The sequence below is a fragment of the Budorcas taxicolor genome, chromosome 17, assembly GCF_023091745.1.
Source record: "Budorcas taxicolor isolate Tak-1 chromosome 17, Takin1.1, whole genome shotgun sequence".
In the NCBI taxonomy this organism is placed as follows: Eukaryota; Metazoa; Chordata; class Mammalia; order Artiodactyla; family Bovidae; genus Budorcas; species Budorcas taxicolor.
Genome location: NC_068926.1, coordinates 55362932 through 55507110, shown reverse-complemented (window position 1 = coordinate 55507110; position 144179 = coordinate 55362932). Strand labels below are relative to the sequence as shown.

Genomic DNA, 144179 nt, shown 5'->3' with positions numbered 1-144179 from the left:
CTGGAGACCTGGTTGTTGCTGGTAAACCTACCCAAAGTAGTTATGAGGAGTCTTTTCCCATGGGTGTGGTTGTAGAGTGGCATTTTCATTGGCTTTTGGGTCAGACCTGTATTTGAATACTAGCTCTATCATTTACTAATTAAGTGACCTCAACCATGTGAATTAATCTCATTTAGCTTCACTTTCTTCACCTATAAAACAGGTTAACAGGACATATTCCATAGCATTGCTAAGATAAAATGAAATAACGTATGTTTCTTAGAGCAGTGGTTGGATGTGATAAGTGCTTTAAAAATATTATCTTCTTTTTCTTCAGATTCAGTTTGTTGCATTCAATCCAAACTAACAAAACATGAGCTTCTCTTCCAAAATAAAATAAACCTGAATTTAAAGTCTACTCTCACATATACTTTTGGGGGTGCCTACTTAATGATAAGCTCCCAAAAGGATTTGATTCAAATCTATTTCCTATCAATCAATAATGACCTCATAAAATAAAGGATTTTTGTGCAGATCCTCTGCAACTTGGCCTCAGGGAGGGCTGTCATTCTCTCCATCAATCTCTGTGCCAAATTTTCCTGGCTCTTTAAGACCAGCCTGCCTTCTTTTCCATTTAATCCTTTGGGCTTTCTCTGCCAATGACTGGAACATCAGATCTTCAATCCAGTTGATCTTTGAGGTTATCAGAGCTATGATAGTGATGGAAACAAAGCAGCAGAACAGGGAGCACACAGAGTACGTAACTGTGCACCAGACGCTCCTCACTACTTTTACTTAGTTTATTTCACCTCCACAACAGGCTTCTGAGGTAGCTACCACTTTATCTCCATTTTACAAGCGAGGAAACTAAGGCGCAAAGAGTTGTGTAGTTTTGCCTCAGGTTATACAATGCAGTAACTGGGAGAGAAGAAAGACTGCTCTTTTCAGAGGTTGAGTTTGGAAGACAGTTTTCCCACAAGAACAGTCTTTTTTCATCTCTGTATCCTCAATTAAAAGTATAGAAAGCAAATGTTCCATCCATGTTGGAGTTAGTGCAAAGTGCCAGCCCATCAACACAGAGGATTGTGTCATTCTGTTTTATTTCTTTTTAAAAAAAAAAAAAAAAAAAAGGAAGGGGGAGACCAAGTGAATCAAAAGCTCTGATTGTGAATACAGTATACTGGCAACATCTGGGGCCTGTTTTATTTTATGAGTCCTCATAGGACATTTAGAAATAAAAATTTTAAAATCTATTCTGACTTCTGAAATATTTTTAACTAGCAGTAGGGATCTGACATTGAATAATGACCCTCCTCCAGCAACAAAAGCAGATTAACATTTGTCCTTTTTTTTTCTGTTAAAAGCCTGTGCTGCCAGATTTGCTGGTCTTTGATGCTGAAGGATTACTGTTTGTGACATGATTAAAAGATGATAATAAAACTAGTATTGTGCTCTAATTTTAAAGTTAGTTCAAATAAAATTAGACATGATCCCTAAGGGCAGTTTTTCACAGATCCATATAAACAGGCATTCCCTTCCGTTAATAATAAACATTGTTAGTGGCATCAGACTTTCCTCATTCCAGGGGATGAGTTTTTAGCATATCTGAAAGTCATCCACTCTGTGGCTTTTTGTCTAAAAGAAGCAAAACAGTATTAAAATGGAAAGAAACTGAAAATGGGAGCCAGGCACCAACCAGCTGTGTGATCTTAGACAGGACTTTACTTTCACTCATTCAAATTACAGGCCTATACGAGGTCATGCTTGGGTTCCCACTGGTGTGCACAGTTGTGTGTATCAGTTTAGCACACATGTTGGGTGTGCTTTTATTCTGGTTGGTTCTTTTATTCTGGTTGGTTCGTCTGTGGTGCTCACCCTGGCCCTATAGTTTTAGGGGCCCTTCTTCCCCAGGCCCATCCAACTATCTCTGCTTAAGGAAATCTTTCCTACCAAGATTCAGCCCAAACCCCATCTTCTGAGGGAGTCTTCAATAATCACACTAGCTTCTCTTGGCTGCTTTCACCAGTTTTCAGTTCAAGGTCAACCATACACTGCAGCCCAAGATTAACTGCATGTGCTGAAACCCTAATATATTTGTGACTCCATGTGGCTCAGTCTGTCCAAAACATTAAGTACAACTTAACTTTCAACCTAGATTTCTCCCTGATAATATGTGTTGACTCTTTTCTTTCTTCCACTTTACTTTCAATATGTTTTCTTGCACTTCTGTAAGTCTTTGTTCTGATTTTTTTTGTTATCTTTGCCTCTAGGTCCAACTTTATTACTCTCCATTGCCCCTTGTCTGTGTGGACACACTGCCAGGAATGAAACTGACAAAAGCAAAGTATCCTTAGAGGGAAGAGGAATGAAGCAGGGAGAGGATCTAAGCAAGCAAAATGTAAGGATGCTACAGAAGGAAGAGATGTGAACACTTTGACGTGAATAAATATTATCCTCCCACCATGCCGAGATCATTGGGAGAAGCTCTGAACTGGGTAAGAAACAGTCATTCACTTCCTCTAAGAAGTTACACAAAGTCTTAGCTTTGAAATATTCCAAAGCATTTTATTGTTAGGACCCAACAGTGTCTTTTCAGGTTGGAAAAAATCTAGTTCCACCTGTTCTCTAAAAACAGTGGTAACTGAGATGTCCTTCGGGGTCACTGAATGGTGAGATTTTAGATATTTGGTTGTATAGTCCCAATGCTGGGACACTGACACTATCAAATGGAGGGAGTTTTCTGTTTTGCAAACTGGGTATGGGGGGAGGGGAGTAATTCAGAGCAATAGTTAAACAAGAAGACATTCTCTCTCAGGAGCCAAAGGAAAAACAGTGGCCCAGCCTGGGCATAGGCTGCCCTCTTTATTCTCATACGTGCACACATGCACACACACGTACACACACACTCTGATGACAGGCCACCAGCACTCCATGCCCCACCTTTAGCCCTAATGCAGATGTTCCCACAGGGGCTGCCCCCTAGGCAGTAAGGAGGTATCCCCAAGATTCCCCAGCTTTGGAAACAGACTCACATACTTTATTCATGGCAGGACATGTTCTTGTTGGCTGCCTGGGGCTGCTTTTTCTTCTTCCTCCTCCCCTAGGTGAGGCAGCCAGCACCTCTCAGGAAGCCTCTCAGAGATGGTAAAAATCCATGCCTCTGAGTGGAAAGAGCTCTGCAGTCTTGTGATTTAGGTTTGAATTCACTGACTAGCTGTGTGATCTTAGGCAAGTCATTAAACCTCTTTGAACCCCAGTCTCCTCACCTCTAAAATGGGCAGAAAAAATTATTTGCCATTTGTTGAGATGTGCAGTTCTTGGCACCTGGTAGGTACTAAAAGTGCTGTGCTAAGTCGAGTCAGTCATGTCCAACTCTACGACTCTATGGACTGTAGCCCACCAGACTCCTCTGCCCATGGGGTTTCCCAGGCAAGAATACTGGAATGGGTTGCCATGCCCTCCTCCAGGGGATTTTCCCAAGCCAGGGATTGAACTCCCATCTCTTGCGTCTCCTGCATTGGGAGGCATGTTTTTTACCACTAGCATTAGCCCATACCTAGTAGCTATTACTGTATCCACGTGATGAAGTTAGGGGAGTCTAGCCATTCTCCTCACTCTGCTTATCCAGATGGGGTCCCCAAGCAAACAGCAGTAACTGATAGCACATTAGGAAGACAGGTCTGCTGAGTCACACTTGGCACTAAACCAGATCCCCAGGTTCACTCCTCTGCACGTTAGCCTGTGGGAGAGCTACAGCCGTGGCTGGTCCAGCCGTGCTTAGTCGTGTGGGACCCCCACAGGCCTGTATCTCAAGTTGAGATAGCCTCCTCTTTAGCCCCCTCCAGAATCCAGCCACATGACACACTGGCATGTACTACCGGCTTCATGTTTAATCTTCATGAGTCAGCTCATTTTACCTTCAAACAGTCCTAGGAAGGATTGCTGTTCTCTCCCATTTTCCAAATGGGAAAACCAACTCTATGAGATGAAAATATCTTCTCTGTCATCACCCAGCTCATCTGTCACAGAGGCAGGGTTGAAACCCAGGGTCACTTGAATCCAGAAGCATAACTGACAAAGAGACTCTCCCTGACTAGACTCTTGCTACGCTTCTCTAAGCACTCTTGCTGACTGGGCCTCATCCTCAGCCGACAAAAACTATAGACTCTCAGTATGAATGATGTGGTCCACCCCCACCACATCTGAAGACCTGAACAGACACTAATAGTTTCTAGCAGCTCAAGGCCACATCCCTAGGATGGCTGGAGCCTGGCAAATGTGCCTGCCTGAGGAAACTCAAGGCTCCCAGAAGTTACTGCCAGTTTATCCCAGCCAGTGTTTCAAGATAGGACCCTGCCTTCCTTTCTCCGTGGGAGGCTAGGAGCCTAGCTTCTTTAAGCGCCAGTTAGCAAACCCAGATAAATTTCATGTGGACTGGTGCCCTCCACCTTCCCACTTTCTGTTGATTTAGCAGGAATTTCCCTGTGTAAACCCTGCCATTGACCCTCCCTGCTTTCATTCTCTCCCTAAGATGCCCCCTGTACAAATGGAAGCTGAGGTCAGTTCATGCTGGGCCCTCATTCTTACTGCAGTAGAGTATAACTAATTAATATCTGTCCTTAACACTTTAGTGTCTGTTTTTCTGTGACAGCTCTTTACCACTAGGTTATCTATCTAATACTGATAAAAATTCCCTGAAATCATTTATCTATTCGGCCATTTTGATTAAAAGAACTCTGCTCCCAGAGTATTTGTCCAATAGATGGTCACAGGTTTGGACCCCTGGTTGCTGGAGCCTGGGACTCTCCCGTCTTTCTGCTGTGATGCTTACATGCATTGGCAAGTTCAATGGTGGCGAGAGGGCTGTAGCCTCATGGCACCATGGAGGGCAGTATAAATACTGATCCAGAGATCCCAGAGATGCTCAACCAAAGGTTCAGCTCTGGGCTTGCCCCCCTGTTTCCCTGTGACTACAGAGAGGCCAGCAGCAGCACAGCCCTGGCCTCCCAGACGAACACTGGGGACTCTGGAATGGGAATGCTGGCAGAGAATGCAGGAGCCTATTCTTTCAACATCACTTCCAGTGACATTCTCCTAAAGGGGCCCCAACCAGAGGAGTTCTCTGGAATCCAGTCTCTTTCTTACAGCCTTTCTAGGATTATTCTGGAATTATCTGATAGTATATGAAATCAGGGCTGGGAGGAACACAGGCAGCTGTGGATGCCAGGACCACACGTAACTGCAAGGAGCATGAGGTGGGGGAGAATGGGAAGAGAGGGCTAAACACCCCATCACAGCTGGCATTCTAGATGGAACCCTGAGCCCTGCAACTGTCATGGGGCCATGGGGGAGGGCTCAGTCCAGTGGGAATCTAGCCTCTGATGCCAAGAGATGAGCAGAGGAATTGTGTGTTCAATTGCTTTGAGACAGAAAGTCGATGTGAGAAAAAATCATTGTATGTTATGATGACATTTTGTTCCCATACCCAAGACAGGCTAATAAGAAGGCAGACCCAGCCACATAGAGATGGTGGCAAGAGATTAAGTGTGCCACAAATAAAGCTGGTCAGGCACTCTCGTCACCCGCCAAGCTTGTTCATGCCCAAGCATGCATCTACAACCATACACAGACTCCTACTCCAGAGAAGCAGAATGCTGTCACGGCACCACGTTAGTTAGCACATTTGGCCAACCAGAAATGCCAACTGTTTGCTGAAGGTAGGGGAAAAAAGAGAGAGAAAGACCAGGTTAAATTTCCTTTATTCTTCAGATTTTTTGCTCATAACTCATTAAAACCCCTGCCCCTCATCCTCCACCTTTCCTTCTTTTTTTTAAAAAAATTTTAACTTTGTGGGTGTTTTTTTTTGCAGCCCTCTGCAGTAATAGGGAATTTTGAACCAGCTCTAATCTTCCCTTATTCCTTCTTTATCCTGGTGAACTTTGGAGAGCAGAAGCAGCTTTTAAAAACTCAAATCAAAGTGTCACGCTAAGACCTAAACTTACTGTTTTGTCAAGTTTAGAATCAACACCAAACTCACCACCAAAGGCCCCGAGGTCTCACATGGCCCAGCACCTTCTACATTCTGGTATTCAACACCCAGACACACTGGGCTGCCCTGCAGGGCCTCTGCATCTGCTGTTCCTTCTTCTGAAGCACCCTTGCCCATTCTTATCATGCAGGTCTTGCTCAATGCCTCTTCTGGAATGAGTTTTCCCTTTCTGAGCCCCCAGCTCCCACCCTCTAGCAGTGCCTGTTAGAGCACCCACATCACCCACCACCATCTCAGATACTCGTCACCATCCCCTACTTGAGAGAACACCCACCTGGGGCAGTTACAACCACATGCCTTCAGGGCACCAGGGGGTCAAGGGGCCAAGGGCCCCCTGGTGTCAGCAACTGGGCCAGTTTGTTCTCCTGCACATTCCCCAGGGCCTAGACTAGTGCCCAGCTAAGAGGAAGGGTACAGTTGACAGTGGTGAGTGGAATTATTTCACAGGATGGGAGATCCTGGATGAGGGGCTGCTGGCGGCCACATCTCTGTGAGTCACATCCTTTAAGCACGCTCACTGTCCCACCCAGGGCTTCCCTTTTCCCCACAGAACCTGAGGGAGATGTGCAGTCGCCCCACAGTTTCTATTTTCATCCCTGCAGCTGCACTAGTTAACAAGCAAGGTTAACTTCTGAGGCCATGAGAGAAACCTGAGGGTCACGTGATACACGTGCCAGAGCACTTCCTTTTTCAAACCCCTCCTTACTAAGACTCAAAGCAAGAATTCAGGCTGCTAGAACCCTGCCACAGTTTTCAAAAGGTTGTTTGGCAGTACGGCTGGTGTTGTGATAGCAGTTCATTGTGGGGGAGGAGTTGAATTTAACTATCTTTGTGAGCAACAAGCAGTAGAGGAGGGCCTGCCTCCCCAGACCACTAAGGCAAGGACATCTGAGAAGCATTTTCACAAGCCCCCCATGCCTCCCCAGTACCCTGAAGGCATGAGGTTGTAACTGCAGCAGGTGGGTGTTCTCTCTGGTAAAGCAGTTCCTTGAGGGGGCCAGGTCTGCAAGGCAGCAGACAGTGAAGGGTGATCCCTGCCCATGTGGTCTGACCTGAAATGGGCAGCTGTTGGCCACATCCCAGATCATGAGATTAGCAGATCAGGCCCTAAGAGCCAATGGCTTATCTCCACCCACTGCCTGGGCTCATGGGCACCCATTCCTTGAACTCAGACCTCAAGTGAGCAAGCATGTCCACTTTTCTCTGTGGGAAAAGTACTGCTCTCTGGATTGTAATGGCATATTGCCCACCACCTCCTCTCCCCACAAATATTCTGACTACAGAGCACATGGAGGATGGCCCTCACACACCAGAACGCCATGGTCTTTTGCTGACCTTTAGATGAGTAGCACTGAGGTGGCTGATTTGGGACCTACTATGGGTCACTGCATCTTTGCCCTCCATGCGTACAGGTAGGCTGATGCACTGGGCAGGATCTTGTGTAAACTCAAATATGCGGAGGCAACTGACATTACTGAAACAGGGGTTGAAGTGATAGCCTTCATTCTCCATTCTTTTTATACGATATAGAGCATTCATGATGTCTCTGAAGTATGCATTCTTATTCTTTCATGTTTCCAAAGTTTCTTTCTAAATTAACATTTCAGTGTTCTGTGTTTTGGATATTCAAAGAAAGAAAATTAGATGGCAGTGGCTTCATGATTTGGGTTACATTCCTTTTTCCCAGGAGTTCTACCCCAGGTTTGTAGGCTGCAGCCATCAGCTGGGAGAAGCGGTGGGGAGGGAAAGAGCAGCAGGCCCTGTATTGGGAGCAACCACAGGCCCAGTAGGTCTCCTAATACTCATGCAGATGCCCACAGCCTTTGCACACCACAGCCAGAGAGAAGGGGCCCAGCTGCCCATCCAGCTCCTGGCCTAAAGACCAGCTCTTCAGGCTCTGTGCCAAAACCCACTCAGCTCTTGGTTACTCCTCTTCCTCCTTGCCTGAAACAGGCAACTCCAGGCTTCTTACAGAAGTGTGTTCTGTGAGGACCAACCAAGGCTGAGTTCACAAGGGTCCCAGGACAGAGCTGCCAGGCAGGGTGCATGGAGCGCACACACCAGGCCTTTCAAAGCACGTCATTTAAACATTTGGGCACAACAAGCCTGGTGGGGATGATCTGGCTCCTGCAGGTCTAACTGCGGTGCTTCAGCTCCATCTTGGCCACTGCTGCTCGGTGCACCTCATCAGGGCCATCAGCAAAGCGCAGGGCTCGGGCCCCAGTGAAGAACTGAGCCAGTGGGTGGTCGCTGCTCAGCCCTGCTGCTCCGAAGGCCTGGCAGACACAGGGCAGAAGGGGAGGAAGCCCTGGGTGAGCCCTCATCCCTGAGAGCCCCACGAACAAGTGCCTGCTCCTAAGATGTGAGGACAGCTCAGAACAGCCACACTGCAAGGCTGTCCCCTGATACCTGTGTGACAACAGCATTCTGGAAGACTCCAAATGGGGCCTCACTAGCCATCCCAGGGACACCAGGTTCCCCAGGTCTGCTCTGCTAGGTGACTTCTGCTGTTGGGAAGTCCCTCTCTAGGGGCCATGGATTGAGATTTGGGAAGGAGGCATCTCTATGTGGTTAGAAGGCTGGGCCTGGTGTAAGAAGGACCTAGGTTCCCCAAAATCTGAGCTCAGCTCCTTGCAAGCTGAGTGACCTTGGACAAATCACTTTCCTGTGCTTCTGCTTCCATGTATTCAAAATGGAAGCAGAAATAGGACCCCTCATAGGGTTGTATCTGAGGAGGAAAAGGACAGTCATGTATGGGGGTTGTGCAACAAAGGGCTGTTATTAGTTTATAGGAGGTTGGGCAGCTAAAGGAGAGGAATTCTGAATCTTGTGAATGATTCAGAAGAACCAGCGATCCATCATCTGTGCTCACCTGAATAGCACGATCAATCACTCGGGAAGCCATGGATGGGGCCACCATTTTAATCATGGCAATATCCAGAGCTGCAGCCTACAAGGAAGAGGAACTACGGTGAGGAGGGCAAGACCCCAGGGTGGAATGCGTGGAAGACTGATCAGTTTCACAGGGAGGAGTAGAAACAGCAGCTCCGAACAGAGATCTGAGCTCCTGCTGGACCACAAGCCTTGCCTGGTGCATGGACCCTACCCAGCACCAATGGGTGGAGAGGCAGGGTGGGTGACAAGGAAAGTGACTTAGGATGCTGTGCGGTGTGGGAAGCTGCCTTGTCAAGGAAAGACAAGGGGCATCTTCCTAGGTGACAGGCAGCATCACCGCACACTCAATGCAGAGTGGGGACTGGCCTGAGCCTCATCTGGGGTCATGACCAGCTCTGTTTCCAAAGGAAAGGTGGCATGAGGCCAGCCAGGACTCTGCGGAATTGAAGTACAAGCATCTTCCCTGAGTTTGGGATTTCAATCAAAGCCCCTGAGAGCCCTCATACCTGGCACTAGATGACCAAGAAACCAGGAACTTGAGCCTGGGTCACCCCCTGCTACCAAGGCCTCTCAGCTAAGGGTTAGAGACCCAGTAGAGAGATGGAGAAGGCAGGGATTGACATGGCATCATGCCTGGTGTTAGGAGGCACTCAGAAAGAGCCATTTAAGGAATAATGTCACGTTGAAAATAAAGCTTTTCTGGTTAACTCCCTGGCTTATTCTCAGTCTGCCTGATGCCTGGAAGACCAGGCAGGTCTGTAGCTCAGGCCGGGGCCATATGGCCCTGTCAGGCCTGCTGACAGACGGTCACTGGGTCAGTAAAACAGAAAGGTCAGTCCTCTTTATTGTACCTTTTCCATTTTTGAAAAGCTGCCAGGCAGTTCCAAGGAGAATTGAAGCAAAGTTATTTATGTCAAGGAGCCAAGCGTTTTCTCTGTAGTTTGCTGAGTGGGGAGGGAAGAGTCAGCATCTAGATTTCCGGGCTGGCATCCCTCACCGTGTCCTCAGGACCTGTTCTCTGTGAGGTCCCTCGGCCTCCTACCTTATTTCCCGCCACATCCATGACGTGGGCAGCTTTCAGCACCAGCAGCCGGGCCTGCTCAATCTCCACGCGGGATAGGGCAATGTCTGCCAGGACAGTGCCCTGCTCTACAAGGGGCTTCCCAAAGGCCACGCGGGACTTCGCCTGTGGACACAGGAGACAGGATGGGAGGCATGGATGGTGCTCTGCAGAGGAGAGGGTGGAAGCACAGGAGAGGGCGGGGGCGTGGGGGAAGCTAGACAATGTGGTGGCTGCACAAATTATCTCCAGGAACCCCTTTACTCCAGCCTTTCTGCCCCATCTGGGCAGCCCTGGCCTCCAAGCAGGACAGAGCTTGGTCTGAGTTGCCTGCGGCCCAGGGCTACTCTGGTAACCAGGCAGTGACTGTGGGCGCCTCACACAGGCCAGGAGGGCGCCCTCTGCTGACAGTAGGGCCTGCTTCACGTCCTGAGGAACTCTCAGGGGCAAAGTCTGGGTGCCAGAGCCCTCTTGTGGACAACTGTGATTGCAATGGGGATTCTAGAATCTGAAAACTACAATCAATCAGAAGAACTTAAGGGATCTTTTCTCTGCCCCACTTTTTAACTAAAAACAGATAATGATACCAATTATATTACTAATGGCAGAAAAGCATACATTTTCAGAACAACAAAAAAAAAGAAAAACCACAACACAAACAACATGGTATTCCATCATCTAGTCACACTTTAAATTTTGGATACTTCTCCGTATGCATAAACATACATATGTATTTTTTTAACAAAAAAATGGAATCATATCCTTTATAATGCTTTTGTAGCCTGCTTTTTTTTCATTAAGGGTTATCTCTTTATATATATTAAGAAACAGATTTCTACAGCATTGCTTTGGAATTTCACTGCATGTCCATAACCAGGGTTATCTGATCAAGCTCTACTTGTTAGCCTCACAGGTTGTTTCAAAGTATTATAATCATGGTTGTGGTGAACCTCCTAGTATCAAATCTAACTACTCCTTATGATCAGGTCCTATGAGTGGGATGGCCATCCTCCTCAATACTTGGCACCTTCTAAGACTTCTGGCATGTACGCTTAAGCTGCTCTGCAGGATGAGACTAGGTACTATACCTGAGCCCTTAAAGGGAGCATTTTCTTTAAAATTTAAAAAAAAAAAAAAAAAACTAAAAACAAAAACACAAAACACAAAACAAAGAAATTGGACAGTAAAAGGGTGTGAATATCAGATTTGCTCAGTGACCTATGCACACATGACTATCTCTGTTCTTTGGACAGTATCTTGTGAGATATTTTGGGGGCTCAAAGATTCCTTCAGTTTTCTTTGCAAAATTGGTATCACTGATTTGAATTACCATTGCCAGCAAGAACTTTCATTTGTGTGGACTTGCAACCTTTGAGGGGTCACAGAAGAATAAAGTTTTAAATGTGCTTGGGGAGGAGGATGGTGCAGGGCTGGATGCTAGAACCCCAAGTTCTCTCTATTACCTAATTTTTAAAGATGAACTAATAGAAGAAATGGTCATCAGTAGACCATGACCCTGTGGACTTGCAACCTTGCCCTCTGCTGTCACAGAGCTTGGCCTTTTCCTTCTGGTCACCTTGACAGGGCAAGGCGCATTCTGCTCTGAATTTGAAACTTTAGCAAAGTAAAAGAGGCAGAGCAAACACAAGGACACAGCTTCTCGTAAAGAACATCACCTTGCTTCACCTGCCAAGTCTGCTCTCAGAAAACAGGATTAGAAGTCTGAGAGGAAGACAGATGGGTCGTTCTGGTCCAGAGACAGGCACAAAGGGAAGTACTTACTCGGGCCTTCATGAGTGCCAGCGCCCTCTCTGAGCAGCCAATCAGCCGCATGCAGTGATGGATCCTGCCAGGACCCAGTCGGCCCTGGGCAATCTCAAAGCCCCGGCCGGGGCCCAGGATGATGTTCTCTTTGGGCACGCGCACCTGCTCAAACAGGACTTCACCGTGGCCACCTGAAAGACACAAAGGGTACTCCAAGTGATCTGCCTACACATTTTTCTTGGTTATGTTTATCTCATCTGAGGCAATATTCCTGCCCTTGTGTAGTCTTCTAACAGGAACGTGGTTGAACAGTGTAGGAGAACAAAATGGAGCCTATTAAAAATAGAAAATAAGTCTCTAATTTACACAATAACAAATGAATAGTTTGGCATTTCTTTTCTAAAACATAACTCTAGGGATTTCCTGGTGGTCTAGTGGTTAAGAATCCACCTGCCAAAACAGGGGACATGGGTTCAACCCCTTATCTGGGAAGATCCCAAATGCCTCGAGACAACTACATCCATGCACCACAACTACTGAGTCTGCACTCTAGAGGCCAAATCACAGCTACTGAAGCCTGTGCACCTAGAGCCTACACTCTACAATAAGAGAAGCCACCAAAATGAGAAGCCCACATACCATGATGAGGAGCAGCCTCTGCTCACCGCCACTGAGGAAAGCCTGAAGGCAACTATGAAGACCAGGTACAACCAAAAATAAAGAAATCTTAAAAAAAAAAAGTAACTCTAACTTAAACTGGAACTCCCTAGCAGTACTGTGACTCTAACAGTGTATTGACCATATGGGAACTCTGAAGTCAAAACGTGGACAAAATCAGCAGAGAGAAAGAGCCCCTGTGAGAGGACCTCCAAGCTGGGAAATCAGCTCTCCACACTGAGGTCTAGAAGAGAAGGTCTGGAGGCCACTTCCTGCCTCCATTCTCTGTGGCCTCCTTACCTCCTAGACTCCTGCTTGTCTTCTATGATTAAAAGAGAAAAACAACAACAACAGATGAATGCCTGTCTGAACCTTGCCTACATGGTTGATACTCATGAACTAAAATGCAGGAGCACGTGGCCTTCCAAATGTCCTCAGACTCATACAGGTGTTATTTTGCACTGGAGCAAGGGTTACCCAAAGCCTTTTCCCCAGACCCAGACCCACACAGAGAAGCGAGCTGTTCTCGAGGGGCCAACCTGGTGCGTCCTCCAGCCCATACACCGTCAGTGGCCGGATGATTTTTATCCCTGGAGCATCCATGGGAACCAAGAACATGGACTGCTGCTGGTGGCGTGGGGCATGTGGGTCTGTTTTTCCCATAAACACGCAGAGCTGGCAGCGAGGATCCAGGATGCCTGCCAAGAAAGGAGAGAGACAGAACCCCATCATCTGACACCAAGCCATCAGCTCTCCTTAAACACTCAGTTCTGGCCCAGAGAAGCTGAAGTCAACGAGCAGATGGGACCCTTTAAGATGTCACGTGAACAGATGAGGACATGCAGCCCTTTGACCAGCAATAAGAGCAATTGGTTTCTGTCCCAGTGAGGAAGGAATCCAACATCCTAAGAACAGTTAACTTGTAAAGCACATTGGGTTGAAAATATAATTTGGAAACAAGAGTCTGAAAACTGCTACTTTATCAGTGGCAGCCTGTTCTGCTTTGTTCCCACAGGAGGTGGAAACATGCCGGCTTTGGGCACAGGCTTCAGAGTCAGGCCAGCCTTGAACTCTGGGTGGTTCCCTACTTGGCAGTAGGGGGGCTAGTACCTTGGGCAGTGACTCAAGTCACTTCTCCATCCTGGTTTCCTTCTCTGTGAAGTGGGGATAATACCACAGACCTTCTGGGGAAGGGTGGAGACTCAGTGAGGGGAGGTCCCCCGCGGCATGCACCGAGGGCCCTGGAGAATTAAAGCCTAGTGAACGATAGGATTATCACCAGCCCTTCTGCTATAGCACAGCTGACCTCACAAGACGGGGACACCATTGAGGAAGTGACCTCCAGCCTGTCTAAAGGGAGATGCCCACAGCAGAATGAGGAGAGTGGGGAGTGGAGGAGAGATTCCTGGAACTGTCACCTGTGGGGTCACCTGGAGTCCATATAGAACCTTTGGTTCTCTCAGGGTTTGCTGCCTCTTCTGGGAACAGAGACAGAATCTCTTTTGTGTTAACTGGAAATGAAGCTAGTCCCTCCCACAGTTTCTCAGACAACAGCAGGGCAGAGAAGACATGCTTATCAGGCTAGATCCACATAAACGTGATTGAAAAATGAATTTCAGGCCAAATACCTGTGATCCACCACTTGTGACCATTGATGACGTAGAAGCCATCTTCCTCTCGGATGGAAGACTCAATGTTGGTGGCATCTGAGGAGGCGACCTGAGTGAGAGCACATTCTGATTCGAGCTGGCAAGGGTCCCGAGGTCCCTGATGGCAGAGCCCGATGGGGCTGGGTAAGGGTCTGGCCTGACGAGGAGCACCTGTGGGTGACTCAAAGTAGGTACCTGGGGCTCAGTCATAGCGAAACAGGAGCGAGCCTTTCCCTCCAGCAATGGAACCAACCAGCGGGCCTTCTGCTCCTCGGTGCCATATCGAACCAGAAGCTCCATGTTCCCTGTGTCTGGAGCAGAACAGTTAAAAATCTAGAACGAAGAAGAATCATAAGAGTGACTTTCACTTCCATATTTAAAATTCAAACATCTCAGAAGCATGGACTCTTTCATGTCATAGATCCTCTGACACCGTCAGGAAAGTCCTTCCTCTCCCCAAGGAAATGCAAAGACCCACAACATTCTGAATACAGTAGCTCAGAGGCCCCTGAAGCTCAACTTCAGAGCTCCTTGGGGAGAGAAAAGTAGATTGGAGCTGTTGGATTGAGGCTCCACAGAAGCCAGCCGCCAGGCTGTGCTCAGCCAGGCCCTAACTTCCCGAGAAGACACCACCCCTGGCTCCTTTCCTGCTCTGGCTCCAGCCACCTGCCTCCAGTGTCTTTACTCCTAAGAAGTCTGAGTGTGCGTCAGAGCTCCCGAGTCCAGTGCTGCTGCAGGGAACCCCATCAGCCCAGGAGAATCGCTGAACTCTCTGGAGGACAAGGATTTTCTCCCATGCTGAGGAAGACAGTAAAGAAGGTACCTCGGGAGCATACAGAGACGTGCCCATGACCTCACACAAATGTGCGTACTCCATGTTGGTCAGCCCTGCTCCATATTTCTTCTCAGGATCAGTCTCCAGGGGTAGAAAAAGGTTCCAAAGTCCTTCGGCCTTGGCTTTCTCCTGTCATGGCAAAAAGAAATCAAGGATTCACACAGGGTGGCCTTCATTTTATTTTGGCCCATGAAAAATAATAAGTCCAAATCATCAGGCTGGATACAACCCTGCAGATCTCTGGGAGGAGAATGGGAAGTGTCCGGGGACAGCCCATTCCTAACAGGGATGGTGCAATCAGTTCACTTCCCCGTGTCCATATCCCAGATGCCCCACTAGCCCACTTCCATCACTGCTAACATCACTACTGTCATCACAACACAGCTAGACCTCACATCATGAACACAAGAGAGTGAAGGTCCTTTAGCGAGCCTGCAGGGAACCAGCCCAGGAGATCTGGCGGCAGTCTTAGCTGGTTTGAGGATAATATGATGATGATGGGTGATGAGGTACCTAGGGAGATCCCCTGTCCAGCTTTCTTCATGAGGCACAACTTTGTTCCTGGGGAAGTACCCCTAGGTTTCTGAACATAGCTCCTGACAGGGAAACCAGGGAGTCCAGCCTGGGGATCAGGAACCCAGGCCATGAGTCAGACTGCCTGATTCAGACCCTGCCCCACCACACCTGCTGGGAGACCTTGGGCAAGATAGTGGAGCTCCTCATGGCAGTTTCCTCATCCCTGACAGGGGACGTCACCAACCACCCTACCAGTCACAGCTACTGAGTGAGACTAGGAATGGAGGTGACTGACTGGAACAAGGATCTGAATGGGAAGATTATCAGGAGTTCAGGTTAGAGAAGGGGGCTCAAAAATGGATGGGAATCCAGGCAGCTTAGAGAATGGCAGCAGGGCAAACACTCAGCAGTCCTGCTGTTCAGTGAGTGAGCGCTGGCTGTTTTCTCTATCGAAAACACTTCACTCTTCAGGTTCCAGGTAGGGACCGTGGGGCTGCCCTAGCTTGGCTCCACGTGCCCAGTTCCTGTCTGGGCATTGTGGGGTGGGTTGAGCTGGCACCTTGACTACAGCTCTGCCAGACTGTCCAGAGGCAGGGAGGGAGGCACCCAAATGACTAGGGTGCTACTACCCAAAGAAAGGAGAAGAGACACTAGGTAGCCAACCTATGTTCAAAGCACGCATCTCACTAGATTGTTGGAAAGATTAATTAGGAAACACAGAGAACACAGAGTGTTGGACTCAGAAGCTGGGGCTGCAATAAATACTAGTGATGATGGAAAGTCTTCCCACTGGGAGGGTACCACTTTGCTGGCTCTTCCATGACATGAGGGCTGCGCTCTAGAACATATACTTCTAGAATCAGCACATACACTCGTCTCATGACTGTGTTAAGCTAATTAGCTGAGACTGCAGTGACCAAGGAGAGGAAGGACAGATTAACTGGAACAAATGAAGCAGGAAAGGAAAGGAGAATTAGGAAAAGAAGCAAGGGAGTTCTGAGAAGAGGAAGAATAAGGAAGTGAATAGAATCATCTCCTTGTGGGAGGGGAAAACACACAGATTTGAGCCCAGAAGATCTGGATTGAGTCCAGGTGATACTATTTCTAGTTGTGTCCCTAGACAAATTTTATTTCTTACCTTTAAATTGAGGTTCATAACGCTTACCTCATAGGATTTGTGAGATGTAGTATAAATACCAAATACTTCTCACTTATGAGTAGTAATGACACTTTGGATAAAAGCTGTGAGCCATTCTTTTACTACTCTCCCCAATAATCTTAGTGGTCCTTATGATTCCCATTCAGGTATGACCACAGGTAGAATATTCTCTAGGTTTTTCTTATAGATTCACTTAGAAACTAGAGGTGTCCATAGCAATAACGTCTGCTTTTCCAACACTTCTGTGCACTGGACGGGTACATCTAATGCGTGAGGATTAAGTGTGCAGGTCAGCAGGTGGGGTATAGGACATTTCATAAGGTAATAGGAGTATAGAATGGTATGCACCTTACTGATGAAAAGGACCTAAAATGGTCTCATTCAGGAATTCCCTGGCAGTCCAGTGGTTAGGACACAGTGATTTCACTGGGTAGGGGGAGGGCAGGTGGGGGGAAGGTGTCAGGTTCGATCCCTGGTGGGGGAACTAAGATCTCATGTGCTGTGGGGCAACAAAGCCAGAAGGCTGCAACTAGAGAAGCCGGAGCACTTTAGGGTCCGTGTGCTCTAGAGACCATGGGCCACAACTACTGAGCCTGTGTAAGAGATACAACAAGAGGGAAAAAAAGTCAACGCACACCACAACTAGAGTAAGCCCATGCACCACAATGAAGACCCAGCCAGCCACAAGTTAAAAAAAAAAAAAAAGACACTGTAGAAACAGTAAGTGGACATAGAAGCATTTAACAGCATTTGACACACCTGCTTGCACAGGACCCAAACTGCTTCTTATTCTGCGCTGCTCTCACTGTAAAACTTTCAGGGGCATCAACACATGAGCATGGGACCTACACATGACTGGCTGAAAATTCCCACCGCAATCTCAGTGTCCTGGGGAAGCATCCAGTGGAGACCTCCTGGCCATTGCCCTGTGACAGCTGTGGCCACACTCCTAGCAGCCAGCATCCCCTTGGCTTCCACTGTTTCTTTCAGCTGGCTCTTCAGCCTCCCTGTCCATGTCAGCAGCTAGCAGCTCACTCTGCTGCTTTGGTGACCTGGAGTGACCTACACTGAGATCCCCACAGTGTCTCTCAGCCGGGGGCAGGGTAGCCAAATTACGGTGCACCCCCAATGTGCTCCCCTCGGGGATCCACCTCCAGGCACTGACATGGAATACATCATTAAATAACATAAGCCAGTGGGAGATTCAAATAATTGAATAAAACAGTTTCATTACAATAGGATGTGGAAATATATATATATAGTTTCTATATATATTATAGGAATAATATATATATTACTATGTAGTAGAAAAATGGAACTGGAAGCCTATAAATCAAATTGTTGACAGTCACCATCTCAGAGGCCAGAGAATTTTATAGAACTCTTTCTATGTCATGAATTCTTTCTAATCTTGCCATGTTTGAACTCTGGTTAATTTGAAACAGGTTTGAAAGTAGAGATAATGCCAATTCATTTTAAAGTAGGTCTGGTTGGATCACAGGCAGAATATGTGCTCCTGAAGACCTCAGATAACTTAAGAACTAACACAAGCCAAGACCAATCCTGAAAAAGAACAGCAGGTATTTCCATTATACACTAAACTGATGTCACCGTGTGTCAGGAGCATAAACATAGTTTACAGTTGATGTGGCCCTTCAGGTTTGATGTTACGGATTCTTTAAAAAGAGTGTCATTTAACTGATGCAATTTATATCACTCAGTCTCAAATTTACATGATTCAGACATGTATAAAATGAGTCCACCTGCTTCAGAGTTATAAGCCACAGACTCGGCACTCCTCTGCCTGGGGTAAGTATCAGGCCGAGACACGGTCACATAGAAAGAGCAATGAAGTGAAACTGAGTGATCTAGGGCTGACTCTTTCTAGTGGTGGTGGCAAGCAGAGACCATTGAACTCAATCTTCCATCTCTCATTGCCTAAGAAGGAACAGATATGGCCAGTGGACGAGCTGAGGCTGGGCTGTGCTAACGAAAGGCTGCTTTACCTTGAGATCTTCGACCAGTGGGGAGGGGGTCCACCTCTCGGCTGAGGCCTGGTGACGCTGTAGCTCTGGCTCAGCGGGGTACACATGTCGCTCCATAAACTCCTTCAGCCGCTGATATAGCTCCCTGACTCGGGGGGAAAGGCCTTCTGGAGAGAAGATCAGAGCTCCCTTTGAGGCATGAACTAGAGAAGAGTCTGTGGAGGTGACATAACTCCTCGTGCCTGGGGTCCTCAGCAGGGACCATGTGTGGTGGGACCTCATTAATGGTTTGGTGGCCGGCATTTCCTTAAAAACCTGGAACCCCTCTTTGATTGCAAAATCCCATGCCAGGTTAGACATAAATTCTGTCAGCTTCCCAGTTTGTTTCGCAGTCGCCGAGCTTGCTTGCCCTAAGCAGAAGCAAAGAAAACCAGTGAGAACCCCTTAAACAACCCTTAATAGTACTAATGTATAACAGTATTGTTGTTCCATCAGCAGCTACTACCATTGCTGAGCACTTGACATGTACCAGACTTGATGCTGAGTGTCTGATGTGCAACTCACTGAATTCCTAGAGTTACATGACTGCTGTAATCCCCATTTTACAAAGATCAAAAATCAGATTGATTACATTCTTTGTAGCCAAAGATGGAGAAGCTCTATACAGTCAGCAAAAATGAGACCAGGAACTGACTGTGACTCAGATCATGAATTGCTTATTGCCAAATTCAGACTTAAACTGAAGACAGTAGGGAAAATCACTAGACCACTGAAGTATGACCTAAATCAAATCTCTTACAATTATACAGTGGAAATGACAAATAGATTTAAGGGGCTAGATCTGATAGACAGAGTGCCTGGTGAACTATGGACGGAGGTTCATGACATTGTACAGGAGGCAGCGATCAAGACCATCCCCAAGAAAAAGAAATGCAAAAAAGCAAAATGGCTGTCTGAGGAGGCATTACAAATAGCTGTGAAAAGAAGAGAAGAGAAAAGCAAAGGAGAAAAGGAAAGATATACCCATCTGAATGCAGAGTTCTAAAGAATAGCAAGGAGAGATAAGAAAACCTTCCTCAGTGGTCATGCAAAGAAACAGAAGAAAACAATAGAATGGGAAAGACTAGAGATATCTTCAAGAAAATTAGAGATACTAAAGGAACATTTCATGCAAAGATGGGCTCAATAAAGGACAGAAATGGTATGAACCTAACAGAAGCAAAAGATATTAAGAAGAGATGGCAAGAATACACCAAAAAACTGTACAAAAATGAGCTTCACGACCCAGATAATTACAATGGTGTGATCACTCACCTAGAGCCAGACATCCTGGAATGTGAAGTCAAGTGGGCCTTAGGAAGCATCACTACAAACAAAGCTAGTGGAGGTGATGGAATTCCAGTTGAGCTATTTTAAATGCTAAAAGATGATGCTGTGAAAGTGCTGCACTCAATATGCCAGCAAATTTGGAAAACTCAGCAGTGGCCACAGGACTGGAAAAAGTCAGTTTTCATTCCAATCCCAAAGAAAGGCAATGCCAAAGAATGCTCAAACTACCACACAATTACACTCATCTCACACGATAGTAAAGTAATGCTCAAAATTCTCCAAGCCAGGCTTCAGCAATATGTGAACCGTGAACTTCCAGATGTTCAAGCTGGTTTTAGAAAAGGCAGAGGAGCCAGAGCTCAAATTGCCAACATCCGCCGGATCATGGGAAAAGCAAGAGAGCTCCAGAAAAACATCTATTTCTGCTTTATTGACTATGCCAAAGCCTTTGTGTGGATCACAATAAACTGTGGAAAATTCTGAAAGAGATGGGAATACCAGACCACCTGATCTGCCTCTTGAGAAATCTGTATGCACGTCAAGAAGCAACAGTTAGAACTGGACATGGAACAAAGACTGGTTCCAAATAGGAAAAGGAGTCCGTCAAGGCTGTATATTGTCACCCTGCTTATTTAACTTATATGCAGAGAAAATCATGAGAAACACTGGGCTAGATAAAGCACGAGCTAGAGTCAGGATTGCCGGGAGAAATATCAATAACCTCAGATATGCAGATGACACCACCCTTATGACAGAAAGCGAAGAAGAACTAAAGAGCCTCTTCATGAAAGTAAAAGAGGAGAGTGAAAAAGTTGGCTTAAAGCTCAACTAAGCTCAGAAAACTAAGATCATGGCATCCGGCCCCATCACTTTATGGCAAATAGATGGGGAAACAGTGGAAACAGTGGCTGACTTTATTTTTTGGGGCTCCAAAATCACTGCAGATGGTGACTGCAGCCATGAAATTAAAAGATGCTTGCTCCTTGGAAGGAAACTTATGACCTACCTAGATAGCATATTAAAAAGCAGAGACATTACTTTGCCAACAAAGGTCTGTCTAGTCAAGGCTATGGTTTTTCCAGTAGTCATGTATGGATGTGAGAGTTGAGCTATAAAGAAAGCTGAGCACTGAAGAACTGATGGTTTTGAACTGTGCTGTTGGAGAAGACTCTTGAGAGTCCCTTGGACTGCAAGGAGATCTAACCAGTCCATCCTAAAGGAGATCAGTCCTGAGTGTTCATCGGAAGGACTGATGCTGAAGCTGAAACTCCAATACTTTAGCCACCTGATGCGAAGAGCTGGCTCAGTGGAAAAGACCCTGATGCTGGGACAGATTGAGGGCAGAGGCGAAGGGGACGACAGAGGATGAGATGGTTGGATGGCATCACCGACTCAATGGACATGAGTTTGGGTAAACTCTGGGAGTTGGTGATGCTGGTGCACTGCAGTCCATGGGGTCACAAAGAGTCGGATACGACTGAGTGACTGAACTGAACTGAACTGAACAAAGATCCAAGTCTTAGGAAGGAAATGGGCCCAAGCTTACTTTAGGGAGCTGGGAGCCAGAAGTTGGACTCAGTCAGCCTGCTCCCTGCGCTTTATCTCTTTTCCTAAAGAATCTAAATTAAATCAGGAATTCCCCAAAGCACTTCTGCTATCACCTTGGGCTACAGGAAGCCCTGCCATGAAACTGATAACAGTGTCACAGGGGATTGGATTAATGGCTAGTTTCTGGGCACCATTTTGTCTAGATCAACACCACTGTCAGCATTGCAGAATTCACTCTAGTCATGCCTTTTTTTTTTTTTTTACTTAATACATGCATGAAGGCTTTTTTGAAAAAATTTAAATTAAGATATAGTATACATACATCCTCTTTATAAAGTGTACAATTCTTTAAGTTTAGTCAGGCAGCCAACAGTACCATCAGGATATAGTATATACATTCCCATCATCTCCAAATATTCACAGCATCCGTTTGTAGTCAAGCCTTTACCCTTGCCCCTAGGGTACAACACTGATCTATATTCCTGTAGTTCATTTTTTCCAGAATGTCATATAAATTTGTACATCATATTCTTTTCAGTGTGGCTTCTTTCACTCACTCAATGTATCTAGGATATATCCTTGTGTCTCCTTATACTGTGAATATTCCCTTTTTATAGTGGGCTTGGAGGCCTAGCATGCTGCAGTCCATGGGGTTGCAAGAGTCTGACATGACTGAGAGACTGAACTGAACTTTCATAGCCAGTTCTCCTGGATTAGTTTTAGAATTTCTATGTTTTAAAGAGACTGTTTTCATCATTTACTTTGTATCAATAAATGGATCTTTGCAGAGGCCTGGACTTCCCTGGTGGCTCAGATGGTAAAGTGTCTGTCTACAATGTGGGAGACCTGGGTTCAATCCCTGGGTTGGGAAGATCCCCTGGAGAAGGAAATGGCAATCCACGCCAGTACTACTGCCTGGAAAATCCCATGGACAGAGGAGCCTGGTAGGCTACAATCCATGGGGTCGCAAAGAGTCGGACATGACTGAGCGACTTCACTTGCAGAGGCTATTTTACTTCTGGCTCCTGCCATGGTCAAGTATTATTTCTCAAAAGAACCATTTGCATGCAGCTTTGGTTTTAAAGATATTAGGCTAGGCTATTCCTTACAAATTGAAAACCAGATCCATCTGCTACACAGCAGAGGATGCAGCCCACTGGACCTCAGCAAGTCTTTACTTAATCACCTTCCGGGTAATGAGTATGGACCCAGGCACTGGGGGCCAGTTGGAAAGCAGGCAGCCCCTTCCCTGGTTCATGGACTTACAGACTTTATTTTCCCCTCCTAACTCAGACTGTACATATCTCATTGAAAGAAAAGACAGCCCCCCACCTTGCATTCATTGTTATTCATAGTGATTTTCTTTTCTAACAGAGGGTACAAAGAATTTTTTAACATTTTCATCCCCTTAATTGGATATTACTCTCACAGTACTGCTTTGTCTCTTGGAAAGTCATTTGTATGAGCTTGGATTGATTTAAAGTGATCATTTCTGATATATTTTCCTGAATGTAGTCCTAGCAGAAGAGACCACATCCATGGCATCTTCCTAAATTGCAGCCACCAGCACTTATCTTTCTAGAATTTCAGCATCCATCTATAAGAAATCTAAACCTCAGCATCAACTTATTAATGAAGGAAAATCATATGTGGGGTTGCCTGGTACAGACTATAAATCAATCCCTGCCAACCTAAGGATGAACCCAGATCTCCTGTGATGATATCACAGAGAGAATGCCTTTGAAACACATCCTTTTTCTCCAAAATCCACTTTCCCAGGGCAATACCAAGTATCTCTATAAGTGCTATTCACCTGAAGCTATCACAACATTGTTAACAGGCTCAACATTCAGAAAACTAAGATCATGGCATCCGGCCCCATCACTTCCTGGCAAACAGATGGGGAAACAGTGGAAACAGTGACAGACTTTATGTTTTTGGGCTCCAAGATCACTGCAGATGGTGACTGCAGCCATGAAATTAAAAGACGCTTGCTCCTTGGAAGAAAAGCTGTGACCAACCTAGACAGCATATTAAAAAGCAAAGACATTACTTTGCCAGCAAAGGTCCGTCTAGTCAAGGCTGTGGTTTTTCCAGTAGTCATGTATGGATGTGAGAGCTGGACTATAAAGAAAGCTGCTGCTGCTGCTGCTAAATCACTTCAGTTGTGTCCAACTCTTAGCGACCCCATGGACTGCAGCCCACCAGGCTCCTCCGTCCATGGGATTTTCCAGGCAAGAGTACTGGAGTGGGTTGCCATTGCCTTCTCCGAAAGAAAGCTGAGCACTGAAGAATTGATGCTTTTGAACTGTGGTATTGGAGAAGACTCTTGAGAGTCCCTTGGACTGCAAGGAGATCCAACCAGTCCATCCTAAAGAAAATCAACTCTGAATATTCATTGGAAGGACCGATGGTGAAGCTGAAGCTCCAGTACCCTGGCTACCTGATGTAAAGAGCTGACTCATTGGAAAAGACCCTGATGCTGAGAAAGGCTGAAGGCAGGACGAGAAGGGGACGACAGAGGACAAGATGGCTGGATGCCATCACCAACTGAATGGATATGAGCAAGCTCTGGGAGACGGTGAAGGACAAGGAGGCCTGGCGAGCAGTCCATGGGGTCGCAAAGAGTCAGACACAACTGAGCAACTGAACAACAACAGCAAGGCGTTGCTGGCATGGTGCCTGACCTAGCAGAGGCTCTTGGGAGTGAAGGCATGATCAATTCCCCTACTGCAACTGCCTTTCACAGAAGGTTTTGACACCCTGGCTGAGAGCAAAATGCTACCAGAAAGCCTTGGGTACTGATGAGCACAAAGCTAAGATGTCCCCATAGTACTAGCAAACCCACTGCTGGGCTTCTTTCTATTTGCCTTTTTAAGTTTTCATTTTGGAAAATTTCAAAGACAAACAAAACTAGAGAGAAGAATTTAATGTACCTATAGGTTTCTGCCACTCAGTTCAATAATCATCAAAGCATGGCCAATCCTGTTTCATCCCCTGCCTTTCCACTCCACTGCCCTGGATTTTGCTGCAGTAAATCCCAAACACCACATCTTTATACTTATATTTCATTTATATCTAAAAACAAAGACTTAAAAACATCCACACAATATCATTATCACGCTTAAACAACAGTTAACTATGACGCCTTAATATCCTCAACTATCTAGTCAGAATTAATTTTTCATTGATTGTCTCAAAAATTTTTTGCAGAACATTTCTTTTTTCAAACAGGGATCTGAATAAGGTTCAAATACTGTTTTTGGGTAATGTATCTTTTAAGTCCCTGAGATAGTTAAGACTGACTCACAAAAATTTCTTTCACAACATTTCTTTTTTCAAACAGGGATCTGAATAAGGTCCAAATACTGATTTTGGCTAATATATCTTTTAAGTCTCAACATCATATCACCTTTTTCATTTGTTGAAGAAACTGAATTGTTTCCCTGTGAAGTTTCCCAGAATCTGGATTTTTGTGAGTGGCTTTGTCTCAGTGGTACTATTTAATGTGCTCCACTGAATCTCTGTTCCCTGTAAGCTGGTGGCTGTAAGTTGGTGGCTGGCACTAGAGGCTTGGTCAGATCCAGGTTCAAGTTTTGAAGGCAGCATCAGGAGGTATGTAATGTCTGGTTGCCTCTCTTGATGATTTTAGCACCATTAACAATTATTTTCCAGATGCATTCATGTACTGGGATGGCAAATTGGTGCTATGCTAATTCTATCACTGGGTCCAGGATGCTTCTCTAAAGAAAAACTTCCTCATTAATCATTTGTTTAACATGACATCTAATTTGTATAGGAAAGGCAGGATAAGTGGTTGACTTTTTCCCCTTCATTTACCAATTATCAGAATGGGTTGCTTCCCTCTCAGCCTCTAGTCACCAGTGAGACTTTTAGTATCACTCTTTACTCATGGATCTAAACATACTTGATGTGTGTCATCCATCCATTCCAGCTCTCATCCTTACTGGTGCTCAAAGTTTCCTGTCATTAGCAAGTGGGAGCCTATTCAAGTGGACTCCTGAGACAGTTAAATATGACCTTCTCAACAACCTCCTATCTTTCTGGTACAGGAAGATGTTCCAGATTCATCTTGTGGATATTCTGCCCTAGACCTACAATCAGTCACTTCTCCAAGGTGCCCTGGTTCCTTTTGGTAAGAATGGAATTTATAGATTATAATGTGGATGATTATGGGTACTTAATGCTATTGGCCTAGTCACTATTGCTAAGTCTTTGGGGAAGTCTTTTGGGAGATTCTACCTTCCTGCTTTCTAATTGCTTTCCTTCTACATAGGAAACAAATTTTAATCTGTCTTTATACCTTCTTAAATAATTTAGGCTATGGCTCAGATGGTAAAGCCTCTGTCTACAATGCGGGAGACCTGGGTTCAATCCCTGGGTTGGGAAGATCCTATGGAGAAGGAAATGGCAATCCACTCCAGTACTATTGCCTGGAGAATCCCATGGACAGAGGAGCCTGGTAGGCTACAGTCCATGGGGTCGCAAAGAGTCGGACATGACTGAGTGACTTCACATTCACATAGATTATTTCAGTTTCTACCCTACAGAATTCAGAATGAAAACTAAATTGGCACAGTAACACTGTGCCATACTTGCATATATATAAACACTCCATAGGTGGCCCATGTATATATTGAACCATCAGTTCTAAGTAGCCAAACTTTTCTTCTCAAACGTTCAAACTTTAAAGATATAATCTAGAAAACACTGGTTAAATAAAATATTTTCCCATATATGTAAGAGGATCATCAAAGAAAATACAGTAATCTTTTCTTCTTCAACAATCCTCTCACTGGGCAATTTGGCAACATTAAAAAAATTTTTAATACACAAATTTTTAACCCAGAAATTCTAACTCTGGGAATTTATCCTTCAGATATATTCAAATATGAGTAAGAAAAGATGTCCACCAACCACTAAGTGACTTTGAAAATCTGCAGACGATCCAAAGATACATCTAGGGTAACTGGTTAAATACATTACAGTATATCCATACCATGGAACGTACTATAGCAAAATGAATGATGTCTATACATACTCACATGGAAAGGTCTCAGTGAAATACTGTTATGTGGAAAAAAATAAGGAATTTGCCTTACATAGTTGTCAAATACATATATATGGCCATAATATATAAATGTATATATATATACACACAATCAGTTCAGTTCAGTTACTCAGTCATGTCCGACTCTTTGCAACCCGGTGAAGTGCAGCACACCAGGCCTCCCTGTCCATCACCAACTCCTGGAACTCACCAAACTCATGCCCATTGAGTCGGTGATGCCATCCATAGTATTTCATAAAAATTCTTTGGGATAAAAAATTTTTATATCAAGGTACTAAAAATTAACATGTAAAATGATCACACTTTTATAAAACTTGCAGAGAGAGACAGAGAGGAGAGACAACAGATATACAGAAAAACTGGGGCCCAAAACCCTTAACAGTAGCTTTGTCTTTAAGGAGTGATGCCAAAAAGAATGGAAAACGATTTTATATTCTTCTATATGATTGAGTTCTTATTATGTGTTTTTACTTTTAAAAAGTTTTGTACCTTATTTTAATAATTTAAAAAAATTCTAAATATTTCTTAAAAATATATGATATACACTTGCTGACAAATGGTTGAATTACCTGAACTTTGTAGTTTGGTCCTGAGAGGGTTTCAGGGAGAGAAGCCTCTTGGCTGTGACTCACACCCTGAGGCTGGCTCTCCTAGGCTCCCATTACCTGTGAGTGAGCGCTTGTAGACTCCCTGCAGGATTGCAGCGATGCGGAAGAAGGAGAAAGCCATGTAGAAGTTCCAGTTCTTAGTAGGAGGGATCCCCATGTGAAGACAGTACATCCTGAAATACTCCTCTGCAGTAGGGATTCCCAGCTCAGTCAAATCACAGTCGCTCAACCCTGAAGCGACAGAGCCAGGACTAGGCAATGACCTCATGCTCCCCTGTAGCTCCCAATATTTGAATTCTGAAAATCACCTTGTCCCTTGGAAATAAGTCTCACAACTAGTTCAAAGGGTTATAGGTCATCATTTTAAGATGTCTGGAATCCCAGCATGAATCTGTTCTTCATAACTTGGTTGTTCAAAGTTTTGGACTAAATTGGCAGTAAAAGAAGTAATGAGGGGCCTCCAAGTTCCATCTGGACCACAGGTCAGGGTGGATGCATATTATTTTCTATCAGTCATTTGATAAAAAATGGTATTCAAAGAAATCTCACCAAATTATGAAAGATAACTGCAACAGATAAAAAAATCGTACTGATTTTCTTCATTTGTAACATTTTGATGGTTCAGAAGCATATAATATATTCTGTTCCAAGAATTTATCCTAGGAGTATACCTTATATACAGGCAAAGATATTACTATGCAGATATTCACTGCCCTTTTTGTGGAAGCACAGGGAAGTTAGTAAGAATTAACAAAAAAAAAAACTGGAAACAAATACCCAAATAGAAATCAAACCAAATGCCTTGAATGAGTTAATTCTTTAACAATGAAATCCTATGCTGTCATTAAAAATGACATTGTGGAAGAAATACTAAATACCTGAATTTCATGAAGGAGCCCAATCACCAACTACTTCAGCTGAGTTTGCCCAAATCTTTGAGAATGGAGGAGACTCCATCCCTGCTCCCACAGCAGCAGTTCCTACCTGGCTGAATGGGAAAACCGGATGGCAGGTAGTGAGCCAGGCAGTTGTAGGCCACATCGGCAAGAGGGTCGCCTAAGGTAGAAAGTTCCCAGTCCAGGACAGCAAGCACCTCGGCAGTTTCCGGATGGAATAGCAGGTTGTCCAGCCTGAAGGAGCCACAAGGAATGGAGACAGCACTAAGAAAACTGACCACTGGGGAGTGTTCCATGCTGAGTGTTCATTTTGTTGGCCCCTCCAGACACACTTCCCAGCCCTCTGTGCTCCGTGTGCCCAGGAGCCTGCATGGGCTGCGTCCACCAGCTCCCTTGCCCTCTGGCTCAGCCAACGGGGATACCAACAGGCAATGGGAAGGGGGCCTGCGTATTAATTCCTCAGCCCCCTCTCAGCACAAGGCCAAGGGACAACTGTGTTCCTCTCCCAAGGGCCACAGCTTTGGTGAGGCAGCCCTCGCCACCTAGAGACAGTATCCAGGTTCTGGTAATTCTCCTTCCCTGAGATGGTTTTAAAACAGGTCTGCAATTCCTGCCACAAAAGGAAGAGTCTAATCCTTCACCTTTGGAAGCATCTCACTTCTAACAATTATGATGCAGGTGGAAGTGGTGCTGAGTGACTTCCAAGACAAGGATAGAAAAGGTGATCAGCTTCTGCCTGGCCCTCTCCCCTCAGAATACACACCTTTGGAGCCCAGAGCTACCAGGTAAGAAGTCCAGCTACCCAGAAGCTACTATACTGGAGAGTACGTGTGCGTGCAATCAGTCGCTCAGTCGTGTCCGACTCTTTTTGACTCCATAGACTGTAGCCCACCAGGCTCCTCTGTCCATAGAATTTCCCAGGCAAGAGTACTGAAGTGGGTTGCCATTTCCTCCTCTAGGACATCCCAACTCAGGGACTGAACCCACATCTCCTGCATTTCCTGCGCTGGCATGGAGATTCTTTACTACTGAGTCACCTGGGAAGCCCCATACTGAAAAGACTAGTTGAGAAACCATAGATATACAGAGAGAGACTCAGGGAGCCCATCTCTCCTCTGCCCCCGTGCAGATGTGTGAGTGAGCCATCAGGTGATTTCAGCCCCTGGCCTTAAAGTCACTCCAACAAGCCATCTTGTCCCCAGACTGTAGACTCATGAGTAAAATCATTGCTGTGGCTGTTGACAGCAATGCAGTTTTGGAGGTGGTTGTCCTGCAGTAGTTACAACTGGAGTCTGTGCTTGTGCCTTCGGACCTGGGGGTGGTACTAACTCTTGCTGTGGCAAAGGCCCCAAATGTCAATAGTGTCAAACCTGACAAACCCTTCCCTAAAGGCTATGCACAGGGAGATAAGTGTGCATGGATAGTTGTCAGCAGTAAACTGGGGCAAGACCAGCTGCTTCTTTCCCCTTCAGATGCCCTTCCCATCACTTTCCACATCTAAATATCAACCCTCCTCATGCCGAGTCGACCTGAAGTCCCCGTGCACCACTGTGGTCCGCTGCTGCCTGGGAAGGTGGAGGGGCAGCCACTCGATGAGCCTCTCCATTGCTGGAATGGTGCTGGTTTCTGAGGCTCGATACTGCTTGATCCACGTTTGCACCTGCCGTGCAAGATAGTCCCCTGAGGGAAAGAAGATTAGAATATGGTGTGCCATTTCAACAGACTCCAGAGGCTTCAGAAACCAACCACTGCGTGAAACCCTTTGTAATGTCTGAGGCATCTTCATCCCATGACTGGAGAGTTTTCCACTCGATGCTCCTGCTCCCTCCGCTTGGAAGCCACTGCTATTTTGTCTTGGCTGGATCTGTGTGATATGGGCATTGTTTCCAGCCACACAGCCCTCTGAGCCTGATCTCTGGCCCTCTTGGAGATCCTATAAGCTTCCTAACAGCCTTTAATAAATCCTTTCTTAGCTAGAGGACAGTGCTTGGCTAAGAGCATGGACACTGGGATAGATGGTCTGAATTTGGTTCCCAGCCCTGCCATTCTCTCTGTGGTCTCAGGTAGGTTACTTTATGTCTCCATGCCCTTGTTCCTCATCAGTGAGATGGCCCTCATTAGAGTTGTTGGGAGGATAAAATATGTAAGGCCCCTGCAACTATTCCTGGCATGTAGTAATACATGAGCATTTGCTATTATTCAGTTGTTTATTAAGAAACCCAGAGTTACCACAGTTGAGGAACTTGCAAGTTACGGGACCATAGACTAGAAGTGAGTTCTGGAGTTACCTGGCTCACAGTTAAGCTTTTCAAATGATTTAACCTTTCTAAGCCTCCACTTCTTCATCCGTACAATCAGTGTACTGATAACCTATATTCCTTGAACCATTGTGAAGAACAAGTGAAATCCATATATAACATGCTGAACACAGAAGGCTGCTCAATGAATAATGGCCATTATTACTGTCACCGTCATTGCTGTCAAATGACAATTATTGTCACTATTAATAATAAACAATATACTAGGTCCGTGCTTTAAGTCAAGCCCTCACCCCTCATCTGAGAGAAAAATGTTTCCCAGGAGCTTGAGGACAAGGAAAGGGAGACTGGGCTCCTTCCGTGGAGTCAGCTGCACACTCGGAGCATCCATTCACCTGTCATTAGAATGATCCAGCAGAGCTGTAAGAGGCGTGATCAAAACCCACAGGAGTTCAACCCAAAACAAATCAAGCCTTGAGAACTAACTTTCAGTTTTCAGAATTATAGGAAGTAGAAGTCAGCAGTAAATGAAACCATAATCAAACTAAATCTATAATACACTTACCTAGTACCTTTAAAAACTCATTTAAAAAAAATTGGTGAGGGGGTTGTTCTAGACTCCTCAATCAGATCCTGATGTGGAAAACAAACCGAAAAACCTCACTTATAAAAGATACAAGAGGAATAATGAGGAAATCGAATATGGACTGGGTCTTAGATATTCTGAGAAAATGGTAAATTTTCTTGGATGTAATAATGGTGCTGGGGGATGTTCTTATTATTAGGAAATGCATACTGAAGCACTTAGGAGTCAAGTGTCAGGGTCTCTTAATCATGCAGATAGATAAATACCCATTCTTAAAATCAGTCACGGGCACATAGTTATTCACAGCACTACTGAATGTTTCTGTAAGTTTGAAAATTATCATAAGAAATCAAATACTAAAGCCTCCAGGAGCTGAACCTTTGTGGAAGAAGCCCCTCAGGTTAATATCTTATGTGGATTTAGGATGTCCCCCCACCCGCCATGCACACACCACCCCAGTGCTATGCACACTCCCTTCTCGTGGGAAGCAGGTACAGCTGTCCCTGTGTTTCTGCTCTGTTGGCCACTGGCCTCAAGCAGGCCTGCCAAGGCACAAACACCCTTCCTCCCCAAAGCAGCCTGCCCTCTGGGATGAGAAAAGGGAATTATGCTCTCTACAGGTTCTTGGTGGAAATTTTCTTTATGATAACTAGATTGGACCTAAAGGGATCTTTGTCAAAAGTTCCTTTTCATCAGAAATCATGTTTATGTCCTTTTTTTCCCTTACAAATTTATATTTGTTCTCTTCAACAAATCATATATTCACCTGGTTCAAAATTAAAGTGACAAAAAGGTGTACAATAAATTCCCAATCCCCTGCCCAGCCACTCAGCCCTTTTTCCCGAAAGGCAAACCATGTGACCAATTTCTTGGGCATGCTCTTGAGGATATTCTTCACATGTGCAAATAAATTAATTTTATTTAAATGTACCAATTTTACACAAATGGTGTATTAGCTATACACAGCCTGTGCCCTGCCCAGCAGCTGGATTTCTAACATAACTTAAGAAATTACAGGATACTTGAAAAGAATATCTGATGGCCCTGTAGCTCGACCAGTGAATGTAAAATCTGAGGAAGCTGCTTTATGTAATAAGCCTCAAGACATAGCCAGCGGCCCAGGAGCCTGACCCTGAATTATATGAAATCAGACCAGATTTCTGCTTCATTTCTTTGTCAACCTAGTAGGTCAGTGGAAAGTATATCAGAACGGTCCACTTTAAAACTAAAAGGCAAAGGATCCACTCAGCACATAGAAGAGCCCTCCTTAAACTGTTCTCTCTTCACTGTGCAATGGGATGTCACACTGCCCACTGCTTCATGTGACAGAGACTTTGTCCATTCACAGCACTGGAACAGGTGCCATCTCCTTTGCTTGTCATATCAACGCTGTGAGAGGGGCAGGGCAGGGCTTTTTCACTCAACCTCTATTCTTGAGAAAACTATGATAAAGTAATGGGGCTTGCCCAAGGTCACCCCACAAATCAGCACCTAACTTCTGTTCCAGGGCTCTTTCCATCCTGAAACAATAGATCAATAAAGGCAACATCTGTTGTCTTTGCCTACTGGCCCTTTTACTAGTAACTAATGGCAACCCACTTCCGTACTCTTGCCTGGAAAATCCCATGGGCGGAGGAGCCTGATGTGCTGCAGTCCATGGGGTTGCAAAGAGTTGAACACGACTGAGTGACTTCACTTTCACTTTTCACTTTCATGCACTAGAGAAGGAAATGGCAACCCACTCCAGTGTTCTTGTCTGGAGAATCCCAGGGACAGGGGAGCCTGGTGGGCTGCCATCTATGGGGTCGCACAGAGTCGGACACGACTGAAGCGACTTAGCAGCAGCAGCAGCAGGGCTCCAGGTGAAATATAAGATGCTCAGTTAAGTGAAATTTTGGATCAGTTCAGTTCAGTAGCTCAGTCGTGTCTGACTCTTTGCGACCCCATGAACTGCAGCACGCCAGGCCTCCCTGTCCCTCACCAACTCCCGGAGTTTACCCAAACTCAAGTCCTCTGAGTTGGTGATGCCATCCAACCATCTCATCCTCTGTCGTCCCCTTCTCCTCCTGCCCTCAATCCTTCCCAGCATCAGGGTCTTTTCAAATGAGTCAGCTCTTTTGCATCAGGTGGCCAAAGTATTGGAGTTTCAGCTCCAACATCAGTCCTTTCAATGAACACCCAGGACTGATCTCCCTTAGGATGGACTAGTTGGATCTTCTTGTAGTCCAAGTGACTCTCAAGAGTCATCTCCAACAGTTCAAAATTTTGGATAGACAATAAATAAATTATTATAAATATCTTCCAGTGAGACCACCAAGATGGAGGGGAACCACACTAAATTGGTGATTCTGGTCAAAAGTTAGCATTTGATACAGATCTGGCTACAAGTGGAAAGGGCAGAGAACTCCCTTTATTGTGACTGGGAAGTCAGCAAGCCTGCTATGTGGTAGCAAAGTTTCTCAAAGTGTTAGTTTTGAGGCCTCACATCATGTGCCTACAGACTGATAGAATTTTAGGAAACTTGGTAAAAATATGTCAGGAAGTTGATGTACATTGGATACATACTGCAGCATTTGATACAGTCCTAGAGGAATAGGCATGCTTTAGTTAAAAGCAGAGAAAGAACAAAATACAGCTTACTGAGATTCTTTTTAACCACGGTCAGGAATGCATTGAGAGTCAGATAATTTTGAATGCTGCAGGGAAAAGTGAAACTCTTTGGCTCATGCTAAAGTATCTGCATGTAAAAGCACGGAGACGGCTGTGGTGGTGGTTATAAAACCGTGTGCATTTGCCAGAATTCATAAAATGCTACCTTTCAATACAACTGACTTCCAAAAAAAAAAAAAGGAAAAGGGAAATCCTGACAACACAAAGTGCTTACAAGGATGAGTAACAACTGGAGCTCTCAGACAATTAAAAAAAGAAAAAGAAAGAAAAGAGCAGCAACAAATTATACAAATACCTTGGTACAATGGCGTTTAAAAAAATTTATCCCTCTAAAAGAATATTTAGAGGAAATGGTAAAAAATGGAGAAGAAAACACGTATCTTAAGTACTTTAGGCCAGTCAGTATCAGAAAAAAAGAAGACAGTGAGATAAAATTTGAAGGGAAAAGAGATTCTATAGTCCATGGATGGATTTATCTCAGGACAAAACATCTAGGTAAACAACTCCACTAAAATGAAAGTGGATTTCCAAGTAGGATGCTAACAAGCCCACCTCACATTTACCAATGCTGCCTTAAAACCCTGGCACAATAGAAATCATGAAAGCAAGGGACCAATGAGGAAACATCAGCATAGAAGACAAGGGGCCCTGTGCTCACCGTGTTTCCCATAGTCTTCCAGGCCCGCAGCCTTGAGGTCCACACTGTGAATCTTGCACAAGACTCTGTTCATGGCAGTGTAGATGGCCCTCCTCTGGCTGGGCTCCAAGCCTGGCAGAGAGGGGTCTTTGTAGATGAGGCCTGGGCAGTATTCCATCAGATAGAAAGGGGTACCGACAACACTGGGAGGGACACAAACAGGGTGTTTCAGTGGCCTGTGATGTGGTAGGCTGTTAGGGCACTGCTCTGTCCTGTGTGTAAGCTATAAGTGCTGGGTAGGAGTTCAGACCCAGAGTACTGGAAACTTCCTTTTTCCTCTGCATATAAGTGGAAGTTAGAAGTACTCCTTCCAAAAGCTAAGCCACATATAAACATCCCTGTCTACACTTCCTTGCCAGCATGCCTCTCTTCTCTTTGGAATCTACTCGGAATGGGATTGTGATAATATAGGAAAGCAGCATGTTGGGTCAGGGGGTGGGGAGGTCAGGTCTGGAGTCACAGAGAACCAGGCTTAAGTCTCACCTCTGCCCTTCCTAGAATTGTGATCCTGAGGAACATATTAAACCTCTCTGAGCACTGTTTTTACTAAATCTATAAAGCTTCAAAGATTAGCTATAAGAATTAAGGGAGCAATATACAGGGAATGCCTGGCATATGTGTCTGGTTCCATGAGGGTTTGATAAATACCCCTTCTTGTTGTTGACGTTATTTGCATCATTATTCAGTGAAATGAATGGCATACACAACACCCCAAAGTATTAAGGTGACACACCAAAATGTCATTAATCAATCTTTTCGTCACTACTAGAAATCAGTTTAGTACTCTGAAAAGTTGTTTTGAAAATTCTACTGTTATAAATATTCATCCTGGCTTGAAAATTTAAATTATTTTTAGTTTAAGTATAATACTGCTGCTGGAGTTATGAAAGAAAATGTCTTTATTCTTAGGAGATACATGCTGTCTGCAACTTACTTCAAAAGGTTCAGTGAATAATAATTACATACATATGAAATATATTTACTTACTTATAAAACAACTATATAATTATTTATCAAAACAGTAAATTAGAAAATGTTTATATAATTATTAACTATTTCTATAAAATTATTTTATCTATCATACACTTACATATACACACATACATATATATATATACATAGAAAGCAAATGTGGCAAAATGTTAACCGATGTTTTCATCTAGATGAAGTGTAAATGGGTGCTCACTGCACTGTTTTTTCTTCTTTCAACTTCTGTGCATGTTTCAAATTTTTCATAATTAAAAAATCAGGAAAAAAGAGGCTCAGAAAGTATATTATAACACAATTCAAAAACAGTTTAGAAAGCCCACAATAAAAAAATTAATTAAAACAAACAACATGAAGCTAGATGGACGTATGCTCTTTAAATGTTAGAAAAGATGCTTCCTACCAATTCTCCTGAAAGCAGGCATTTATCTTTCAGGATAACTTAAACCTCTCTAGGGGAGGTTGCTATAAAATCTCTTTTCTACTTGAATTTTACTGGTCTTTACTCTAGCAAACTAGAATTTGAGTTAATATATGGACTTTTCTGTAGCGTGAATATACAATGGAAAAAATAAATCTGAACATTACCTTGAGTCTTCACAAAGGTCAAGAACTTTGGGGACAGGGACTCCAGCGTTTGCAAGGGCTTTCATTATCCTGGGAGAACAAAGATGAGAGACACTACTGAATAAGGTGATCAGATTTTCTTGAGATTATTCTTTGATTTTAAAATGGTACATGCAAAAATCAAAATGGAATGCTAAAATTTAAAAATTTCAACTGACCCAAGAAGGCAAAAAGGCAAGGAGAACAAAAGAGAAATGGGACAAAGATCTAATAGGAAAATCATAGATCTGAGTCAAATATATTGATAATTACATTAAATTTAATAGCATAAGCATTCCAATTAAAAGACAAAATAGCATAAGCATTCCAATTAAAAGACAAAAATCCATTTTGTACTGGATACAAAAGCGAGACTTAATGTGCTTTAAATATAAAAACATAGAAAAAATAAATAAAATATGAAAGGATAGAAAGGGAAGTTCCATGAAATTGGTGAGCATAAGAAAGCTAGTGTAACTATATTAATATCAGAAAAAGAGACTTAAGACAAAGAGAAATACTAGAGATAAAGAGAGACATTTCAGAACAATACAAGAGTTAATTCACCAGGAAGATATTATAATCATAAATGTGTATGTGCCTTAAATAACAAGGTTCTACTGTATAGCACAGGGAACTCTATTCAATATCCTGTGACAAACCACAATGGAAAAGAATATGAAAACAATATATATATGTATGACTGAGTCACTCTGCTATATAGCAGAAATTAAACGTAACATTAAATCAAATATACTTCAATTAAAAAAATAAAAAATAAATGTGTATGTGCCTAATAACAGAGCTTTAAAATACCTAAAGTAAAAATGTCATTATTAAAGACAGAAATGGACAAACTGACAATCATAACTGAGACTGCAAAATGCCTTTATCATTAACTGACTTTATCAGACTAACTAGAAGTAGTAAGATAAGAACAACACTACCAACCAACTTGATCTGATGGACAGTTCTATCACACACAACATCCACAGGATATACATTCTTTATGAGTGCACACAGTACAGTCACCAAGATTTATCATGTAATGGTCCATAAAATAAGTCCTAATAAGTTTCCAAGTATCAAAATCTTAGTATTTCCAAGATCTTAATGGAATTAAAGGAACATTAAAAAACATTTCAAACTGTAATAATAATGCTGCTGCTGCTGCTGAGTCGCTTCAGTCGTGTCTGACTCTGTGCGACCCCAGAGACGGCAGCCCACCAGGCTCCTCCGTCCCTGGGATTCTCCAGGCAAGAACACTGGAGTGGGTTGCCATTTTCTTCTCCAATGCAAGAAAGTGAAAAGTGAAATAATAATAATAATACATGTCAAAACTTTTTGGATGCAGATGAGCTTAGAAAGTGATTCATACCTTTGAAAGCTCATGTTAGAAAAGAAGGAAAATGTAAAGCATTTACATTTACAAAATGTAAGGTTATAGCTAAGAAGGTAAAAATACATCCACAGTAAGCAGATGGAAAGGAATAAAGCTCAGAGGAAAACTAAATGAAATAGAAAATAAACAGAAAAATTAATAAAACTAAGCATTTATACTCATCAACACAATGATAAATCCTTAAGTAGACTGATGAAAGAGAGAGAGAAAATACAAATTATCAGTCAATTGCAGGAATCATAAAGAGGGGACATTCCTAGAAATCCTACATACAGTAAAAGGACAGTAAGGGAATATTTTGAACAATAAATTTAATTGTTCATATGAAATGGACATATATAACTTTATATATATTTATAACAACTTTATATATTTAAAAGTATAAACAGACAAATTCCTTGGAAATTACAACTTCCAAAGCTAAGGTAAGTTGCAATAAAAGACCCAAATAATCCAATATTTTTTGAATTGAACCCATAAGCAAAAACCTTTTCATAAAAAAACTCCAGGCCCAGATGAGTTTACTGGTAAATTTTATGAAACATGTAAGGAAGTTCATGGGTTTTTCCAGGCAAGAGTACTGGAGTGGGGTGCCACTGCCTTCTCCTAATGTTTCAATGTGTAAGTCTTTACAAAAAATAAAAAAAGTAGTTAAGACATATATAGTTTGTATCTGTTTCTGCTACATTAAGATTTTATCATATATATTTTATTACAGGCATCCTTTTATTGGCAGCAATCACAGTATAATCATTAAGACTTGGCTATGGAATCCTACTACCCCTGGGTGTGAAGCCAGGCTCCATCCCTCACATACTAGTTATATATCACTAGGCATGTTGCTCAGTTTTTTTAAGCTTCCCTTTTCTATAAAATGGGGGTCATAATAGGACCATATCAGGGGGTTGCTGAGAATTATCTGAATTAATAATATATTCAAAGCATGTATTATAGTGCCTGACACATACTGAACACTCAGTAAGTATTAGCTATTACTATTATTGTTCCAACAAATAGAAATACCAAGGTTTGCAAAATCATTTCTTGATTACTGCATCTATAGGCTATTTCCATTTTTTTAAATTATAAATGACACTGCAGTCAGCATATTAATGCATAAAGGTTTTCTCCCTATTTAGAACTATTTTTTAAAGAGAGATCCTCTATTGGAATTATTAGGTATAAAAATATGACTACCCTGAGGTTTTTACAAATTGTGTTATACTGTTTTCCCAGCTTTCCAAATTTGATTTGGCATTTTATAAGCAGATACATGTTTCATCTTCAAGTACACATTTTATTCCTTTACTAAAATGGAAATTCTGTACATTTTGGATTTTTGGATGTCCTTCAAACAGTCCAGAATTCCTCAGAACACTGGCAAGTTGGAGAGAGTCCCCAAGCAGAATGTATACATAGTGGTAAGTTTCACATTTCAGGGTTTCTCTTCTGTAAGCACATACTATCACATGGGGACATATATAAATATAAATGCTCACAAATAGCTATTGGACTTCTGTGGGCTTCACAAATGAACCCCGAAGCCTTCATAAATGTCAGTCATCAGTAGCTGTAATACAGAGAGTCAGACACAAGGAGCCAAAAAGTCAGAGGAGAGACAGTAAATAATGAGAAAGAGGCCAAGAGCTAAAATCACATTTTCCTGAGTAGTTGCCACAACCTTCCTTCTGCAGAACATGATAGGCTGGAAGGTGGAGGAGGAGGCAGAGAAAGTCTTCTGGGAGAGGAAGCTCCACTCTGGAGCCCAGTCATCACGCTGTTACTCACTGACCAAGGGTTTGAAGCTAGGTTTTTCAACCTACTATGTTTTATTTTGTTTTGTTTAATATTTATTTATTTTGTCTGTGCTGGGTCTCCATTGCTGTGCACAGGTTTCTCTAGTTGCAGAGAGTGGGTGCTACTCTTCAGGGTGGTGTGCATGTGGGCTTCTCATTGCGGGGGCTTCCCTTATGGAGCACCGGCTCTAGAGTGCTCAGGCTTCAGCAGTTGCAGCTCCTGGGCTCCAGAGAGGAGTCTCGGTAGCTGTAGCCCCAGGGTTAGTTGCTCCGAGGCATGTGGGATCTGCCCAGACCAGGGATCGAACTGGTGTCCCCTAACCAGTGTTCCCTGCATTGCAAGGGAGATTCTTGTCCACTGGACCACCAGGGAAGCCTCAACCTACTATGTTTAAATTTTCCTATTTGTGAAGCAAGAGATTTTACTTGGGATGGGTTATAACACATTTATTGTTTTAAACATCTTATTATGAAAAATATCAAACATATACAGAAGTAGGAAGATTCACATATGGAATCCCAGGTTTCAACAACTATCAACTCATGGATAGTTTCAACAACTATCAACTCAACTCTTTGGGCAATAGCCCCATTTAGTAGAATCTCAAAAAGTCTTGTTTCCTACAAGTTTAGATAGAGAAAACAAGCTCCTAAAATTAAGTGACATGTTCTTATCTGAAATAATTATGGAGCATCATACTTATAATTTTAAATATCTCAAGACACTATGATGGGGTGCTGACTTGCCAGCCCAGGGGCTGGGCTGTGGAAACTGGGGACAGCGAGCACAACTCTCACCCTGAAAATTTACCTGAACTCCCTCTCTACTGCATGCGCGGATGGAAGGAGTGTCCCAGGGGGTTTCTTCCTCAGAACCAGCTGATGATTAGCCAGCTTGACATAGTAGGTGGGATTTGACTGCCCATGATCAAACTGAAGGAGTTCCAATGGGCCTGTAAGTTTGAAAGCAAGGAAAACTCAAACCAGCTCTGGAGGACAGATGTGGACAGAGACTCTTTCTTTCTAATGAGTACTGCACATGGACAAAGAGCATCCTGATTTGGAATGCACTGTAAGGAAAGCATCTCCTCCCTGGGTCCCAGACATGACTGGGTCAAATCTCCAATGTCACATTATAATGTAGCAAAGGCCACTGAATTTACATCACAACAATTTTCACTTTGTGCAGGGAGGTGTCCAGTTTGGCCTTCCTGCCTATTTCTGCTCCATGAAAAAAGCTTTATAGTTCTGTGTATCAACCACAAGCACAGTCATGGCAACCCATCTTGCTAACTGGAATGCTTTAAGCCAAGGACAAAAGGTGCCCTTGTGTGTCCCTCACCCCATGTTTGGGCACATCACACCTGATACTCGTGTGACAGCTGAAGCAGCTATATAGAGGCCTGCTTTCAGGAGATGCAATTTCCCATTCCATCAAGCTAAACTGTGAGGCTCCCTTGCAGAAACAGTTTATATAGGGACTCTGCACTTCCACTCCAGTATTCCTGCCTGAAGAAGCCCCATGGACAGAGGAGCCTGGTGGGCTACAGGCCATGGGGTCCCACAGAGTCCGACAGGACTGAGCGACTAAGCACAGCACTTCCACTGCAGGGGCCACCAGAGGGGAAACTAAGATCCCACAGCCACAAAGCCAAAACAAAACAGCAACAGAAAGAAACAGCCTAATTAACTCTGGTCTTCCCAATGAGACGAACTTGACACATAAGATTCATTTCACTTGATCAGAAGAACAGGCAGTGGGAGTTTGCCTGAGTTGCCTGGTCTGGTCAGAAAGGTTCCCTCAACTTTGTAAAGGCTCTACAACAATCCATCAAGGGAAAAAAATCCTCACATGAAGCTGCATACAAAGAGTACTTCCAAGGATCAAACTTTATCACCAGGTAGAAATTTCTTCAAAAGGTCATGAAACTATAATAAAAAATTTTTTTAAAAAAGTTATTGAAGCACCTGTTTTTCTGAGGGTGGAATATGGAAAAGAAGAGAGGGACCTTTGAAAGATGAAGACAAATTGTCTCATTTTAAACTCATGAGACTTTTTAAGTCATCTTCACAAAACAGGGTGTCATCTCAAAAATATCAGAAAGACCCAAACACCCTAGGCACATACTGCAAGTTCTTCTCCCCCAGGACAGCTGTTTGCAGGCAACTGCTGCCACGCCATGGTCTCATGTGGAACAAGGGCCAAGTACACTCTGGGGACCCATAGAAAAGGAGGTCAGTGCTTCTTCCCAAGCAAAACAGAGAAGCACCCGGGTATGCAGAGCCCAATGGCTATTTTCTTCACTACATGGCATCTTTATCTCCAGTATATTCCACTAGAAGAGAAAGTGAGAGCCAGACTGAAAGCCTAGCCTCTACCAAAATGCAGAAACTTAACTACCTGTGGTTTGGGTCCCCAGTAAGTCTTTGAGGTACTTCTCCAAAGTGTCTTTGGGAATTTCCATTGTCTTTCTCACAGGGCGAGTGTTTGGAACGGCCATTCTCAATGGAAATCCCAAAAGAGTTTCCAATTCTTTTACTGCAGTCTCTGGGTCATCGACCTGGTTTCAAAGAGAATATTGAGCATGGATCCCCAGACAACCCTGACCTCTCCTCCTACCTGTTCTCTAAGAGGGTACATTTTTAGAGGGAAATATAAACAAAAGCCAGTTCTCTAAGCAAGGACTTTGGAGCCAGCATAATCAGCTCATGAAAAAGCCTCAGAATGACTTTCCTCCCCCATTTAATTCCTAACCACATTAAACTCTTTTATCTGCTGGAGAGAGTGCCAGTTAAAAGTTCATTAATACTCCCTTGTGCCAGGAGGGCAAAATATTGTACTGGAGTATCCATTCTGCCCCTATAGGCCCATCACCTAATAATGAAAACCTAAATGTAGAAAGCTGAACAGAGACCACCGCCCCCTCGCTCAGCACACACACACACATGGCTTCTCCTGTTTCAAAGCACTGAAGCGGTCCAAGTAGCTGGTAGTTGAACAGCATCAACAGGCCAGCAGGACTGTCACCCAAAATGTCTTAAGCCTGCCATTCACCTCCCTGTGTAACTCTTTTCTCAAAATGCCTTCTTACTTCCTACTGAAAATATAAGCTGCTAGTCAACTAGACCTCGTAATTTAAAAAAAAAAAAAAAAAGACTGTGGCAGCAAGGGCAAAAACCACCAGAGGCAACTCCAACTCTGAGTGTAAGAGGACTATACTGAAATACCTACACTAGTGCCTGAAGCACAAAGGGGTTCAAAAAACAGTGACCATTACCTTAATGGTGTGAATACCAAGGCTGGCAGCTGCTTTTAGATTTGGTCCAAGATCATCAAGAAGGATGGACTCAGAAGGCTGCCGGCCAAGCCGCTCCAAGCACAGCTTGTATATCCTGGGGTCTGGCTTGCAGACACGTTCCAGGCAGGATTCCACAACCTGAGGGAGAGGCAGGAAGGAGAGATGAACATCCCTAAAAGTGGTGTTCCCATGTTATACCCTGGTATTTTTTTTGAAAAGAAGACCAGAGGGAGAGTGGAGATTTGTCATAACAGGTAACTTAAGAATGTCATAATATAAAATGATGTTGCTTTTTTAAGTGGAGTGATTTGGATATACTCATCAGGAAACTGGAAACACTGATAGCCATCTTACCCATCTTAACAGTAGCTGGGAAACTTAGTGAAACTGGAAGGTGTTCCAAAATGACACAGCATTCTGCTCATGTTAAGTATCGTGGCTGCATGGAACAGAAGAAAAGCTGCATATTTCAGTTTTAGGGTAAGTATTTCACCATGTTTTCAGAAAGAAAGGCAGTATTTACTGTTTTGAAAGAAACATGACTTTAATATCCATATTTCAGAAGTGAAAAAACAAAGAGCTATATTCAACCTAGACAAAAGGACTAACACCAGAGATACTGTCAGTGGCAAAGACAGGTTTCATGCAAAGAGCCTCCTCTATCCTGAGAACCTTGCCTCAAACTCTATCTAGTCCAGAACTGGTGGGGGGCATCTGAGGGTTCAGGAGAACCCTGAAAAGCTGTCTCAGTGTCAGGCTACCTCTGATCCAGCAACCCCCGGAAGTCCTCTGACATTGACCCCAGGGCTTAATCTCCTGTGAGTAGGTCTAAAACAGCCATAGAGGCCTGTAACCAATACCCTCTGGGTCTGTCCTAAGAATAGAACTAAATCCCTCATTCACTCCTGAACTGACCCTTGCTCTCCAAGATCAAGGACAAATCTGAGGACCCCTCCCTCTCCTCCAAATTCCCACTGTTCAAGGTTGGAGGAGAACTGCCCTTTCAGGTAAATAAATGTTGAGTAACTTACTCTTACTTATTCTTCCTAAGGACCTGAATGAGCTAAAAGAAAACAGAGAAATTCCTTCTGAAGAAAACCTCAACAGTGGGCAGTGGAGAAGCCAGATGTTTCAGACACCAGTGAAGGCATCACATGACAGGAAAGGAGCACATCTGGACAGCTGAGACAAGAGGTGAGAGGGGAGCAAACTCTGAGGACCTGGGCCACATCTGGCAAGCAGACACCTCCTCTCAGGTGATTGTATCGGGGGAAGGGAAAAAATTCTTGAGATTTAAATTGGATAAGACCCCTGGCCTTTTCCTTATGTTCTGTTTTGCAAGATAAAAAATTTCTGGGGTTCTGTTTCACAAAAATGTGAATACACCTAATATTCTTGTGCTATATCGTTAAAAACTGCTAGAATGGTAAATCTTAGATGACACGTTCTTGACAATAAAATATAATGTAAACGTTTTTACTTAAACAAATTAGAGGACCAAAATTTAAAAGCCACATTCACCTCAGCAGAAACAGAATCCTATCATATTATTGAAAAGTTTAGGAACAGCTTCCAAAGATGATGGGGATCATAGGAATGGTTATATTAGCTTTGCGTGCAAGCTAAGTTGCTTCAGTCACGTCCAACTCTTTGTGACCCCATGGACTGTAGCCTGCCAGGTTCCTCTGTCCATGGGATTCTCCAGGCAAGAATATTGGAGTAGATTGCCATGCCCTCCTCCAGGGGATCTGCCTGACCCAGGGACTGAACCCACGTCTCTTCTCTCTCCTGCATTGGCAGGTGGGTTCTTTACCACTAGCACCACTTGGGAGGCCCAGATATACTTCTATCAAAATAAGTATTTTTCCTCATAGCTTTAGAGGATAAAAACGTACACTCTTGCTCTTGAGGAAACAGATTTTCAACACTCCAGGTCGCCTGCAGACCTAAGATATGAAAATGGATCAGAAAAAGCTGCCTGAAAGCACCTACCAGAGAGTCTGTGAAGTCTGCATAAATGAGTCCATCATGTTAAAGAAGCTCACAAGTCCTTAAACACTTGAAGGGCCTAGTGTGAGCCTGGCAAACTTATTTTGTCCAGATCAAGATAATAATCCCCATTGCCACACTGGAGGGAAGGAATCTCTGAAAATAATCTGCCAGGCACTCTGTAAAGTGCTTTGTATGTATTATAGTCTGGGATCCACACAGCCACCCTAAAGAAAGAAAACTGCTGCTCCTGAACCACAGGTAAGGAAACTGCGGTTCAGGGAATCAGAGCTACTGCCCACAGCAAGCTGCAGACAGGATCCAAATATGGCTGAGGTCCCTGAGCCCCCAAAGGGGAGGATGCTTGGAGAAAGGCTGTGCTGTGGACAAGCCAGGAAACCAAGAATCAAAGTGGGTAAGGAGCCAGGCAAGGGTACAGAGGGAAGAGAACTCTTATCTTGACAGGGTTTGTATAAGGATGAATGAGGAGGTGGGAGGTGAAGAGAGCATTAGGCTGGGTGGTTAATTTCCCATATTTGAACTCTGAATTTCCGCTCGTCTGTTTCAATAGTTGTTTCTTTGTTTGTTTGTTTTTTTTTTTTTTTTGTGGCCATGCTGCATGGAATGCAGGGTATTAGTTCACTGAAAAGAGATCGAACCTGCCCCCTGCAGGGGAAGCAGAGTAGGGGACTACCAGAGAAGTCCCCTGATTACATTTTATGTTCTAAAATATCACTATCCAACAGAAATTTCTACAATGATAGAAATGCTATATTGCCCAGTCTGACACAGTAGCCACTAGTCACATGTGGCAGCTGACCACCTGATATGTGGTGAATGCATATTCCTGAGGGCAGGACTTCTGTCAGTTGCATTGAACACAGTAGCCCTTCATGCCTAGCCCATGCCCAGTACACAGCCACTGCTGTGAAAGAATGTGTTTTCTGACTGAAGTTTAAGTTAGTCATCTGTCAATAATTTCTATCTGTCCCAGGATAATGATAAGATACTTCCTTTGTGGAAAATGGGGAGTCTTTCACAGAAGTAACCTCCTGGCACAGAAGACCACCTCCTGACTCAGAATCTTCTCAGATATACTTCCTTTGAGGAAAATGGGGGAGTCTTTCACAGAAGTAACCTCCTGGCACAGAAGACCATCTCCTGACTCAGAATCTTCTCAGGTCCTTTGACAGTCTAGCCCTTCACACACTGTCCCATATGGCAGCCCCTAGTCATTTGTGATGATATGCATTTCAGTTGAAATAGAATTTAGTTGCTCAGTGCCACTAGTCACATTTTAAGTGTTTAATAGCCATGTGTGTGACTAGTAGCAACTATATTAGACACTTCCTTTCCTGCAGTAAGTTTGTTTGCTCAGCAATGGTATAAGGATTAATGCCATAGAAATAGAGGGCAATGGGGTTGGTCTTTGAAAAGATCAAAGGGCCCATTAAAAGGTGAGGGCTGATCAAAGTACATATGTTATCTGATGCTGTTGTTGTTATATGAGTTCAGTTGTGTGCAACTCTTTTCAACCCCATAAGCTGTAAGCTGTCAGGCTCTCTGTCCATGAAATTTTCCAGGAAAGAATACTGGAATGGGTTGCCATTTCCTACTCCAGGGGCTCTTCCCAACCCAGGGATTGAACCTGTAGCCCTTGTGTCTCCTGCACTGGCAGGCAGATTCTTTACTAACTGTGCCACCTGGGAATCCTTGATATCTGATGACTAAGGTTCAAGTCCAGATGAAAGGGAGTCTCTGAAGCTGAGGTTTCACCCAGTTATCAAAGCCCATAAATAACCTTGCTCACAGCTCAGTGATACTTTGCAAGTTCTCTTTCCCACCTATCATGTCTAATCCTAACTCAGTCAACTGTGTGAATAAACAAACCCATCCATTCAAGACCTTATGAGAGGCAGCGTTAATGCTGCATCCTAAAGTAAGGACAGAGACTTGATTCAGATTGTTCTGGGTCCCTGTCAGCTTACCACATCAAACTGTTTCCGGTCCAGGGGCAAAAAGCTCTTCCCATTGGGAAGATAAAAATTATTGCTCAAGACTGCAGTCTGAAGGCCTTTAGCCCGAATCTGAGATATGGCCTCAGTCATCACTGGAAACTGCTTCGCCACTCGCTCACTGGTCAGCAGAGAGAAAAAGGAGTCCACGGGCACGGAGGTCTTTGACTAAGATTGGAGGTAGGGAGAGAAGAGAACCAGCCATCATTAAGAATAAGAACAGCTTATCACCAACACAGAAAAACACATATTCCAGGCCTCTGGCTTGCTGCCAAAAGGAATTCTCTTTCAGCCCTGGTGCAGAACTTTGCATATAAGGTTGAAAAAAGTTTCTTAGAATTAGAATTATAGTGGTTAGGGAATGGAGCAATTTATATCAATATTCCAGTTAAATGAATTCTTTATTTCACTCATTCATTGTCAATTTCAAAAAGATTCTGAAGACTCTAAGAGGATACATGAAACCCTAAAAGTGAATTAAACAGATGTAATTTAATTTTTAATGACCCAGAGATTTGATGATTCTGCATTGTCTCAGCTTCAGCATGACAAACTGAATGTCAGTTTCTGATCAATTTTTGTGATTTTTAAATTCAGTCTCTGTGGATTTTAAAACCTCTTATTTTATCATGTTTCAAAATTTGCAATGGCAAGCCTGCTATTTTATACACACAGACTTATTTTACAACAGCTTTATTGAAATACAATTCATATATCACACAAGTGGCGCATTTAAACTGTAAAATTCAGTGCTTTTTAATATATTCACAAAGGTGTAAAACCTTTAAGACAGTTTTAGAACATTTACATCATCCAAAAAAGAAACATCATACCTATTAGCAGTCACTACCCATTCCTCTGCCTCCCTGCCCCCAATTCCCCAATACTCCCAGTCCTAGAAAATAACAACTCTATTTTCTACTTCTATAGATTTATCTGTTCTGGGTATTTCATATACGTTGAATCGTACAGTATGTAGTCTTTGGGGCTGGCTTTCTATGACTTAGCAGAATGTTTTCTATATATATATAAAAATATTTATTCATTTACTTAAAATTGTGGTAAGACCACATAACATCATATTCACTGTTTTAACCAGTTTGGATAACATTAAGGACATTCATTGTTATCTAACCAAAACCACCATCCATCCACAGAACTTCACTATGTTTTAAATTATATTTTAGCAATTATATTGTGACGGTATGGGAGTTAATATAAATAAAGAGCTTAGAACAATGCATAGTCCAGAGAAAGGCTCAATGTTATCACTGCGTTAAACAAGCTTTCTGATCAAAGCCATTATGCAACAATTCCAGTTTCACATAAACAATAGCTAATATACATAATATTTTATTTTTCATTCATGCAGTTAAAATTGAGTACCTGGGGATGGAAGAAATAACTTAAAATCTTATAATGGGTTATTAGGTTTTCCCTTCTTCATTTTTAGCTTAACCAATTTAATGGATGAGTGTTGCATCCACTATTCTAGACGAAAGAATATTGAAATTCAAGTGTGTTTATCACTTACAATTTCAGAGCAAAGTCTCCCAAATTCTTGTAAGAAATCTTTTGTTGTTATCTCTGCTCTCATAAATTTCATCCAGGGCCCATTTTCGCCACCTGAGATCAAGGCCTTCACTATAGTTCCAGAAGGGATATGATTCTGTACCTCCCACTCTACCAAAAGTAAAACACATGGTAAGTGAAACGATATATGGACAAACAGCTCAAGTTTGGGGAGCAGGGTAGTTACCACACAGGTTCTGTGGCATCACTGTGGTGCCAGGTGGGTTCTATCGGGAATTCAGAGAAATTCAGGAAATGGAAAATCTCAGCCTTAGACCTCCCAGGGAACAGCAGTAATAATTTGTGTGACTGAGGGGACACTGCTGCCAAGCATCAGTCCACGCCACCAGCTTGAGATGACGCCGGACACTACTTTATGAACTTTCTTCCCTGGTCTCTCATTAGCTGGTTCACATGTATTAGGTCAGGCTTCGCAGGTAGTTCAGAGGTAAAGAATCCACCTACCAATGAAGGAGATGCATTTCATCCTCAGGTTGGCAAGACTCCCTGGAGAAGGGAATGGCAATCCACTCTAGTATTCTTACCTGGGAAAATTCCATGGACAGAGGAACCTGGCCACCTACAGTTCATGGGCTCTCAAAAGAGTCGGACATGACTTAGCAACTAACCAACAACAGCAACAATATATTAGGTCACTCACATGGTCCTGGCACGTGGTATGGAAGTACATGAGGGAATAAATCAGATTCTGACAACATTCCAAAACAAACCCTTCATTTGGTAAACTGAAGTAATCCTTCAGGGCAGTGTAGCTGGTACACTGAAACATTCGAATGGAGGATGGTGTCTTTGAAAAATAACAAAATTCTGTCTGTAAAGAGCCAAAGCAGTGGATGGATTACTATTGTGTACTTGGGGAAACGCTGGGATAGTGGATACTTTTTCCTGTACAAGAGGGTTTTCTCTTTCTATAACATACCTGCTTATAGGGCAAAAACATGTAGCATCCATAATTATATCTAAGATATAAGATACTTAACACAAAGTTTTTGTTTAATGTAGTGGCTGTGCCTGAAAATATTTCAGACAACACAGAAAGGTATAAAAAAGAAAACAGAATGACAAAGCAATCTCATTCTTCAGAAATCACCAACAGGACCAACTCAGTATGTCTTCTAAGAACAGCAGGTCTTTTAAAACTCAACCCAAATAATACCTCTTTAATTTTAGAACTAAAGTTAGAACAATTTTTAGGATCTTAAGAGTTGGTAAGCATGCAAGGAAAGGCTCTCTCTCCTACGCTGCTGCTGTGGGTGAAAATAAGCACAACCGCTATGGAGTGCAACATGTTAAATGCACATTTACAATTGATGTAGCAATTCTGCTTCCAGGAATTTCTCCCAAAGATATATTTATAAATGTAAGCAAAGATTATGTATACCACTGTTGGGCAGACTGCTTACAGGGAAAACTAGAAACTTACATGTATGTTAATAAAGGGCTTGTTAAAGCGACCATGGTACATTCATATAATGTAATGCCACATAGATGTTAAAAATGTGTAAACTAGGTAACAGGTCAGCAAATTATGGCCTGGGGGCCAAATCTGTCTCCGATCTACTTTTGTGGATAAAGTTTTACTATAACATAATCACACCTACTTGTTGACTATTGCTATGGCTGCTGTTGGCTCCAACAGTAGAGGTGAATAGTACCCCTGACAGAAAAAGTTTGCTAATTCCTGAACTAGACCTATGCCTGCTATTGTTGTTGGTTAGTCACTAAGTGGTGTCCGACTCTTTGCAACCCAATGGACTGTAGCCTGCCAGGCTCCTCTGTCCATGGGATTCTCCAGACAAGAATACTGGAGTGAGTTGCCATTCCCTTCTCCAGAGGATCTTCCCAACCCAGAGACTGAACCTGAGTCCTGCATTGGCAGGTGGATTCTTTACCACTGAGCTACCTGGGAAGCCCATGCCTACTGATGTAGAAAATTTGGCAAGGTATTTTACTAGGTCAGAAAAAAAGAAAGGTACATCTAACAGTTTGTATGAAAAGCGAGAGTGGTAGTCACTCAGTTGTGTCCAACTCTGTGATCCCATGGACTGTAGCTCGCCAGGCTCCTCTGTCCATGGAATTTTCTAGGCAATAATACTGGAGTGGGTAGTCATTCCCTTTTCCAGGGGATCTTCCCAACCCAGGGACTGAACCCAAGTCTCCTGCATTGCAGGCAGATTCTTTAACGTCTGAGTCACCAGGGAAGCCCAAACAGTTTGTATAGCATGACCCAATCAGTGTAGACACAGTACGTACACGTACACACACACACACACACACACACACACACACACACACGTTCCTGTGTATATATTGGGAATTTTCGGAAGGATAAACAAATTTTTCACAATGATAACCAATGAAGGCTAGAACTGCGAGGAAGGGATGGAGGTGACAATAAGAAATTGACCTTTGTATTTTTTAAATCCAAAGTATGAAATATACTTTTAGTACCAGCTATTTAATAAATATGGTTGGCATAAGTGAGTTTCTGAATAGAAAAAAATTAATTAAATCTCTATTTCTCACAATTACAAAAATGAATTCTCAAAAGACTAAATACCCAAATCAGGAAAGAAAAAAAAAAAACCTCTTAAAGTTATAAAACAATATACGACATCTTTATGAATGTCAAGGAAAGAAAGACTTCCTTAGCCTAGACACTTTACACTCAAGCCATAAAGAAAAACACAGATGATTTTGATGACAAGAAAAATGAAAATCCTGGTATTGCAAAAACATTATAAGATAAAAACACAAGTCAATAACAACCACAAGCCTTACTAAGTACTCAAAAGATTCCGGGCACTGCTGAATAACATACCATTTAAAAGTATAAGCAGGATTTGAAAAGGCAGAGGAGGCAAGGAAGGGTAGCTTCAAGCAGAGGGAACAGAACCTGCAAAGGCACAGGAGTATAAACACATTTGGCAATTTTAAAGAGCATCAAGTAATTGAAGGTAGCTGAAATGTGGGTGTACATGGCAAATGGTGTGAAAAAAGGACATGAGAGCTGTTTGTGAGAGGCCCTGGAACCAGGTAAAGCTTCCGGTCTTGAAGGGAAAAAAACTGCAGGCAGTCAAGTATCTGAAGCAGAAGAGGGAAGGGAGAAGATGTGATGTGTGTTTTAGAAGGGCAGTTCTAGGGGCTGTGTGGAGGGGGTGTAAAACCCAGAGGCGAGAGGTAGACTTAGCAGTTAGGAGGCTGCTGTGATCAAGCAGGTGGAAGAATTGAGGGATATAACATGTGCAGCGGCAGTAGCAGTGGAAAGAAGAGAACAGCTTCTCAAGGTATTCTGGAAAGAGCTGAGAAAATTCCTGCCAAGTGATCTTGATGTTCGCTGTAAAAGCAGAGATTCAGCGATCTGCCAAGGTTTGGTCTGGAGAAGTATGATGGCTCCGAGGGGAGTTTGGAACAGCCCTGTAGTAAGTTCAAGGAATATCAGTGGAGGAATAGAGAGCCTGAGGGCTCACTTGCAGCTGAGCTAAAAAACAAAACAAAACAAAAAATAGCTCAACCAGTTAGCAAAGCTTGGTAATTTTTCAACCAGGGGCACAGAAAACCTGACCTTGGGTTGATTTAGCATACAAAACTGCCCAATCAGCAACCACAGTCTGTCAAAAGAACAGAGACCTCTGGTCCTTCCTAGTGGCTAGAATGCACATGTGATGGCAGAAAGTGAAGCAGCCAAACCTAATCCACGAGGTGAGAGTGGAAATGGGGTGTACTCACAGCAGAGCAACACAAGGAAAACAGCCCCGGGCCCTGATACCACAGAGCAACACACTAGCCCAAGACACACACCTGGACTTTCACATAAAAAACACATTTAACTTCAATCTTGTTTCAGTCAATGTTTTGTTAGGTTTTCTAACACTTCAAGCCAAACAAATCAAATTTAATTCAGTTCAACTGAGTGCATAAAAAGGTAATACCAAAAAGGGCTGAAAAAGGAAGGATCAGAGCCTAGAGGTTTGTCTTGTAACAAAAGCAGGTTTAGAGGGAGGTTGATGGAAGAGGAAAGGTTGTGATCACAGTGGGGAAGGCGGCAGATTTCAGCATTCACAAGTAGTTCTCGGGGAAAGGTAGTTAAATTCTACCTATAACATTGACAATAACAATGGCAGCTTGTCATTTTTTGAGAAGTTCAGATGAGCCAAGCACTCATTCTGCTAATCAAGTGCTTTCCATGAATAATCTCACTTAACCATCTCCTAGCACCAAAGATGTACAGACCATTAGCCCTAATTTAATGATGAGGAAACTAAGACTCAGAGAAGTGAAATCACTTGCCCAAGATCCTCAGCAGCACTAACTGTTGCTTGGAATTTGATTCAAGAGCAAGAATAGCACCCACTGAGACACACTGTCATCTCCCCTCACCACCCTGCTTTCCCCCACCCCCACGTACTCCGGTCTCCCAAGGTGAAGGAGAATGAAGAGCTCACCTGCAGCCACTCTCCCTGGAGAAGGAAGCAGAACTCCACCCATGTCAAAAATCACTGCTCTGTAGGGGCCACCTCCAGAATGTGTCCATCTCCAGGCTCCCGGGTGCCTGCCCTGGACGTGTTTCAGGAAGGCCGCCCTCCAAGCCCGCTGGAGCTGGGAGGACTGCAGAAGCTGCCTTAGGCACATGTTGGGGCCAAGGCTGTGAAGCAGAAACAGGACATGATTAGCCTTCACTGCCTCCAAGTCAACCTCCATCCTGGCACTCAGGGTGCCACCTGCACGTCTACTCTGACTTCCAACCAGCGTTTCAGACACAACCAGAGCTGAACTCAGTGTCTCTGCCCTCCATGACAACTCCTGTCTTCCAGCCAGACACCTCCATTCTGGTGCTCAGTGTGACTGGTCATTCCTCCCAAAGCTCTCTATCTACTCTCTTCATTCCCACTGCATGATCTCACTCACAGACCTTTGCAGCAGCCTCCTAAGTGGTCCCCTTGCCTCTTCATTCAAAATTGCAAATTTGATCATGTCCTACCCCATTTAAAATTTCCAGTGCCTCTCCACTGTCCTCAAGATAAACTCTCAGCCCCTTAAGCCACCTGAAAAGGCCCTCTGAGAACTTCTTCTCCCCTCTGGGCAGCAGCTCTCCTTTGTACTTCACCTTAGCCTGGGTGATCTCAACACTCACGTCCACAGCAGCTTCACTGAACACATGATGCCCTCCTCCTGTGGCCAGGCCTTAGCATATGCTGTTTCCCTGGCCTGAATGCTCCCTTCCATACATTACCTGGATAACTGCCCATTGTCCCTCAGGTTGTAGTTTGCCTGTCACTTCCTTCATGAAACCTCTTCTGGCCACCAGAAGAGACAGATGAGCAGTCTCTCCTGTACTCTCTCAGGGTGCCCTATACTCACCTCCTCTTGGCACTCATGATGCCACCACACTATCATCCCTCCTACAGAGCAGGGCAATGACCTCCTGATCTTCACTGCCTCTTTTCTAAACTTACTTTCAACAAGTTCGGGGAAAAAAATAACATACACACAACAGGTACGTGTATATATAGATACATAAACATTTTCACATGAATAGACATAAATGTGGCAAAATGTTAATACTGAAAGGCACATGATGAGAGGTATATGAGAGATCATTGTACTATTGTTTCAAATTTTTTAGAGATCTTAAATAAAAACCTGGGAAAACAACAACAACAAAATTCTACTCGCAGCCAGTTCCCCTTGAAAATCTTGAAGTTTCTCATATGATGTGTTTCTCATATGATGTCTAAGAAGCCGGTTAGAGCAAAACGGGTTGGTAAGACAGCCTGCATGTTCATGGGAGTCACCTCAGTGCCACCATAAGGACTAAATAAAGTATAAAAATCTAAAGAAAGAATTCTTACGAAGTAAATGTTCAAGATGATACAGTGTGTTTCTTATGTAATTGGAAATTTGCTGGATTGGGGCATGAATGCTGAAATGTAAAATGTAGAGATTATTTGCATTTTGGGTTTTACTTATGTTCTTATGCCAAGGCCAAAGTTAATGATGGAAGGAGAAATTTATTTATAGGCTCCAAAAGTGTCAACATGTTCTGTGTGAGGGCTTAACAGAGATGAAAAGGGTGTCTGGACCTGAAAGGTTGACTTTCATTCTCATTGAAGACATCATGAAAGTGAAAGTCGCTCAGTCGTGTCCGACACTTTGCAACCCCATAGACTATATAGTCCATGGAATTCTCCAGGCCAGAATACTGGAGTGGGTAGCAGTTTCTCCGCCTCATACTCCTGCTAATGGATAATTCGGCAACTCTCCCATCACTGGCTTCCTTCTTCCTTCCAACTAAAGATGACGCTTCAGTTCTAGCCACGTACTGATTGCGGCTCATTTCATCATCACAGCTGTACAAAGACACTAAGTCAAGTTTACGCAAAACTTAAGGTCACGAAACTGGTGATCAGGGTCTATTCCACAATCATCAACGTATCTCTACCGCCGCAACAGAGCCTGGGCTCTCAGTAAACTTTAAGAGATTAGTTAAGAGATTAGTCCGGGAGGGGGGCCCAGATGGATCGCCAGTTCAGGGCACTTAACCAGCCCACCGTCCTACCTTAACAGAATCAGAAACACTGCAACTAGTGCCAACTCCCCAGGCGGATTCAGCTCTCTGAGCCTCAGCGCACCTATCTATAAAGCGTGGCTGACACAAAGCAGCTCTGCCTACAGCTGGAGCGAGATCAAACACGACAAAAAGAGACCAGAGCTCGGGTCTCTGCAGGGAGCGGGTTCCTCCAACAATCGGAGACCTAGCGGAGCCAGAGACTCCTCGCCGTCAGATAAGGCGGGCTGAGGGCACGTCCTCTCAGGCCTGGGAGCAAAACCCACCGATCCTCCTAAATAGTGTCCAAGTGTCCAGGAACCCTGTGACGTGCCTCCTCCAAGTCCTCTTGGAGATCCTGACCAGTGGACGCGGGTTCACCTCGGAGCAAACACGGCCGTCACGTGGGCGCATCCAATCAGCGAGCCCGCTGATCCGCGCTTGCGTAAACCTCAAGGGTCAGCGACGGTGGCCGGCAGGCGGCAGTGAAGGTTTTGGCTGTAAGCGTTGCACGTAGAGCCGGTGGCGCTGAGGTGGCGGCGGCGGTGGCGCTACCTGCTCCAGGGCTCTCATCCTCAAGGCTCCCCTCCCAGCCTCGCCTGAGCCCTCCGGGGCCTGCGCCGGCCCGCGCCTGCCCTATGAGCTGTTGTCATCCACCCGGAGCTCCCAGAACACTCGCGGGTCCCCGCCGACTTCAGCTTCAGCGGTGAGTCCGCGGCCTCGCCGCCTCCCCGGTAGCCCGCGCCTGGGCCCCGGGGCTCGTCCTCTCAGAGTCTGAGTCCGGGCAGGAGCCCCGGCGAGGGCTTTCGCCTGAGGAGGAAGCCGAGGAGTGGTTGGGATCCCTCTCATTTCCCCCATCCGTAGGAGGACTTCCCCGGGGAAGTCCTCCTTCCTGGTGTTTTCTCACGGGGACTCTTTATATTTGGCGCGGCGCTCTCTCCAACCTGGTTGAGAGCCTAGTTGCGTGAGTTGATTTCCTCTTGGCTTTATGAAGACGAAATACCCAGCACTCTGATGGCTCCTGGGAAGGTTTAATTAAATCTTTCCTCTTTGGAAAACTTTCCATTAAGGGGCCCTTTAGCAGTAGTTAAAACTAAAATGTCTACACGTTCTGTATCTGAGCAACTAAATACTTACTGGGCACTGTTTTCTCTAGTTGTCTTCATTCAACCGTACTAGTTAGAAGGGTGTGTGAGCGAGCCTTCTACAAACTAGGAAACTGAAGTCCTGGGATTAAGCGCCTTGCCCAGGATCAGCTGTCCGATGGAATTCTAACTCAGAGAGCTGGACTTGAAAGTCTGAGCACTTCATTCCCAGTCACACAGCCTCCTGAGGGGAAAGGCAGGTATGGCTCTGTTCCTTGAACCTCCATCAGTTATCTAACAACAGTTCAGTTCAGTTCAGTCGCTCAGTCGTGTCCGACTCTTTGCGATCCCGTGAATCGCAGCACGCCAGGCCTCCCTGTCCATCACCAACTCCCAGAGTTCACTCAGACTCAGGTCCATCAAGTGTGTGATGCCATCCAGCCATCTCATCCTTTGTCGTCCCCTTCTCCTCCTGCCCCCAATCCCTCCCAGCATCAGAGTCTTTTCTAATGAGTCAACTCTTCGCATGAGGTGGCCAAAGTACTGGAGTTTCAGCTTTAGCATCATTCCTTCCAAAGAAATCCCAGGGTTGATCTCCTTCAGAATGGACTGGTTGGATCTCCTTGCAGTCCAAGGGACTCTCAAGAGTCTTCTCCAACACCACAGTTCAAAAGCATCAATTCTTCGGCGCTCAGCCTTCTTCACAGTCCAACTCTCATGACTACTGGAAAAACCATAGCCTTGACTAGATGGACCTTTGTTGGCAAAGTAATGTCTCTGCTTTTGAATATGCTATCTAGGTTGGTCATAACTTTTCTTCCAAGGAGTAAGCGTCTTTTAATTTCATGGCTGCAGTCACCATCTGCAGTGATTTTGGAGCCCCCCAAAATAAAGTCTGACACTGTTTCCACTGTTTCCCTATCTATTTCCCATGAAGTGATGGGACCAGATGCCATGATCTTCATTTTCTGAATGTTGAGCTTTAAGCCAACTTTTTCACTCTTCTCTTTCACTTTCATCACGAGGCTTTTTAGTTCCTCTTCACTTTCTGCCATAAGGGTGGTGTCATCTGCATATCTGAGGTTGTTGATATTTCTCCCGGCAATCTTGATTCCAGCTTGTTTCTTCCAGTCCAGCGTTTCTCATGATGTACTCTGCATAGAAGTTAAATAAGCAGGGTGACAATATACAGCCTTGACGTATTCCTTTTCCTATTTGGAACCAGTCTGTTGTTCCATGTCCAGTTCTAACTGTTGCTTCCTGGCCTGCATACAGATTTTTCAAGAGGCAGGTCATTCAAAAAATGTAATCTAGCATGTCTGCCTTCTTCCACTTTCAGTTCAGTTCAGTCCCTCAGTCCTGCCAACTTTTTGTGACCCCATGGACTGCAGGCTTCCCTGTCCATCACTAACTCCCATGGAGCCTACTCAAACTCATGTCCATTGAGTTGGTGATGCCATCCAACCATCTTATTCTCTGTTGTCCCCTTCTCCTCCCACCTTCAGTCTTTCCCAGCATCAGGGTCTTTTCCAATGAGTCAGCTCTTCGCATCAGGTAGCCAAAGTATTGGGAGTTTCAGCTTCAACATCAGTCCTTCCAATGAATATTCAGGACTGATTTCTTTTAGGATGGACTGGTTGGATCTCCTTGCAGTCCAAGGGACTCTCAAGAGTCTTCTCCAACACCACAGTTCAAAAGCATCAATTCTTCGGTACTCAGCTTTCTTCACAGTCCAACTCTCACATCCATACATGACTACTGGAAAAACCAGAGCCTTGACTAGATGGACCTTTGTTGGCAAAGTAATGTCTCTTGTTTTTTAATATGCTGTCAAGGTTGGTTATAACTTTCCTTCCAAGAGTGAGCATCTTTTAATTTCATGGTTGCAGTCACCATCTACAGTGATTTTGGAGCCCAAAAAATTAAAGTCTGCCACCGTTTCCCCATCTATGTACCATGAAGTGAAGGGACCAGATGCCATGATCTTACTTTTCTGAATGTTGAGCTTTAAGCCAACTTTTTCACTCTCTTCTTTCACTTTCATCAAGAGGCTCTTTAGTTTTTCTTCGCTTTCTGCCATAAGGGTGGTGTCATCTGCATATCTGAAGTTGTTGATATTTCTCCTGGCAATCTTAATTCCAGCTTGTGCTTCATCCAGACTGGTATTTTGCATAATGTACTCTTCCACTTTGACATGTTTTAAAGACTCAACTGAGTAGCTCTGTGTTTTCAGAGCTCTTTCTCTTTGTGACTAGTGTTCCACTGTGTAGATGAACATCATTTATTATTCATTGATTTATTGGAAGTTTGGGTTTCCGATTTTGGCTGTTATGAATAAAACTGTTATCAGCATTTGTGTAAAAGTAAAAAAAAAAAAGAAATACTTTTTGAGAACCCACTCTCTATTGGAGTTTTAGTTGTGTGTGGAAAGGGATGCCTTGCTTTAATGGCACCAGCAGTTCACTCAAGTTCATGGAGACGAATGAAATAAACATTTACAGAATAAATGTAGAACTGCAGCTGTGACAAATGTGGTGAAGGAAGGGAAGATAGTTTTTAGACACCTGTTACGAGAGGATGTGTTTGATTTGGGGAGGGGCCCTGGGCCTGGTGACGTGGGGAACTTCCCTGAGTGTGTGAATTTTGGAGCCATTAATTAAAAGACTGAATATGATTTAATAGGCTACTGAGTTTTGAAAGTCAACTAAGTTGACATAAGCCACATATACAGTTCTACATGGGTCAGTCATTGATTCATTAATTTATTCAACAAATCTTTAAATAGCTTCCAATATGTGCTAGGCACTGTGATGTAAGTGCTGAGGATACAGTGCTGGGCAAAACAGACGTGATCTCCACTCTGATAAAGCCTATAATCACAGATTTAGGGTGTGATGGCATAACGCTAACCCAGGGTGTTTAAGAAGACTAAAAGTTTTTTAAAGTTTCTATTAGTGGACTTCAGCCTTCATTTGGGGTCCAACACAGAGTGTCACTCTACAAGTGCTACTGAAATGTTGGTTCATCTGAGCGTGATCACTGTCAAAGCTCTTATCTCCTTCATTTGCTTGAAAGTGCATGATTTTCACTAGAACTGCCCTGCATTTCTGAGTTTATTGCCCTGGGCATTAATTGACTGTCAGGTACAGCAGGAGCCCCAGAGGTGAGTGAGAGGACTACTGCAAAGGCATCTTACAGTCTTGAGGGAGGGCAGCAGAGAGAAAAGGGAAACCTGTGGATGGATACATTGAGAGTGGATTTATCAGATATTAATCATTCATGTGTTCTTTAGTCGGAGAAATGTCTGAAGAGGAGATCGAAAAGAAGACACTAGCTTCAGCTGTTGCCTGTTTAGAAGGGAAGTCACCAGGGGAGAAAGCAGCAATCATACATCAGCATCTTGGTCATTGAGAAATGACAGATGTGATCATTGAGACCATGAAGGCCAACCCAGGTATGCTTTCCAAAACCCTAGGCTATCTTCTGTAAGGTAAACCCATGGTAGCTTGTGTTGGAGTGGCGTTCAGTGAGCCTGTGATTAAGACCTCTAGCATACTTTAGCTTTTACTGCCTATGTTCCTTACATGAAGCTGTCAGGGTGGATTTCAGTTTCTCTAAATATTTCTTCTAAATTACTCATAACAAGCTAGGTTGACAACTCTACTCAGTGAGGAGAGCTACTTAGCATGTAGGTCTGTGGCAGTTCATGTTGAATCCAGATAGGCACGGTGTGACTCCTCGCCCCCGACCCCCTCCCCAGCTCACTACATCCAGGGGAGTAGATGTGTATTGCATCTCCAGTGTGAAGAAGTGGTAGGTTTGGTTTTCAAACTTAATAGCCCTGAATATTTGTCTCACTTAGGAGTGTATGATAGAAGACACCTGCTTTCTTATGGTATTTCTAAACATAAAAGCCATCTCTGCATTTGAGGGTGTCAATGAGGTTTTTTTATGGGGCAGAGACCACTTTTAAGTTGAGATTCCCCCATAACTCCACTGTTTTGTGAATATAGTTCTTAACATAAGACATCTGGGTCCACAGTGGAGGTGAACACCACTCCCATTTTCTAATTTGGATTCTTTTCTGTGTGAGAACATCTCCGTCAGAGCCCCTTTACTTTCTCTCACAGCTTAAAATCTTCCTGACAGCTGTGGCAAACTCCAGTTCTCATTGTGTCCCGTAGGGTGCTGTTTCCTATGGATGGCCTGAATTGCACAGGATAAAGAGAGTTAATACTTAAATTTCTGCCCTCTCACTCTTTTTTAAAATTCAAGTGATTTAAACCACTTTTAAAGAAATATTGCAAGGCATTTAATTTGGATCTGTGGGGAAAAAAATTTTGTCCAAGTTAAAGGCTTATGGAGACCTTTTTCATTCTGAAGAACCATGCATTGGTTGACTTATTCTTTTCTTTAGATAATTATGTCCACTGACTGGTTGCAAGTAAAACAGATGGAAAACTAGTACAGTATGAGGGTGATAGTTGCCCAAAGGAGAAAATAGATACCTTATAGTTAAAGGTAAGATATTTTACTAGTAATTACTAAATACCTATATCTACTGCTTTTTACTATTCCAACTGTCCATCAACTGGATAAAGACAAATGGATAAAGAGGGTATGGTGTGTGTGTGTGTGCATGTGCATGTACACACACACACATACACACAATGGAATATTACTCAGCCATAAAAAGGAATGAAATATTGCATTTGCAGCAACACGTATGGACCTAGAGATTATCATACTAAGTGAACTAAGTCAGACAGAAAAAGACAAACATCTATCACTCATATGTGGAATCTAAAAAATAATACAGGTGAATTTATTTACAAAACAGAAACAGATAGACATAGAAAACAAACGTATGGTGCAAACTACAACACTGTTCCAATTGTGGATATGTGTCATGATGTAAAATATATGAAAACTGAATTTGCCTAATGGAAGAGATCACGAGTGACAAGAATAAAACCATTTTTCTGTTGAAATCCAAATAGGATGCCATGTACTTACTAGAAAAATGAGGAGAAAAAGGTGGCCTGTCATGAGTATCCATGGTGACATGAGTCAACAGGAATGTGACTAGGTTGTAAATGAATTTAAACATGGAAGAACTCCTATTCTGATTGCTACAAATGTGGCCTCCAGAAGGCTAGATGTGGAAGATGTGAAATTTGTCATCAATTTTAACTACCCTAACTCCTCAGAGGATTATCTTCATCGAATTGGAAGAACACTCACAGTACCAAAACAGGCACAGCATACACTTACATAACATAAAGCAAGTGAGTGACCTTATCTCTGTGCTCCTTGAAGCTAATCAAGCAGTTAATCCCAAATTGGTTCAGTTAGTCAGAAACAGTTTCAGATCATTTCAGAGGCAGGGGAGACATGCAGGCTGAGTGTCACAACAGATACTCTGTGGGCAAAACAGATGGACTAAATCCCTTTAGAGACAGAGAAAATTATGAAAGGGGTTACACTAGTCTGCTTAAGAGAGATTTGGGAGCAGAAACTCAGAATGTGGTTTATATTTGCTACAAATTACACCAGTGGGAGCTTTGGAAGCGATTTTGTGCCTGCTGGTATACAGACCAGTTTTAGAACCAGTAATCCAACAGGGACTTACCAGAATGGTTATGATACCATTCAGCAATATGGGAGTAATATTCCATATATGCACCATGGTGTGAACCAGCAAGTATTTTCATATCTGGCTACTGCAGCTGAGCCTATATTTGGTTATCCAGTGCAAACAGGATATTCTCAACAAGACTTCAGAAGTATGTGTAAACATCTGTTTTTCATAATTGCTCTTTATATGTTATCAGGCAAGATCGTTATTTAAGAAAAGAAACATGGGAAATGCAGAAATGACTGCACTGGAGCAGTAATTATGATGCGCTTTTTTGCTATTTAAGTTGGATATTTCTCTACATTCCTAAAACAGTTTTTAGGGTTTTTTTGTACTAAAAAGGGCAAGCAGTGTTTTCCCCAAAGTTAAGTGTACAGTGATTTGAAATACAATAAATGAAGGCAATGTGTGACATTCCAATAAAAAATATTTGAAGATTAAAAAAATATTTTTTTCTATCAAACTTTATTCTTCTGACTCAGTTTTCATCTAATTGGAATCCTGCTAATTTTTAGTTTCTGAAAGATGAGCTGAAAGCTACAATGGAAGAAAGTCTTCAGAAGCATCCCTCGTTGCACCGAGAAGTAAAGATCAAAGTAAAGAAGGTGTAAATGCTGCTCCTGACTCTCCATCCAGGCAGCTTCCAGAACAGATTTCCTTCTTCAGTGGAAACCTCTCAGTTGAAACAGTTCACAGTATTATGCATCTATTCAAGACAAGGTGAGAAAAACACTGTTTCCTTTGGAGTTTGCCTATTTTTTGACATTGGGCAGAGAAAGTGCTCTTGCCCTGAAGGGAAGTGGATATTTTAAGCTTCAGAGGAATAGAACAATATTTTTTGTGTTAAAGAATTCCCTGGTATTTATATTTAGCTAAATCTTGTAGATTGGCTCAAAGCTTCTTACAAAAGTGACATAGATACACCTGAGAAAATACCTGGGAAAATACTCTATGAGAAGTTAGGCATGCAGGTGATTGGGAAGTTGAAGCAATATAGGAGATAGATGGGCACCAGGTTAGACATTTACAGCTAGCCTCCCGTTTGCATTTCATGGGGCACGAAGAAGTGGGCTTCAAGCTGGATACTTAAAACTGTTAGCATTTTGTGAGACAAGAGATAGGTGGTCTCCAGTTAAGTTATTTACAATCAGCCTCTTGTTTGCCCTCCGAAATGGAAGTAACAATAGAAACAGGGTAAATAGTCAGTTTGTCTCTTGTAAACACCTTAAGGTAATAGTCCTGGCTACACCTATAGTCAAGGTTATAATCATGACAAGGACAAAGAGGGGCAAAACCTTGTTTGAGTAAAGGATTAAGCGATCCCCCTCCCTCCCTCTTTTGAGACAAGGGAGACATTACACATGCCAGAAAGGCTCTTTGTGGGTCAGAAGTCAGGGGACAATGCCAGGCCATAATGAGTCTTGCTCCTCCCAGATGCCTTCACTTTGAGATCCGTCTTGGCTGAGGGGTATGAGTGTACCACTAAGGGAGTGTCCCAGGTTAGGTCACGTGTGGAAAAAGAAACCAGGTAATTGACCTGGAGGAAGACAAAGACCTGGAAGAACTGACCTATATAAATGACTTAACCATCTCTTTATTGCTCTCCTCCTCACTGGGGGGATGTGCACACCCTTCCTCTCTGGGTGTGCATCTCTGCCTTGCTTCTGTCTTAACTAAGCAAACCATCTCTCTGTGTGCTCTCCCACTTGTTGTGCTACGTCTCTAATAAACTTTGTATCTACGTTTACAGTTTCTGCCTCTGTGATAAATGCACTGGGGGCAAAGATCCAGGGAAAAATTGCTTCTAGCCTGTAGCCCTGGCTGGTCTGGTAGCTAGGATTCCTGGTTTTCATCCAGGCTACCCAGGTTCAATACCTGGGCAAGGAATTAAGATCTCACTTCACGCCACTGCTTACTGCTGCCTTGCTGAGACCAGAAGGAAGATAGAAAAGAAAAATTATAAGTGATCCTTACATCGTTGTAGTCTCATATTCCCACCAAGTCTTTACTAAAGAAGCTTGTAGGTCAGTTAATTGATTGCAGTTTCATCATTTCTTTAAACTCCTTTCTGTGGTCCAAACAAGGCTTGCTGGAGGTCAAAGGAAAGGAAGAGTTTGGCTTGGTAATCAATAAGCTGGGCCACCAGCTCCTTGGATATTGGTAGCTGACCTCTTTAAAAGTCCTTAAAGAGGACAGTCCTTGTCCGATCTTGTTTGCTCGGTCCCCACTGGGACACAGAATACTCAGGTAGCCATTCTGGATCACAGCTGTTGAAGTGAGTTTGCAGCATTTCAAAAGCAAATTGCATTGTAGGGGGCTTTTCTTTCCCCTCTATTCCAGCTATTCCAACCCAGCAACACTTTCTGTAATCTTCAGAGTCACATCCTCAAGGTTCAGCATTCTCTTTCTTATACTTAATTTTTAGAGAAGGCAGGGGCAGCCCACTCCAGTACTCTTGCCTGGAAAATCCCATGGATGAAGAAGCCTGGTAGGCTGCAGTCCATGGGGTCGCTAAGAGTCAGACACGACTGAGCGACTTCACTTTCACTTTTTAATTTCATGCATTGAAGGAAATGGCAACCCACTCCAGTGTTCTTGCCCGGAGAATCCCAGGGACAGGGGAGCCTGGTGGGCTGCCGTCTATGGGGTCGCACAGAGTTGGACACGACTGAAGCGACTTAGCAGCAGCAGCATACTTAATTTTAGAGCACAGATCATGTGTTTTTATGTAACTAATTGAGGTCTTACCTACTTCTTGGCAGAACCTTTGGATTTATTTAATATGTGGCCACATAGGATGTGGACGATATGTGAGTCGACATGCCTATAAGCACTTAGAGGAGACCAGCACACGTATGCCATGCAGCCCACCAACCATCGAGTCTGGGACTACACTGGAGGTGAACACCACTCTCATTTTCTAATTTGGATTCATTATGTCTGAAAACATCTCCCTCAGAACTTTCTCTCAACCTTCTCACAGCTTGAAATCTTCTGACAGCTGTTGCAAACTCCAGTTCTCATGGTGCCCCATAGGGTGCTGTTTCCTATGAATGGCCTGCATTACACAGGATAGAGTTAATGCTTACACTCCTGCCCTCTCATTTTTTTAAAATTCAAATGATTTAAACCACTTTTTAAAGAAATATTGCATGGCATTTAATTTGGATCTGTATAAACAAAAATTTTGTTCAAGTTAAAGGCGTAATTATGGAGACTTTTCGTTCTGAAGAAACACACCTTGGTTGACCCATTCTTTTCTTTAGATAATTATTTCTGTTGACTGGTTTCAAGTAAAACGGATAGAAAAATAGTACAGTATGAACGTGAGGGTGACACTTGGCAGGAGGAGAAAATAGATGCCTTACAGTTAGAGTAAGATATTTTATTAGTAATTACTAAATACCTATGTCTACTGGTTTTTATTGTTCTAACTTGGAAGGTTGTTTGGGCTTTTAATTTTGCCATTTGCCCTGCAAGTTAGGTTTTGTTTTTAAGATCTATATTGCTTGAGGATTATTAAAATATTTTTATTCCATCTCATTTTCATCTTTGAAAGTCTGGGTTTCACTGAGTCTTACTACTTTCAGTGTCACGTTCCTAGTTGTCTCAAGTTCATCATTAGGGTTGCCCTCTGTAGCTGTGATAAAACTGGAGATAAGAATCTTCCTGTTGGCATCACAGTAGCAGTTGGAAATTGAGCAGACTTGGTCAGGATAAGGAATCTCCAAAGCATCTTTCCATCCCGAGAAGCTTTTTCACATATATTGGGCTGGAGTTTATGAACTGGACCCTTATACAGATGTAGTCATTTGGGGGTATTCATATAATTAAACAACAAAATTAGCACAGTCTGCTTTTTCTCACTGAAGTAATTCCCATCTACTATAAAATTGATGTGTAGGGAGGAATAGTTTAACATGAGGCCTATTTTATATAAATTTCAGAATGATGGTTTTAAAACCAAATACCTTAAACATAGGAGGAAGTGGACATTTGAAACTTGATCATCTCCAGACTTTTAAGGTCAGTGGAATGGCCTAAAATAGGGTTGTTGTTACCATTAATAAATTGTATTAATTTGAAAAAGTTCAAATCTTTAATGTTAAAGTTTTTAGACTAAGTAACTATAACATATTAAGTATGTTTATTCGGTGAATATTTATTGAGAGTTATTCTCCATGTGCTGGGAACTCAACATTGAATAGACTCCGTGCTGTCATAGAGTGTACATTCTAGTGACACGCGCACATTTTCCCAATTGTCCTTTCTTTCTGTTACCCTTTCATTCTCTTCTCTAGCCTGCAAACATGATTAGATCGCTTCTAGTCTCCTGGAACAGTTTCCAGAATGCAGATGTGACTTATTATCTCTCATAGTCACATCCATTGATTGAGCTCAGCTAGACAGGGCTTGCTCGTGTTTCACAGTAAAGGCACCTGGGGCCACAGGTTCAAGGTGGCTTCTTCACTCATATATCTGACACCACATAGTTGCTTGGGTTTCCTGACTGTATGGCAGGCTCAGGCTAGTCTGACCTCTCACATGACAGCTGGTTTCCTTAGAGAGTTCTACAGTACCAGGGAGAAGACATGTAAGACTTCTAAGATCTAGCTTTAGATTTTGCCACCAAATTCCATTGATCAGCATGAGTCACAGGCCCCATCCAGGTTCACAGAGAGGGAGGAGAGCCTCCACCCCTGCCTGAGAGGAGCAGCAAAGAATTAGCAGCCACCTTTCCTCTACCACACTACTGTCATGATTGTTGTAACAACCAAGTTAGATTATTCTTTCAACCATTCAACAAATTTTTAGTGAACACCTGCGATGGGCCAGGTACTATTCTAGGGCTGAGGACACAGTGGGAACCAAACTCAGTAAAGATCTATCTCTTATGGAGCTGGTATTCTGGTGGGCATAGAAAATCAGTCAGATACACAAGACAACCTCAGACTGCAGTCGTAAGTGCAAATGAGAGAAACAGGATCCAGAGAGTACCGAATAGGGGGAAGACAGAGAAGGCTAGCTCTGTGCTGTTGTGAGGAGGAACAGGTCCTGCCTCCGGGGAGAGACTGATGCTGGTTTAATGAAGCCAGTATCAGGGATGCACAGGCCTCTCCATTCACTCAGGGAAAGAGTCCTTAAGCAAAGCCACTATTCTCGTGTCAGAGTCTCTGCTCCCAAAGCCAAGCAGTGGCCTTAGGGGAGTACAGAGGGGAAATTTCCCCTGAGGTTAAGGAAGCTGGTCTCTCAGGGAGGGGGCTGAGGTCACTTTAGTCACTTCAACCAAGATGAAGGTGAAGGCAAGGAAACCTGTCCAAGCTCTTCCTTGCCCAAGAGCTGTCCCAATATGGCTTGACCCTGGCTTAGGACTCCAGTCACTCTGGGCCAGGGTCTGGGACCTCAGACAAGATCAAGGCATGAAGCAAAGCCCAGAACTTAGTTGATGCCGGGGCCTGAGATATCAGGGCAGCAGGGCCCAGGGAGGGCGGGCTCGGCTCAGTGGCCAGGGGTTGAGACAAGAATCAGGATGAATCTGGATCTTTTAAGCACATTACCCCATTTGTGTCACGTGGGACAAAGGACTTTACCTGCCCACACCTTCATTTCCTCATCTGTTGAGCAGGAATCACTGTAATACCCCTCACAGAGGGGCACATGAGAGGCTTCCAGCTGTTGCCTTGAGCCTCATGGAGCGAGCATGCAAGGCAGTGACCATAATGGTAGTGCCTGGGTGACACCAGAAGAACCAGGCAGTCTGGGTCCACTAGGGATCACTTTCTTAGGCTCAAATTTGGCATTTCAGCACAGTGCCTCCCCAACCATCATGGCAGAATCTGAGCTGTGCACCTGCAGTAAAATGTCCCAGGCCTTCGGGAGGAGAGTGTGGGTGGACATCAGCCAGGTTCTTTGGAAATGTGTGTGGGTTCACATTAGTTGGTTGATCATCAGTCTGGAGGGGAAAGACACCTCTGTTTCTTCTTGCAGGAGGGCTGGGAAGTGGGTGACAGGTAGTTTCCAATGGTGGGAACAGGTGTGGCAGGAAGAGTTCAGGCTGGAAACCAGGTAGACCCCAGTTCAAGCTGGACTGGGCCACACCCTGCCCACATGCTCCCCTCTCTGAGAATTGACCTTGCCTCCTGCTGAACATGGAGGAGAGTGAAGCCCATGGGGAGAAGCAGAGATAACACCCATGGAGGAGGGAGGAGGGCCTGGCCCACAGTCTGTGACCACCCTGAGCATCTGTTCCATTGCCACCCGGAGTGCAGGTTCAGGATTCACAGGTTCACACACACAGCTTCCCTGAAGCACTTGAAGGGGGAGGTCAGCTACAGAGAGAAGCAGGCTACGGTGGTGGGGTGAGCCTGGCTAACCTTGTGCTGTTTCCTTCTGACCAGGATGTCAGCACCTGGTCCCCAGAGGATGACCCCCCCCAAACCTGGGTTATGTCCTCAACACAGACAGTTGAGTATTTCTGAACTACATTCTGGTCATAGGCCAGTATGATGCTGTTGTGACCACAGTAGATTTCTTGTCAGTCTTAATCTTGCGTACTATCATTTCTCTTCACCAAGGTCTTTAAGTCTGGGAGTGATGAGTTTCCATGTATGCTTTTGAGGGGTCCCTCTAGGGACAGCATGGAAAATCGGTCCTAGAGAGGAGGACAGGCTGCAACAGCAGAGAGCTGACGTGAAAAATAATTAGGGCCTGAGTAGAAGCAACAGGGCTGGCTGGGAGGGAGAGCATGGAGGCAGATTTGACAGGTCGCTGGGTGGAGACGAGGGAGAGGAGGAATGAAAGACGTGTAAGGATGCAGCTGACATACTGTGTCAGGCTAAAGTGTGAGCTTTTGTTCTCCACTCCTTGTGTATGACAGAATGTTCAAAGTCTCTGAGACATATTTTCTTCTTCTTTGTTCCCAAAGCTCATTTCCAAAATAACATTTTAGTAATCTGTGTTTTGGATATTGAAACAAAGAAAATTACCTAGCAATGGCTTCACAATTTGGGTTTATTTCCATTCTCCCAGAGCACTCCTGCCCTGGCTCTGTAGGCTGCCACCATCAGCTGGGGGCGGTGGGGGACACAGAACAGGAGGCCACCGTATCATCCTCAGATTGGGAGCAACCACAGGCACAGCACCCTGGCAGGACTCCTAATATTCATGCAGAGTCCCACAGCCAGAGAGAAGGGGCCTGGCTGCCCATCTAGCACCTGGACTAAAGATCACCTCTCCAGGCTCTTCATTACTCCCCTTCCCCCTTGCCTGAAACAGACAACTCCAGGCTTCTTACACAGGAGTGTGTTCTGTAGGGACCCATCAAGGCTAGGTTCACAACAAGGGATCCCAGGACAGTGCTGCCGGGAAGGGTGCAAGGAGCACACATACCAGGCCTTTGAAAGCACATCATTTAAAGATTTGAGCGGGGACAGTCTGACTCCTGCAGGTCTAACTGCGGTGCTTGAGCTCCATCTTGGCCACTGACCTCTGGTGCACCTGATCAGCAAGGTGCAGTACTCGGGCCCCCACGAAGAACTGAGCCAGTGGGTGGTCGCTGCTCAGCCCTGCTGCTCCAAAGACCTGGCAGACACAGGGCAGGAGGGGAGGAAGCCCTGGGTGAGCCCTCATCCCTGAGAACCCCAGGAACAAATGCCTGCTCCTAAGATGTGAGGACAGCTCAGAGCAGCCACATTGCAAGGATGTCCCCTGACACCTGTGTGACAACAGTGTTCTGGAAGATTCCAAGTGGGGCCTCACTAGCCATCCCAGGGACACCATACTCCTCAGATCTGCTCCACTAGGTGACTTCTGCTGTTGGGAAGATCCTCTCTAGGGGCCATGGATTGAGATTTGAGAAGGAGGCATCTTTACATGGTTAGGAGGCTGGGCCTGGCATAAGAAGGACCTATGTACTCCTTCATCTAAGCTCAGCTCCTTGCAAGCTGAGTTACCTTGGACAAATCACTTTCCTGTGCTTCTGTTTCCATGTATTGAAAATGGAAGCAGGAATAGGACACCTCATAGGGTTGTTCTGAGGAGGAAAAGGACAGTCATGTATGGGGGGTGTGCAGCAAAGGGCGGCTATTAGTTTACAGGAGGTTGGCCAGCTGAAGGAGAGGAATTTTGAATCTTGTAAATGATTCAGAAGAACCAGCGATCCATCATCTGTGCTCACCTGAATAGCACGATCAATCACTCGGGAAGCCATGGATGGGACTACCATTTTTATCATGGCAATATCCAGAGCTGCAGCCTGCAAGGAAGAGGAGCTGTGGTGAGGAGGGCAGACCCCAGGGCAGAACACGTGGAAGACCGATCAGTTTCACAGGGAGGAGTAGAAACAGTAGCTCAGAACAGAGACCTCAGGTCCCTCCCACTGGACCACAAGCCTTGCCTGGTGCATGGACCCTGCCCAGCACCAATGGGGGGTGGAGGGGCAGTGGGGGTGACAAGGCAGGTGACTTGGGATGCTGTGTGGTGTGGGCAGCTGCCTACTCAAGGACAAGGGGCATCTTCCCAGGCAGCATCACCAGCACACAGGCAATGCAGATTGGGGACTGGCCTGAGCTTCCTTCAGGGTCATGATCAGCTCTGTATTCAAAGGGAAAGGTGGAATGAGGCCAGCCAAGATTTAGGGGGATTTAAGTTCAAGAATCTTCTCTGAGTCTGGGATTTGGATCAAAGCCCCTGAGAGCCCTCATACCGCCAACAGAGAGCCAAGAAACCAGAATTTCATCCTGGATCACCCCCTGCTACCGAGGGCTCTCAGCTAAGGGGTGGAGACCTGTGGAGAAATGGAGAAAGCAGGGGTTGGCCTGGCATCATGCCTGGCACTAGAGGCACTCAGAGCTGTCTGCGTGATAATGTCACATTGAAAATGAAGCTTCTCCTCTAACTCCCTGGCAGTTTGCCTGATGCCTATAAGATCAGGTGGGGCTGTAGCTCAGGCTGGGGCCATGTGGCCCTGCTGTTTTGAACCCATAAGGTCACTGGGTCAGTAAAACAGAAATGTCAGTCCTCTTTATTGTACCTTTTCTGTTTTTCAGAAGCTGCCCAGGTAGTTCCAAGGAGAACTGAAGCAAAGTTATTTATGTCAAGGAGCCAAGCACTTTGTGGTTTGCTGAGTGGGGAGGGAAGAGTCAGCATCTATTAATAGATTTCCGGGCTGGCATCTCTCACCGTGTCCTCAGGACCTGTTCTCTGTGAGGTCCCTCGGCCTCCTACCTTATTTCCCGCCACATCCATGACGTGGGCAGCTTTCAGCACCAGCAGCCGGGCCTGCTCGATCTCCACGCGGGATAGGGCAATGTCTGCCAGGACCGTGCCCTGCTCTATCAGGGGCTTCCCGAAGGCCACACGGGACTTCGCCTGTGGACACAGGAGACAGCACAGGAGGCATGGACGGTGCCCTGCAGAGGAGAGGGTGGAAGCACAGGAGAGGGCAGCGGGGGAAGCTAGACACATGGTAGCTGCACAAATTATCTGCACAACTCCTTTACTCCAGCCCTTCTGCCCCATCTGGGCAGGCCTGGCCACCAGGCAGGACAGAGCTTGGTCTGAGTTGCCTGTGGCCCAGGGCTACTCTGGTAACCAGGCAGTGACTGTGGGCGCCTCACACAGGCCAGGAGGGTGCCCTCTGATGACAGCAGGGCCTGCTTCACGTCCTGAGGAACTCTCAGGGGCAAAGTCTGGGTGCCAGAGCCCTCTTGTGGGCAACTGTTACTGCAACAGAGATTGAGTAGTGTGTTCAAAAGCTACAAGCAATCAGAAAAGGTGATAAGGGGGTCCTTCTTCCACCTTATTTTTAAAAATTAAAAACAATTACAACACACATGAACAGCTCATGGCGGAAAAGACTATACATTTTCAGACAAAATATAAACACTCGGCACCCCATTACCTAGTAAATTCTACTTGCTATCCGGTGCATGCCCTTCTAGACTTTTTGTGTATGCATAGACATACATCTGCTTTTCTTTTTCTTAAGTCATTCTCTGTATTACTTTATAGCCTTTTTTTTCCCACTCAGCATATAGCGAGCGTATCTCTAGTTAACAAATAGATTATCTACAGCATCATTTTGGAATTTCACTGCACGCCCATAGCAGGGTTATCTAACCAGACCCCAATAGCTAGCCTTATAGGTGTTTCCTAACATAATCATGGCTGTGGTGAACCTCCTAGTATCAAATTTTTTGTAGATTCCTGATTACTCCCTTTCGACCAAGTCCAATGAGTAGCACGGCTATGTCAATACTATAGTATCTTCTAAGATTTCTGACACATTAGGTCAGATTGATCCGCAGGATGAGAATGGAGACTATATCTGAGTCCTTAGAGAGGAGTATTTTCTTTTAAACTGGCTGGTTTCAACTAAAAAGGGTTTGAATCACAACTTTGCTCAGTAATGCGATACCCTGAACTGTTGCTATTCTTCATTAAGACTGTCTTGTGAGATATCTGTTCGGTCTGAAGTTTCACTCTGAAATCACTTCAGAGTGAAACTGATTTCACTGATTTGAACCGCTATTCACAGCAATAACACTCTTGTATGGGCTTGCAACCTTCAAGGGGTCACAGAAGAATAAAGTTTTGGACGTGCTGGGGGAGGAGGACGGTGCAGGGCTGGCTGCTGGCACCCCAGGCTCTCCCTGTTGCCTGAGGTTAAAGGTGAGCTGGTGGCAGGAATAGTCATCACTGGACCCTGACCCTGTGGACCTGGAGCCTTGCCCCCTGCTGCCACAGAGTCCACAGAGCCCAGACGCCTTCTGGCCCCTCGGCAGAGGGAGGCGCATTCTGCTCTGGATTTCAAACTTTAGCAAACTAAAAGAGGCAGAGCAAACACAAGGACACAGCTTCTCGTAAAGAACATCACCTTGCTTCACCTGCCAAGTCTGCTCTCAGGAAACAGGATTTGAAGTCTGAGAGGAAGACAGATGGGTCTTTCTGGTCGAGACAGGCACAAAGGGAAGTACTTACTCGGGCCTTCATGAGCACCAGCGCCCTCTCTGAGCAGCCAATCAGCCGCATGCAGTGATGGATCCTGCCAGAACCTAGTCGGCCTAGGAGGATCTCAAAGCCCCGGCCGGGGCCCAGGATGATGTTCTCTTTGGGCACGCGCACCTGCTCGAACAGGACTTCACCGTGGCCACCTGAAAAAACCCGTAGAGTACCCCTGAGCAATTTGCTTTCCTGTTTTCTCTGGATGCATTTATCTCATCAATATCCCTGCCCTTTTGTAGACTTCTAACTGGAACATGATTGAAGGAGGATGGAAGGCAGGAACAAGGCTATTGCAGATGGAAGGTAAATTGGTAATTTAAAATGTCAAATGAATAGTTTGGCATTCCTTTTATAAAACGTGATTCTAACTTAAACTGGAACTCCTAGTAGTCTATGACTCTCACAGTGTAGTGACCCTAGGGAAACTCTGAAGTCAAAATGTGGACACCATCAGCAGAGAGAAAGAGCCCCTGTGAGAGGACCTCCAGGCCAGGAGATAGGCTGTCCACGCTGTGGTCTACGAGAAAAGGTTTGGAGGGCATTTCCTGCCTCCTGTTCCATCCTCTGTGGCTTCCTTACCTCCTAGAGTCCTGCTTGTCTTCTATGATTAGAAGAGAAAAAAAACAAACAGATGAATGCCTGTCTGAAGCTTGCCTGCATGGTTGATATTCATGGATGGAACTGAAATGCAGGAGCACGTGGCCTTCCAAATGTCCTCAGACTCATACAGGTGTTACTTCTGCACTGGAGCAACTGCTGTCCAAAGCCTTTTCCCTAGATCCAGACCCACACAGAGAAGTGAGCTGCTCCCAAGGGACAAACCTGGTGCATCCTCCAGCCCATACACCTTCAGAGGCCGGATGATTTTTATCCCTGGGGTATCCATGGGAACCAAGAACATGGACTGCTGCTGGTGGCGTGGGGCATGTGGGTCTGTTTTTCCCATAAACACGCAGAGCTGGCAGCGAGGATCCAGGATGCCTGCCAAGAAAGGAGAGAGACAGACCCACATCATCTGACACCAGGGCCATCAGCTCTCCTTAAACACTCAGTCCTGGCCCAGAGAAGCTGAAATCAGCGAGCAGATGGGGCCCTTTAAGATGTCACGTGATCAGATGAGGACATGCAGCCCTTTGACCAGCAATAAGAGCAATTGGTTTCTGTCCCAGTGAGGAAGGAATCCAACATCCTAAGAACAGTTTTGTTTTGTTTTTTAAAGCACAACGTCGGATTGAAGAAAAGAGGCTAAAAACTGCTACTTTATCAGTGGCAGCCTGTTCTGCTTTGTTCCCACAGGAGGTGGAAACATGCTGGCTTTGGGCACAGGCTTCAGAGTCAGGCCAGCCTTGAACTCTGGGTGGTTCCCTACTTGGCAGTAGGGGGGCTAGTACCTTGGGCAGTGACTCAAGTCACTTCTCCATCCTGGTTTCCTTCTCTGTGAAGTGGGGATAATACCACAGACCTTCTGGGGAAGGGTGGAGACTCAGTGAGGGGAGGTCCCCACAGCATGTACCGCGGGCCCTGGAGAATTAAAGCCTAGTGAACGATAGGATTATCACCAGCCCTTCTGCTATAACACAGCTGACCTCACAAGACGGGGACACCATTGAGGAAGTGACCTCCGGCCTGTCTAAAGCGAGATGCCCACAGCAGAATGAGGAGAGTGGGGAGTGGAGGAGAGATTCCTGGAACTGTCACCTGTGGGGTCACCTGGAGTCCATATAGAACCTTTGGTTCTCTCAGGGTTTGCTGCCTCTTCTGGGAACAGAGACAGAATCTCTTTTGTGTTAACTGGAAATGAAGCTAGTCCCTCCCACAGTTTCTCAGACAATAGCAGGTCAGAAAAGATGGGCTATCAGGGAAGACCCACATAAATGTGACTGAAAAATGAATTTCAGGCCAAATACCTGTGATCCACCACTTGTGACCATTGATGACGTAGAAGCCATCTTCCTCTCGGATGGAAGACTCAGTGTTGGTGGCATCTGAGGAGGCGACCTGAGTGACAGCACATTCTGATTCGAGCTGGCAAGGGTCCCGAGGTCCCTGATGGCAGAGCCCGATGGGGCTGGGTAAGGGTCTGGCCTGACGAGGAGCGCCTGTGGGTGACTCAGAGTAGGTACCTGGGGCTCAGTCATAGCGAAACAGGAGCGAGCCTTTCCTTCCAGCAGTGGAACCAACCAGCGGGCCTTCTGCTCCTCGGTGCCGTATCGAACCAGAAGCTCCATGTTCCCTGTGTCTGGAGCAGAACAGTTAAAGATCTGAAAAGGAGAAAAAGCACAAAGGTGACTGCCTTATCGTATTCAAAACTTCAAATTCCCCAGAAGCATGGGCTGGGGCTCCTTCCAAGATACATGCCCTCTGACACCCTTATGAAAGTCCTTCCTCTCCCCAAAGATGCAGAGACCAAGGACATTGTGAGTACAGCAGCTCAGAGTACCTAAGCTCAACCACAGAGCTTGTTGGGAGAGAAGGAGGAGAGGACAGCTGGGGGACTGAGGCTCCACGGAAGCCAGCCAGGCTGTATTCACTTAGAAGATTTCTCGAGAGATGCCCACCCCCTGCTCCTTTCCTGCTCTTGCTCCAGCCACCTGCCTGCAGTATCTTCACTCATAAGAAGTCTGAGTTTGCGTCAGAGCTCCTGAGTCCAGTGCCGCTGCAGGGAACCCTGTCAGCCCAGGAGGATGGCTGAACTCTCTGGAGGACAAGCATTTTCTCCCATGCTGAGGAAGATGGTAAAGGTACCTCGGGAGCATACAGAGACGTGCCCATGACCTCACACAAATGTGCGTACTCCACGTTGGTCAGCCCTATTCCGTATTTCTTCTCGGGATCAGTCTCCAGGGGTAGGAAAAGGTTCCAGAGTCCTTCGGCCTTGGCTTTCTCCTGTCACAGCAAAAAAAAAAAAAAAAAATCAGGGATCCACATAGCGTGATTGTCATACTATCTTGGCCCATGGAAAATAATGAGTAAGTCCACACTACCAGGCTGGATACAACCCCACAGATCTGTGGGAGGAGAGTAGGAAGAGTCTGGGGACAGCCCATTCCTAAAAGGGACGGTGGCAATCAGTTCACTTCCTTGTGTCTGTATCCCAGATGCCCCACCTGCCCCACCCCCTCACTGTTAGCATCATTAATGTCATCACGATGCAGCATAAAACTCGCTCCATAACACAGAGAATGAAGGGTCCTTCAGTGAGCCTGCAGGGAACCGGCCAGGACATCTGGCAGCAGCCTCAGCTGCTCTGATGAGGTGCCCAAGGAGATCCCCTGATCCAGCTTTCTTCATGAGGCACAACTTTGTTCCTGGGGAAGTAACCCTGGGTTTCTGAACGTAGCTCCTGACAGGGAAACCAGGAAGTCTAGCCTGGGGGTCAGGAACCCAGGCCCTGAATCAGACTGCCTGGTTCAGGCCCTGCCCCACCACACCTGTTTGGAGACCTTGGGCAAGATGGCGAGCTCCCTGTGGCAGTTTCCTCATCTGTTGTATTAGGGCAGTCACCACTCACCCTACCAGTCACAGCTACTGAGCAAGCAAGAGTAGGAATGGAGGTGACTGACTCACTGGAAAAAACATCCAAGTGGGAAAATTAGCAGGAGCTCAGATTAGAGAAGGAGGCTCAGAAATGGACAGGAACCAAGGCAGCGAAAAGAATGGCAGCAGGACAGACGTTCTGCAGTCCAGCTGTACAGTGACTGAGTGCCAGCTATTTTCCCCCTCGAAAACATTTCACTCTTCTGGTCCCAGGTAGTGACAGAATATAGTGTGCCAGAAGCTGGGGCTGCACTAAATATTAGTGATGATGGAAATTCTTCCCACTGGGAGAGCACCACCTGGCTGATTTTCCTATCACATTGGGACTGCCCTCTAGGACACATACTACTAGAATCAGGACATATACTTGTTTCATGGCTGTGTTATGCTAATTAGCTGAGACTGCAGTGACCGAGGAGAAGAAGGACAGATTAATTGGAACAAATGAAGCAGGAAAGGAAGGGAGAATAGGAAGGGAAGCAAGGGAGTTCTGAGAAGAGGAAGAATAAGGAAATGAATCATCTTGTGGGAGGGAAAAACATAGATCTGAGCCCAGAAGATCTGGATTGAGTCCAGGTGCTATTATTTCTAGCTGTGTCCCTGGCAAACTTGATTCCTTATCTTTAAATTGAGGTTCATGATGCTTACCTCATAGGATTTGTGAGATGCAGTGTAAATGCCAAACATTCTTATTTATTGGTAGTAACACTGAATAAAACCCATGAGCCATAACTTCACCACTCTCCCCTAAAATCTTAGTTATCATGATTCCCATTCAGGTATGACCGCATGCAGAATGTTCTCTAAAGCAGATTTTTCATATGCATTCATTTTCGAGTCTAAAAGTGTTCACAGCATGAGTGTCTGCTTTTCCAACACTTCCTTGCATGAGATGGGTACATCTAATGGGTGAGGATTAAGTGTGCAGGTCAGCAGGTGGGGGATAGGACATGTCACAAGGTAACAATGGGAGCATAGCATGGCAGCTTTCTGAAATACATTTGGCAGTATTTGTCAAGACTTAAAATGGTCTCATTCAGGAATTCCCTGGCAGTCCAGTGGTTAGGACTCACTCATACTGCAGGGGCCCAGGTTTGATCCCTATTCAGGGAACTAAGATCCCAAAAGTCACGTGGTGCAGTTCAACAAAACCAACCAAACAAACAAACCCAAAGCAAACAACAACTAAAAATGTTCTCATCCTTGGACCAGAATTTTTACTTCAAAGAATTCATGCTGGGACTTCCCTGGTACCAGTGGTTAAGAATCGGCCTTCCAATGCAGGGGACACAGGTTCAGTCCCTAGTGGGGGAACTAAGATCCCATGTGCTGCGGGGCAACAAAGCTGGCAGGCTGCAACTAGAGACGCCTGAGCACTCTAAGGCCCATGTACTCTAGAGACCATGGGCCACAACTGCTGAGACTATGCGCTGCAACAAGAGGAAAAAAACGTCTATGTGCACAACTAGAGACAGTCTGCGCACCATGAAGAAGACCCAGAGCAACAAATTTTTTTTTTTAAACTGACACTGTAGAAACAGTAAGTGAACACAGAAGTATGTAACAGCATTCGATATCCTTTGCTTGCACAGGATCCAAACCCCTTCTTATTCTGAGGTGCTCTCTCACCGTAGACATTTCAGTGGCATGAAGATGTGAGCGTGGGACCTACACGTGACTGGCTGAAAATTCCCACCTCAATCTTGGAGTCCTGAGAAAGCATCTGGACACTGCCTAGGGACAGTCATGGCCAGGCTCCCCATAGCCAGCCTTCCCTTGGCTTCTACTGTCTCCTTCAGCTGGCTCTTCAGCCTCCCTGTCCATGTTAGCAACCAGCTGCTCCCTCTGCTGCTTCAGTGACCTGGAGTGACCCAGACTGAAATCCCCACAGTGTCACTCAGGCAGGGGCAGGGTAGATAAATTACGGTGCACCCCCAATGTGGTCCCCCAATGTGGACATGGGATACAACATTAAATAACATAAAACAACTGGAAGATTCAAATGCATAAAACATTTTCATTACAACAGGAATGATAATAATATGTATTATTATGTACCAGAAGAAAGGAGCCGGGAGCCTATAAATCAAATTGTTGACAGTCATTATCTCAGAGGCCCGAGAATTTTAGAGAATTCTTTCCAGGTCATGAACTCTTTCTACTCTTGCCATGTTTGAGCTCTCGTTACCTTGCAATAGGTTTATAACTATGAACAAAATTCAATGCCGTTTCTTTTTAATGTAGGTGATGGTTGCATATAGGCAGAATATGTGCTCCTGAAGACCTCAGATAACTTAAGAACTAACACAAGCCAAGACCAATCCTGAAAAAGAACAGCAGGTATTCCATTATACACTAAACTGATGTCACTGTGTGTCAGGAGCATAAACGTAGTTTACAGTTGATATGGCCCTTCAGGTTTGATGTTACAGATTCTTTTAAGAGAGTGTCATTTAACTGATGCAATTTATATCACTTGGTCTCAAATTTACATGATTCAGACATGTATAAAATGAGTCCACCTGCCTCAGAGTTAGAAGCCACAGACTCGGCACTCCTCTGCCTGGGGTGAGTATCGGGCCTGGACATGGTCACACAGAAAGAGCAATGAAGTGAAACTGAGTGATCTAGGGCTGACTCTTTCTAGTGGTAGTGGCAAGCAGAGACCATTGAACTCAATCTTCCATCTCTCATTGCCTAAGAAGGAACAGATATGGCCAGTGGACGAGCTGAGGCTGGGCTGTGCTAACGAAAGGCTGCTTTACCTTGAGATCTTCGACCAGTGGGGAGGGGGTCCACCTCTCGGCCGAGGCCTGGTGACGCTGTAGCTCCGGCTCAGCGGGGTACACATGTCGCTCCATAAACTCCTTCAGTTGCTGATACAGCTCCCTGACTCGGGGGGAAAGGCCTTCTGGAGAGAAGATCAGAGCTCCCTTTGAGGCAAGAGCTGGAGAAGAGTCTGTGGAGGTGACATAACTTCTCATGCTTGGGGTCCTCAGCAGGGACTGTGGCCTGGACCATGAGTGGTGGGACCCCATTAACGGTTTGGTGGCCAGCATCTCCTTGAAAATCTGGAACCCCTTTTTGACTGGAAAATCCCATGCCAGGTTACACATAAATTCAGTCAGCTTTCCAGTTTGTTTCACAGTCACCGAGCTTGCTTGCCCTAAACAGAGGCAAAGAAAACCAGTGAGAACCACCCCCCCAAACAACCCTTAAGAGTACTAATGTATAACAGTATTGTTGTTCCATCAGTAGCTACTACCACTGCTGAGCACTTTACATGTATCAGACTTGGTGTTAAGTGCCTAACATGCGTTATTTCAGCTCACTGAATTCCTGGAGCCACACACGAGTGTTTTAATCCCCACTTTACAGACAAGGATCCGGGTCTTAGGGAGGAGATGGGTCCAAGCTTACATTCCATGGGCTGGGAGCCAGAAGTTTGACTGAGTTGGTCTGCTTCCTGCTGTTTATCTCTTCTTTTCCTAAATAAACTAAATTAATCAGGAATTCCCCAAAGCACTTCTGCTGTCATATTGGGCTATTGGGAGCCCTGCCATGATGTTGATAACAGTGTCACAGGGGATTGGATTAATGGCTAGTTTCTGGGCACCATTTTGTCTAGATCAACACATTTATCATCATCACATAACTCACTCTAGACATGATCTGTTTTTTTTTATCTTTAAAAAATATATTTATTTATTTGGCTGTCCCAGGTCTTAGTTGTGGCACGGAGGATTTTCCATCTTCGGTGTGGCAGGGTGGATCTTTTATCGTGGAATGTGGGATTTGTAGTTGTGGCATGTGAACTCTCAGTTGCCACACATGGGATCTAGTTTCCTAACCAGTGATGGAACAAGGACCCCCTTCACTGGGAGAGTGGAGTCTTGGACAGTGGACCACCAGGGAATTCCCATGCTCTGTTTTCTTTATTTAACATATGCATCAAGCCTTGTTAAAAAATGATTTTTGAAAAAAATTTAAGGTATAGTGGACATACATCCTCTTTGTAAAGTATACAATTCTGAGTTTAGTCAGGCAGCCACCACTGCCCTCAAGAAATGGTATATTTACTTCTATCATCCCCAAAGTTACATGGGCCCTTTGTAGTCAAATCTTTCTCCTTTCCTCTGGGGGACAACACAGATCTATTCCTGTAGTTTATCTTTTCTGGAATGCCACATAAATACATACTTTCTACTCTAGAGTTGCCTGGTTCATAGTCAAGCTGTTCAGTTGATTTAACCTCTCTAAGCTGCCACTGATTCATCAGTACTATTAGTGTACTGACACCTGTATTCCCTGTGAGGCCATATGAAGTCCATATTATAACATGCCAAACACAGCACTGACACAGAAGGCTTCTCAGTGAATTGTGTCTGTTATTACTGTGACTGCCATTGTTGTCAAATGACAATTACTATCACTGTCAATAAACAGCATATCAGGTCCATGGCTCTAAGCCAAGCCCTCACCCCTCCTCTGAGAGAAAAACGTTCCCCAGAAGCTTGAAGACAAGGATAGAGGGACTGGTCTTCTCTGCAGTGAACTGCACACTCAGAGTACTCAGTCACCGTCCTTTGGAGAATCCAGCAGGGCTGTTTTTTTTTTAATTGTAATGAGTAATCTTTTAGGAACCACTTCATTCATTTAGTTTGTTCGTTTATGGCTGTGCTGGGTCTTCGTTGCTCTGTGTGGGCTTTCTCTACTTGTGGCAAGCAGGGACCGCTCTTTGTCGCAGTGCTTGGGCTTCTCATTGCGGTGGCTGCTCGTGGCAGACCTTGGGCTCCAGGCACTCGGGCTTAGTAGTTGAGGTTCTTGGGCTCTAGAGCACAGGCTCAGTAGCTGGGCACATGGGCTCAGCTGCTCCAAGGCACATGGGATCTTCCTGGACAGGGATCAAACCTGTGGCCCCTGCATTTGCAGGTGGATTCTTAACCAATGGACCACCAGGGAAGTCCCTGTGAAAGGTTTTAACTCAAAATAAAATCAAGCCTTTAGAACTAGAGTTCAATTTTGGGAATTACAAGAAGTCCAAAGTAGTAAATGAAACCATAAGGTAATAATCAAGACAAATCATAAGACAACTGACTTGGTCCCTTTAAAAATTCATTAAAAAAAAGAGGGGGTACTGTTCTAGGTTCCTTGATCAGATCCTGACTTAAAAAAACAAACCAAAAACAAACCCACCTCACTTATAAAAGATAAGGAGGAAAATGAGGAAATCTGAATATGGACTGGGTCTTAGATACTGGGGAAAACGATGAGTTTTCTTGGGTGTGAAATGGTACTGTGAAATGTTCTTATTATTAGGAAAGGCATACTGAAGCACTCAGAAGTCAAGTGTTAGGGTCTGTACCACTTTGTTAATTGTGCAAATAGATAGATGCAGAAAGAGAAAGATAACAGACATGGCAAAAGTTAATCATTGTTAAATCAGTCATGGGCATATAGTTATTCACAGCACTATTGAATGTTTCTGTAAGTTTGAAAATTATCATAAGAAATCAAATACTAAAGCCACCAGGAGCTGAACCTTTGTGGAAGGAGCCCCTCAGGTTAATCTCCTACATGGATTTAGGATGTCCCCCGCCCCCCATGCACACACCACCCCAGCGCTGTGCACACTCCCTTCTCGTGGGAAGCAGGTGCAGCTGTCCCTGTGTCTCTGCTCTGTTGGCCACTGGTTCTGAGCAAGCCTGCCAAGCACTAATGCCCTTCCTCCCCAAAGCAGCCTGCCCTCTGGGATGAGAAAAGGGAATTATGCTCTCTGCAGGTCCTCGGTGGAAAGGTTATTTGTGATAACTAGATTGGACCTACAGCATCTTTGTCAAAAGTCCCTTTTGATTAGATCATTTCGTGTGCCTAAAAAAATTTAAATGTGTTCTCTTGAACAAATGATACATTCACATACCTTGAAATTACAGTGACAAAAGGGGGTGTGGGCAAGGCTCTCCCACCCCTTTGCTCAGCCACTCAGCTCATTTCCCCAAAGGCAACCAACATGACCAGTCTTAGGTGTCCTTTCAGAGATTTTTTTAACTTCAGCAAACAAACAGTTATATTTATTCAAATTTTAAGTATACTCATTTTACACAGATGGCAGATTAGCTATATATAGCCAATGCCCTGCCCAGCAGCTGGGCTCCTGACGTAACTCTAGAAATTGCAGGATTCTTGAAAAGGAAGATCTCATGCCCCTTTAGCTGGATCAGTGAATGTGAAATCTGAGGAAGCTGCTTTATGCTGTCAGGCTGAAAACACAGCCTGGGAGGCTGGTCCTGAGTCACAAAAAATGACACCATAATTCTACTTTGTCTCTGTCACACTAATAGGTCACTGTAAAAAGCACTTTAAAACTAAAAGGCAAAGGATCCGCTTAGCACGTGAGAGAGCCCTCCTTAAACTGTTCTCTTTCCATTGTAGGATGCGATGTCACACTGCCCATTGCTTCATGTGACAGGCTTTATCTGCATTCACAGCACTGGGACAGCTGCCATCTCCTTTGCTTTTCACATCAGCACTGTGAGGGGGGCAGGGCAGGGCTTTTTTACATAACCTCTACTCTTGAGAAAACTATGACAAAATAATGGGGCTTGTCCAAGGTCACCCCACAAATCAGCACCTGACTTCTTGTCCAGGGCTCTTTCCATCCTGAAATAAAGGATCAATATAGGCAACATCTGTTGTCTTTGCCTACTGGCCATTTTACTGGTAACTAGGGCTCTAGACAGAGGATGAGATGGCTGGATGGCATCACCGACTCAATGGACATGAGTTTGGGTGAACTCCAGGAGTTAGTGATGGACAGGGAGCCCTGGCGTGGTACAATTCATGGGGTCGCAAAGAGTCGGACACAACTGAGCGACTAAACTGAACTGAGGGCTCCTAGATAAAATACAGGATACTCAGTTAAATTTGAATTTCAGATAAATAATAAAAAAAGTTTTATTGTAAATATTTTCCATTGAGACCACCAAACAGAGGCAACACTGACAGAGTTTGTAACTCTGGTCAACAGGTTAAAATACGGGAGGATGATATGGGTCTGGATGTACTTGGAAGGTGTGGAGAACCTCAACTGGGGCTGGAAGTTGGCAAGCCTGCTTTGTGGTAGCAAAGTGTCTCAAATTGTCAGTTTTGAGAATTCAGATCATGTGTCTATGGAGTGAAAGAATTTTAGGTAAGTTGGTAGAAGTATGTCAGGAAGTTGACGTACACTGAACACATACTGCAGCCCTTGATATGATCCTACAGAAAACATAGGTGTTTTGGTTAAAAGCAGAGAAAGAAGAAAATACAGCTTAGCTGAGAGATTCTTTTCGACCACAGCTAGGAACGCATGGGTTTCCCAGGTCGTTCAGTGGTAAAGAATCCTGAATGCAGAAGACACAGGGGACACAGGTTCAATCCCTGGGGACAGGAAGATCCCCTGGAGAAGGAAATGGCAACCGACTCCAGTACTCTTGCCTGAAAAATCCCATGGACAGAGAAGCCTGGTGGGCTACAGTCCATGGGGTTGCAAAGAGTCGGACATGACTGAGCAGTTACCCATAGCCACAGGAATGCAAACTGGTCAAGAGTTAGATAATCTTGAACTCTGCAGGGCAGAGGTACAATTTTTTGGCTCACAGTAAAGATTCAACATGCAAAAGCATGGGGACAATTGTGATGCTGATTATAAACTATGTATGTTAGTGGGGGATTTCCTTGCACTTCAGTGGTTAGGACTCCAGGCTTCCACTGCAGGGGACAGGGATTCAATCCCTGGTCAGTGAACTAAGATTCTCTATGCTACTCGATGCAGCCAAAAACAAACAAACCTACAAATCGTGTGCATTTGTCAAAATTCATAAAATGCTACACTTCAATAACTCTGATTTTTTTAAAAAGAAAGCAAAAAACCTGATGATAACAGATACTCAAAAGAATGAGCAGGAACTCAACCTGAGATACAAAAAAAGAAAAGAAAAAAGTAGAAGCAAATTATATAAACAAATATTTGGCACAATGGCGTTTTTAAAATCTATCCCTGTTAAAAAGAATATTTATGGGAAAGGGCAGAAAACGAAGAAAGTAGGTATCTTAACTACCTTTGGGCAGTATCAGAAAAAAAGAAAGGTTTAAAGATACAGTGAGATAAAAATTGCAGGGAGGAGAGATACTGTACTTCATGAACGTATTTATCCCTGGACAAAATGTCTAGGTAAGCAACACCTCCACAAAATGAAACGGGCTTTCCAAGTAGGAAACTAACAAGCCCAACACAATTAGCAAAGGTTGATGCGTTAATACCTTGATACCATCCAAATCCAGAAAGCAGAGGACCAGTGAGGAAACATCAGCACAGAAGACAAGGGGCCCTGTGCTCACCGTGTTTCCCATAGTCTTCCAGGCCCGCAGCCTTGAGGTCCACACTGTGAATCTTGCACAAGACTCTGTTCATGGCAGTGTAGATGGCCTGCCTCTGGCTGGGCTCCAAGCCTGGTGGAGAGGGGTCTTTGTTGATGAGGCCTGGGCAGTATTCCATCAGATAGAAAGCGTTGCCGACGATGCTGGGAGGGACACAAACGGTATGTCAGTAGCCTGTGATGTGGCAGGCTGTTAGTCAGGGCACTGCTCTGTCCTGTGTATAAGCTCTGAATGCTGGGTGGGAGTACTGAAAACTTCCTTTTTCTTCTGCATATAAGCAGAGGTTAGAACACACACACACACACACACACACACACACCACACACCCCCCCCCCCCACACACACACCCCTGTTTATACTCCCTTGCCACACACACACACACACACACACACACCCCTGTTTATACTCCCTTGCCAGCATGCCTCTCTTCTCTTTGGTCCACTTGTAGAAGGTATCAGGAATGGGATTAAGTATGATAATATGGGAAAGCAGCTGTTGAGAGGGGGGTCAGAGCACACAGAACCAGGCTTAAGTCCCACCTCTGCCTTTCCTAGCAGTGTGATCCTGAGGAACATAGTAAACCTCTCTGAGCTTGTTTTTCTTAATCTTCAAGGGGCAATTATAAGAATTAAGGGAGAAAATTTATATATGGAGTGTCTGGAATGTGTCTGGCTCCAGTGAAGATTCCATAAGTATCCCTTCCCGTTAGATATAATTTCATCATTATTCAGTGGTTTGAATGGCATACAAAATGTCATTAATCCATCTCTTCATCATTCCTAGAAATCAGCTTAGTACTCTAAAAAGTTGTTTTGAAAAGTCTACCATTAGGACTGTTTATCCTGACTTGAACATGGACAAGATATTAAGTTATACAATTCTTTTTAATTATCTTATATGTAATATTGCTATGAAAGAAAATATCTTTATTTTTAGGAGATATATGCTGCCTGCAGCTTACTTCTAAAGTTCAATCTTATTTATATACATTTATTAAAAAGATACGTGATGGTGCAGTGATTAAAAGCCCATGCTCCTAATGCAGGGGGCACAGGTCTGATCCCTGGTCAGGGAACTAAGATCCCACATGCCATACAGCAGAGCAAAAAAATTAAATATATATAAAAACAACAATTAAAAAATATGTATATATATATACATATATTTGTTTACAAAATAATCCTTTATAATTATTTAACAAAATTATTAAATGTTATAAGACAATATTTTATAAAATTATATTGTTATATAATTATTACTATTTCTATAATATATATATAAAATACACATATATACATACACATATATAGAAAGCAAATATGGCAAAATGTTAACAATGTTTCCATCTGGCTGAAGTGTAAGTGGGTGCTTATTATGCTATCTTTTTCTTCTTTCAACTACTCTGTAAGTTTCACATTTTTCATAATTTAAAAATTGAGAAAAAAGACACAGACTTAAAAAGCATATTACAGGGACTTCCTTGGTGGTGCAGTGGTTAAGAATCTGCCTGCCAATGAAGGGGAGATGGGTTCGATCCCTGGTCCTGGAAGATGCCACACGCCATGGAGCAGTCAAGCCCGTGTACTATAACTGCTGAAGCTCACATGCTCTGGGGCCTGAGAGACCCAACTACTGAAGCCGGCTCCCTAGACCCTGTGGTCCACCACAAGAGAAGACATCGCAATGAGAAGCCTGGCTACCACAACTAGAGAGCAGCTCCTGCTCTCTGCAACTAAAGAAAGACCGAGTGCAGCAACAAAGACCCTGCGCAGCCAAAAATCAATCAATAAAATTATTTTAAAAAGCATATTACAAAGCAACTTTAGAAGTTTAGAAAGCCACAATAAAAATAACTAAGAAAAATAAACATGCAACTTGATGGAAATTATTTCTAGAATGTTTTTTTTAAAAAAAGTAGATGTTTTCTACCAAATAGGAGGTGCCTATAAAATCTCTTTTCTCTTCTGCCCAAATTTTATTTTTCTTTACTCTAGAAAACTGAAATTAGAGTTATTATATGGGCTTTTCTCTTCTGTACCTTGAGTATACAACATAAAAAGTAAATCTGGACATTACCTCGAATCTTCACAGAGGTGAAGAACTTTGGGCATATGGGCTCCAGCGTTTACAAGGGCTTCCATCATCCTGCCAAGAAAAATGAATGAACTTCTGGCTGAAGTGATGAAAGTTTCTTGAAATTATTTTTCTGATTAAAAATTAATAAATGCATAAATTAAAATGGAACTCTTAAAAAAATTCAATTGACCAAAGAAGGCAAGGAGAACAAAAAAACAAACAAGACAAACAAAAAATGGTTCATTTACAGACCTAAGTCAAACATACTGATAATTACATTAAATTTAATAGAGTAAACATTCTGATTAAAAGATGAAAATTGTCCTACCAGATAGAAACACAAGACCTAATAGGTACTGTTTATAAGAGACATTGTTTAGGAACTTGCCTAGTGGTCCAGTGGTTAAGAATCTGCCTGCCAACTCAGGGAACAGGGGTTCCATCCCTGGTCCAAGAACTAAGATCTCAGATGCCTCGGAGTAATTAGACCCACACCCCAGAACTACTGAAGCTCACCTGCCCTAGATAGAGCTCACGCTCTGCAACAGAAGAAGCCACTGCAATGAAGAGCCTGTGCGCCACAACGAAGATCCAGTACAGCCAAAAATAATAAAATAAGTAAATAAACTGCATAAAAAATACCTCTGTGTTTGTGTGTATACACTGAATAACTGAATCACTTTGCTGTACACCAAAAACTAGCAAGTAAATCAACTACAATTTTTTTTTTTTAAAGTAGAGGTATTCACATAACGAATCCCCCAGTTTCAATAACTATCAATTAAAAGCCATGCTTCTTTGGGCTAAAGCCCCACTAACAGAATTCCAAAAATTCCTAGCCTCCTAGTGGTTTAGACAGAGAAAACAAAAAACAATCTCCTGAATAAAATTAGGTGACATGTTCTTATCTAACATAATTTTGGAAAGTCATACTTGTAATTTTAAATGTCTCAAGGCACTTTGATGGGGCACTGACTTGCCAGCCCAGGAGTGGGGCTGTGGAGGCTGGAGACAGAGCACACCCCACCCCCCACACACACTCTGAGAATTTACCTGAACTCCCTCTCTACTGCATGCACGGATGGAAGAAGTGTCCCTGGGGGTTTCTTCCTCAGAATCAGCTGATGACTAGCCAGCTTGACATAATAGGTGGGATTTGACTGCCCGTGATCAAACTGAAGGAGTTCCAATGGGCCTGTAAGTTTGAAAGGAAGGAAAACTCAAACCAGCTCTGGAGGACAGATGTGGACAGAGAGTCTTACTTTCTAAGGAGTATTGTACATGGACACAGAGCATCCTGATTTGGAATGCACTATAAGGAAAGCATCTCCTCCCTGGGTACCAGACATGACTGCATCCCAGGCATACCCCCCACCCCGGCTTCGGTCCAGAATGTCACGCTGCAGTGTTACAAAGGCCACTGGATTTACACCACAACAATTTTCACTTTCACAGGTATCCAGTTTTGTCCGTCTTGCCAACTCCTGCACTGTAAAGAAAAGCTTTATAGTTCTGTTTATCAACTACAAGCACAGTCATGGCAACCCATCTTGCTAAATGGAATACTTTAAGCCAAGGATGAAAAGTGCCCTTGTGTGACCCTCACCCCATACTTGGCCACACCACACCTGACACTGGTGTGACAGCTGAAAGGAGCTATGCAGAGGCCTACAGCTCAAACCAAAGGAGCTTTGGGGAGATGTGATTTCCCACCACAAAGATTAAACTCTGCGGCTCCCTTGCAGAAACAGCCTAATTAACCCTAGTCTTACAATGATATGAACTCTACACACAGATTCGTTTCACTTGGTCAAAGGAGCAGGAAATGGGAGTCTGTCTGAATTGGCTCAGTTCAGTTCAGTTGCTCAGTTGTGTCCGACTCTTTGTGACCCCATGGACTGCAGCACGCCAGGCCTCCCCGTCCATCACCAACTCCCGGAGTTTACCCAAACTCTGCTCTGATTCAAAGTGGTCCCTCAGCTCTGTAGAGGCTCTAGGAACAATCCGATCACTAGAAAACATCCTCACATGAAGCTACATGCAAAGAAAGAGAACTTTGAAGGATCAAACAGGGGAGGCCAAATTTTATGCCCAGGTAGGAGTTTCTTCAGAAGCTCATGAATCACCTGTTTTCCTGAGGGTGGAATGTGAAAAATGAGAGAGCAACCTATGAAGAGATGGAGACACATTTTCTCATTTTAAACTCCTGCAACTTTTAAGTCACCTTCACAAAACAAGCTGTCATCTCAAAAATAGCAGAAAGACCCAAACACCCGAGGCACATACTGCAAGTTCTCCTCCAGGACAGCTGTTTGCAGGCAACTGCTGCCACGCCACAGCCTCACGTGGAACAAGGGCCAAGTATGCTCTGGGGACCCATAGCAAAGGAGGCCAGTGCTTCTTCCCAAGCAAAACAGAGCAGCACCCGGGTCTGCAGAGCCCAATAGCTATTTTCTTCACCACATAGCATCTTTATCTCCAGCATATTCCACCAGGATAGAAAGTGAGAGCCAGACTGAAAGCCTAGCCTCTACCAAAATGCAGAGACTTAACTACCTGTGACTTGGGTCCCCAGTAAATCTTTGAGGTACTTCTCCAAGGAGTCTTTGGGAATTTCCATTGTCTTTCTCACAAGGCGAATGTTTGGAACAGCCATTCTCAATGGAAATCCCAAAAGAGTTTCCAATTCCTTTACTGCAGTCTCTGGGTCATGAACCTGGTTTCAAAGAGAATATTGAGCATGGATCCCCAGACAACCCTGACCTCTCCTCCTACCTGTTCTCTAAGAGGGTACTTTTTTAGAGAGAAATATTTTTTAATAGCCTGAGCAAAGACTTGGGAGCCAGAAAGTCAGCTGATGAGAAAGCCTCAGAATGGGTTTCCTCCTTCCATTTACTACCTAACCACGTTAATCTTTCTTATCTGCTGGGAAGAGTAACGGTTAAATGTCCATGATACTCCCTTTTCCCAGGAGGACAGAATATTGTACTGTAGTGTCCACTCTGTCCCTATAGACCAGTTAATAATGAAAACCCAAATGTAGAAAGCTGGATGGAGACCCCTTCTCACATGGTTTCTCCTGCTTCAAAGCACTGAGGTGGTCCGGGTGCTGGTAGCTTCTTGGGTCCCCACCCAAAACAGCATCACCAGATCAACCTGTCACCTGAACCATCTTAAGTCTGCCATTCACCTCCCTGTGTGACTTTTTCTTGACTGCCTTCTTAGTATGTGTGTGTCTTCTTATTGAAAATACAAGTGACTAATCACCTAAATTTCATAATTAAAAGGTAAAAAGACTGTGGCAGCAAGGGCAAAAACCACCAGAGGCAACTCTGACTCTTGAGTGTAAGAGGACTGCACAGAAATGCTTACCCTAGGACTCCCTGGAGGTACGATGGGTAAGAATCTGCCTGCCATTACAGGGGACACAGGTTCGATCCCTGCTCTGGGAGGATTCCACATGCCTTAGAGCAACTAAGCCAGTACAGCACAACTACTGAGCTTGTGTTCTAGAGCTGGGGAGCCACAACTACTGAGCCCACATGCTGTAGCTACCAAAGCCTATGTGCCTAGAGCCCATGCTCCACAACAGCAGAAGCCACAGCAATCAGAAGCCCCTGCATGGCAATGAAGATTAGCCCCTTCTCACAGCAACTAGAGAAAGCCCACGTACAGCAACAAAGACTCAGCACAGCCAAAAATAAATAAATTTTTTAAAAAAGAAATACTTACACAACTGTCTGAAAAATACTTACACTAGTGCCTGAAGCACAAAGGGGTTCAAAAAACAGTGACCATTACCTTAATGGTGTGAATACCAAGGCCGGCAGCTGCTTTTAGATTTGGTCCAAGATCATCAAGAAAGATGGACTCAGAAGGCTGCTGGCCGAGCCACTCCAAGCACAGCTTGTATATCCTGGGGTCTGGCTTGCAGACACCTTCCAGGAAGGATTCTACTACCTGAGGGAGGGGCAGGAAGGAGAGATAAATGTCCCTAAAAGTGGTGTTCCCATGTATACCCTGGTATGTTTTTTTGAAAAGAAGAGCAGAAAAAAGACAGTGGAGCTTTGTTATAACAAATAAGAGTGTCATGATATAAAATGATGTGGCTTTTTTAACTGGAGTGATTTGGAAATACTGGGATGCAACCTGAGGGAAGACTCAGAAAACGAAAGTTCTGGTTCAGACATGGTGAATGACCTTGTACCAGCATTGAGGCCATGAGGGACTGCAGGTTCACTGTCAGGAAACTGGAAACACTGATAGCCACCTTACCCATCTTAATGGTGGCTCAGACAGTAAAGCGTCTACCTACAATGCGGGAGACCCAGGTTCGATCCCTGGGTTGGGAAGATCCCCTGGAGAAGGAAATGGCAACCCACTCCAGTATTCTTGCCTGGAAAATCCCATGGACGGAGGAGCCTGGTTGGCTACTGTCCATGGGGTCGCAAAGAGTCAGACACGACTGAGTGACTTCACTTAAACAACTTAAGACCCATCTTAACAGTAGCTGGGAAACTTAGTGAAACTGGAATGTGTTCCAAAACTAGGTATTGTGGCTGCACAGGACAAAAGACAAGCTGCACATTTCAGGTTTAGGGAAAGTATTTTACGGTTTTTTCAAAAAGCAGTGTTTACTGTTATAAAAGAAGACTTTAATGTGCATATTTCAGAAGTGAAAAACAAACAGCTGTACTCAACCTAGACAGATAAATTCCACAGAAGAGCTGACACCAAAGAGATCCTCAATGTCAGAAACATGGTTCCTTTCTTTCTTTTTTAAAGAACTTTTTTAAAAGACTTTTTTGATGTGGACCATTTTTTAAGTCTTTATTGAATTTGTAGTAACATTGCTTCTATTTTATGTTCTGGTTTCTGGACCAAGAGGCATGTTGGATCTTAGCTCCCTGACCAGGGATAGAAGTCATACCCCCTACATTGGAAGGCAAAGTCTTAACCACTGGACTTCCAGGGAAGTCCCAACACAGTTCCTTTCATGCAAAGAGCCTCCTTGCAGTCTTGCCTCAAACTGTATCCAGTCCAGAACTGGTGAGCAGCAGCTGAAGGTTCAGGAGAACTCTGAAAAGCTGTTTCAATGTCAGGCTACCTCTGATCCAGCAACCCCCGGAAGTCCTCTGACATTGTCCCTAGGGCTTGATCTCCTGTAAGCAGGTCTAAAACAGCCATAGAGGCCTGTAACCAATACCCTCTGGGTCTGTCCTAAGAATAGAACTAAATCCCTCACTCACTCCGGAATTGACCCTTGCTCCCAAGATCAAGGACAAACCTGAAGGCCCCTCCCTGTCCTCCAAATTCCCACTGTTCAAGGTTGGAGAACTGCTCTTTCAAGTAAATAAATGTCCTGAAAAAACTGGACCTCTCTACTTACCCTTCCCTGTCTCCTTATAACTTGAATGACAATTAAAAAAAAAAAAAAAAAAAGACAAAGACTGCTCCTTCTAAAGAAAATGTCCACCAAGGGCCATGGAGAAGCCAAGTGTTTCTAATCAACAGATGACCTGGCAGGAAAGGAGCACAGCTGTACCAGCTGAGAGAAGAGAAAGGGTAGCAAATACAGGGGCTTTGGGCCATGTCTGAGGAACAGACACCTCTTCTCATAGGTGATTACATGTGGGGAAGTGAAAAAAAACTCTTGAGGTGTAAATTGGATGAGATCCCTGGCCTTCTCTGTGTTCTGTTTTGCAAGATGAAAAAGTTCTGGAGATGAGTTTCATCACAATGCGAATATACTTAACACTAATTGAACTCCACAGTTAAAAATTGCTAGGATGGTAAATCTTATGTTCTTTCACAATTCAAAAATGTTGAATTTTAAAAACTATTTATTTTTATTTATTTCTTTGGCTGCACCGGGTCTTACCTGCAGCACCCAGGATCATTTTTTTTTTCAGCTGTGGCATATGAACTCTTAGTTGTGGCAATGAGGGATCTGGTTCCATGACCAGAAATCCAGCCCAGGCCCCCTGAATTGGGAGGGTGGAATCTTAGCCACTGGACCACGAGGGAAGTCCCCCTCAATTTTTTTAATTAAAAGAAAATGGCGGGGGGCAGAAAATGGGGCTTCCCTGGGGGCTCAGTGGTATAGAAGCCACTTGTCAATGCCAGAGACATGGATTCGATCCCTGGTCTGGGATGATCCCACGTGCCCCAGAGAAACTAAGCCCTGTGCCACAGCCCTAGCACCCATGCTCTGCAACAAGAGAAGCCACCACAATGAGAACCAGCAGCAGCAGCACCACCTGCTCCCTGTACCTCAAGTAGCACCCCCCACCCCAGTCATAACTGGAGAAAAGACTGCATGGCAACAAAGACCCAGCATAGCCAAAAAATAAATAACATTATATTTTTTTTAAAAAAGAGAGAAAATGGGTGAAAACATTTTTGAATGTCATATACGCTTCAGCAGAGCTATATATATATATTCCTATAACACTGAAGAGGTCAGGAACAGCCCCCAGTGATGACACAGATCATGAGTGGTTACACTATCTTTACCCTCATCAAAAAAAATTTTTTTTCGTCTTATAGCTTTAGAAAACAAAAACATAAACCATGCTCTTGAGAAAAAGGATTTTCAACACTCTAGGTCTCTTGCAGAACAAAACTATGAAAACTCATCAGAAAAGCTGCTGGAAAGCACATGCCAGGGAGTCTGTGAAGTCTGAATGAAGTCCATTGTGTTTAAAGAAGCTCACAAGTCCTTAAATAGTAGAAAGGCCCTGTGTGAGCCTGGCCAAGTTATTTATCCCCATAGCCGCACTGGAGGGGAGCAATCTCTGAAAATAATCACAGTGTATTGAATACTTACCTATCTGCCAGGCACTCTGTAAAGTGCTTTGCATGTATTATGCTGTGGGATCCACATAGCCACCCTAAACAAAACTGCTGTTTATGAACTACAGATGAAGAAACTACAGTTCAGGGAATCAAAGCTGCTGCCCATAGCAAGCTGCAGAGACAGGGTTCAAATCTGGCTGAGGTCCCTGAGCCCCTAAAGGGAAGGATGATTGTAGGAGGGTTGTGCTGTATACAAGCCAGGAAACCAAGAATTGAAGTGGGTAAGGAGCCAGGCAGGGATGTACAGGGAAAAGACTCTATTTCAGTAGGCTGTGCACAAGGAGGAATGAGGAAGTGGGAGGTGAAAAAGAGTATTAGGTTGGGTGCTTAATTTCCCATATTTGTGCCTGTCATCCGACTAGATGTCATGTTCTAAAATAGCACTATCCAACAGAACTTTCTATAATCACGGAAATGCTATACTGCCCAGTCCGACATAGTAGCCACTAGCCACATGTGGCAACTGACCACCTAAAATGTGGCAAACATATATTCCAGAGGGCAGGGCTCATGTCAGCCACATTGAACACAGTAGCCCTTCACACCTGTGTGCCCAGCACACAGCCACTGCTGTGTAAGAATGTGTTTTCTGACTGAATGCAGTTTAAGCCAGTCATCTATCAATAATTCCTATTTGTCCCAGAATAATCATATACTTCCTTTTAGGAAAATGGAGAGTCTTTCACAGAAGTAACCTCCTGGCACAGAAGACCATCTCCTGACTCACAGTCTTCTCAGGTACTTTGATAGTCTAGCCCTTTATTCACTGTCCCATATGGTGGGATGATAATTTGAGTTGCAATGAAATACAATTCAGCTCCTTGGGGCCACTAGCCACATTTCAAGCGTTTAACAGTCGTGTATGATAATAGCAACCATACTAGACATTTCCTTTTCTGCAGTAAGTTTGTTTGCACAGCACTGGTCTAAGGATTAATGCCATAGAAATAGAGGGCAAGGGGGTTGGTCTTTGAAAAGGTCAAAGGGTGAGGGCTGATAAAGTGCATGTGTTATCTAATGACTAAGGTTCAAGTCCAGAATGAGAGAGAATCTCTGAAGCTGAGGTTTCACCCAGTTATCAAAGCCCATAAATAACCTTGTTCACAGCTCAGTGATACTTTGCAAGTCCTCTTTCCCACCTATCATGTCTAATCCTAACTCAGTCAACTGTGTGAATAACCATCCCATCCACTCAAGACCTACTGAGAGGCAGCGTTAATGCTGCATCCTAAACTAAAGACAGAGACTTGATTCAGATTGTTCTGGATCCCTGTCAGCTTACCACATCAAACTGTTTCCAGTCCAGGAGCAAAAAGCTCTTCCCATTGGGAAGATAAAAATTATTGCTCAAGACTGCAGTCTGAAGGCCTTTAGCCCGAATCTGAGATACGGCCTCAGTCATCACTGGGAACTGCTTCGCCACTCGCTCACTGGTCAGCAGAGAGAAAAAGGAGTCCACGGGCACGGAGGTCTTTGACTAAGATTGGAAGTAGGGAAAGAAGAGAACCAGCCATCATTAAGAGTAAGAACAGCTTATCACCAACACAGAAAAACACATAGTCCAGGCCTCTGGCTTGCTGCCAAAAGGAATTCTCTTTCAGCCCTGGTGCAGAACTTTGCATATAGGGTTGTAAAACATGAGTCATTAGGGAATGGAGCTATTTACATCAACATTCCAGTTAAATGAGTTTTGTAAAATAAGTATTTATTTGGCTGCATCGAGTCTAGTTGTGGGCTGTGGGCTTAATTCCCCTGCAGCATGTGGAATCTCTTCTGGGACCAGGGATTTAACCTGCATCACATGTTGCTAGGCAGATTCCCTATTACTAGGCCATCAGCTGCTGCTGCTGCTGCTGCTGTTGCTGCTGCTGCTGCTGCTGCTGCTGCTGCTGCTGCTAAGTCGCTTTAGTCATGTCCGACTCTGTGCGATCCCATAGACAGCAGCCCATCAGGCTCCCCTGTCCCTGGGATTCTCCAGGCAAGAACACTGGAGTGGGTTGCCATTTCCTTCTCCAATGCATGAAAGTGAAAAGTGAAAGTCAAGTCGCTCGGTCGTATCCGACTCTTAGTGACCCCATGGACTGCATGCAGCCTATCAGGGAAGTCCCTAAATGAGTTCTTCATTTCACTCACTCACTGTCAATTTTTAAAAAGATTCAGAAGACTCTAAGAAGATACATTAAATTCTAAAAGTGAATTAAGCAGATGTAATTTAATTTTTATTTGATTCCTTTTGGTAATTCACAAGACATTTGATGATTCTGCATTGTGTGAGCTTCACCATTATGCACTGAAGGTCAATTTCTGATCACTTTTTGTGTGTCCAAATTCTATCTGTTTAGGTTTTGAAAACTCTTACTTTAACATATTTCAAAATCTGCAGTGGCGAGTCTGCTATATTATACACAGACAAACACACACATTTCACAACAGTTTCATGTTGTTGTTAAGTTACTCAGTCATATCCAATTCTCTGTGACCCCATGGACTGCAGCATGCCAGGCTTTCCTGTCCTTTACTATCCCCCAGAGTTTGCTCAAACTCACGTCCATTGAGGCAGTGATGCCATCCAACCATCTTAACCTCTGTCGTCCCCTTCTCCTTCTGTCCTCATCTTTCCCAACAGATTTATTGAAATACAGTTCACATATCACACAGCTGACCCACTTAAAACTGTAAAATTCAGTGCTTCTTAATATATTCATAAAGTTATACAACCATCACCACAGTCAGTTTTAGAACATTTTCATCACCCTAAAAAGAAACCCATATCCATTAGCAGTCAGTACCCATTTGGCACCCCCACCACCCCAATACTCCTAGGCCTAGAAAATAACAACTCTACTTTCTGTTTCTAAAGATTTACCCGTTCTGGATACTTCATATAAGTAGAACTGTATATTATGTGGTCTTTTTGTACTCGCTTCATTCTATCACTTAGCATAAGGTTTTCTATGTATATTTATATATTTAAACACAAGCTTATTTAAATATTTAAATTGTAAAAACACATAACATCAGATTTATTATTTTAGGCCCTCTGGGTGACATTAAGTACATTCACTATTGTGCAATCAAACCCACCATCCATCCACAGAACTTGACTATATTTTAAATTATATTTTAGCAGGGTTATTGTGACGGTATGTGAGTTAATATAAATAAAGAGCTTAGAACAATGCATAGTCCAGAGAAAACTCAATGTTATCACTGCGTTAAACAAGCTTTTTGATCAAAGCCATTATGTAACAATTCCAGCTTCACATGAACAATAGCTTATGGAGGGGCTGAGTACATAAAATTTTTATTTTTCATTCATGTAGTTAAAATTGAGTACCTAGGGATAGAAGAAATAGCTTGAAATCTTGTAAGGGGTTATCAGGTTTTCTCTTCTTTATTTTTAGTTAAACCAATTTAATGCATGCGTGTTGCATCCACTATTCTAGACAAAAAGAATATGGAAAGTATGTTTATCACTCAGTTTCAGAGCAAAGTCTCCCAAATTCTTGTAAGAAATCTTCTGTTGTTATCTCTGCTCTCATAAATTTCATCCAGAGCCCATTTTCGCCACCTGAGATCAAGGCCTTCACTATAGTTCCAGAAGGGATATGATTCTGTACCTCCCACTCTACTGAAAGTAAAACACATGGTAAGTGAAAGGATACATGGACAAACAGCTGAAGTTTGGAGAGCAGGGTAATTACCATACAGGTTCTGTGGCATCACTGTGGTGCCAGGTGGGTTCTACTGGGAATTCAGAGAAATTCAGGAAATGGAAAATCTCAGCTTTAGACCTCCTAGGGAACAGCAGTAACAATATGTGTGACTGAGGGGACACTGCTGCCAAGCATCAGTCCACGCCACCAGCTTGAGATGATGCTGGACACTACATTATGAATTTTCTTCCCTGGTCTCTTATTAGCTGGTTCATACATATTAGGTCACTCACATGATCCTGGCACATGGTTAGGAAGTACATGAGGGAATAAACCAGATTTTGACAGCACTCCAAAACAAGCCCTTCATTTTGTAGGCTGTAGTAATCCTTCAGGGCAGTGTAGCCGGTACACTGAAACATTCACTTGGGGGTGTTGTTTTGTAGAATAAAGAAGAAAATTTTGGTCCACAGACAGCTAAAGCAGTGGATGGTGGATCAGTATTGTTTCTACTGTGAGCATTTGTATAGGAGTTGCTTTTTTTTTTTTTTTTTAACAAAGATGTTTCTACGATATAGCTGCTATGGGGCAAAAATATATATAGCATTCATAATGATATCTAAGACCTAGGGATGGAAGAAATAGCATACTTTATAGTATACTTGATACATTTTCTTTCAATAAAGCAGTGCCTTGCATTGAAAATATTTCAGACAATATAGAAAGGTTTAAAAAAGAAAGTAAAATGACAAAGTAATCCCATTCTTCAGAAATCACCAATGTGACCAACTCAGAATGTCTTTTGAGAACAGCAAAACTTATAAAACTCAATCCAAATAATAATACCTCTTTAATTTTAGAACTAAAGTTAGAGCAATTTTTAGGATCTTAAGAGTTGGCAAGCGTGCAAGGAAAGGGGCACTCTCCTATGCTGCTGATGGGGGTGTAAATAAGCACAACCTCTATGGAGTGTAACATTTTATCTTACTTTAAAATATTTATTTATTCATTTGGCTACACCAGGTCTTAATTGTGGCACACAGGATCTTCATTGTGGCAGGTAGGATCTTTAATTTTAACAGGCCAACTCTTAGTTGTGGCATATGGGATCTACTTCCCTGACCAGGGATCCAACCTGGGTCCCCTGCATTTGGAGTGCAGAGTCTTAGCCACCAGACCACCAGGGAAGTCCCGAATACAATATTTTAAATGTACATTTACATTTGATGTGGTAATTCTGCTTTCAGGAATATCTCCCACAGATGTATTTATAAAAGTAAGCAAAAATTATGTACATGGCTATTGGGCAGAACTGCTCATAACAGAAACTAGAAACTTACATGTATGTTAATAAAGGGCTGGTTAAATCAACCATGGTACACCGATATAATGGAATACCACGTAAATGTTAAAATGTATAAGCTAGGCCAAAGGTCAGAAAATTATGACCTGGGGGCCAAATGTGTCTCCCATCTGTTTTTTTGTAAATAAAGTTTTATTGGAACACAACCACACCTACTTGTTTAATACTGTCCAGGGCTGTTTCTGGTTCTAACACTAAAGCTGAATAGTTGTGATAGAGCCATTATGGGCCTGAAAGTCTATCTAGTCCTTGACAGAAAGAGTTTGCTAATCCCTGAACTAGACCTATGCCTACTGATGTGGAAAAATTGCAAAGATATTATACTGAGTCAAAACAAAAAAAATTTACCGAACAGTTTGTACAGTATGATTCAGTTTTGGTATGCACGTTTTCCACACACACACACACACACACACACCCATTCTCAAATACATAGATGAAATTTTTTGAAATATAAACAATAAACTTTTCACAGTGATAACGAATGAAGTCTGGAACTGACTGAAAAGTAGTGGAGGAGCAAGCAGGAAATTTATCTTCATAGTTTGTATACATTTAGAACTGACTATTCAATAAATGAGACTGTCATATGAGTTTCTATAAGGAAAAAATTTAATTAAATATCTTTTTCATACCACCACAAAAATTCCCAATAGATTAAATACCCAAATCAGAAAAAACTCCAAAACAATACAGAACATCTTCATTTGAATAGATTTCCTTAGCCAAGACTCATAAAATTCAAGACATAGAAAAAAACAGATGATTTTCTTGATATCAAAAATGAAAACTCTTGTACAGCAAAAACATTATCATAAAATAAGAGAAGCCCCAGAATAGAGAAATATATTCATGTGATATGACAAAAGTTTATTATTGCAAATCAATAATAAAAATGAACAATTCACAGAAAGGGAAAACTTACCAATTAATATACAAAAAAAGCATTCACCCTGAATATTAAAATAACATACAGAGGGAGAAAAACACACAGAGATAGGCTTTTATCCATCACACTGACAAAAATTAAGCAGTCTGATCATATGACACTCCCTGAATGCTATGCTAAAATGTTTGGGCTGTACTCTTAATTTTTTGTGTACACTGATTTTATAGTAAACTAATAGCTGAAATCAGGGCCTTGCACACTTTCTGAGAAGGGCCACAGATGGACACTATGTAAATGAATGAACATGGCTGTGTTCCAATACAACTTCATTTTTATGGATACTGAAATTAGAATTTTGTATAATTTCCACATGCCACAGAATAATATTCTAGTTTTGACGTTTTTAATTATTTCAAAACATAAAAACCATTCTTGGCTGATGAACTATATAAAACCATACAACAGGCCAGATTTGGTCCACAGGCTGTAGCTGACTGACTGACCTCTGGCTTAAATGTAAAAAAAGTGTGCCGTTAGAGGTGATCTGAATTCTAGTACTTGCTACTCCAGTGACCCTTGATATGGGTCATTTTGTTTTATCTGGGATGTGACCACCAGGAAAGTCCCATAGGTCTTTTTAATGAATAAATAACATTAGGAGTTCCAGTCAAGAAAAACAAGAAGAAAGTAGAAGGTATTATTATTTCCTTCTTTATGTATCCAACAAACCTTTACTGAATGAACACCTGAACCAGCTCTGAGCTGACACTGGAAAAGTGAAGTTAACACATCCCAGACCCATGGTTCCCAATTCTAACTGCCCCACAGAGGAGATAGGAACACATCCCATAGCCAGCTAAAACACCTGTTGGTGTTAAGCTGAACTGGAAAGCTGCTATCCAGGGAAGGAGGTCAGAGGAGTCTTGACAGAAGAGAAGTCAATAATAACAACCACCATCTGATTTACAGGCACCATGCTGAACACCATACGATTTAACTTGTCATTAAAGTATAGGTAGGATTTGAGCACACAGAGGAGGCAGGGAAGGGTAGCTGCCAGCAGGTGGAACAGAACTTGCAAAGGTACGGGGTGCAGATGTGTTTAAAGAACATCAAGTGGTTGAAATGTGGGCACATGTGGGAAGTTGTGTGGCACAAGGGTATGTGGGCTAATTGTAAGAGGCCCCTAATGCCAGACAAAAGCTTCCCAACTTCATCTAAGAGACAGAGTGCAGGCACTCAAGGATTTGAAGCAGGAGAGTGAAGGGGTAAGATGTGTGTATGTGTGACGGTTTTTTTGGCATCACGTGGGATCTTGGTTCCCCGACCAGGGATCAAACTCTCACCCCTGCAGTGAAAGAATGGAGTCCTAACCACTGGACAGTGAGGGAAGTCCCAGATGCGTGTTTTAGAAAACTAATTCTGGGGGCTGTGTGGAGGGTGGTGCAAAAAAGCCAAAGGACCAGAGTTACTGAGAGGACACAGGTGGCTGATATGATTTCAAAGGTAGAACAAGTCGGGGATTTAAACTTGGGCAGAGGCCATGGGAGTGGAGAGAAGCAAGTAGCTTCTCAAGATATTCTGGAGAAGCTTAAGAAAACTCCTGCCCAGTGATCTTTATGTTTCCAAGCAGAAAGGATTGGGGTAGGGGAGTACGATGACTCAGGGAGTGTGGAACAGGCCCGGGGTAAATGCAAGAGGAATATGAGTGGAGGAAAAGAAAAGCTGAGGGCTCAGCTCAGAGCTGAAGCAATGAAAAGGAAACAAAAAAGGCTCACCTCAGAAGTTTGTATACCCAGGTAATTTTTTGACCAAGGTCACAAAAAAACTGAACTTAAGTTGACTTAGCATGGAGAACTGCCCAATCAGCCAGCAGTACAGGTCAAAAAGAAAGGTCCTCCTCCATTCCTGCTGGCTGTAATGATAATGTGACAGCAAGAGATGAAGCAGCCAGCAGAGACCATAAGATAAGACTGGAAATGAACAATACCCATAGCAGAATGACACTATAGAAAGAGCCCACAGCTCTGATATCACATAGCAACATACTAGCCCAGACCACATTCCTAGCTTTCATATACAAAATAAATCAACTTCTGCCTTCTTCAGTCACTGTTCTGTTAGAAAGGACAGATAAAGAAATGATCAGAACCTATAGGTTTGATTTTATAGTAACAAAAGCAGGTGTAGAGGGAAGTTGGTGGAAGAGGAAAGACTGCAATCAAAGCAGGGAGGGGAGATTACAGCATTCAGAAGCAGTTCTCAGGGAAAGGTAATTAAATTCTACCCATAACAGTAACAATGACAGTTCGTCATTTATTGAGAATTTCAGGTGAGCCAAGCACTCATTCTGCTAATCAAGTGCTTTCCATGAATGATCTCACATAATGCTCCCCAAACTCCAAAGAGGTATGTACTATCATTAGCATTAATCTAATAATGAGGAAACTGACTCAGAAAAGTGAAATCACTTGCCCAAGATCCTCAGCAGCACTAACTGTTGCTTGGAATTTGATTCAAGAGCAAGAATAGCACCCACTGAGACACACTGTCATCTCCCCTCACCACCCTCCTTTCCCCCACCCCCACGCACTCCGGTCTCCCAAGGTGAAGGAGAATGAAGAGCTCACCTGCAGCCACTCTCCCTGGAGAAGGAAGCAGAACTCCACCCATGTCAAAAATCACTGCTCTGTAGGGGCCGCCTCCAGAATGTGTCCATCTCCAGGCTCCCGGGTGCCTGCCCTGGACGTGTTTCAGGAAGGCCACCCTCCAAGCCCGCTGGAGCTGGGAGGACTGCAGAAGCTGCCTTAGGCACATATTGGGGCCAAGGCTGTGAAGCAGAAACAGGACATGATTAGCCTTCACTGCCTCCAAGTCGACCTCCATCCTGGCACTCAGGGTGCCACCTGCACGTCTACTCTGACTTCCAACCAGCGTTTCAGACACAACCAGAGCTGAACTCAGTGTCTCTGCCCTCCATGACAACTCCTTTCCTAAGGTCCTTAGCCCAGCAAAGGGCTCCACCATTTCCCCAGCCACCCAAGCTAGAAAATTGGACTCACCCCAGTCCCCCAGCCACACACCTCCATTCTGGTGCTTGGTGCAACCAGTCTTTCCTCTTGAAGCTTTCAATCTACCTCTCTCCACTCACTGTGTGATCTCACCCACAGACCTTTGCAGCAGCCTCCTAAGTGGTCCCCTTGCCTCTTCATTCAAAATTGCAAATTTGATCATGTCCTACCCCCATTTAAAATCTCCAGTGACTCCCCATCGTCCTCACAATAAACTCTCAACTCCTTAAGCTGCCTGGAAAGGCCCTTTGAGAACTTCTTCTCCCCTCTGGGCACCAGCTCTCCTTTGTACTTCACCTTAGCCTGGGTGATCTCAACACTCACGTCCACAGCAGCTTCACTGAACACATGATGCCCTCCTCCTGTGGCCAGGCCTTAGCATATGCTGTTTCCCTGGCCTGAATGCTCCCTTCCATCCATTACCTGGATAACTGCCCATTGTCCCTCAGGTTGTAGTTTGCCTGTCACTTCCTTCATGAAACCTCTTCTGGCTATCAGAAGAGGCAGATGAGCAGTCTCTCCTGTACTCTCTCAGGGTGCCCTATACTCACCTCCTCCTAGCACTCACGATGCCACTACACTATCATCCCTCCTACAGAGCAGGGCGATGATCTCCTGATCTTCACTGCCTCTTTTCTAAACTTTCAACAAATTCAGGGGAAACAAAAACATACGTACAACAGGTACATGTATATATAGATACACAAACATTTTCACATGAATAGACATAAATGTGGCAAAATGTTAATTAGTCTCAGTGAAGAGTGTGTGATGAAAGGTATATGAGAAATCATTGTACTAGTCTTTCCATTTTTTTAGGTCTGAAATAAAAACCTGGGAAAAAGAACAACAACAACAAAACTCTACTTTCAGTCAGTTCCACTTAAAAGTCTTGAAGTTTCTCATGTGATATCTATGGTTAAAAAACTAAGAAGCCAGTTAGAGCAGAACAGGTTGGTAAGACAGCCTGCATGTTCATGGGAGTCACCTCAGTGCCACCATAAGGACTAAATAAAGTATGTAAGAATCTAAAGAAAGAATTCTTAGGAAGTAAATGTTCAAGATGATATAACATGTTTCTTATGTAATTGGAAATTTGCTGGATTGGGGCATGAATGCTGAAATGAAAAAGGTAGATTGATTTGCATTTCGGGTTTTACTTATGTTCCTGTGCCAAGGCCAAGTCAATGACAGAAGGAGAAATTTATTTATAGGCTCCAAAAGTGTTAACAAGTTCTGTATGAGGGCTTAACAGAGATGAAAAGGGCTGACTTTCATACTGAAGGGGTGACTTTTATTCTCACTGAAGACACTGTCCTCCTCATACTCCAGCTAATGGATGAGTGGGCTCCCACAACTAGCTGCTTCTTCCTTCCAACTAGAGATGATGGTCTGTTCTCACTTCCCAATGCTCTCTTCAGAGCAGGAAAAGGTTGTGATTTCTCATACCATGCATCCTGATAACTCCGTGGTAACTGCCCACTGACTGGAACGCCTCTGCCTGGTTTGTGTGTGTTAATTGCTCAGTTGTGTCCGACTCTTTGTGACCCCATGGACTGTAGCCTGTCAGGCTCCTCTGTCCATGGAATTCTCCAGGCAAGAATATTTGGGTTGCCATTCTCTTCTCCAGAGGAACTTCCCAACCCAGGGATCGAACCCTGGTCTCCTGCATCGCAGGCAGATTCACCATTTGAGCTACAGGGAAGTCTGCTTTATTTGCTAGTAAATTTCCACTCATTTTTACATCACAGCATCAGCTTTATCTCCTCTAGAGAGGCTAGTCTGTCTTTTTCCTGGAAGACTCTGATACTAATATTTTTTTCCACTTTCACTGCTTCTTATCCATACCTTCAGTAGACGACTTACCCCATCATAGTTCTTTTTGACTCTGTCTACTCCTCTACATGTAAACTTGTTAAGGAAAGGCCTTATTTCATTTTCATGTCTATCCATCCCCTAGGACCTGGCACAATATCTAGACATGTAGCAGGTGCTCAGTAAAAACACGAGTTGGAGGAGTTCCCTTGGCTTCCCTAGTGGCTCAGACAGTAAAGAATATGCCTGCAATTCAGGAGACCTGGGTTCGATCCCTGGGTTGGTGAGGTCCCTTATAGAAAGGAATGGCTACCCACTCCAGTACTCTTGCCTGGAGAATTCCATGGTCAGTGGAGCCTGGTGGGCTATAATCCATAGGGTTGCAAAGAGTCAGACAAGACTAAATCAATAACACTTCCTTTCACTTCCTGGGTGCCTAATAGGATTCCTGGCTTTCACTGCTGTGGCCTTGGTTCAGTCCCTGGTCAAGGAACAGAGATCCTGCAAGGTGTGTGGCAAGGCCAAAAATCAGAAAAGAAATATGAGTTGGAAGGATGAATAAACTGGATGAATCAGAAAACAGGGGAACACAGGTGGCAGGCATAGTATTTGGCAGCTACAGAGTACTGTAACAAGCCCATTTTGCCCATCTCTAGTGAATAATTCTAGTTCTGTGGAACTGGCATCTTCCTTCTCCACCATAAACAATATTCATCTTCTCTCTCTCTGCCTCTCAGAATGAGATCAGTATGTGTAATGTAGATGTGCTACCTAAATTATACTTTCATAAACATGCACACAGTGTGAAAAAGTGAACATGTTAGTTGCTCAGTTGTGTCTGACTCTTTGCAACCCCATGGACCAGGCTCCTAAGTCCATGGGATTCTCCAGGCAAGAATACTGGAGTGGGTTGCCATTCCTTTCTCCAAGGAATCTTCCCAACCCAGGGATTGAACCCATGCTTCCTGCATTGCAAGCAGATTCTTTACCATCTGAGTCACCAGAGAAGGCCAGTTCCTGCATATTAGAGAGATGGTTTAGTAGAGATTGAGTGTTGGCTCTGGAATCAGATTCCCTGGATTCAAAGTCTAGCTCTGCTGCTTACTTACGTGTGAGATCCTGAGCAAGTGACTCTCTGAGCCTCAGGTTCCTCCTCCATAAAATGGGAAAAATTATAGTACCTGTCTCATGAAGTTGTTCTTATTACTACACAGAGACAAAGTATGTATTAATAAAGCACTCAAGTTAGTACCTGGCACGACATTAAATATTATCTGCTACTGTAATATACTATTAAAAAAAAGTTCACATGAGATATCATATATTATATATATATAGTGGGATGCATATGGCATATACAGTTCCACAAAAATCAGCAACTGCCACTGTGGGGAATTTTGGCCCCAAGGGGACATCTGGGAATGTCTGGAGACATTTTGGTGGTCACCAGTTGGAGGTGCTACTGGTACCTAGTAGGTCAGGTCAGGGATGGTGCTAACTATTCCATTAAGTGTAGAATATACACACAACCCAAAGGCTTAGTGAATCCAATCATGTTAACAGTGCAGAGGTTGAGAAATCATGATATAAAGTGTACACTGAAACTAATTCATAGTGTGCAGTCATAAGGTATAAACGTCAGGTGGTCATGATATGGATTTGTAGTCCACACACCTACGTATGTCCAGGACAGTGTGTGCTCTGACACACTTACATGTCATAACATATACCTATGTAGCATCTTGTCACATATATGCTATATATGTATTGACTGTGGCTCTCCATGTTCACGTGCCAAAGGCAAGTCTTGTTCAGCGGCTAAGTCCTTTAGGACTCCTTGCGACGCCATGGACTGCAGGATACCAGGTTTCCCTTTCCTTCACTATCTCCGAGTTTGCTCAAACTCATGTCCGCTAGGTCGGTGATGCATCCAACCCTCTCATCCTCTGTCGCCCCCTTCTCCTCCTGTCCTCAGTCTCAAGTCTGGGGTATTGAAAAGAATGCGGACTCTCAGAAAAATTAATGTAAACAGAGTCACAGCCTCTACTTGCTTCATCCTCATAGCTGTATAAGGATATCACACAATTTTATGAAACACCTCGCTCAAGGTCACACAACTAGGGACAAGGTCAAATCCATAAGAACAGGAATTGGATGTTCATCTTATTTACCAATGTATCCCCACCACCCCAACAGTCCCTACTCCCTATTGGCCCTCAGAGAAAGAAGCCGATTCATCTCTATGCCTCAGGGCACCGATCTGTAAAGCGTGGCTGACACAAAGCAACCCTGCCTACAGCTGGAGCGAGAGATCAAACAGGACAAAAAGAGGCTAGAGCTCTCTGAAGGGTGCGGGTGGCTCGGACAATTGGGAGACCTCGCGGAGTCAGAGACCCCTCGCCGTCAGATGAGCTGGGCTGAGAACGAGGTCTCTCAGGTAGGCTAACTCAGGTCTGGGCGCAAACCCACCGATCCGCCTAATGAAAGCCCAGCTCCCGAGATTCCCGTGACGTGCCTCCTCCACGATTTCTTCCAGATTCCGTACGCAGGGTGTAGGCTCACCTCAGCGAAAACACACCAGTCACGTGGCTACCGCCACACCCAATCAAAGAGCGCGCTGGCCCGCGCATGCGTAACCTCACGGGACAACGACGGCGGCCGGGAGGCGGAAGTGGAGCTTGTTGTGGCTCAAAGGGTTTCTCGCGGAGGTGCTGCTGCTGCTGAGGCGGTGGCGGCGGCGCTGCCCGCCCCGGGCCTCTCTACCTGTAGGCTCGCCTCCCACCCTCGCCTGAGCCCGCCGGGGCCTTCGCCGGCCAGCGGCTGCCCTATGAGTGTGTCACTAGTTGTCATCCGCCTGGAGCTCGCAGAACACTCGCCGGTCCCCGCCGGCTTCGGCTTCAGCGCTGCCGGTGAGTCCGCGGCCTCTCCGCCTCTCCCGTGGCCCGCGCCTGGGCCCCGGGGCGCGTCCCTTCAGAGTCTGGGTCCGGGCAAGGGCCTCCGCTTCAGGAGGAAGCCGAGAAGTGCTTGGGATCCCTCTTATGCCCCCACTATCCTTGGGAAGTCTCTTCCCAGGTGTCACCTGTGGGAAGTCTTTCCCGGTCCCTCCTTCCTGGTGCCTTCCCACCGGGACTTTGTTTATATTTGGCGCGTCGCTCTCTCACCAACCTGGGTGAGAGCCTAGTTGTGCGAATTGATTTTCTCTAGGCTGCCGTTTCTGGGGTCGCACAGAGTCGGACACAACTGAAGCGACTTAGCAGCAGCAGCAGCAGGCTTTGTGAAGGCAGACAGGGAATCCCCAGCACGCTGACGGCTTCTGGTTTAATTAAATTCTTCCTTTTTGAAAAACCATACATTTGGGCGCCCTGTAGCAGTAGTTACAATTGTAGCTGAAAATGTGTACACTTCTATATCCGAGCACTGTACTAAACACCTCGTGTGCACACTTTCCTATATCTTCATACAACCCAATTAGTTTTATGGGTGTATGAAGCTTTTACAAACTGGAACTGAAGCCCTGGGATTAAGTGCCTTACCCAGGATTATCTCTCCGTGGCAAAACTGGAATTCTACCTCAAAGAGCTGGACTTGAGAGTCTGAGCTCTTCATTCCGTCACACAGCCTCCTCCTGGGAAATGCAGGTATGGCTCTGTTCCTTGAAGCGCCAGCAACGCATCATTCATTCAAGGAATACTTCATGAGTGCTCACTCTCTGTTGGGCTTTAGTTTTGTGCGGAAAGAGAAATGGTCCCTGCTTTAAGGGCACCAGCAATTTACTTCAGTTCATGGAGACAGATTAGTTAAATAATTACAGGATAAAAGTAGAATACAGCTGTGACAAATGTACAGTAAGGGAAGGTAGAAAGCTGGAAAGGAATTTGGAAAGCTACCATGAGAGCATGTGTTTAGTTTGGGGAAGAGGCCTGGGGCTGGTAGGGATGGTCTTGTGGGAAACTTCCCTGAGTGTGTGAATTTTTGAGCTGCAAACTAAAGACTGAATATAATTAAATAGGCGACTGAGTTCTGAAAGTTGAATTAATTGACATAAGCGACATATACATTTTTACATGGTTCAGTCATTGAGTCATTAATTTATTCAGCAAATCTTTAAAGAGCTTCCAGTGCGTGCTAGGCACTGTGATGTAAGTACTGAGGATACAGTGATGGGCAAAACAGGCTTGATCTCTCTTCACATAAAGCTTATATTAAGGATATTTCTGTCAAGTCTCCGAATTCATTTTTCATTTTTGTGTGTTTTAGTGATTTAAGAAAATGATCACAGTTTTTCAGGACAAGGTGGCATTAGGCTAACCCAGGTTGTTTAAGAAGACTAACCTCAAAGTTTTGTTGATTAGTGGACTTGATGCCCTCATTTGGGGTCCAACACAATTTCATTGTACAAGTGTTACTAAAATGTTGGTTCATCTGAGCAGGATCACTATCAAAGCTCTTATCTCCTTCATTTGCTTTAAAATGCATGATTTCCATTAGGACCACCCTGCATTTCTGAGTTTATTGCCCTGGGCATTAACTGACTGTCTGTACTGCAGGAGCCCCAGAGATGAGTGAGAAGGACCCTGCAAAAGGTTATCTTATAGTCTTGAGGGAAGGCAGCAGAGAGAAAAAGGAAACCTGTGGATGGATACATTGAGAGTGGAAAGAGGCTTGTTTTATTATCAGATATTAATTATTCATGTATTCTTTAGTTGGGGAAATGTCTGATGAGGAGATCCAAAAGAAGACACTAGCTTCAGCTGTAGCCTGCTTAGAAGGGAAGTCACCAGGGGAGAAAGCAGCAATCATACATCAGCATCTTGGTCGTCGAGAAATGACAGATGTGATCATTGAGACCATGAAGGCCAACCCAGGTATGCTTTCCAAAACGCTAGGCTATCTTCTGTAAGGTAAATCCATGGTTGCTTATGTTGGAGTGGTGTTCAGTGAGCCTGTGATAAAGATCTCTAGCATACTTTAGCTTTTACTGCCTATGTTCCTTACATGAAGCTGTCAGGGTGGATTTCAGTTTCTCTAAATATTTCTTCTAAATTACTCATAACAAGCTAGGTTGACAACTCCTCAGTGAGGAGAGCTACTTAGCACGTAAGTCTGTGGCAGTTCATGTTGAATCCAGATAAGCACGTTGTGACTCCCCCTGCTCTGCCAGCTCGCTCCATCCAGGGGGGTGGATGTGTATTGCATCTCCAGTGTGGAGAACTGGTAGGTTGGCTTTCAAACTTTCAAATAGCCCTGAATATTTGTCCCACTTAGGAGTGCATAGCTCAGTTGGTAAAGAATCCGCCTTCAATGCAGGAGACCCTGGTTCGATTCCCACGTTGGGAAGATCCACTGGAGAAGGGATAAGCTACCTACTCCAGGATTCTTGGGTTTCCCTTGTGGCTGAGTTGGTAAAGAATCTGCCTGCAATGCAGGAGACCCTGGTTCGATTCCCGGGTTGGGAAGATCCCTTGGAGAAGGGAGAGGCTACCCACTCCAGTATTCTGGCCTGGAGAAGTCTATGGACTGTATAGTCCATAGGGTTGCAAAGAGTCAGACACAACTGAGCGACTTACACTTTCAGGAGTGCATGATGGAAGACACCTGCCTTATTATGGTACTTCTCAATGTAAAGTCAACGTCCTTCAGTTTCTGAGGGTGTTAATGACATGGGGGCAGGGAGAGGGGGGGCAAAGAGTACTTTCAAGTTGTGATGTCCCCAAAACTCTGCTGTTCTGTGAATGCAGTTCTTAATGCAATTTCTCTTTCAAAGTTTATTCTTCTGACTTAAAATTCTCATCTAATTGGAATCCTTCCACATATTTCATATCAGTTTATAATCTATTTACTTTTTGGTTTGTGAAAGATGAGCCAGAAGCTACAGTGGAAGAAAGGAAATCTTCAGAAGCATCCCCCACTGCACAGAGAAGTAAAGATCCAAGTAAAGAAGGTGTAAATGCTGCTCTTGATTCTCCATCCAAGCAGCTTCCAGATCAGATTTCCTTCTTCAGTGGAAACCCCTCAGTTGAAATAGTTCATGGTATTATGCATCTATACAAGACAAAGTAAGAAAATCCTTTTCTCTTTTGAGTTTGTCTGTTATTTGCCATAGGGTGGAGAATATGTTCTTGCCCTGAAGAGAAGGATTATTTTAAGCTTTGTTCAAAGGGTTAGTACTTTCATATATTGTGTGTTAAATTCTTAGATATTTTCTTAAGCAATCTCATAAACTGGGTAAAGAGCCTTATGAATGAATCATGTAGATTCACTTGAGCGAATACCCAGGAAAATATTCCCTGAGAAGGTAGGCACGCAGGTGATTGGAAAATTGAAAGGAAGGAAGATAAAAAATAAAAGAAAAATTCTAAGTGATCTATAACATAGCTGTAGTCTCTTATTCCCACCAAGTCTTTACTAAACAAGCTGCTAAGAAGTCACTTAATGGGTTGCCATTTCATCATATCTTTGAACTCCTTTTTGTGGTCCAAACAAGGCTTTCTGGAGGCCAAAGGAAAGGAAGATTTTGCTATATAATCAACATAGCTGGGCCACCAGCTCCTTGGATAATTAGTTGCTGATTTCTTTAAAGACTGTCCTTGTCCTAAATTGTTTGCTCAGTCCCCACTGGGAAACAGAATACTCAGGTAGCCATTTTGGATTGCAACTGTTGAAGTGAGTTTGCAGCATTTCAAAAGCAAATTGCTCACCTGAAACTACCACAACATTCTTAACTGGCTATACCCCAATACAAAATAAAAAGTTTAAATTTTGAAGGAAAAAGCAAAGTGTATTGTTGGCTGTTTTTCTTTCCCTTCTTTTAGCTATTCCAATCCAACAACACTTCCTGTAATCTTCAGAGTCACATCTTCATGGTTCAGAATTCTTCTTCCTATATTTAGAGGTCTTTTCTCTTGAAAAACCTTTAAGAGAAGTCCATAGTTAGAGTTGTTCTTCTGTTGTTATCTAAGGATGGTGATTATTAAAAAAACGAATGAGAGCAAAACACTCCAAATTTGCCTAATGGAGGTTTATAGGCTCCGTTAGGGATAGTTATTATCTAAGGATAGTTATTATTAAAAAACTAATGAGAGCAAAACACTGCAAATTTGCCTGATGGAGGTTTATAATCATTAAAAGCCTTTAACTGAAGATTAAAAAATATCAGTGGTGGGTATCATGTAGAACATTTCAAAGGTTACCTTAAACTCCATTGCAGATGTGTTTAAGGGGTTCTCCATTTACCCAGGTGTGTATTTTCCAGTAAGATAACAAACTGTTTAAATTGATTTATAAAGTATTACATTTTGTTTTTCCTTGGACATAAAAGTTGTCTGATTAGTGTTGCTTGAACTAACCATACCTCATCTATTCAAGACAGTCTAATTATTGTCTTATTAGTAAGATGACCTCCTTAAAAGAAGATGTGAGGCGTAGTGCCATGCTGTGTATTCTCACAGTCCCTGCTACAATGACCAGTCATGACCTTATGAAGTTTGTCGCCCCATTTAATGAAGTAATTGAACAAATGAAAATCATCAGAGACTCTACTCCAAATCAATATATGGTGCTGATAAAGTTTAGTGCACAGGTAAAAGTTAAGATACTAAAAATCTGTTTGCCACAAAAACTGTGTTTTTGAAAGTGTTTGATACTAGCCATGTTTAATTTACTACGTCTTGCATTTAGAAGTCTTGATATCTTCTAGAGTATTAACGTAATTCTAGAAATATTGCTGAATTCATCAGCAAGCACACAATTCTAATTCATAGCTGTTATTTTTTATAAATCAAATTGAATGTGAAATCTAGGGTTGTGTGTATTTGTTTATCCAGTAGTAACTATTCTAGTAGAACAGTAATTCCCAACCTTTCTTAACCCTGTATTGTTATTTACCATTATAAAACTGTGCCCCTGCTTCTATCATTCTCTTTTTAGTAGATATTCTTGGGCATATTCTAGAAAATCAAATAAAAAATTTTTTTGATGATGAGGGGTTTTGTGATATTCCTCGAATTATTAAAGAAGATTTTGAGTTCTAACTGGAAATCACTGCAATAGAGAGACAAACTCTGAAAGAAGGGTGATATTTTCAGCTTTTAAAAGTATACTGTGCGTTGTAACAATCTTTAAGAAGGTTTGGCCATCCAGTCCATTTCCCTTTTTGCATTAAGCGTAACTTTGCATGTGCTTCAGTTCTAAAGATGTTAGATATTCTCTTGGTCTTGTATTTTCATTCTTAGGAGTCTATGTGTTTTTATGTGAATATAAAAATGAGGTAAGCTTTAGGTATTATGCAAGTTAATAGAGGACTACTTTGTCCATAGGTTTTCTTTAATTTGTTTGTATTTTTTAATACCTGTTACATTTTGAAATTTCATTAGGTTGTGAAATGCAGCTTTGTCAAAGTTAGTTCTTTCACACCTCACTGATAAATAGCCTTTCTGAGTTTGCCCCAGATAAGCAGTTCCAACTTGCAGATTGGCAAACAAATGAATGTGCCTGTAAGGTCATTTGTCATTGCCTCTGACCAATCACCAAGATCTGTGGATAATAGAAGCTCATGATACAATGCCCATTTGTCACCTCCTCATGATGAAAAGCTAGAATTGACAGCAGTAGTGGCCATTCATTGGTTGTAGGTATAGAATTAAGAGAAATAAGAGTTGAATTGTATTTGTACCTGTTCACTGGGCCACCAGAAGAAAAAAACAAAACAAAAACTTGGTATGGATTTCCAAGTCCAGGAGAGTACACAGTTATCTTTAACTTTCACAAAGCACCGCACCTTTGAGGGAGACATTTAAGAAGTATTTCAATGGCCCTGTGAGCTTAGACTTCACAGGTTGACACTGAGAACTGAAAAGCACCTAACAGCTGCTTTCACTGACTGTCAGAACGCCATCTAAGGTCACTGAGACACTTTGCGAATAGTGGGCAAGTGGTATATTAAATCTTTTAAATGTAATAATGAGGATAGTGATAACACACAACCTTTATTGACTGCTTATTCTGTACCATTCACTCTGCTAAGTGCTTAATGGGCACTAGCTGATGTAAGCCTTACTATAACCCTATGAGGTAGACAGGTACTGTTGTGACCCTGTTTTACAAATGAGGAAACCAGCTGCAGAGAGAGGTTAGTGATTTGGCCACGGTTATACAGCTAGAAATAAGTGACTAATCTGGGAATTAAGCCCTGACTTTTAATCCCTAGGGTGTAGTCCTTGTCCAGCAGGAGCAGGATGTGGGCAAGGGAAGATACTGTTCGCAAAGAATTGTGTCATGACAGTATTTCACTTATAGCTTCTACTGAATGGGCAAGGGTGGTAAGCAAGTAACACAGATAATGTCATAGAAAGGGATTGGGAAAAAAATGTTTGAGAATATATTAGGCTTTTTATTTAGTCTGAAGTGTATTAACCCAACACTAACTTGTCTAAAAACCCCATAAACGTCTCTGTAGCACATGCCACCCTTTGCAGTCTGCAGATGATGCTGTGGAAATTTTCTGCTACTCTTAATGGATTTTCTTTGTAAGATTTTATGGAAAAATCCAAATGAACTTTTTGGCCAATCCAATACTTGTTTCTCCACCTCTGCCTTTTGGCCACATGTAAGTTACTTAAGTTGACAGATGTTTTCTAGGACTGTAATACAGCTTTCTTAGTGCTCTCTGAAGATAGAACCCTTGACCTTGGTATCGTGAGGTGTATTTTTAATGCTAGATCTTAAGGTATAAGGCTCATTCTGTCAGGGATTTTCTAAGGCCTAAAACTACCCTAGTATAGGTCTCAAAGATGTTAAATTAATATTGGGCCCCAATGAGAGTAGACTCAGTAGGCACCAACTCTGGATCACTTACCAGATGCCAGGTTATTAGCTTTGCATGCATTAGCTCCTTGAGTCCTCTAAGATATGTCATGAGCTAGGTGTCATTATTTTCATATTTTATAATTGAGGAAACACACATGAGTGAATCAGTTGCCCAAGGGTACACAGCTCGTGTCAAAGAGTTATGATTCAAACACAGGCAGCCTGACTGCATGGCCTGGGCAGGTAACTATATTCTTATTCCTTCCTGTTTCTCACCAGAGAATTTTTATTAAGAACTAACAGGCCTATATTACGTCTTTTATCATTTTTTGAATCTCTGTTGGCCTCATCTTTCTTTATGCTGGAGGTATCAGATATCCCTACAAAGTTGTACTGTGCCCTTTGATGAATTAATTTATAATTCAAAGTACAGGGAGGCAGAAGGGGGTTCAGTTTTGTAGTTCTTTGGAACAGAAAATGACAGATAACCTCTCAGTGGAGTATGGTGGCTCATTATCACTTGTAGGCTTAGGCCAGCCTACTTTCTTTTGAGAAGTAAAAAATATGTTCTTAGCACTAGTTGATCACCATAACAGTAAAGAAACATTGATTATAATAGATTTTTCTTTTTCTAAGTTAATCCTGAGAAGAGAACAATCAAATCAAAGGACTAAAAAAAACAGAAGCTGGGTTTCATTCAATTTGGGGCTCTATACAGTACAGGGATTTTAAATGAGTTGTTTCTTCTGTGTTTTTGCAGTTAGCTTCAGGCTTTTGTTCAGTGCATCTCAGTGCTGGGTTGAAGCAGGAACCACATGGATTTTGCTCCCTGCTTTTGTCCTTTGCATATACAGTACCTGGCATGCTTTGGGTGCTCAGTAAATATCCCAGCCAGTGGAGCTACATTTCCAATACCAAGATTTTAAAGAAGAGAGCAGTGTGTTCAAAAAGTATACACCTTTGGTCCAGGTAACTCCCCCAAGAAAGAAAGGATTTATCTGGGATTGAGTAGATTTTGTCACATTCCCAGCATCACACACCTTGTCCCTTCCCCTGAGGAGGCTTGGGCGCTTAGGGAGCATCTCCAGAGCTGGAGGTCTTTGGCCAGGTCTGCTGTTCTCAGCAGCCACATCTGCAGCAGTTCTGGTGGTGACGGCAGCCCTGAAGAGCCGGCCATGGCCCACTGGCCCTTGGTGCGTGAGTCCAGCGGCTCACTGTGCTGGTTATTCATCCAAAAGCATTTCAAGGCAAAGCCACTGCTCTTGAAAAATGGGAGAGGCCATTTGGCGCTGCTGCTTCTTAGTGTTAAAGACATTTATTATCCAAGAACTGACTTTAACATTTTGAATTTCAAATACCCTTTACCCAATGTACAGGTTATTTCCCAAAGGAAAAGCCTTCCCTTCTCCACCAAAAAGTCCCTGCAGAATCTATGTTCAGAACTGGTCATCCTTCCTTAGTGGCTTAGCTCGCTTGGTCATATTAAGATAGCATAGGTAGTACAAGAATCCACATTTGAATTACATCATCCAAGTGCAGACTCAATGGACATGGGTTTGGGTGGACTCTTGGAGTTGGTGATAGACAGGGAGGCCTGGCGTGCTGCATTTCATGGGGTTGCAGAGTCGGACACAACTGAGCATCTGAACTGAACTGAGTGCAGTGAAAAACTACTGAAAAGCTTACAGTGGCTGTAAGATTCAAGATCCCATGAGGGTAGACAGCCAGGACTGTTTTTGCTTGATACAAGTCAAATCTCGACCTCAAGGTTGACGGTGCGGCATTTCCTTTTGCAGAACACACTTCCTCTCTTCAGGCAGCTTGCCTGTACTGGCAGGGCCAGAGCACTTCTCTAATGCCTGGGCCTAATGCCTGTGTGGGAGTGAAATCCACACAAGCCACAGCCTCTCAGCTGCCTCGAAAAATTGCTGAGCTTTAAAAGCTGGAATTGTCTCTTTGTTACTTCCTACTGAGGCTAGACTGGAAGATTTGATTTATTTGTGTTCTTATCCACAAATGCACATGTGCTTTCTGCAAGGGATTGATTTCCCCTGGTTTTATCTGTCTTCCACTCCAAGGGAACAAGACTGTTAGAATTTTAAAGGTAGTTCATCTTGGACCTCTTGACCATGGCCAGGAGTTTTGCTTTTGGTATTATACACTAGGTTGTTAAAACCTCCTGACAGGATCCTGGTATAACTATCATGTACTAATTACTGTTATTACTTGGCTTATTGAAAAAAAGGAATTGGCTTCTCACTCCCTACTGGTTCCACTGGTCCTCTTATTTTTTCTCACCTCTTAGATGCTGACATTTGTTTTAAAAAACTTCTCCATAGGGAATTAATTCCCTAGCAGTTCATTGGTTAAGACTCAGCACTTTCACTGCTGGTGGGCCCAGGTTCAGTCCCTGGTTGGGGAACTAAGATCCTGCAAGCCCCAAGGTGCAGCCAGAAAGGAAAAAAAAAAACTCACCCATTTACAGTCATCAGTTATGATTTGGTTCCAAATAGAACTGACCTCAGCTGCTGTGAAAGTGCTGACTAGAGGCAAAAGGGGAAAAAAATGATTATCAAGGGAAACATTGACCATTGTTGGTTGACTATGTATTAAAATTGTAGTAGCCGTCAGGTTATTGCACTTCAGTAGCTTCTGATTATTCAAATAAAACTACCACATAAATCAGAAAAAATTGTAGAGTAGGATATTGACCTGCAGGGTTCACTTAGCCTGTGAACCTCCTACCACAGATGTTACTTTTGGCAGTTGTTCTCTCTCCTAAGTATAACTTTTAAAATCTGATGAAGAGAATACTTGACGCCATCTTGAATAGAAAGCACATTACCACGATCGCTCTCTTAATTGTTTCCCTTTCCCCCCTGGTTTACCTAGGCTGATGCAGATAGTTTTTACATGGCATGCAATGGCCGCCAGTTCAACTCAATAGAAGATGATGTTTGCCAGCTGGTCTATGTGGAGAGGGCAGAAGTAGTGAAATCTGAGGATGTAAGTGCAAATAATTCCTATATTTGAAATAAATGTATCAGAATGGTATAAAATTGAAAGTTAAGATACCTGTGAAAATGTCCAGAATTGGCCAGTCCATAGAGACTGAAAATAAGTTAGTTGCCAGAGACTAGGTGGGGAGAGAAGTGAGAAGTGACAGCAAGTACATGGTTTCTTTTGGGGGTGACAGAAATGTTCTAGAATTAGTGGTGTGATGATTGTACAACTTTGTGAATATACTAAAAATCACTTTAAAATGGCAAGTTTTATATATGTGAATTTTATCTCAACTTTTAAAAATTGTCCAAAATATTTTTTTAATAAAGAATATTATTTATGTTATTAAAGTTGAGTATGTATCTATTCCAGATGGATGAAACTGTGCCTGGAGCCCCAAAATGAATGTTTTTGTTTTAAATATTAACCCTTAATCCTTATCCTAATACTTAATTCCCTTTTGATAGCAGTTTGTATCAGTAATTGCTCTGATCTCCCACCCTCCACGGGAAGCATTCCTGTAACATGTGCTCATTTGAATAAAGTAGTAGACCCAGCTCTGTTATACTTTTAATATTTCTTCTTTTAAAGTAGCCCTAAAGGTCTTTTCAGCTTGAATTCCACTTGATAGGAATAAATTCAGATTAGACTGTTCTGTCATTAGATTAGGTAAAATAAAAATCGGCAAAGGGGACTTTCTCTGGTGGTCCAGTGGTTAAGACTCTGCTCCCAATGCAGGGGACCTGGGCATTCAATCCTTGGTTGGGAAGCTAAGATCCCACAGGCTAAGTGGCATGGGCCAAAAAAAAAAAGTCAGTCTACTCTTTTGCCAGGTACTCTGCAAGGCCTCAGTTTTAGGAATTCCTTTCTCTAAATGAACATGGCTTCTTGAGAGATTTTCAAATATCTGCTCTTCAGGGATCGTAGATGAATGTGACTTTTCTCGGTGTGTTTTTATTTATATGCCTCGATAGTCCCCTAGTTGGCAGGGCTTGGGTCAGACATTGCTGTGTTAGAGGTGTTTTTTTTGACCACCTAGATCCTTATGCCCTTCATACTCTGTTCTTTCACAGCCATTGGTAATTACAACCATTTTATAAGCATTGGTAATTAATAGTTTTTAAAAGTTTCAAGTTTTGGGGGACTGCCCTGGTGGTCCAGTGGCTAAGACTGTGTACTTCCAGTGCAGGAGCCCTGAGTTTGATCCCTGGTCAGGGAACTAGATCCCACATGCCACAACTAAAACCTGCTGTGGCCAAATAAATGAATATTTTTAAAAATAATAATAAATGAAAATTTTGAATTTTGTATCTCTCTCTACTAGAGGCTAAGCTCTGTGAGGAAAGGGACAGATTTTGTGTTTTGCAACTTAACTGAATCTGTTTTTGCTCACCGTAGTCCCACACCGAGAACATTGTCTAGCTCACAAAGCAGGGACTTAATAAGTATGTACTAAATAAATAAAAATCACTGTTGTTGATACTATTATGACATAGTGGAAAGTGTTGAGTTTTACTTTACTCTATGGAAAATCATTCAGATACACTGCTGCTTTTCTTCCTTTGTGTTCTGTTATGGTCATGGCCATTTAGAGTTAGAGCAAGGAGTCTGGTAACATGAGATTCTGGCAGCAGTCTCCCTTCCTCCGATGTCAGCACTGTGAGGGCAGGGATCTTCATCTGCTTTGTTCCCCTTGGTATTCGCAGTGCTTAGCACAGTCCTGGGACTCTAGGAGGCGACCAATTAATATTTGTTGCATGGATGAAAACCTCACCAAATTTAGGTTGTTTTCGCAAAGCAATAATATTGAGAACATCCTACCAGGAGTCAAAGAGTATCAGGAAAACTATTGCCTTAAAAAAGAAAGATTAGAACCTGTGGATGATGAGTGAGGCTCATTTAGGGTGTTTCCCTGTAGGGCGCCAGCCTCCCTGTGATGGACCTGACAGAGCTGCCCAAGTGCACGGTGTGTCTGGAGCGCATGGACGAGTCCGTGAACGGCATCCTCACCACCTTATGTAACCACAGCTTCCACAGCCAGTGTCTGCAGCGCTGGGACGACACAACGTGAGTGCAGGGGCTCATCCCCCTCCCTGTCAGAGCTCGTTATTACTCTTTCCCAGAATTAAGAACAGCCACCCCCCAGAAAGAACCACTCCAAGTATTTGATTTTATAAACTTGGGTACCACAGTGGTGAGGAGGTCACATGGAAGGGCCTTCTGTATTTCTTCTTTGCTTTTCCTCAGTTCACATGGGGTCAGCATCTGTAGACCAATTCCTTTTTAATATGCTGACTAATATCCTTGTGGAATGTCCCAAAGCAGCATGAATCGTTCTCTCCTTCCAAGAGCCAGAGAATGAAAGGAGTGGGGGGTGGGGGAGTAAAGCTTAGCTTTTAGGCTCCTCTACTTAAAGGGCATCTAGGTCTAAAATCTTGTTTATCACTTGTACTTTATGTCTACCCTTGACTTTGGCTTTCTTATCAGAGTGCTGGGCTACACCTATCTGACGTTTTGGATTTATCATTATCGATGGCTTGGTGGCCAGTAGTAATAACAGTCACTAAGTATGAGGCACACACACACCTATGGTGTCCTGTTTCCTAATGCAGCACAGACCCTGTTTGTATGAAAGGGAGCACTGTGCAAAGAACTGAGGTGTAACCTGTACTTTTACTTCCTCTGGTCAAAAGTTGCTGCTCCCTTTGCAGACTGCATTGTGAGTCTTAGCCAGAAAGGTAGATTGGACGCTGGCCACAAGGGTTTCCCAGTAGAGAAGAAGATGCAGAATCAAATAATCACAAAGATAAACGAGGTTACAAAGGAACAACGTTGCAGCACCGTGACTAGAGAATAGGGCCCTGACCCCACCAGGCTCGTCCGAGAGGCAGCTCTCAGGGAAGAGGAATAGGAGTTAGCCAGGTGACCGGTGGAACCCAAGAGAAGATGGTGTGGGGGAGGGGTGTACCCAGGAAGCAGAAGGTCACGTTCCAAAGCCCAGGAGTGAGGAGGGGTGAAAGTCCACAGGAGTCTCAGTTCTTTGCCCCCATGTGGCCAGCTTTCCAGAGCAGGGACCTTGTCTGGCTGTTCTCTGCTGTGCCTTCCATACTTAGGGGGAGACATAGTGTGTAGGAGGAGCTCAGTAAATACCTCTGAGCAAATATGTAGACCCTGGCTTTCCTGTGGTTTATTTAACCAGAAAATAATTTTGCCCTGGTTCTGTAGAGTCCTTGGTCAATTCTGTGGTATCATTTAGGAGTTCTTCAGAGAATTGTCTGGGGTTAAATTTGCCTGGAATAAAGCCACTCTGAGATGTGTGCGTTCCATAAAGTGTTAGTCTGTATCTTGTGTCCATCTGCTACCCCGTTTAAGTTCTGGATACTTCTTTGTTTCCCACCACTCCAATTTTACTCTCAGTAGACGTTAACTTTTTTTTTGGTTGCAGTGGGTCTTTGTTGCTGCATGCGGGCTTCTCATTCCGGTGGCTTCTCTTATTGGAGAGCACAGGCTCTAGGCGTGTAGGTTTCAGTAGTTGTGGCACCCAGGCTTAGTTGTTCTGTGGCTTGTGGGATCCACCTGGACTAGGGATTGAACCTGTGTCCCCTTCATTGGCAAGCGGAGTCTTATCCACTGTGCCATCAGAAAGTCCCACACTAATTTTTGTAAAACCATAGCATTTTCACATTTCCTCAGGGACCATCTTGTCCAACCTCCTCATTATTTATAGAGGAGGAGACCGAGACCCAGAGGTGATGAATGGCATGCTTAGAGTGTCAGGACAGAGAATGCCAGAACTGGGACCAGAATTCAACCCACTGGGCAACTGCCTTCCAAACCATACAGTGCCTTTAGCAAGTGGGTTTTAAGCCTCTCTATAGATGGCTGGATGGCATCACTGACTCGATGGACGTGAGTCGGAGTGAACTCTGGGAGTTGGTGATGGACAGGGAGGTGTGGCGTGCTGCGATTCATGGGGTCACAAAGAGTCAGACACGACTGAGTGACTGAACTGAACTGAACTGATATGCACAGTGCTGAGAGGCAGAGAATCAAAACACAGATCCTCTTTAAGGACATTGAGTCTCCTAAGGGAGAATCATACATGTATGTGTACAATTCAAGGTAGAGATGAGAGATCGAGCTGGTTCCTCCTCTGGGTTGGTCCAGAAGGGCTGCTTACAGAAGACAGTATTGGTACCAGGCCTTGAAGGGTACTTTCTTGTCAGGGAATGACATTCTGAGAGGGTTTGCCCAAACATCTCCTCAGGAAAATAAGGTAACAACTCATAATTATTTTTGAAGGGAAAGCAGGGAGAATTAATGAACTGTTATTTTTTAATAGACAGATGGGATGATATATCATGGAGTGCTAATTGTATGGTACAAATAAGTTAATTTTTGTAATTTCCCCTCTTTTCTCCTTTTTGATTCTCAGGATCATACATTTCAAAAGATCATTCTGGCACAGCATTTAAAGTTAGATTTCAGAATTCATTTGTTGTTGTTGTTGTTGTTTTAAATTATATTGATTTTTGACTGTGCTGGGTCTCCACTGCCACGTGGACTTTTCTTCAGTAAGGCACGGGCTCTAGGGCACGTGGGCTTCAGTAATTTCAGCGTGTGGACTCAATACTTGCGGCTCCTGAGCTCTGGAGCAGAGGCTCAGTAGTTGTGGTGCGTGGGATTAGTTGCTCCAAGGCATGTGGGATCTTCCTCGATCAGGGATCGGACCTGTGTCTCCTGCAGTGGCAGGTGGGTTCTTTTACTACTGAGCCACCAGGGAAGCCCCAATTGTTGATTTCTTATCCCACAACTACTAACAGCCACCACATGGACCAAAGGGATGACACAGAGCTAGTTCCTACCTTTGACAAGACCGCTTGCGAGATCCTGCCTGCAACTTTTGTTATTTTTTCAAATTTCTCCTGTCTTCTCTTTTGATCCTAAAAAAAGAAACAGGCTAAATCCTTTAGTATTCTCTTGACAAACATAGTCCTTATCTGTGACAAGAACTTAGTGTTCTTCCTGCATATTTCCTTTCCTTGATTTTATTTATTCAGTTGAGTAACAGATTGATTCTAGTTACATCTTGAGCATTGGTGGTGCTACTTCACTTAGCCTCAGCTGTAGCCCTCTTTCTATCATGTTTGCCCATCAGACACAAATATTCATGGCTGGCACTTAGTATTACTTTGTCTTGAGTTAAGGGTTAATATTAATAGATTTTTTTCAAAAATGTTTTTAGTTTTATTGAAGTATAATTAACAGTCAAAATTGTATATATTTCTTCTTTTCCAGTCTGGATTCCTTTTCTTTCTTTTTCCTCTCTGATTGCTGTGGCTAGGACTTCCAAAACTATGTTGAATAATAGTGGTGAGAGTGGGCACCCTTGTCTTGTTCCTGATTTTAGAAGAAATGCTTTCAGTTTTTCACCACTTAGGATAATGTTTGCTGTGGGTTTGTCATATATGGCCTTTCTTATGTTGAGGTATGTTCCTTCTGTGCCTACTTTCTGGAGAGTTTCTATCATAAATGGGTGTTGAATTTTGTCAAAGGCTTTCTCTGCATCTATTGAGATGATCATATGATTTTTATCTTTCAGTTTATTAGTATGGTATATCACATTGACTGATTTACATATATTGAAGAACCCTTGCATCCCTGGGATAAAGACCAATTGATCATGATGTATGATCTTTATAATGTGTTGTTGGATTCCGTTTGCTGGAATTTTGCTAGAATTTTGAGGATTTTTGTATCTGTGTTCATCAGTGATACTGGCCTGTAATTTTCTTTTTTTGTGGTATCATTGTCTGGTTTTGGTATCAGGGCAATGGTAGCCTTGTAGAATGAGTTTGGGAATTTTCCCTCCTTTTCAATTTTCTGGAAGAGTTATAGCAACATAGTTGTTAGCTCTTCTCCAAACTTTTGGTAGACTTTGCCTGTGAAGCCATCTGGCTCTGGGCTTTTGTTCACTGGGAGAGTTTTTATTACAGTTTCTATTTCCGTGCTTGTGATTGATTTGTTCATATTTTCTGTTTCTTCCTGGTTCAGTTTTTCTAAGAATTTGTCCATTTCTTTCAACTTGTCCCAATTTATTGCCATACAGTTTTTCGTAGTAGTCTCTTATGATCCTTTGTATTCCTCTGTTGTCCACTGTAACTTCTCCTTTTTCATTTCTAATTTTATTGATTTGAGTCTTCTCCCTTTTTTCTTGGTGAGTCTGGTTACTGGTTTGTCAGTTTTATCTTCTCAAAGAACCAGCTGTTAGTTTTATTGATCTTATATGAAGTCTAGAAAGATAGTACTGATGATCCTACGTGCAGGGCAGCAGAGGAGACACAGATGTAGAGAACGGACTTTTGGACACAATGGGCTAAAGAGAAGGTGGGATGATTTTAGAGAACAGCATTGAAACATACACATTATCATATGTAAAAAAGATAGCTAGTGGGAGTTTGCTCTGTGTCGCAGGGAAACCAAAGCCAGTGCTCTGTGACAGCAGGTGGGCTGGGGGCCAAGAAGGGAGGGGACAGTTGTATACCTAAGACCAATTCATGTTAATGTATGGCAGAAACCGTCACAATATTGTAATTAGCCTACAATTAAAAACAAAATATAAATAATTTAAAAATTGTATGTATTTAAGGTATACAACTGGATGACCTGATATACGTCAACATTGTTAAATACACATCACAACCAAGCAAGTCAGCATATTCGTCACTTCACACCTTTACCATTTTACGTTTTTTTTTCTTTTTTACTTTTCTTTCTATTTTTATTTTATGGTGAGACCATGCTCCGCCCTCTAGTAAATTTCAGGAACACAATATAATATTGTCAGTTACAGTCAATATTGATGTACACCAGTTCTCCAGAACTTACTCATCTTGCATAACTGAAAGCTTGTAACTCTTGACCAGTATTTCCCCATTTCCCCCTTTTCCCAGCCCCTGGTAGCCACGTTTCCTCTCTGTATATCTATGAGTTTGGCCTCTGTGCCATGTTTATTGGCTTTTTGTAAATTGAAACGGTACTCACAAAGTGCTGATACCTTCTTCCAGGTGAACTTCATTGTATGATAAAATGTCATATGCATTTCATGAGTATATTAACATTTTTGTTTTAATTTAGTGAAATTTACTACAGAATTTAATTTCAACTCTTAGGAGCAACCTTGAGAGGACAGGGGTACATATTGGATGATTTAAAACTTTAGGAAGTGGAGATAAGGTAGATTGCAAGTAAAAATACATTATGGGTAACCAGACTTGAAAAAAATAACTTGTCTCAAGTCTCTAATTGTAACCTGTAAATATTTAGTTCTTTGATTACCTAAGCTTTAGGCAGAAGAGTGGAAAAAGATATGGGACATATCAAGATTTCTCCCTTTTCTTCAGCTTTATCAAGATCTTTTTTTTTTTTTTTATTTTGTTTGAGAATAGCTTGGAAGTGTTTGTCTTTTGATTGATAGCCTTAGTTGTTATAAAAAATATTATGTAAGAGAGGGAGTATATAAAATTGAACTTTCGACTTTGGGGTTCTGTAACAGCTGTCTTTTACATTTAATCTGTGTCATTATTTTTTGGTGCTCTTTATAGATGTCCTGTTTGCCGATACTGTCAAACGCCAGAGCCAGTAGAAGAAAATAAGTGTTTCGAGTGTGGTGTTCAGGAAGTAAGTAACAAGTGGTGGAAAAGAATAACGTACACAGCTTTAATTGTCTGGGATTTTCTTCTGCCCACTGTGACTTAAATTCTTTTCAGTTCTTTTTGGGACAGATTTTTTTTTCTCTCTCTGTTGAGGATCAGGCAAAAAAAAAAAAAATACACAAACTATTTTACTCCTACACAAAATACTTTATGCTTTCATTCTTTGGTGTTGGAAAAGGCTGAGATTTTTGTTGATAAATTATTTTTCCTTGTTGTTTACATAGGACATGTGAGTTCCTTAGAATCCAGAGTGAAAAACTTAATTGACCCATAAAAGCAGCCTTTTGGGTGTTTTTAAAGATATTTATTTATTTGGCTGCACTGGGCCTTAGTTGTGGCACTCAGGCTTAGTTATTAGTTACTCAGAGACATGTGGGATCTTAGTTCTGTGACCAAGGATCCAGCCTGAGGACCCTGCACTGGAAGGTGGATTCTTAACCACTGGACCACCAGGGAAGTCCCCTGGTTTGAATAAGGGGACTTATTTGAATTTGAAATAATTTGAATAAGTTTGAATAAGTCTCCTTATTCAGAACTCCTGTAGAAACATCTCTAAATCTCATCTCGCGTCAGGCCCCTCATACACCCCAATGTCATACACCTCATACACCAGGTCATGTAATTTTACATCGCTAATGAAGACCTTACCTCCTTTCCCGGCAGAACCTTTGGATTTGTTTAATATGTGGCCACATAGGATGTGGACGATATGTGAGTCGACATGCCTATAAGCACTTTGAGGAGACCCAACACACGTATGCCATGCAGCTCACCAACCATCGAGTCTGGGACTACGCTGGAGGTGAACACCACTCCTGTTTTCTAGTTTGGACTCATTCTATCTAAAAACATCTCTGTCAGAACCTCTCCACTTCCTTTCTCACAGCTTGAAATCTTCCTGACAGCTATGGCAAACTCCAGTTCTTATGGTGGCCCATAGGGCCCTGTTTCATATGTTAATTGCCTGCATTGCCCAGGTTAAAGAGAGTTAATACTTACACTCCTGCCCTCTCACTCTTTTTTTAAAAATTCAAGTGATTTAAACCACTTTTAAATAAATATTGCCCAGCATTTAATTTGGATCTGTGAAAACAAAAATTTTGTCCAAGTTAAAGGTTTATGGAGACCCTTTTCATTCTGAAAAACCATGCCTTGGTTGACTTATTCTTTTTTTTAGATAATTATGTCCATCGACTGGTTGCAAGTAAAACAGATGGAAAGCTAGTACAGTATGAATGTGAGGGTGATACTTGCCAGGAGGAGAAAATAGATGCCTTACAGTTAGAGGTAAGATATTATTAATCACTAAATACCTACGTCTGCTGCTTTTTACTATTCTAACTTGAAAGGTTTTTTGGGCTTTAATTTTGCCATTTTCCCGCTGTGTTAGCTTTTGTTTTAAATATCTATATTGCTCTGAAGGATTCTTAAAATACTTTTATTTCATCTGATTTTCTTCTTTGGAAATCTGAAGTTTCATTGAGCCTTATAATTTTCAACATTATGTTCCTAGTTTTCTCAGATTCAGTATTAGGGTTATCCTCTGTAGCTGTGGTAAAACTAGAAGTTAAGAATCTTCCTGTTGGCATCACAGTAGCAGTCAGAAATGGAGCAAACTTTGTCAGGATGAGGAGTCCCCAATAGCATCTTCCCATGCCGAGAAGCTTTTTTGTATATGTTGAGTTGACATTTACTAATTGGATAAAGATAAAGCCTTATATAGATAAAACCATTTTTGGATATTCACATGAGTGAAGAAACCACAAAATTTGCACAGTTGGTGGTTTTTCTCATAGCAGTAAACTTTATATAACTATAAACTTGATGTAAATTTTTTATTAAGGAAGGAAAAGTTTAACATGAGTCCTATTTTATATAAATTTCAAAACAATTACTTTAAAAACAAATACCTTAACCATTGGAGGAAGTGGACATTTGAAAACTTGCTCATCTCCAGGTGTTTAAAGTCAGTGAAATGGCCTAAAATAGAGCTGAAGTTGTTACCATTAATATATTGTATTGACATGAAAAAAGTTCCAGTCTTTAGTGTTCAAGTTTTTAGTAACTCTTACAAATTAAGTATGTTCATTCAGTGAATACCTGTAGAGGGTTGCTGTCGGTCAGCTACTCTTCCATGTGCTACTCTTCTATTTAACTTAGCATTAAATGGACTCCCTGCCCTCCTGGAGCATACATTCTAGTGACATACATTCTCCCAAATTGTCCCTTCTTTCTGTGGCTCTTTCATTCTCTCCTGTGGCCTGCAAACATAAGTAGATCTCCAGTCTCCTGGAATGATCTTTTCCAAGAGACAAAATGTGATCTTGCCACTCTTTGGCTCACATTTCTAGATGTGATACCCCAGAACTCTGCATAGGCCCCAGCTCACCACACCCTACACTCCAGCCTCACTGGCCTTACCTCATGGCTGCGATAATCCTAAACGTCGACAGCATCACATTTCTCTGGAATCTTTCTGTCTCCTCCTCCTGTCTGTCTGTCAAGGTGTCAAGGGTCCTTTCAAATCTCACCTTCTGTCAGAAATCCTATTGGATCCTACTGTCATAAGCCATCTGTCCTTTCTCTGTAGTTACACAGCACTGTTCATTCATTCATGCACTTGGGTAGCAAACTTTTCTTGACATCCAGGATGTGCCAGGCACCAACGGCACAAAAATAAAGATATAGCCTTGCTTTCAAAGAGTTCACAGTCCAGTCAAGGAGAGAGCCTGGTAAAAGGCTGATTAAGTGCTAATGTCATAAGTGCTATTAATGATAGGCACAGTGGGAGCCAAGAGGGGCAATTAACCCAAGGCTGGAAGTGATAGGGACAGCTTCCTGAAGGGGTAGCTGGATTAGCTGATTTGAGTTATACTCGATTTAAAACCATGTGGTTCTTCTTGAAGTCAGCTTGAACAGAAACAAGGGTTTTTTTAAATTGTACATTTCTCTGTCCCTAACTAGATTGATTGTAAGCTCCCAGAGGGGACTGAAGTATAATTGTCATCTCTGTGTTCCCCTAATTTATTGAGTAGAGTGGAACCAAGGTGTAATATACATTCTGAATGTTCCTCTTACTCTTCTTCAGGTCATTAAAAATCAGGTTTTAATTGACTTTCAGAGACTGACAACGGTAACTTATGTTTTGGTGTCCATTCTCTGTGTTTTTGTAGTATTCATATTTACTAACAAGCCAGCTGGAGTCACAACGAATCTACTGGGAAAACAAGATAGTCCGGATAGAGAAGGACACAGCAGAGGAAGTAAGTTTCTCATTTGATGACTGCTGAAATGCCACATGCTAGGACAGCCTGCTGTTGGGTGGGAGAAGGCAGAGTACAGGGGAAAAGGGATCTTATAATCTCTCTTTTTAGTCACATCTATAGGTAGAGAGCTGGTTTACCTCTAAAAAAGAAACCTTTGTTTTATGTCAGTTAAATCTCAACAAAGGTGGAGGCTAGTAAGGGTAGAAAAAAGAAAAGATTTGGAATCGCTTGGCTCACTCCAGTGACCTAACTTAATCAAGGTTCCAGTAAACACCTGACTTGCCATTATACTGGAGACTTAGCCTCTGAAGGCTGTATAAGGAAACAACTTCCAGACAACAATGAGAGTGAAATTAGTCAAAAAGAGGAAAAGGAAGAAGAGACAAAAATACACTTATTGCAAATGTAATCAACTAAGCATAATTGAAGAGAAGGGAAGTGGACATATATTCTCATCTAGGATTAGTAAATCAAGATTTTATTGTGTGCTGAGCCCTACTCTGTACTAAGTTAAGAAATCAGACACTTGGTATGTACTTAAAAAAAAAGAAAGAAAGAAAGAAACCTTGGATTTAAAGCCTTAAGTATTTTGGTATTTTGAGGTTGGGATGTTGTTTGTTTGTACTCAGTCAGGTTTTCTAGTGGCTTGTGCAATTCCATTTAAAAAATAGAAGTATGTGCATGAGAGTTTGTAATTTGAGTCAGCCAAGTGGTTTGTCAACTTGGGAACAGCTGCTTTGGGGAGCTGAATATGGGCTCCTAAGGCAACAAGATGGTGCTTTAAAATTGAAGGGAATAAAATTAGGCAGAGATGCTAGAGTGGTCAGCATGGCACCTTGTTGGTCTCAGGCAGTGGTCTTGAAAATTTAACAAGATAATCCTTTAAAGAAGAGGCCATTCACTATTCCAGTGGGTAGAAGAGAAAAGTGATGTGATTTGGCAGAAGCCCAGCCCAGAGTGGCCCAGAGCTCCACCAACTTGGTTTTCCCTTTGTCTCCAGTATGTACAAGGAAACCTGAGGGTACCAGAGAAAGGAGTTTGAAAACCAGTGAGCACCTGAGTGTTCACGTATAACTGGGGCTCTGGGAACCATTCTCCGGATCTAGCGACAATGATTCCCTTAGTCTTAAATAAAGGCTTTTAAATTTAAATCATTGATTTAAATGGTTATTTTAAAAATGCTTATTTTAGTAACTTTGTGAATCTCCACCAGTAACTGGGTCTTCAGATGGGGAACTACAGAGCCAGATATGGGGCTCTCCTCTGTGGTAGCTGGTATTATCCTAGAGGTTAGCAGGCAGGGCCAACCTGTCACTTTATGCCAGGCTCAAGGGTCTCAGTTTCTGAACATGCGTACAAATGAGAAGAAATCAGGTCTCTTTCATTAATGCATAGTGTGTGCATACTCAGTCGTGTCTGAGTCTTTGCAACCTCATGGACTGTAGCCCACCAGGATCCTCTATCCATGGAACTTTCCAGGCAAGAATACTGGAGTGGGTTGCCATTTCCTATGCCAGAGGATCTTCCCGATACAGGGCTCGAACCTGCATCTCCTGTGTCTCCTGCACTGGCAGGCAAATTCTTTACCCACAGCACCACTTGGGATGCCCCCAGCTTTATAATAATCTCTCTCAAAAAGTTCATGATGCAGTTCTTACAAGAACCTTCTAAGCAATGGCAGTGCCTTTCTAGAGGGGCTTGATTGGAGTCCACATGGGAAGGAGGTACCTCTGACAGCACTTGAGAGGCAGAGCAGGAGCACCAGCAATGCCATGCGGCCTCACTAATGAGTTTTTCTATGGGCTGTCCCAGTGTGACCACCTAAAGTGCTTTGTACAGACCCTTGAGAACTTAGCTCATGATCCTCTCTGCCTTTTAAGATTCTTGAGGATTAACTGCATTCCCTAACACATGCCCATGGAAAGCAAATCAGAGGGCAGGAAAACTAAAAATGTGAAACTGTGTTTACTTCTAGGTAGGGATAAGGTTGCGGCCAATGCAGCCCTTAATACAAAGCTTGGAAAGGATATTTTGTGTTCTAGTGAAAGAGGTCAGTTAATGGGTGATGTAAGCCTTTTGTTCCTGCCTCTGTCCTCCTGACTAGTCCTCTGTCCGTTGGCACATCCAGCCATGGTGCACGTGCAAAGGAGAAACAGTGATAGTGAGTCTCATGGGCAGAGATTCTTGGTCATGGGACTCATAGAAAGTTAATGTAGGGGAGCAGAGGGGCTGCAGATTGAGATCCACTGTGGACTTCTACAATACTATTCCAGTCCCTCGCTGCCTTAGTGCAGTTATTACAGCGTGAGCAAAGTTTGTTCTGCAGAATTAAGCTCATACCCATTTGAAGGTTCCTAGTTTTAGTGGGCCATGTATGAAGAGCATAGAGTAGGTCATCTATACAGGTGAATTCTCCCAGATACCACTTTTTTTCTGGAATTCCTTAAGTGGTCCAGTGGTTAGGACTCTGCAGTTTCACTGACAAAGGGGATGGGTTTAATCCCTGGTCGGGGAACTGAAATCCCACAAGTTGCATGACACAGCTTAGAAAAAAAAAGATAAATCTTTTCTTTGAAGCCTCTAGCTCCATATATAAATTGCTGTTTTCCAGTTGTAGATTGTGAACTGAGTTTGGTGGGCCACAGCTGGTAGTTTTATTAAACAGCATGGGATAGATATCAGAGTGAATCATTTAATATTACTTTGTGAAACTTCTGTTTCAGGAGTGTGTGTGTGTGTGTGTGTGTGTGTACAAAGTGTTTCTTAATGCAGGCTAATGGTCAGAAATGTTTTTTAAATCACTAGTTTAAACCATCATAATATTTATCTCTAGCAATATTAAAAACCTTTTTGAGGTCACTTAGTATTTTTCATCTTGATTTAAATGTGTTTGGCTTATTGTCTTTAGTCACCAAAACATTGGTTTGGTTTCTTTTGATGGTTATTTCTGTCCTCTCCAGTTTCCCTGAACTGATTGGAGTAACTTTAAGAGCAAAAGGTCAAAAGGATCTCATGGTCTTACTTTAAAAACAGTATTGAGGAGAAAATTAATACCGAATAGAATTAAGAGTAATTTGAAAGCTATTTTTATTTTTATGACATAGCAGAACTTTTAGAAATCTCCTTTTAATTGCATGTTCTTCCAACTTAATAATGTTGGCTCTAAAGTTAATTACTACAAAGCAGTTATTCTTATTTTTTTAAAAAAGAGGGAGCAGTGCAGTTAGAGACCTGCTAGTCAGGCCATATGGCAAATGTTGAAAAAGAAAGCGTTACAAGCGTTTTTTCTGGCGTGATGAATGTTGCATGAGTATATGCTGAGAGTTTAGATCTTGCCCAGAGGTCACTTTTCCTTTGTTATTGAGCTTTGGCCCACTGTCTGGTGCAGAGAGAGTTTTAGAACTTGGCTTTGAACCCAGACTTGGGGTCCAGTCCTGGACTCACATCACTCTAGCTGGGTGACCTTGGGGTGTATTGCCTCACTTTTCTCAAGCCTCAGTTTCTGTAAAAAGTTTATACACCTAAGTCATAGGCTTGTAATAAAGAATAAATGGAAAAAAAGAGAATAAATGAGATACTACCTATAAGACACCTAGCCAATGCCTGAGCCATAGGATTTAAACTCTCAGTCACTTCCATTTCCTATTATTAATACCCCATGACCCACCTATCTTCTTCCTGTCTTTAGACCAGTGGTGTTGAGGCATACGTTTTTAAGACAGTGTAATATGAATTCTTTCTGTAAGTTGCCTTTATATAAACTCAATAAAATAAGAACTGCTTATGTTGCATGTGACTTCAGAGTACATGAGAATATTAATAATGAGTTTGGAGGGGAAAGAATACCAAACAGCTAGAATCACCTGTTACAAGTACCTTTGGATTATTTGGATAATACAGTTGACCCTTAAACAGCATGGGTTTGAACTGCACTTACATGTGGATTTTTTTCAACGGATGCCTACTGTAGTATTACAGGAACCACAGATGGTTGAATCTACAGATGAGAACCTCAGATACAGAGCACTGATGATAAAGTTATACTTGAATTTTCGACTTCGAGGAGGGTTGAGTTCCCTAACCCCCGTGTCGTTCAAGGGTCAAGTGTAATTTTAGAATATGATCTCAAGAGGTAAAAAACAGTAGTGAGTTAAGAATGGGAGAGTCTTGTCCTCCTACACTATTGATAGGAAAGTAAATTGGTGCAGTCAGTATGGAAGACAGAATGGCAGTTCCTTAAAAAAAATTAAAAATAGAGCTACCATATGATCCTGCAATCCCACTCTTGGACATATATCTGAAAAAGACATAAACTCTAATCAGAAAAGATAAATGCACCCTAGTGTTCATAGCAGCACTATTTATAATGGCCAGCACAAATAGAAGAAACCTAAATGTCCATCAGCAGGTGAATAGATGAAGATGTGGCACATACATACAGTGGAATACTACTCAGCCATAAAAAAGAATGAAATAATGCCATTTGCGGTAGTATGAATGGACCTAGAGATGATCATATTAAATAAAGTAAGTCAAAGAAAGACAAATATTATATGGTTATCAGTTACATCCAAATCTTAAAAAATAATACAAATGAATCTACTTACAAAAAAGAAACAGGCTCACAGATATGGAAAATAAATTTATATTTACCCAAGAGGATGGGAAGGGGAGTGTGGAATTAACTGATAGACACTACTGTATTTGAAATAGATAAGCAACAAGGATGTACTATATAACACAGGGAATCATATTCAATATCTTATAATAACCTATAATGGAAAATAATCTGAAAAATATATATGTATAACTGGATCACTTTGCTGTACACATGAAACTACCACAATATTACAAATCAGCTACATTTCAATTAAAAGAAAAAAAAGAATGGGAGATTCTGGTCTGGCTTCTGACAAAACCATCTCCTGCTCTGTAGCCTGAAGCTCTTTACCTTCTAGCAGTTTCACTCAACATTCAGTAGCTTTTGATCCCTCTTCATCCTGGTTGAGAGAAATGGTAAGAAAAAAGAGAGTTCTCAAAATATTTACTCCTGTTGCAGAAATTCTTTCCGATAATGGTCTCACCTTTTCTAAGTTTGGTTTGTCAAAGACAAGTAGTCGGGAGGTGAAAATTGTAAAGTTAGCCCCAGAGGCCACACAGCATTGTCTTTGAAATAAAACTGATCTCTGTTTACTATTTCAGATTAACAACATGAAGACCAAATTTAAAGAAACAATTGAGAAATGTGATAATCTGGAGCACAGACTAAATGATCTCCTGAAAGAAAAGCAGTCTGTGGAAAGAAAGTAGGTATAACTGACCTGTTCTCTTAATTAGCTGTTTTATTCTAACAGGCTCCATAAACAGAGAATCTCCTTTAGTCCCATGGACATACACTCATTATTGTCAAGTGTGTGTGTATGACCAAGTTTTCAAGGGTCTCCCTATCTACTGTGACTTCCTATTTATGAAAAAATTCAGTGTTTCATGCCAGATGGATGCCGTGTGGAATACAGGACTCTTCCCCTGATTACAGTGCTTATGCTTGCCCAAGTGTCTCCTGTTTTTGCCTGTAGAAAGCTATCTCCCTTTGCCCAGAGCTGCTCTGAGCCGTGGTGACTGAGAAATGGCAGTTAGGAAAGACACATCTAAGCTGGAGATGGTGTGTCTTCTGGCTTTGCTTGGGAATTAAAGGCCAAAGATACTGAATATGGAGCGAAAAGCTCATCAACAACATGGCAGGAACATTCTCTACTACTATTATTTGGGAACATAATTGCTATTAAATGAAACTACTTTTCTAGCTTAAGTTAGACCCACAAAAATAATTGGATTTTTTGCCTCCAGACAAATGGATAAAAAATAAAGGGGATAATTGTCCCTTAAGAAGGTTTTTTGGTTTGTGTTTTTTTAATCTTTTATTTTGGAATAAATTTAAGGTTTAAAAAAAGGTTGCAACGATAGTTCTAAGAATTTCCATACACCTTTCACCTGTTTTCCCCCATAGCAAATAACTGGATATTTTTAGTAGTGTGGGGGTGTGTTTATGTGGTAAAATCTGTGTTACATAGATTTTGCCATATTAGTCATTTTAAGTATACCAGTCAGTGACATGAAGTGTCTTCACAGTGTGCAACTATGATTCTAGAATTTTTCATCACTCCAACAGAAACTCTTCACCAAGGGGGTTAACTGTTGTGAAAACAACACTACAACATAAATAGAAATAAAAATTAAAAAGTCTCTATTATACTTTCAGTGCCCTAACTAATTGAACTGTTGCAAAGAATTTAAAAGTTAAAACTGAAAGTTTTCTTTCACTCCCAACCTCTAGGATCTAATGCCTGATGATCTGAGGTAGAGCTGATATAATAATAATACAAAAAGTGCACAATAAATGTAGTGCATTTGAAACATCCTGAAACAGTCCCCCCGTCCCCCCTCACTTCCTGGTCCATGGAAAAACTGTCTTCCATGAAATCAGTCCCTGGTGCCAAAAGGTTGGGGACCACTGATCGAGAGGTTCTTAATGGCACCAGTGAATACTTCTTGTTCCAGCTCTTTTACTGTACCTGTATAAACACCTCACATATATCTTTTTTCTATAAAAATTGAATAATATTAGGTATTCTGTTTGGTAAAATATTCTGTTTGGGAGGTTGTTTGTTTTTTTTTTTTTCCTTTGGACTGGCACGCCTAGATCTATACCTTGTAACATGTATGAAAATCTTAATAATTTTAACCAGTTCCCCTTGATGGACATGTTTTACTACTATAAACAATGTTGCAATAAGCACCTTTCTCCATATGTCATTTAGTGCAACCCTGAATATTTTATAGGATAAATTCTTGGAAGTAGAATAGCTATGTCAGAGGGCGGGTGAAATTCTAATTTTCATAGATGTTGCCAAGTTGACTTCCATTGAGTGTGTATCAGTTCACACTCTAGTGCCACCATGTGGGAGTGCCCCTTTTTCCCACATCTGAGCTCTCTGGCATTCTGATACATAAAAATGGTATTTCAAGTGGTGTTTTAATTTGTCATTCTTTACTTGTAAGATTGAGCATCATATAAGGCACTCCCTCTTCTTGAAGACTCTTTTCCAGCAAATGCAGTGAGGTCAGAGCACTTGACTGTTTTGTAAGAATGTCACTTTTCCTCATAACTTCTTTATCACAGTTATCATCTCTAGGCTACTCATGTAAACAATACAGAGAAGCAGTAGACATTTTAGCATGAATCACAAAATAGTTTCTGCTATTGAAAAATCTCTGATCCTTAAATATTGTCCTGAAGCTACACTTGAGGTAACCGAAGCAGAATTCTGATTTCAGGTGGCTGTGGCAATGCCAGCAGACCCCTTGGCCATGGGAGGGAGGAGTCTGCCGTGAGTGGATTCTCAGGTCATGTTCTCTGTTCAGTCTCAGGGCAGAAAGGGGCTCTGTCAGCAAATGGGAACCATACATTGTCTCCCTTTGTTTTTGTGAAAGGTGCACTCAGCTAAACACTAAAGTGGCCAGACTCACCACGGAGCTCAAAGAGGAGCAGGAAATGAACAAGTGTTTGCGAGCCAATCAAGTCCTCCTACAGAACAAGCTGAAGGAGGAGGAGAGGGTGTTAAAAGAGACCTGCGACCAGAAGGACCTGCAGATCACCGAGATTCAGGAGCAGCTGCGGGATGTCATGTTCTACCTGGAGACGCAGCAGAAAATCAACCACCTGCCCGCTGAGACCCGGCAGGAAATCCAGGAGGGACAGATCAACATTGCCATGGCCTCAGCCTCCAGCCCCCCGTCTTCTGGGGGCAGTGGGAAGCTGTCCTCCAGGAAGGGCCGCAGCAAGAGGGGCAAGTGATCTTCAGAGAAGTGCACTTCCCCAGGACTGTTCTCCCTGGCACAGCGAGGGCGTGCTGGGGCCTTCAGCTAACTATGAGTGTGGACCCTGAATAAGTATAAGTCAGGATCAAGCCACAGTTGTTCGGATCTTTCATTTGCTAGTGTGTGGTGTAACGACTGTAGAGGGCTGACGACCAGGAGAGTTGAGGGAAACAGGCAGTGTTTTCAAAGGTGGCTGCTTTTCTCAACCATGATAGTTCACTAACCTCAGACATTCTGATGACCATTTTGCCTTCCTACTTGATAGATGCTCCAACGCTGCTGTGCATTTTTCCGTTGTATTTATTGAGTTGGTGTATTTGACTTTCAGTTCTGGGGTCAGTTTAAGAGCTCGGATTTTTTTGTGTCCCCTGAAAGGTAATATTACCTCGTCCTAAGGCACCAAACCTGCCAGAAGTCACAGCAGTTGCTTGAGAGAGAGGCTCCTGTTGCCCACTAAGGATTTATGAAAATGCCCTAGCATTAGTCTCATATCATTGGCATCACTTCTTGCCTCTGGGGAATTGAAGAAATAGTTAAATGTTACATGAAAAGAGGCTAGGTCTGTAAACCCAGTCCTGGCTTGTCACCAGCAGCCATCTCCTCTTGCTCTAGGCCTCGCCAGGAAAAACAAACAGCCCCTGGGCAGACTGAGTGGACCCAGTGTAGGAAAAATGGTGACGTCCCTACTTTGTTTATTTTTGATGCCTCCACAGCTCATTATGAACCTCAGAGAAGGAGGCTTAATTTTTGCTTTAAGACTCAAACCTCAGTGGATTTCCTAGCATCCAGCAAGAATAAACAGGCAGATTTATCATCCATGTGAAAAGGTATGAGCAAGGCCTGACTGGATGACTGTATTTTGTTGGGATCAGTATTTTCTGAGTGTTTACAAAAAACTGGGCTACGTGTTTAGGTTGTGACTAGAAGGAGCTTGGGCAGATCTGCAGTTATGCTTTCAAGATATATCCAAAAGGCTGTTGCTAAATTCAAAAATTAGAATTTTAACAGAGGCCCCTTTAAAACAGTCATGTAATGCTTATATGGGCCAACAGAGGGTCTGTGTACTTTTTCTAGAAACAGAAATGTCAAAAAAAAAAAAAAATCTCGCAATATGTGGTAATTAAACAAAATTAAAGTAAGACCCATGTTGGAATCTAGCTTCCAAAAGAGGTAGCTGTATAGGTTAACAAGACACACTGTTAAATGACGGATTTTCTTTTCTGTTTTTATAATTAGACAAAGTTTTCAAATGATCACACTTCAGAACTTGTTTTCAGCCTATGATTAGGCCTCATCCTCCAGAAGTCTTCATGTCACCTGTTCACACACCAACTGTATGGCTAATCACCATGCGTTTCTGTGGGGTCTGCCACAGCATTTCCCAAAGAACCTCTGTAACTGCAACATGAATGTACTCAGACATTCTCAGTTTTTTCTTAGGGCAAACCAATTCCACAAGTCCCCCTTGGACTTATATATATATATGCAGGTATCTTAAAGCAAAAGTGGGAATGGGAAACTAACCTAATTCTCTTTCCTATAGAGATTCTATTTTATTTAAAATCTATTTTTACACTAGTTAGAATCCTGCTTTTTTGGCCAAGTACTTGTCGTGCATGTCTGACCTTGCAGAAGCTGGGGTGGATCGTAGCATACTAATTAAGAGAATTAGAAGTAGTTGACAAGCTTGCTTGCTCCTCATTTCTCTGTGATCACCTCTTGTCAAGCAGCTCTACTACCACTGGGAGAACAGAGATTTTTCTCAGTAAAGGTGAGATAAACACTATGAAAGGCTGTGCCCAGAGGAAGGAGCAAATAGGCAAATGTTTCCAAACTACTTGAAGGTTAAAAAAAAAAAAAATGTTCCAGAAAGAAATCTTGTCAAGCTATGTAAAGAAAATGTTTAAAAAAAGTCAGTCAGTGAGTCATGTTTGAATTTGACAAAATTACATAAGGTAGAAACTCTTAGTGTTTTCTGCAGGATGGAAATGAACCACTTAACATATCCATACTACCTTGAACAATGAAACTGCATTAAAATAACCAAACTTGGAAATGATTCTGCCACGTGTGAAATCTGTGTCTCTCTGGTGGTTATTTTGCTTGGGGGCTTGTACCTGAATCATGTAAGAAAAAGTAACTGAACCAGATAGAGAAGAAGGTTGTCTGAATTGGGAGGCTTGGGTTAAGAGAAGACCCAGACGCACCATTCTCTTGCAAACTATGGTAAAAAAAAAACAACAACAGTCAATTTCTACACCTAAGACTTTTTTACAGGCCCTCTACAGAGCTAGGGTGGTTTTGTTTTTGAAAACTGTCATAAATGTGATTCGTTCAGGATCCACCGTGTAAGATAAAGCACTGAAGCGACTCCCCGCTCCCTGATTGCTCAGTGAAGTTGCTCTCGGCTGAAAAAGGGATTTAAAGAGCCAGTCAGTAAGAATGTGGAGAACTTGGCAAATCACAAATGAACAACCTTCTGTCACTACTTGGAAACCCCTCTCCTGGTGCAGTCAGGGTACACAAGCTACAAATACTACCCGTAAGATTTGGCTGCCATGTATGATGTCACATTGCTTGGGCTGGTGGCAGATTTTGGCTCGTTGTGATCAAGTCCATGGGCTAATCTGGAAAAGAAAAGTCACTCTTAAAACATTTGAGGAAAGCTATTTTGTTTCCTCCAGAATAAAGCTGATTTAACTCTGTTGCAGTGATTCTGCTGTGTTACTTCCCTCTTGGCAGCAGAAGGGAAAAATTTCAGGAACTTTTCTTGAGATCTAGCTCCTGTTCTTTAATGGTGCTGGGGGGTACATCTAAACCACCCAGAGACCTGGCCGGCATCTGAAGCAAGTTCAGGAAGCCACCGAGTGTTCTCTGGCAGGCCTCTGCTGCTGGCTAGTCTTCATTCTTGCCTGTGAAAATTCCTGAAATGGGAGTCCTAGAATTCTCTGTAGTGGCTACACCAACAGACGCAGCTTTTAAAGTTAAGATTTTTAAATGACAGAGTAAAGTCATAATAGCCTGTCCTCTGAGGAACCCTGAGTTCTACCCCAGAGCCAAAGCCCAATCTCCTCTGCGATGTGAAGTTATCTCCCCTCAAGGCAGTATTGCGGTCAGCCTGCAGCAGGCAAAAAGCATGCTTTGCATTCGTGCATTAGGGCACTTTGGGGAAGTTATATAAGACTTTCTACTTTTTTGGGGGGGTGGGGGGAAAGAGTGTGGTCTCTATCCTGATTAATGTCATAACTTCTTTACACCCTCTTCTCATTTTCTGAAGGTAGTGGTAACCATTTACCACCTGATGGTAACCCTTTTTCTTGCTTCCCTGAAACTTACGTGCCCTCCCCAGAATGCTGTCATTTAGGACAACAGTTTCTATCAGACATGAATTTTGAAAGCTGGACTTCCAGAGGCGAAAACTATTTCAAAACCATTTTAGCTAGTGTACCTTTCCTGGACATTGACCAGCCTCTCACTGTAATTCTGGAAGCTTATAAGAGCCTGAAAGGTGGTCTGCAGTTGGTTTTTAATCTGGATTTTGAATTCTTTCTGCCTTAAGGCCAGGAAGAGATGAACAGTCTGTCGTGTTATACACAATGACTGTGGCCTTGGGGACCTAATATTGAACTTCTTTGGGGCAGAAACTTCTCACTGGAATCAGCAGCAAAATGTGGTTTTGGCACCAGGCACGGAGCTGCGCTGGTGCAGACATTTGTTACTCTAAGGCTAATTACCGTTTCCGTACTGTAGTGGTTATCAAGTTCACCTCACAAGGCTAATTACCAAGCACACGTGAACTAAATCAGCTTTGCTTCTTTTCAGACTGTGTTCTAAATCCTCGACCCAAAACTCCTTTCAGATCCAACAGATCTTGAAATAATAAATGAAGAGAGGTTTGTCTGGGGCTGGGGAAAGGGAGGGTCCATCAAAGGGTGAAATCACCAGCAAGATCTTGGACCATGACGGTGTTTGACACCTAGGATGAATCTACCCTAGCACAACACTGACTCTTAAAAAAAAATCAAAGTGAGGGACTTCCCTGGTGTCCAGTGGCCAAAACTCTGTGCTCTCAATGCAGGGGGCCTGGGTTTGATCCCTGGTCAGGGAACTAGGTCCCACAAGCCACAACTAAAAGATAACGCTTGCTGCAACAAGTTCCTGTGCAGGCAAAAAAAAAAAAAAGTGAGTCTATAGCACTGAATCGGAAAAACATTTCTGACTTGCCCTCTGTGGAGACGTCTTTTGCCATCTTCTGCTGGGAAGAAGCTGCAAGTCCCAGAACAAACCTTCTACTTGATTTGTTTCCTCATTTAAAAAGAACAACTGAGATCCCTCCAGCTATATGGATTCCTGATTCTAAATTCTTCATTCTTTGGTTGTGGCCCAACGGGCTAAAAGTTCAGACTTTTCCCTGGAGGGCCGAGAGAAGGCGAGTGCCATTAAGAGAAGGTGTTTCCACCACTTGAGAAACTTGGCTTGTATCACTTACATCATTACTGTTGTGCTTAAAACCAGCAGGCTGAGGCGCTAAATGGAAAAGAAGGAACGCAAACTCATTTCTGGGCAGAAGAACAGATCATGGAGAAAGACCTAGAAGTGAAGAAGAAGAAATGGAAAATTTCAGAAGGAATCAAGAGAGTTGCTGGCTTGGAGACACTCCAGCGGACAGCAAATTGGAACTTATCACACAAAGCCAGTGGGTCCTGCAGCAGCATTCTCCTGGAATTATCTTTTGTGAAGAACCTAGCCCTCATCGTAGCTGTGCCCCCTCACACATCCTGATTAGTTTATGCATGCTTGGAAACTCTGAGCCCAAAACCGCTCGCCAAAGTGACCGCAACAGAAGAGCCACATCATGACTCCCCCACCTCCCCGCTCCACCTGTCCTTGGGGAAACAAATGAAAAGCCTGCTTTCGAAATGCACGCCTCAGGAAAACAGCCTTTCGGTTGCATTTGTTTCTATGCTGCGCAAAATCAACACTGACTGGCTTTGATCCCAAACAGGGCCAACTGCGGACATTGAGATTTCTGCAGCCTCCGGCAGCCCTCCCCACCCCCAGCACATTCAACTTCAATTACGTGGGAACAGGCCCGGGGCCGGGGGCTGCCGCCAGATTCTCCTGGCCCAGCCTAGGAGGCCCCGTGCTGTGGCCCAGAATCTTTCCTAAAAGTCTCCGCAGGATCGCTTGGTCACTGCCAATCCTGCACTTTCTGTTTGGCCAGATTCCTGGCTCTGTTTGACCAGAGTCAGGCGAAGGCTCTCTCCTGCTCCTTTTCCTCCTGTGTGCCGGGATCTCCTCTCCCTGCAATCCCATGGCCTCTCACAGTTTTATGTAAATAAAGACATCCTGCTGCTTTTCAGAACCAGAATAATCCCCCAAAGATAACCCACACCACACAGTCTTCAGGAAAGGGCTGCCTTTTTGGTGAACTCTGTTCAAACACTTTTCACCTGCTGAGATAATATTCTTGTACAAAGGGAGGTAATTCATGTCAAAGAATCCTGATTATTGTTGGCTCCTGTGAACCCAAGTAGACGGGAAACATAAAACACCCCCCTGAGAGAGCTCTTTTCCAGCCCTGGTTACCCCAAGTAGACAATCCAGAGGGGCAGACCCCGAATCTGTTTTCCTTGGTAGGACCCAGAGCTGACAGAGTCAACTTGCTCTTGCCAAGAATTAGAAGCGGAAGAAAGTCCTGTCTTTGCTGAGGTGTTTGTTTCCGAGGCAAGCTCGCGTTTGTTGAATTCCAAACCATGTACCAAATTACAGTTGCTGTGTCGAGTGCTTTCCATGTACTCAGCGCCCGCCTGTAAGGTAGGTAGTTACCCCATTTTACAAATCAGGAAACCAGGGCTCAGCGGGGGACATTTCAGCATTGACATGAGGTCACATAGCTGATAACACGTGATAAGGGCAGCTCCCCATCTCAGCACTGTTTGGCCCCAAATCTGGGCTCCTTGCCACCCCTCTCCACTGCTCCCCTAATGTTGGAACTTGGGGACAAAGGACACGGCCCCCAATTCCTGTTTTGTGGTTGCCTTGGGAAAAGAGCAGAGTATTGACTTAAGACTACTTTTGTGTGGGGACTTGTAGTTCTGTCCGCCCACCCTCTGGAAGCCTTGCCCTCATGGAACTGACTTCTCTCGGGCTCTCTCCCACTCAGGCCGGGCCTGAGCCAGAGCTGATAAAGGAGAGAGAAAACTTCGCCAGTACTTCCCCTCATTCCACCCAAGGGCAGACTCTGGGAAATTGCCTCTCGTGACCCTCTTCATTCAGGGGGCTCAGGGCCCAGGCCACACCAAGCAAGTAAGCTGACATCTCAGTTCATTTACATGGAGCTTCCCTCGCTGGAAAAGTTGCTTCCGGAACAAAACTATCTAGACCCTAAGGAGTCCTTTCTTTGAGCGTGTAGACTCAGTTACTGTCCCCAAAGGCACAGTCAGACAGGCATAAACAGGCTAACTGGAAACTTTAGATTCTGGAGGGATCAGCTTAATTTGTGGCTTCAATTTATTACAGAATAAATAGGAGAGAGAGAAAACCTAGAACAAGATTTTTATAAACTACTGAGGGATATTATAAAGCAGTGTTAATTTGGTAGGTATAGACTGATGTCTGTACAAATGTCTTCCAAAAGCTTTTTCTGTTTTTTTTTTTTAATTGAAATATAGTTGATTTACCATGGTGTGTTAATTTCTGCTGTTCAGCAAAGTGATTCAGTTATACATAAATGCATTTTTTAATATTCTTTTCCATTATGGTTTATCTCAAGGTATTAAATATAGTTCCCTGTGCAATACTATACAATAGGACCTTGTTGTTTATTCTATATCCAACTTTATTTCTTCTTTTATATTATCACAAGTCAAATTTAATTTGAGAGATTCAATACCAATTTTTGTTATGTAACTCACATCTCCACTTATTTCTACTTATCCTATTTACAGTTATGTATCCTAAGTGCTATAAAACATTAGTAAGAGCTTTCTCTTTTAAAATACACAAGTAGGGGACTTCCCTAGTTGTCCAGTGGCTAAGACTCTGTGCTCCCAATGTAGCAGGCGCAAGTTCAATCCCTGTTCAGGGAACTAGATCCCATATGTTGCAACTAAGACCCAAGGCAGCCAAATAAATAAAAATAAAAACTAAATGTTTTTTAAAAAGGAAGATGAATTGGGAAGGGCAACAAGAAGAAGGCACAGAAATGCCACAGGATTCAGAAGAGGGCAGGATAACTAACTGGGCATGGAGAGGCTGCAGGGACAAGGCCTTAGTTGAGATGGACCTTGCCTACCCTGTACCCTCTGTCTTTGGAGTCTAAGACCAGTGTGGAAAGTGTTGTCTTGAGCAAATTCTGCCTGAGTTAGAGGAGAATGAGGATGCCTCCAGCTACAAGTAATAGAATCTCAACTCAAAATGGCTTACACAATAAGAGACTAATTATTTCACAAAACAAGGATGGAGGCAGGTCAAATTCTGGATTGGTTAATGAGCCAACAACCTCACCAAAGAACTGGTACAGAAGCCCTCCCAAGAGACTCCCCCATACTCCTTGAGGACAGTCATGATTTACCTCCCAAGATTGGGGGTAGGCCTCACCAGCCCAGAAACTCAAACAAGTTATCTGGATATCTGTACTGCTCTCTTAGCAAAGAGATGAATCATGATTGCTCCTGGTTGATGGTATCAATCTTATTCCCCTGTGTAAGACATTGGTCAGAGATGGTCATGGGACTTGATTTTGGCCAGTAAGATGGAGAAGGAAATTTGCTGGAGATTTCTGGAAAAGATTTTACCCTCTGAAGTGAAAAGCATGAAAACGAGAAAGCTGTTTTTGCTCCTGCCCTCTTCCTTCTTTCCTTCCTTTATTCCTTCCTTCCTTCTGAGAATGCCTGTGTGTGAGGATATGATACTTGGTTTCACAGCAGCCAGTTTGTGACCCAGAGGGACAATGTTGCTGACATGCTGAGGATGGCAGAGCAGAAAGAGAGAAAGAACCTGGGCCCCTAGCATGCAGGGAGAACCAGTCTTGGAATTACTTATTTTTAGACAGCTAATACATGCAATAAACAAACCTTGATCTTTTAAGTCCCACTAGTAGGGTGTTCTATTACTTATAGACTAATGCATTTCTAATAGATAAGAGTCTCCAACTCTCTGTCTAAATTTACTGCCCTCTATATATCACACATTCCTTCTTTGCTGGTAATAAATACATTTGGGGCTGGTGGTGACCATCTTTTCTTCCATATGGAAAGAGACCACGTGAGAATAAAATCAATGCAGAAAAAACCAAAGAGGAGAGAGAGAGAGGGGCCTGTCCCTGATGTCATTGTCTGAGCCTCTGGATTAGCTGTGCCTGAAGTCAGCCCTACTCCTGGACTTCACAGTTATATAAGCCAATAAATTCCATTCCCTTATTTATCTATTCTCTCAGTCCAGGTTCTCTTGATTTTCTGTTACTGAAAGAGTCTTGATTAATATACAGTGCCCTGAAGTGCCACTTCAGGGCCTTCCCTCACATCACAGATGATCATAAAGTATTTATCAAGGAGATGAATTCACTACTTTCTCTCCTCATCCCTGCTTTCCAGATTTCTGAATGCTACCCCCGTCAGTATCATCAGTATCGCC

At 43.3% G+C, this 144179-nt stretch overlaps 3 protein-coding genes, 1 non-coding gene and 1 pseudogene across 4 annotated transcripts; 2 read left to right on the top strand and 3 right to left on the bottom strand.

Moving 5' to 3' along the window:
• Window positions 1–5767: 5767 nt before the first annotated feature.
• On the bottom strand, window positions 5768–54825 carry LOC128062347 (acyl-CoA dehydrogenase family member 10). Its single transcript, XM_052654798.1, has 21 exons — window positions 54754–54825; window positions 52365–52564; window positions 47861–48009; window positions 46300–46494; window positions 42302–42460; window positions 41425–41584; window positions 39835–39976; window positions 35808–35876; window positions 34194–34375; window positions 29551–29701; window positions 28110–28255; window positions 27183–27356; window positions 18570–18958; window positions 14877–15017; window positions 14249–14386; window positions 14033–14123; window positions 12944–13102; window positions 11766–11938; window positions 9966–10109; window positions 8901–8978; window positions 5768–8304 (listed from the first exon to the last, which is right to left on the bottom strand). Exons 2-21 carry the CDS (start codon window positions 52549–52551, stop codon window positions 8164–8166), a joined length of 3168 nt encoding a protein of 1055 aa, XP_052510758.1. The 5' UTR covers window positions 52552–52564; window positions 54754–54825; the 3' UTR covers window positions 5768–8163.
• Window positions 54826–58965: 4140 nt separating this feature from the next.
• Window positions 58966–65507, top strand: LOC128062100 (probable ATP-dependent RNA helicase DDX5; annotated as a pseudogene).
• Window positions 65508–68190: 2683 nt separating this feature from the next.
• Window positions 68191–106450, bottom strand: LOC128062348 (acyl-CoA dehydrogenase family member 10-like). Its single transcript, XM_052654799.1, has 18 exons — window positions 106346–106450; window positions 101621–101820; window positions 96561–96710; window positions 94365–94558; window positions 90026–90184; window positions 88781–88940; window positions 87278–87419; window positions 86225–86293; window positions 84110–84291; window positions 78496–78896; window positions 74939–75079; window positions 74317–74454; window positions 74101–74191; window positions 73016–73174; window positions 72170–72342; window positions 70415–70558; window positions 69366–69443; window positions 68191–68770 (listed from the first exon to the last, which is right to left on the bottom strand). Exons 2-18 carry the CDS (start codon window positions 101805–101807, stop codon window positions 68639–68641), a joined length of 2700 nt encoding a protein of 899 aa, XP_052510759.1. The 5' UTR covers window positions 101808–101820; window positions 106346–106450; the 3' UTR covers window positions 68191–68638.
• Window positions 97853–97925, bottom strand: TRNAW-CCA (transfer RNA tryptophan (anticodon CCA)). Its single transcript has one exon. It is a non-coding gene; the product is annotated as a tRNA-Trp (tRNA).
• Window positions 106451–106575: 125 nt separating the features above from the next.
• On the top strand, window positions 106576–137595 carry BRAP (BRCA1 associated protein). The gene is made up of 12 exons (XM_052654800.1): window positions 106576–106785; window positions 108580–108741; window positions 109734–109932; window positions 111266–111455; window positions 116573–116686; window positions 118602–118750; window positions 124288–124363; window positions 125062–125200; window positions 125576–125685; window positions 127572–127661; window positions 132867–132970; window positions 135156–137595. The coding sequence occupies exons 1-12, from the start codon at window positions 106704–106706 to the stop codon at window positions 135517–135519; spliced, it is 1779 nt and encodes a 592-aa protein (XP_052510760.1). The 5' UTR covers window positions 106576–106703; the 3' UTR covers window positions 135520–137595.
• The last annotated feature ends 6584 nt before the right edge of the window (window positions 137596–144179 follow it).

What these genes read in the sequence shown, in the direction of transcription:
- LOC128062347 (XM_052654798.1), bottom strand. Translation starts at nt 52,551, where the DNA reads ATGTGCCTAAGGCAGCTTCTGCAGTCCTCCCAGCTCCAGCGGGCTTGG. An exon ending in ACCGGAAACAGTTTGATGTG is followed by an intron (nt 42,461 to 46,299) that starts GTAAGCTGACAG and finishes CCTCTCCCTCAG; the next exon opens with GTTGTGGAATCCTGCCTGGA. An exon ending in CGGTTTTCCCATTCAGCCAG is followed by an intron (nt 27,357 to 28,109) that starts GTAGGAACTGCT and finishes CTGTCGCTTCAG; the next exon opens with GGTTGAGCGACTGTGATTTG.
- BRAP (XM_052654800.1), top strand. Translation starts at nt 106,704, where the DNA reads ATGAGTGTGTCACTAGTTGTCATCCGCCTGGAGCTCGCAGAACACTCG. An exon ending in TAGATGCCTTACAGTTAGAG is followed by an intron (nt 125,686 to 127,571) that starts GTAAGATATTAT and finishes GTGTTTTTGTAG; the next exon opens with TATTCATATTTACTAACAAG. An exon ending in AAGCAGTCTGTGGAAAGAAA is followed by an intron (nt 132,971 to 135,155) that starts GTAGGTATAACT and finishes TTTTTGTGAAAG; the next exon opens with GTGCACTCAGCTAAACACTA.
- LOC128062348 (XM_052654799.1), bottom strand. Translation starts at nt 101,807, where the DNA reads ATGTGCCTAAGGCAGCTTCTGCAGTCCTCCCAGCTCCAGCGGGCTTGG. An exon ending in TCCAGGGAGAGTGGCTGCAG is followed by an intron (nt 96,711 to 101,620) that starts GTGAGCTCTTCA and finishes TACTTTCAGTAG; the next exon opens with AGTGGGAGGTACAGAATCAT. An exon ending in GCAGTAGAGAGGGAGTTCAG is followed by an intron (nt 86,294 to 87,277) that starts GTAAATTCTCAG and finishes TTTTCTTGGCAG; the next exon opens with GATGATGGAAGCCCTTGTAA.